Source organism: Strongylocentrotus purpuratus, unplaced genomic scaffold (assembly GCF_000002235.5).
Source record: "Strongylocentrotus purpuratus isolate Spur 01 unplaced genomic scaffold, Spur_5.0 spur5_scaffold_12, whole genome shotgun sequence".
NCBI classification, from domain to species: Eukaryota; Metazoa; Echinodermata; class Echinoidea; order Camarodonta; family Strongylocentrotidae; genus Strongylocentrotus; species Strongylocentrotus purpuratus.
In genome coordinates, this window is record NW_022145597.1 from 21,297,435 (window position 1) to 21,399,840 (window position 102,406).

A 102,406-nucleotide genomic window follows, 5' to 3' on the forward strand; every position below is an offset into this window, starting at 1 on the left:
TGCTATGCCATATGTCACTGGCCTCCAGGTGCTAAACGACTGCTATGAGAATCAAAAGATGATAGCCAAACTTCCAGACTGGCTGATTAGTAGCTGGAATAGGGTGGTATCAGATGAGTTGGAAGGCGGCAGCTATCCTTCATTTTCTAAGTTTGTGAAATTTGTTGCTAAGGAGGCAAGGATAGCCAACAATCCCATTTCTTCTCTAGGTGCCCTGAAATCTGAGGACTCTCAAAGAGAATCAAGTCCCAAGACCTCCAAGATCGAGCGAGAAGCAAGAAATAAGGGATCTGCTTTGGCTGTCAACACCAAGGAAAGTGCCGAAGGCAAGAACATCCCAAACCAAGTCAAGAAGGCTCCAAAACCTTGCTGCCTGTGTAGTGAAACTGGACACAATTCCGAGGACTGTGACAAGTTTTTGGCCAAGCCACTTTCTGAACGCAGGAAGTTTGTTCAAGAAAATCATGTATGCTTTGGTTGCTTACAGAAGGGGCATTTTTCTAAGGCATGTAAACAAAGGCTGAAGTGTAGTACATGTGGTAAGCGCCATCCCACGGCTCTTCATGAGGAAAACCCTACGATAAGAGAGGACAATGCGCACAAGAGTGAAGGAGCTTCTGAGGACATGGCTACGTCTTGCCAAGTCCGTTCTGGAAAACAAGCTAGCACTTCGATGATTGTACCAGTGTGGGTCGCGGCAGAACAAGCACCATCGTCAGAGATTCTGACTTACGCCCTCCTGGATACCCAGAGTGATTCATCGTTCATTCTAGATGAAGTAGCGCAAGCCCTGAATGCTAAGCAGCAACCATACGCTTAAAGTTATCTACTATGACTTCGTCATCGAACATTGATTGCAGCGTGACTTCAAGTATCTTAGTTAGAGGTATGATGTCGCCCTCCCAGCTCAAGATAGGAAAGTGCTATACGCGTGACTTCATACCGACTGATAGAGAACACATCCCAAGCAGAAGTACTGCTGAGAAGTGGACTCATCTCCAAGATGTTGCAAGAGAGATGCCAGCACTTCAGAGATGCGAAATCGGCCTACTGATAGGCTATAATTGCCCAAGAGCTCTGACACCAAGACAAGTAGTTACTGGTAGCGATGTAGAACCATTTGCTATTCGAACTGACCTCGGCTGGAGTATTGTTGGCTTTGCCGAAGAAGAGAATGCCATGGACTTCAGTAGCCAGTGTGGGAGGGTTTCTACTCGCGAGATACCATTTCCGAAGCCAAAGGAGATCATAGGGTTGCTTGAGACAGATTTCGCAGAGGACAAATCGCCGGACAAAGCATGCTCTCAGAATGACCTACAATTCTTGAAAGACCTTGACAACAAAGGTCGTCCAAACAAGAAGCTTGCCGAATACTGGAGGCCGGTCAGAAGCTCGTACTGCTTCTGGAAAAGGTACCTCCATAGAGCAGGTATGTATGTACACTTGAGATTGTTTGGAGCGGGTACAAATGTTTGACCTTGCATTTGCACATGTACTTCGTTTTCTGGTACAGTTTAAAAATTTAGGACTCAAATTCTGATCTTGTTTGCTGCGAATTTTAGATACACAGCGCTTAAATATTGTCGCAACCTTTAAGCTTGCCTTACAACCTTTGCAGTGTGTGTTATAATCTTTTACAGCACATGTTATAAACGTGCATTGTTTGAGTTCCGCATCATCACTTATGCCATTCTGGTTTGATCAAGCTATTCAATTGCCATGTTATTCGTGTTGTAGATTGCAAGTGTACCAATTTACATGCAAGAGGTGTATGGAGTGCTTGCTTAAAAATTTCCATATTATGGTCACATTATTTCACATGCACCACTTATGTAATACTAGTAAATGCATTTTCATATATATGTAAGTGTACTCATGCATGTGATTATGTTACCAGTGAAGGCAATTTTGGTGGGAGTGTAAAGGCACTTCATACACCGTGCGGTTGTAATTGTCTATTTGGCATTCCATAATTTTATCGTCTGCGAAGATTGTAATTTTGGCCCAAAACTGGGGCACGTTATGGCGATGGAAAAGGAATTGCATCGTTAATCGGCATATTATTTATGCCTGCCTGAGACTTTGGTAACAAGTGGCACAGTGGTAAGCATAAATAGAACTTTTAGGTTTAATTTCAAGAGAACTCGCTCAGTATGCATACAGCAATCAGTGTTATCCTACTGTAGAACTTCAATAGCTCGTGTATCAGATTGATGCATTGTACGCATAGTGTGCAGGTCTTTGTGTAGTACTATAATTATGAATATTTGTTTGTATGGAAATATACAGAAACTCTTAATCAGTATCGAATTTATTGTGTAATGATAACTCAACTAGATTAAACTCAAACCTCAGTCCTGAGGAAATAAGCACTCAAATACGCCAAAACTTGATATAAGATGGTTGACATTACATTTATTGCTCACATAACATATTTGCAATTACATTGTCTATTTAAGCTGTTTTCGACACCCATTGTATACAGTTAAATACGTTTACAAATATTCCTTATTTGTAGGATATCAGTTTAGAGTTTATTTCTAATTTTCACAACACTTAGTGTATTAAATACTGGACAGTATTGCTATTATGATAATTTAAGTCCAATTACTTTAAATTGAAGTTAATTGTTATTCACCTTAGACTTGTCTAGTATAATGTTTAGACTCATAATACAGTGGAACCTTATTATTAAAGGCACTGATATGGCAGACTTTACCTATAACAATGTATCTTCTCTCGTCCCAAGTGCCTCGTTATAATGCAGTTGCACTGTAACATGCTTTGATATGATGATATACTTATGTTGGATTTTGTTCATTTGTTTGTTTGTTTTATAGTTTTACGGGAATCTAAGGAACAAAGTGAATCAGCAAGCCAAAGAGTCAGCTTTGACCATGATGAAGAGACTAGATTCAATAAAGCTGTTTTGACTATTGTTTACCCAGTATGAGAACACGTGCGAGCTTTCGTTTGTTTGTCGTCGTAGTCCGGGCAGGCACAGCATATATGACTTTTTATCCCTTTCAATTCTATTTTCTCTTCTTCGTTCTCGTAGACATAGCCTCTACGGTAATACATGGCAACATTAGAATAAAGAATCATTACTAGTACTCTATAGATCAGGCGCGCCGGAAACAGTTTGGGATGGGGGGGGGGTGGCAAACATTCCAGGGGGCTCACCTTCCAGGGGCAGTGACGTAATGAGAAAAAACGTTCGGAAGGGGGGGGGGCAGACGAAAAAATCTGCATCACCACAGTCTTACATGTTACATGCAGCTCCCGCGGAACGTTTTTCAAAGTGGAGTATTAACCATCAGGTAGAGCGTAAATGGGCGTAGGGTCCAGGGCATGAGTCTCGGTAGGGGGGGGGGGGGGGTCAAGGAGCTGAGCCCCGGAAGCTCAGGGGTTTAAGGTATTAAATTACGGTTAGATGAGCATCCAGGGCCCTCTTTAAGGCCATTGACGTGTTCCAGGTGGGGAGCCCCCAGAAGCCCAGAGGTTTTAATATTTAACTACAGTCAGATGAGCATCCAGGGGCCCGCTTTATAGTGGGTCCAGGGGGCAGAGCCCCCGGAAGCTCAGGGGTTTTAGGTATTTAATTACGATCAGATGAGCATCCACGGGCCCGCCTTAGGGCCATTGGTGGGGTCCAGGGGCAGAGCCCGCGGAAGCTCAGGGGCTTAGGTATTAATTACGGTCAGATGAGCATCCGGGCCCGCCTTAGGGCCGTTGACGTGTTCCAGGGGGGGGGGGAGCCCCCAGAAGCCCAGAGGTTTTAATATTTAACTACGGTCAGATGAGCATCCAGGGGCCCACCCTATAGTGGGTCCAGGGGGCAGAGCCCCCGGAAGCTCAGGGGTTTTAGGTATTTAATTACGATCAGATGAGCATCCACGGGCCCGCCTTAGGGCCCCTAGTGGGCTCCAGGGGGCAGAGCCCGCGGAAGCTCAGGGGCTTAGGTATTTAATTACGGTCAGATGAGCATCCAGGAGCCCGCCTTAGGGACATTGGTGGGGTCTAGGGGGCATAACCACCGAAAGCTCGGGTTTTTTAGGTATTTAATTAACGGTCAGATGAGCATCCAAAGGACAGAGCCCCCGGAAGCTCAGGGGTTTTAGGTATATTACGGTCAGATGAGCATCAAGGGGGCCGCCTAAAGGCCCTTGATGGGGTTCGGGGCGGAGCCCCCTTAAGCTCTGGGGTTTAAGGCATTTAATTACGGTCAGATGAGCATTTTTTTATACCTTATTTGTGACATTGGCAGGTCACTTATTTCTTCTCTCCGTCTTTCTTTCTTTTTCTCTTTAACATACTTTTTCAAAAAGTGAGGTGGGGGGGGGGGGAGGCTCGAGCCCAGCCACTTTGCAGACCATGACATAAAGGCTTCTAAATAAGCGTATTTTTCGCACGACTGTAATTTGGGAATTTCTTATCGTCCAACAAACGCATAAAAAGGTAAGACTTACAAAAAAAATGGAGAAAAAATACCGGAAAATCATGTCATAACAACAACATTTGTGAATTACTGGTACAAGCTTTCCCATTTTCGCACAATATGTCCATGATATGCGCTATTATAAAGACCTCCATTGATAAATACCGTATAGGTGGCATGCGCAATGTTTATGAAATTTAATTCCTGTGAACGTTTCTTTTCTTTGAATGGAATTGTATATGTGATTTAATTCAGGATTTTATTATTGTTATGTTCTTTTGGGTTAAAAATACAAACCATGTTTACTCCTTACTGTTTTTTTTTTTTTTTTTTTTTTTTTTTTTTGAGGGGGGGGGGGGGCGTTTTTTTGTGGGGGGGGGGCAAAATGCGTTTTGTTAACAATTCGTTGTTATTCACATTCTCTCTAGTATAATTATATGGGAGATAAATTCAATGTTGTACAATCAGTTTACATCTCAAATGCAGCTGTGCACATATTTAAAACATTAGACATTAAACATTTACGAGACCAGCTTTGCCTTCGTGCTTCATTATGTTGTCATCCCTTTGGAATCAATGTGGAATTGTGTGGAGGTCCTACATAAACAGCACAACAATTTCGCCATTCATTTCCGATTCTCTTGAATTCATAACGACTGAAATAAGATCCATTCAAGTTGCAAACTTCCGACGAATCAACAGTTTCCCAGTTGCATGTACCTGCATAAGGTCTTGCGGTACCGCAAAATATTTCGGGAACAAGGTGTAATTGCGCATTTGCCAGGTATATTGAGGTTCATTTGTAAAATATATTCCACATATTACAAAATGTTACAATATATGTTTTCTCTACAGTTGTATTAGAAAAAGATATACAGGCTAGTACAATAGAATTTTAAATTCTTGACGATAATATTTTGGAGAGTGCAAGTTTTATAATTTGTTTGATAGTCTGTTAAATGAAGAGGACTGTTTCATTGTTAAAGTACCTCACCCGTCTACATATCAAGCCCTATATATTTTTTAAAATTTATATAGGCGACAGAAGGGGATCGCATCTGTTTATTTCAGTTCATCCTCGTGAAGCAATTGCTTATACATAAACCCACCGATCGGAAATAATAAATCTCTTAACGGTTTTATTTGAACCCCATGATCTCTTTTTCAGCCAACATGAAAGTCTGAAGAACTTTGCAGGAATTGTGAATATGTCACGTATGTCCTATCTGTTAGCAGTGTCCTATAGAATTCAAATTATGCAAGGAAACCTGTTTACTTTTAAGACTTGACCGTCAGACGCTATTGAATGAATGATTGACTTGCTTTGGTAATAAATAGAGCTGTAAGGGATACATGAGCATTACATGCAGGCACGGATCCAGGATTTCTTAGGGGGGGGGGGCAAATTTGAAATCATGCGAGCCAAATATTGGTACGTTATGGTGACCAGCAGTGACGTAATTGGGAGGGGGTGGGTGCAAGTAGGGGCGAGTTTCCCCCTCCCTCCTCCGCGAAGCGCGGAAGCTTTGACATTTCAAAAATTATTAGAGAAAGAAGACGATTCGTTGTACCGTTATCGACTCTTAATCTTCGTCTAAATTCAGTTCCCCCCCCCCCCCCCCGCGCGAAGCTTTTACGTTTCATTAAATCATTAGAGAAAGAAGACGATTCGTTGTATCGTTCTTGACTCTTAATCCTTGTCTAACTTCAGTTCCCCCCCCCCCCCCCGTGCGAAGCGCGGAAGCTTTTACGTTTCATTAAATCATTAGAGAAAGAAGACGATTCGTTGTACCGTTCTCGACTCTTAATCCTTGTCTAAATTCAGTCTCCTCCCCCCCCTCCCGCGCGAATCGCGGAAGCTTCGACGTTTCATTAAATTATTAGAGAAAGAAGACGATTCGTTGTACCGCTCTCGAAGATAATCCTCGTCTGAATTTATTTTCTTCCTCCTGCGCAAAGCGCGGAAGCTTTTACGTTTTATTAAATCATTAGAGAAAGAAGACGATTCGTTGTACCGTTCTCGACTCTTAATCCTTGTCTAAATTCAGTTCCCCCCCCCTCCGTGCGAAGCGCGGAAGCTTCGACGTTTCATTTAATTTTTAGAGAAAGAAGATGATTCGTTGTACCGCTCTCGAAAATATTCTTCGTCTGAATTCAGTTTCCCCCCTCCCGCGCTCCCTCGCTACGCGTTTTTTGGGGACCCCCCCCCCCCACGGCCCCCTGGCTACGCGCCTGCAGTCAGATGAACTTATGTTGATACCTTGTCTGCCCCCGGAAGTTCAGGGGTTTCAGGCATTTAATTACGGTCAGATGAGCATTATTTTGATACCTAATTGTGACATTTGCAGGTCACTAATCGGCGTGGGGTTCAGGGGGCGGAGCCTCCGGAAACTACGGTCAGATGAGTATCAAGGGCCCGCCTTGAGGCTTTTCGTTGGGGTCAGGGGGCAGAGCCCCCGGAAGCTCAGGGGTTTTAGGCGTTTAATTACTGTCAGATGAGCATCTAAGGCCCGCCTTAGGGCCCTAGGTGGAATCCAGGGGGCTGAGCCCTCGTGGTTTTAGGCATTTAATTTAATCATGGTCAGATGAGCATATTTTGATACATCATTATAATGTGTCACTGGCAGTTAACTATTTTTTCTTTCTTGCTCTCTTTCTTTCTATTTCTCTTTAATATACTTTTTCAAAAAAGTGGGGGGGGGGGGGCTCGAGGATCCCGATCCCCGCCGTTCCGCGGGCCCTGACATGTAGGCATCTCAAGAAGCATTTTCTTGCCTGGCTGTAAATTTAGGAATTTGTCATTTTCCAACAAACGCATACAAAAGTACAATTTACTTAAAAGTGATGAAAAATCTCGGAAAATTATGTCATTTCAGCATTATTTGTAAACCACCGTTATGGAATTAGAAATAAACCACGTTTGTATTTTATTTCCCCAAAGCCCCCCCCCCCCCCTCCCCTATCAGTACGCCAGTGCCCCCCCCCCCCCCCCCCCCGATTTACACCTTGTTGACGAGAAAATTACAACTGATATCCCTTACCTTTCTTCATTCTCTTTTTGCTCTTTCCCTTTCTCTCCTCTTTCCCTTTCCCTTCCCTTCTCTCTCTTTTAAGTTTGCCTGGGGGGGGGGGGGGCAAGGTCATTTTGGCCCCACTCCGCTTCACACATTGTTGACTGATCTCCCCTTCTTTTCTCCTTTTTCTTTTCTTCTTCTTCTTTTTTGTTCCCTTTTAGCTCTCCTCTTTTCCTTTTCCTTCCTTCTCTTTTTTTTAACGCGGGGACGGGGGGGGGGGGGGGGGGGGGGGGGGGGGGGCAAGGGCCTTTTGCCTCCACCCCCCGATCGGGAAAATTGCAACTGATATCCCCCTTCTTTTCTTTTCTTCTTCCTCTTTTTTCCTTCCCTTTATCTCATTTTTCCTTTTTTTCTTTCCCTTTCCTTCCTTCTCTTTTATTTTTTGATTGGGGGAGGGGGCAGCAGCCTGGGAGGCATTTCTTTAGCCCCCCGATCTCCTTCTTCCCTCTTTTCTTTTCTTCTTCTTCTTTTTTTCCCTTTTCTCCTCTTTCCCTTTCCCTTCTTTTCCTTTTCTTTCTCTCCCTTTTTTCGGGGGGGGGGGGGGGCAAGGCCCGCTCGCCCCCCCCCCCTGGATCCGCGCCTCTCTACATGAACTAAATGTACATTTGTCTATTATGTAAAAATCAGACTAATTAACGAGCGTGCTCGCTAAGTTCAATTCGACAACTAATGATCATTATTTTCTCACGAAAAGACATTTTCAAACCTTTTGGTTTTGAGGGAAGTTCTAAATTATTATTATCATTCAAATAACGTTGGATTTATAACCTCGTCATTATTTTTGGCCTGCACATAGGACATAAAACCGTTTTAACTTCAATAAACTGTATTGTAATTGGATGGTGAAAAATTAATATTCCAGTTTATCCATAGACACTGTACATGACGGTAGGGTGGTGAAAAGTTAGCGTAGGGTGGTGAAGAGTTAATATTCCAGCTTATCCATAGACAATGTACATGGCGCTAGGGTGGTGAAAAGTTAGCGTAGGTGGTGAAGAGTTATTATTCCAGCTTATCCATAGATAATGTACATGACGCTAGGGTGGTGAAAAGTTAGCGTAGGGTGGTGAAGAGTTAATATTACCATTTATCCATAGACAATGTACATGACGCTAGGGTGGTGAAAAGTTAGCGTAGGGTGGTGAAGAGTTTATTATTCATAGATAATGTACACAACGGAAGGGTGGTGAAAAGTTAGCGTAGGGTGGTGAAGAGTTAATATTACCATTTATCCATAGACCATGACGGTAGGGTGGTGAAAAGTTAGCGTAGGGTGGTGACAAATTAAATATTCCAGTTTATCCATAGACACTGTACATGGCGCTAGGGTGGTGAAAAGTTAGCGTAGGGTGGTGAAAAATTAATATTCCAGTTTATCCATAGACAATGCACATGGCGCTAGGGTGGTGAAAAGTTAGCGTAGGGTGGGAAAAATTAATATTCCAGTTTATCCATAGACACTGTACATGGCGCTAGGGTGGTGAAAAGTTAGCGTAGGGTGGTGAAGAGTTAATATTCCAGCTTATCCATAGACAATGTACATGACGCTAGGGTGGTGAAGAGTTAATATTACCATTTATCCATAGACCATGACGGTAGGGTGGTGAAAAGTTAGCGTAGGGTGGTGACAAATTAAATATTCCAGTTTATCCATAGACACTGTACATGGCGCTAGGGTGGTGAAAAGTTAGCGTAGGGTGGTGAAAAATTAATATTCCAGTTTATCCATAGACAATGCACATGGCGCTAGGGTGGTGAAAAGTTAGCGTAGGGTGGGGAAAAATTAATATTCCAGTTATCCATAGACACTGTACATGGCGCTAGGGTGGTGAAAAGTTAGCGTAGGGTGGTGAAGAGTTAATATTCCAGCTTATCCATAGACAATGTACATGACGCTAGGGTGGTGAAAAGTTAGCGTAGGGTGGTGAAGAGTTAATGTTCCAGCTTATCCATAGACAATGTACATTATAAACGGAAGGGTGGTGAAAAGTTAGCGTAGGGTGGTGAAGAGTTAATAATCCATAGACAATGTACATGACGGTAGGGTGGTGAAAAGTTAGCGTAGGGTGGTGAAGAGTTAATATTCCAGCTTATCCATAGACAATGTACATGGCGCTAGGGTGGTGAAAAGTTAGCGTAGGGTGGTGAAGAGTTATAATATTCCAGCTTATCCATAGACAATGTACATGCGCTAGGGTGGTGAAAAGTTAGCGTAGGGTGGTGAAGAGCTAATATTCCAGCTTATCCATAGACAATGTACATGACGGCAGGGTGGTGAAAAGTTAGCGTAGGGTGGGGAAAAATTAATATTCCAGTTTATCCATAGACACTGTACATGGCGCTAGGGTGGTGAAAAGTTAGCGTAGGGTGGTGAAGAGTTAATATTCCAGCTTATCCATACATGACGCTAGGGTGGTGAAAAGTTAGCGTAGGGTGGTGAAGAGTTAATGTTCCAGCTTATCCATAGACAATGTACATAACGGAAGGGTGGTGAAAAGTTAGCGTAGGGTGGTGAAGAGTTAATAATCCATAGACAATGTACATAACGGAAGGGTGGTGAAAAGTTAGCGTAGGGTGGTGAAGAAATAATAATCCATAGACAATGTACATGACGGTAGGGTGGTGAAAAGTTAGCGTAGGGTGGTGAAGAGTTAATATTCCAGCTTATCCATAGACAATGTACATGGCGCTAGGGTGGTGAAAAGTTAGCGTAGGGTGGTGAAGAGTTAATATTCCAGCTTATGCGCTAGGGTGGTGAAAAGTTAGCGTAGGGTGGTGAAGAGCTAATATTCCAGCTTATCCATAGACATTGTACATGACGGAAGGGTGGTGAAGAATAAATATTCCAATTTATCCATCGACAATGTACATGACGCTGATGTGGTGAAAAGTTGAGATCGTGAAAAATTATATCCATAGAAAATAGTACATGACGGTGACATAATGGTGAATAGTTTATGTGATTTGGTATTCAAAGAGTCAATGCCCCCTTTCGCAGAGAAAAGGCATATATAATGCATGACATGCTTATAATTATGGTGCGGGGATATACTTCAATTCGAAAGAAGATAATAACGTTTTAATTCAGTCTAACATAAATGAGGTGAGGTCGTAGTATAATTCTTTGATTTGCCCTTAAGTACTGCGCTTTACTTCACCCCCCCCCCCCCCCCCCCCCCCCCCCCTCCATCATCTACTCTCATTATATCCGACCACCATGCCTATTTTAATTGGTAGCCAGCCATCGTTGCACTTGATCATGCCTGATGGATACAATACACAAAGAATATATTGCGTGTGTGTAGTATAGCGGTTGTATGTGTACAATGCGATCCTTACACTTATCAAATTGGCAATTTTACACATTGGATGGGCTACCTTCATCTCCGATTAGGTGTGTGAAGAAAAGGGTAGCATATATTGGCACGAGCTTTAGTGGAGTCATGAATATTCATTAGTCCCTACGTCACAGACGTGCGGCGTGCGTACTCTGTCATATACACATGTACTAGTACACGAGTACGTTCGTAAGCATTAGTACATGTACGTTGCTCCGGAATGAAGAGAATCACTATAAAGGACGAATTACTCCGTGAAGCCAAGTACGAACAGAGAATTGAAAGCAACTACACTCCCTAATCTAGCTAGTTTTGTAATAACATACAGTTAATTTTTTTCATAATAGTTTATTCTTTCGTGGCTTCATACTAAGGAACTTTAAAAAAGATGATTTGTAGAATTTTTTTTTAAAAAGCCACATGTGCACCCAGCAGTTCAATTATGCAGTTCTTATATTACCTATATACCTAGGCCTACCTATACCCACCTACCAAATATTACTTGCATGTTGCTTAAATAGTTCGATAGTTGACAGCCACAATATTTAGTAAAATAATAGGCGTTTCATGTATTTTAATGCTGGTATATTGCTTGATAGCATCACTCAGGATAATTTGATTCGATCTCATTAATGAAACTATGTAAAGGCTATCTCAAACATACCTTCACCATTAAACCGAGCTCCAGCACCATTAAACCATGCCCCCAAATTTAATGTTCTTCTTTTGGGTATCGAAATACCAAGGTTTTTCCGGGTTTATTTAGGAAAATTAAAATTAAGGGTAGGTTGTTTTGATAACATCACTCAGTATGATTTGATCCGATATTATAATGAAACCATGCCAAGGCATTCTCAAACAAACCTACACCATTAAACCGAGGGCCAACACCATTAAACCATGCGCCAAATTTAGTAATCTTCCTTTGTGTATCGGAAGACCGAGGTTTCCAGTGTTTATTTAGGAAAATGGGAATTTGATACTATAATATTCGAGTACATCACTTTATAAATGATTTGATACGAGATATATCGCATTAATGAAACTATGCAAAGGCATTCCCGTCTCAAACAAACCATCACCACTAAACCGAGTGCCAACACCATTAACCATGCCCCAAATTTAGTAATCTTCTTTTGTGTATCAAAAGACCGAGGTTTCCAGGGTTTATTTAGGAAAATGAAATTTAATACTGGTAAGATGCTCAGTAATATCACTTAGTCTCATTTGATTCGATGTATATTTCATTAATGAAACCATTTTAAGGCTATAAAGTCTCAAACAAACCAACACCATTAAACCATGCGCCAAATTTAGTAATCTTCTTTTGTGTATCAAAAGACTGAGGTTTCCCGGGTTTATTTAGGAAAATAGAAATTTGATACTATAATGTTCGAGTACATCACTCAGTATATGATTTGATCCGAGATATATCGCATTAATGAAACTATATGCAAAGGCATTCTAGTTTCAAACAAACCATCACCACTAAACCGAGTGCCAACACCATTAAACCATGCGCCAAATTTAGTAATCTTCTTTTGTGTATCGAAAGACCGAGGTTTCCCGGGTTTATTTAGGAAAATAGAAATTTGATCCTATAATGTTCGAGTACATCACTTTGTAAATGATTTGAACCGAGATATATCTCATTTATGAAACCATGCAAAGGCATTCTAGTCTCAAACAAACCATCACCACTAAACCGAGTGCCAACACCATTAAACCATGCATGTGCCAAATTTAGTAATCTTCTTTTGTGTATCGGAAGACCGAGGTTTCCCGGGTTTATTTAGGAAAATAGAATTTTGATACTATAATGTTCGAGTACATCACTTTGTATATGATTTGATCCGAGATATATCTCATTAATAAAACCAGGCAAAGGCATTCCCGTCTCAAACAAAACATCACCATTAAACCGAGTGCCAACACCATTAAACCATGTGCAAATTTAGTAATCTTCTTTCGTGTATCGGAAGACCGAGGTTTCCCGGGTTTATTTAGGAAAATAGAAATTTGATCCTATAATGTTCGAGTACATCACTTTGTAAATGATTTGATACGAGATATATCGCATTAATGAAACTATGCAAAGGCATTTTAGTCTCAAACAAACCATCACCACTAAACCGAGTGCCAACACCATTAAACCATGCGCCAAATTTAGTAATCTTCTTTTGTGTATCAAAAGACCGAGGTTTCCCGGGTTTATTTAGGAAAATAGAAATTTGATACTATAATGTTCGAGTACATCACTTTTATTATGATTTGATCTGAGATATATTTCATAAATGAAACCATGCAAAGGCATTCTAGTCTCAAACAAACCATCACCATTAAACCGAGTGCCAACACCATTAAACCATGTGCCAAATTTAGTAGTCTTCTTTTGTGTATTGAAAGACCGAGGTTTCCCGGGTTTATTTAGGAAAATGGGAATTTAATACTGGTAAGATGCTCGATTATATCATTTAGTCTCATTTGATTCGATATATATTTCATAAATGAAACCATGCAAAGGCATTCTAATCTCAAACAAACCATAACCGTTAAACCGAGTGCCAACACCAATAAACCATGCGCCAAATTTAGTAATCTTCTTTTGTGTATCGAAAGACGGAGGTTTCCCGGGTTTATTTAGGAAAATAGAAATTTGATACTATAATGTTCGAGTACATCACTCAGTATATGATTTGATCCGAGATATATCGCATTAATGAAACTATGCAAAGGCATTTTAGTCTCAAACAAACCATCACCACTAAACCGAGGGCCAACACCATTAAACCATGCGCCAAATTTAGTAATCTTCCTTTGTGCATCGGAAGACCGAGGTTTCCAGTGTTTATTTAGGAAAATGGGAATTTGATACTATAATATTCGAGTACATCACTTTATAAATGATTTGATACGAGATATATCGCATTAATGAAACTATGCAAAGGCATTCCCGTCTCAAACAAACCATCACCACTAAACCGAGTGCCAACACCATTAAACCATGCCCCAAATTTAGTAATCTTCTTTTGTGTATCAAAAGACCGAGGTTTCCAGGGTTTATTTAGGAAAATGGAAATTTAATACTGGTAAGATGCTCAGTAATATCACTTAGTCTCATTTGATTCGATGTATATTTCATTAAAGGTATTACAAAGTTTTGGTAAATTTGGAAAAATGGGTGGGTAATGATTCTTTACAATTTTGATATATTTGGATGCCCCTGTGGATGTATTAAAAGCACTAGAAATGTTAGCCCCTAAAACACTTCTGCTTTTGAGAAAAATCGAATATAAAGATTTACCGGTGCTCCCGGTAAATTTTGATAAATTTCAAATAGCTCCTACGGCCGTACAATGGTAGCTGCGACCATGAAAATCTCAGAATATGTAGTTTTGCTATATAATTTCCGAACGGGAATAGCTAATCGGTCGATTTTAGTCAAGATACATTGTTTTATAGCTTAATTAATATCTTGACCTTGAGAGGGAGCTATACAACATAAAGTGTTTATTATTTACAATTTCATAAATTTAGAGTCGATTTCGACCTCGACAACGATCACTGAATATTGTAGGATTGCATATGCTTCCAATATGTTCATTTGAACCAAATTCATCATCCCAGACCAAAACTTTGGATTACCTTTAATGAAACCATTTTAAGGCTATAAAGTCTCAAACAAACCAACACCATTAAACCGAGTGCCAACACCATTAAACCATGCGCCAAATTTAGTAATCTTCTTTTGTGTATCAAAAGACTGAGGTTTCCCGGGTTTATTTAGGAAAATAGAAATTTGATACTATAATGTTCGAGTACATCACTCAGTATATGATTTGATCCGAGATATATCGCATTAATGAAACTATGCAAAGGCATTCTAGTCTCAAACAAACCATCACCACTAAACCGAGTGCCAACACCATTAAACAATGCGCCAAATTTAGTAATACTCTTTTGTGTATCGAAAGACCGAGGTTTCCCGGATTTTTTTAGGAGAAGAGAACTTTAAAACTGGTAAGATGCTCGATAATATCACTTAGTCTCTTTCGATTCGATATATATTTCATTAATGAAACCATTTTAAGGCTATAAAGTCCCAAACAAACCAACACCATTAAACCATGCGCCAAATTTAGTAATCTTCTTTTGTGTATCAAAAGACGGAGGTTTCCCGGGTTTATTTAGGAAAATAGAAATTTGATACTATAATGTTCGAGTACATCACTCAGTATATGATTTGATCCGAGATATATCGCATTAATGAAACTATGCAAAGGCATTTTAGTCTCAAACAAACCATCACCACTAAACCGAGTGCCAACACCATTAAACCATGCGCCAAATTTAGTCATCTTCTTTTGTGTATCGAAAGACGGAGGTTTCCCGGGTTTATTTAGGAAAATAGAAATTTGATACTATAATGTTCGAGTACATCACTCAGTATATGATTTGATCCGAGATATATCGCATTAATGAAACTATGCAAAGGCATTCTAGTCTCAAACAAACCATCACCACTAAACCGAGTGCCAACACCATTAAACCATGTGCCAAATTTAGTAATCTTCTTTTGTGTATCGAAAGACCGAGGTTTCCCTGGTTTATTTAGGAAAAGAAATTAGATACTATAATGTTCGAGTACATCACTTTGTAAATGATTTGAACCGAGATATATCTCATTAATGAAACCATGCAAAGGCATTCTAGTCTCAAACAAACCATCACCATTAAACCGAGTGCCAACACCATTAAACCATGCGCCAAATTTAGTAATCTTCTTTTGTGTATCGGAAGACCGAGGTTTCCCGGGTTTATTTAGGAAAATGGAAATTTGATACTATAATATTCAAATACATCACTTTGTAAATGATTTGATACGAGATATATCGCATTAATGAAACTATGCAAAGGCATTCTAGTCTCAAACAAACCATCACCACTAAACCGAGTGCCAACACCATTAAACAATGCACCAAATTTAGTAATACTCTTTTGTGTATCGAAAGACCGAGGTTTCCCGGATTTTTTGGAGAATAGAACTTTAAAACTGGTAAGATGCTCGATAATATCACTTAGTCTCATTCGATTCGATATATATTTCATTAATGAAACTATTTTAAGGCTATAAAGTCCCAAACAAACCAACACCATTAAACCATGCGCCAAATTTAGTAATCTTCTTTTGTGTATCGAAAGACGGAGGTTTCCCGGGTTTATTTAGGAAAATAGAAATTTGATACTATAATGTTCGAGTACATCACTCAGTATATGATTTGATCCGAGATATATCGCATTAATGAAACTATGCAAAGGCATTTTAGTCTCAAACAAACCATCACCACTAAACCGAGTGCCAACACCATTAAACCATGCCATAATTGAACAGTGTAGAGTTTTTAATTACCTTGGAGTACTTTTCGATGGAAACCTATCTTGGACTTCTCATATTAATTATATTACAAAAAAGGTTTCTCAAAGCGTTGGTATTATTAGTCACTTAAGATTTGTTATTCCACTCCGTATCTTATTCATGTTATATAATGCATTTATTTTGCCATATATTATGTATTGCAATTCTGTTTGGGCGACGAAACATCCCTCTAAGTTACTCAAATTACTTAGACTTCAAAAAAGGGCATTACGACTCTGCTCTAATTCCCCTTTCTTAGCTCCCTCACAACCTTTATTTAGAAAATTCAATACTTTACATATTTATGATATTAATAAATTGCAAATTGCCTCATTGATGCAACGATTTTTCTCAAAATCACTACCTCCATTTAGTCGTAACAATGTGGTCCATACCCACTACACAAGAAATGCTGATAAATTCCATCATTGGAATGCTTCATCCAATATACTAACCGATTCTCTCCGTTATGTTAGTCCAAAAATGTGGAATTCCCTACCTCCATTTTTACAATCTGTTGGATTTAATAATTCTTTCAAAAGACTTTACAAGAAACATCTTCTCTCTCTTTATGACGCATAATTTATTTTAAGACCACACCTATATTACTCATACTCCTTTTTATTCCCCCCCCCTTTTTTTTTTCTCTTCAAGTATATGTTATTATTAATTCTGCGCCTGGTGCATTCAATTGTCAAGCCTTACTGGCTTTTACGGATGCACCATTTTCCATTTATATTTTGAATGCTGTTATGTCAATTTTATATGTAATTTTGATATTGTTACATGTTATGAAATTCCATATTTTATCTTTGTATATATTGTCATGATGATGGAAATAAATTTCAATTCAATTCAACATCTCATTTTATGTATGTTATTACCAAAGATGAAGAAAGCCAGTCAGTCACTCAATAGTGTCTAACAGTGAAGTCTAGCAAGTAAACAGAATGATTTACTTGCATAATTTGAATATTAGGACACTGCTAACGTTTAAATTTCACAGATAGGACATACATGGCATATTCATAATGCCTGCAAAGTTCTACAGAATTTGATGTTGGCTGCAAAAGGGACATAGTCAAGGGTGTCGATTTGTATCCGTGGTTGGGGGGGGGGGGATGATAGGTGCCAAAATATTTTCGGCAATGGATCAAAGCAATCAAGAGGTAGAAGCGTGTGGCAAGTTGCTCCCCTCCCAAGCGCGTAGCCACGATTTCATTTTAGGGGGCGGTAGTGAACACGCGAAGCGCGGTCTCTAGGGGTTGCGTGCAGGGAGGGGGACTCCCCCCCCCCCCCCGCGAAGCACGGAAGCTTTGACGTTTCACTAAATTATTAGAGAAAGAAGACGATTCGTTGGACCGTTCTCGACTCTTAATCTTTGTTTGAATCAAGTTACCCTTCCTCCGCGAGTAGCGCGGAAGCTCTGACGTTACATCAGATTATTAAAGAGAGAAGACGATTCGATGTACCATTCTCGACTCTTAATCCTTAATGTTTGAATCAAGTTCCCCTTCCCCTTCTGACGTTTCATTAGATTATTAAAGAAAGAAGACAATCCTATGTACCATTCTCGTCTCTTAATCCTTGTCTGAATTCATTTTCGCCCATTCCTGCGCGAAGCGCGAAAGCTTTCACATTAGAGAAAGAAGACGATTTGTTGTATCGTGTCCTTCATGAATTCAGTTTCTCCCCTACCGCGCGAAGAGCGGAAGCTTTGACGTTTCACTAAATTATAAGAGTAAGAGGACGATTCATTGGACCGTTCTCGACTCTTAATCCTTGTTTGAATCAAGTTCCCCTCCCTCCGCGCGTAGCGCGGAAGCTCTGACGTTTTATTAATAAAGAAAGAAGACGATTCGATGTACCATTCTCGACTCTTAATCCTTAATGTGTGAATCGAATTCCCCCTTCCCCGCGCGTAGCGCGGAAGCTCTGATGCTTCATTAGATGATTAAAGAAAGAAGATGATCCTATGTACCATTCTCGACTCTTAATCCTTGTCTGAATTTATTTTCGCCCATTCCTATGCGAAGCGCGGAAGCTTTCACATTAGTGAAAGAAGACGATTTGTTGTATCGTGTCCTTCATGAACTCAGTTTCCCCCCTACCGCGCGAAGCGCGGAAGCTTTAACGTTTCAATAAATTATTACTCTGAATCCTTGTCTGTATTCATTTTCGCCCATTCCGCGCTTAGCGCGGAAGCTTTCACGTTTCATTAAATTATTCGTAAAAGAAGACGCTTAGTTGTATCGTGTACTTTGACGTTTCATTTGATTACTACGCTTAATTCACGTCTGAATTCAGTTGCCCCCTAACAGCTTTGCCCTTTTCACTGAATTATTAGAGAAAGAAGACGATTCGTTGTACTGTTCTCTATATTAATCCTTGTCTGAATTCAGTTTCCCCACTGAAAATAATTTGTGTTACAAATAAGTTGTGACATAATAATCTTTCTCCAAAAATGAAAAATCTTTTAGGAAATATCAGGAAATAAAATGAGTGAAAAAACAAAAATAAAGATATAATGACGTGAATTTTAAAAAGGGTGAACGGAAACAACATAACAACTAGAGAACTATTTTATAAGTCATACTAATGTCCGAAAATTATTCTCCTTGTCTCCGATCTTATCACGAAATCGTCACAGAATTCATCTATGTTTACACTGTCCAGGATTGTCTGATGTGCATTGGAGATTGCTATTTTTGCGCTTCGCGCTTAACATTTAGCTCGTTGCTTTTTGACGCTGCGTCTTTGCATTTAGCGCACTGCATTTCTAATGATGCTGTTGATTGAACAAATTGAATAAATTCATCAATTCCTGATGAAGCCGTATGAGCGAGAATTCAATTTATTCTTGTCTCATATACGGTAGTCTTATTTACTTCGTATATATGTATGTGTTATGAAAATGAGATAGCAAAATGTGTATATTGATGGTCATCTTGCGAGATAACCATTAACTACTCTCATCGGGCTCTCATCCTTAATTTTTCTCTTCATTTTTTTCTCTTTTTTTGATGGTGAATTATTTGGGGGGGGGATGATTGTACAGGCCATCCCCCCACCTAAAATATGGGGGGGGGGATATATCCCCCCATCCCCCCCCCCCCCCGGGATCGACACCCATGGACATAGTATCTTTAAAGACACATTGTTTTTTTGTTGTTAAATTAGTACAATGTTATGACAGAGCAGTTATTCTTTCTCTTCTCTTCCCTCATGTCTGATATTATCTTTCTTTTTTTTTTCTTAGCGCGTATAAGAATGGTTTATTATTATTATTAGCTTCTCATCTGTTATGACATAAATATGCAATGTTGTTCAATTACTGAATTCTTTGTTGAAGAACTTGCTTGCTGACAATAACGTCTAGTCTAGTTAATAATATCACATAATGTTTTGGTATTTGAAACGCAGTTCACATTATCATAAATATCGATAAGCACAACGATTTGCTTTATTACCCTTTTATGCAAAATATGGACATAACTTTCTGATTTTGCCCAACTCATATGTAATAAATTTCAGAAACGGACGTCAACAAATACGGAATGAGCCAATTTAATTTTATGCATATTTAGGACCACTGATTCATTCAGTATAATGATCCAAATCAAAGGCTGTCTCATTGGAATTAATAAGTGTTAACAATAATTTAATATCAAAAGCATTAATACGTGTTTGTTCAACATTATTCAACAGAAGTTTGTATATTAGATGGAACAATCATGAGTGCAAACTACTGACACCGTTTTCAGTTTTTTTTTTCGAATGAAATGGTCTCAAAATTTGCCATGTGGATCTTTTAATAAAGCACACGTGAGACAAATAAACGCTATGAGTTATGTTCCTTTTCATTACGTCAACTGTGCTGTCATTAATACAATCTCAGATGTATTTCAACGTAACAATTTCAATCTTAAATATACATTCAGCAAGCAAGTAATAATGAACATAGAAAAGTATACAGCTATTTCAAAATGTAATACATGATGTTTTTATGATACATGTATAAGTACTGCTCGTAAAATTCTATAATAATAATGATAATAACAATAAACACGTTGCTTATAAAGCGCTTACCACCCAAATCTTTAAGCGCTATAACAAACAAAATAGACTGATAAACAATAACATATTAATCAAAACACAAGAGTGAAAATAAACCTACAAATTATAATACATGTGAAATAAACATCAATGTGAACAGAGTAAGTTAATCATCAAAAGCAATTTTGAATAAATAGCTTTGAATTGGTTAACAGTTGGATATTGCAGTTTGTTTCATGATTTGTAGATAATGGCTGCTCTACACACAGTCCCTCCAGTTAAACAGGGTTTATCAGTCTGTGCATCATTCCAATTTAACAATAAAGACATTCAAATTCCTCATAAGGCAAACCTGGTGAGCTGTTTACATGATTTCTTAAAGTACATCTTTTATGATTCTAACCGTAACAGGTCATTCAATACCGAGAATATCTGAAAATTGGTTAGACAGCGATTCTAAATAGTGTTTTGATGTCTATTTGAATCAATTATAAACAGCAGAAGATTTAATCTTCTGTTTACGGGAAAACTATTATAAAACTATATCGAGTCTCAATATCATTTTATAGATTGGCAAAATAAACATATTCAGAGGTAAAATTACCCTTTCTATATGTTAAGAGGGAGAGAGAGAGAGAGAGAGAGGTAGAGAGAGAGTGGGAGATGGATGGAGAGAAAGAGTGCCGAAACTCCTTATAATGAAGTGCGTCATTGGGGGTAAAGTGCCATATTCAAGTTGGACAAAGTGCCCAACTAGAGTTTAGTGACGGTAAGTGCCCCGTTAGGAGGAAATTTCTTACTTTCATGGATGCAAAAGTGTCTTTTAAGAGCCGCCATTGAATCAGCCAGTTTTAGATATTGAATAAAACACCAGGTGAGAGGGGGGAGGATTGAGGAGTCCTGAAAAGGACTGTCGGTAATCTCTTTTTTTTTTTAGTGTGTGTCGTCCTAAAAAAGCACTGTTGGTAGTCTTGAAAAATCGAACACCTTTCCAGTATTAACTTTCGAATTTCCTAAATAAACCTGGGAAATCTCAGTCTTTCGATACCCCCAAAAATTAATAAATTTGGGGCATGGTTTAATGGTGCTGGCACTTGGTTCAATGGTGTTGGTTTGATTGAGTCTATATTATAGCCGTTACATGGTTTCATTAATGAGATATATATCGAATCAAATAAAACTGAGTGATGTTATGGAACAACTTACCAGTATTAAATTTCCATTTTCCGAAGGAAACCTGGGAAACCTCGGTCTCATTGATACAAGATGATTACTAAAATTTGGGTCATGGTTTAATGGTGCTGGCACTCGGTTTAATGGTGAAGGTATGTTTGTGACTATATATTTATTACAATGTTTCATTAATGAGATATATCCCTGATCAAATTTTATAGAGTGATGTTAGCGAACAATTTACCAGTATTAAATTCCTATTTCCCTATAAACCCGGGAAACCTCGGTCTTTCAATACACACAAAAAATTACTAAATTTGGGGCATTGTTTAATGGTGTTGGCCCTCGTTTTAGTGGTGTAGGTAAGTTTGAGACTAGAATGCCTTTGCATGGTTTCATTAATGAGATATATCTCAGATCAAATCATAATAAAAGTGATGTACTCGAACATTATAGTATCAAATTTCTATTTTCCTAAATAAACCCGGGAAACGTCGGTCTTTCGATACACAAAAGAAGATTACTAAATTTGGCGCATGGATTAATTGTGTTGGCACTCGGTTTAATGGTGTTGGTTTGGTTTCATTTATGAAATATATATCGAATCAAATGAGACTAAGTGATATTATCGAGCATCTTACCAGTATTAAATTTCCATTTTCCTAAATAAACCCTGGAAACCTCGGTCTAAATTTGGCGCATGGTTTAATGGTGTTGGCACTCGGTTTAATGGTGATGGTTTGTTTGAGATTAGAATGCCTTTGCCTGGTTTCATTAATGAGATATATCTCGGATCAAATCATTTACAAAGTGATGTACTCGAACATTATAGTATCAAATTTCTATTTTCCTAAATAAACCCGGGAAACCTCGGTCTTTTGATACACAAAAGAAGATTACTAAATTTGGCGCATGGTTTATTGGTGTTGGCACTCGGTTTAACGGTGATGGTTTGTTTGAGATTAGAATGCCTTTGCATGGTTTCATTTATGAAATATATATCGAATCAAATGAGACTAAATGATATAATCGAGCATCTTACCAGTATTAAATTCCCATTTTCCTAAATAAACCCGGGAAACGTCGGTCTTTCGATACACAAAAGAAGATTACTAAATTTGGCGCATGGATTAATTGTGTTGGCACTCGGTTTAATGGTGTTGGTTTGGTTTCATTTATGAAATATATATCGAATCAAATGAGACTAAGTGATATTATCGAGCATCTTACCAGTATTAAATTTCCATTTTCCTAAATAAACCCTGGAAACCTCGGTCTAAATTTGGCGCATGGTTTAATGGTGTTGGCACTCGGTTTAATGGTGATGGTTTGTTTGAGATTAGAATGCCTTTGCCTGGTTTCATTAATGAGATATATCTCGGATCAAATCATTTACAAAGTGATGTACTCGAACATTATAGTATCAAATTTCTATTTTCCTAAATAAACCCGGGAAACCTCGGTCTTTTGATACACAAAAAGATTACTAAATTTGGCGCATGGTTTATTGGTGTTGGCACTCGGTTTAACGGTGATGGTTTGTTTGAGATTAGAATGCCTTTGCATGGTTTCATTTATGAAATATATATCGAATCAAATGAGACTAAATGATATAATCGAGCATCTTACCAGTATTAAATTCCCATTTTCCTAAATAAACCCGGGAAACCTCGGTCTTTCAATACACAAAAGAAGACTACTAAATTTGGCACATGGTTTAATGGTGTTGGCACTCGGTTTAATGGTGATGGTTTGTTTGAGACTAGAATGCCTTTGCATGGTTTCATTTATGAAATATATCTCAGATCAAATCATAATAGATGTACTCGAACATTATAGTATCAAATTTCTATTTTCCTAAATAAACCCGGAAACCTCGGTCTTTTGATACACAAAAGAAGATTACTAAATTTGGCGCATGGTTTAATGGTGTTGGCACTCGGTTTAGTGGTGATGGTTTGTTTGAGATTAGAATGCCTTTGCATAGTTTCATTAATGCGATATATCTCGTATCAAATCATTTACAAAGTGATGTACTCGAACATTATAGGATCAAATTTCTATTTTCCTAAATAAACCCGGGAAACCTCGGTCTTCCGATACACGAAAGAAGATTACTAAATTTGGCACATGGTTTAATGGTGTTGGCACTCGGTTTAATGGTGATGGTTTGTTTGAGACGGGAATGCCTTTGCCTGGTTTTATTAATGAGATATATCTCGGATCAAATCATATACAAAGTGATGTACCCGAACATTATAGTATCAAATTCCCATTTTCCTAAATAAACCCGGGAAACCTCGGTCTTTCGATAAGATTACTAAATTTGGCACATGGTTTAATGGTGTTGGCACTCGGTTTAATGGTGATGGTTTGTTTGAGACGGGAATGCCTTTGCATGGTTTCATTAATGAGATATATCGCGGTTCAAATCATTTACAAAGTGATGTACTCGAACATTATAGTATCAAAATTCTATTTTCCTAAATAAACCCGGGAAACCTCAGTCTTTTGATACACAAAAGAAGATTACTAAATTTGGCGCATGGTTTAATGGTGTTGGCACTCGGTTTAATGGTGTTGGTTTGTTTGAGACTTTATAGCCTTAAAATGGTTTCATTAATGAAATATACATCGAATCAAATGAGACTAAGTGATATTACTGAGCATCTTACCAGTATTAAATTTCCATTTTCCTAAATAAACCCTGGAAACCTCGGTCTTTTGATACACAAAAGAAGATTACTAAATTTGGGGCATGGTTTAATGGTGTTGGCACTCGGTTTAGTGGTGATGGTTTGTTTGAGACGGGAATGCCTTTGCATAGTTTCATTAATGCGATATATCTCGTATCAAATCATTTATAAAGTGATGTACTCGAATATTATAGTATCAAATTCCCATTTTCCTAAATAAACACTGGAAACCTCGGTCTTCCGATACACAAAGGAAGATTACTAAATTTGGCGCATGGTTTAATGGTGTTGGCCCTCGGTTTAATGGTGTAGGTTTGTTTGAGAATGCCTTGGCATGGTTTCATTATAATATCGGATCAAATCATACTGAGTGATGTTATCAAACAACCTACCCTTAATTTTAATTTTCCTAAATAAACCCGGAAAAACCTTGGTATTTCGATACCCAAAAGAAGAACATTAAATTTGGGGGCATGGTTTAATGGTGCTGGAGCTCGGTTTAATGGTGAAGGTATGTTTGAGATAGCCTTTACATAGTTTCATTAATGAGATCGAATCAAATTATCCTGAGTGATGCTATCAAGCAATATACCAGCATTAAAATACATGAAACGCCTATTATTTTACTAAATATTGTGGCTGTCAACTATCGAACTATTTAAGCAACATGCAAGTAATATTTGGTAGGTGGGTATAGGTAGGCCTAGGTATATAGGTAATATAAGAACTGCATAATTGAACTGCTGGGTGCACATGTGGCTTTTTAAAAAAAAATTCTACAAATCATCTTTTTTAAAGTTCCTTAGTATGAAGCCACGAAAGAATAAACTATTATGAAAAAAATTAACTGTATGTTATTACAAAACTAGCTAGATTAGGGAGTGTAGTTGCTTTCAATTCTCTGTTCGTACTTGGCTTCACGGAGTAATTCGTCCTTTATAGTGATTCTCTTCATTCCGGAGCAACGTACATGTACTAATATGCTTACGAACGTACATGTGTATATGACAGAGTACGCACGCCGCACGTCTGTGACGTAGGGACTAATGAATATTCATGACTCCACTAAAGCTCGTGCCAATATATGCTACCGAAGAGAAGCTTCACCCAAGTGGTACAGTAAATAAAAACACCCATTACAAATTTTGAAAACCGTTCGCCTGACGGTTTTCATACCAACACTACAGTCTGTTGGGGAAAACGAGTATGGTAAAACCGGTCACTCAAAGATTTTTACTTTTTTTGAGGCACTTCTTGATCATTTTGAAGCGCAATTTTTTTTAGGGCTTCAATATTACACCATATCACAGACACTGATAACACGTAGGGCCATGTATCTCAGATTTAACATTGTTAAACGATCCCTTTAATAAGCCCTAATTGTCTGAATTCAGTTTTCCTTTTAGCGCGAAGCGCGGAAGCTTTGACATTTCCTTAAATTATTAGAGAAAGAAGAAAACATTTCGAGACCAAAAAAAAAGCGGACATTTTTTTTTTTTTTTTTTTGGAGTCCCAAAAAAAAAATCGCAACGACTCCGCCAGCCGAAAAGTCGCTCAGTGGGGGGGGGGGGGGGGGGGGGGGGGGGGGGGGGGGGGGGGGGGGGGGGGGGGGGGGGGGGGGGGGGTTAGTGAGCACAATTTTTTTTTTTGGTCCTCGAAAATTTTAAAATTTGCACCCCCCCACCCCCCCCCCCCCCCTTGAGCGTCAAGGGAAACAACCCCAAAAAAAGGTAAAAATCGCGTGATTTTGCATGATTTTTTTCTCAAGGGGGGGGGGGGGGGCCGGGCCCCCCGGGCCCCCCCCCCCTGGATCCACCACTGCTGACAGGTGGGGGTGTGTCGCGCCCCCACACCCAGTGGCGGATCCAAGGGGGGGCCGAAACGGCCGCGGCCCCCCTATTGGCGGCGCCAAAAAAAAGAGGAAGGAAAAAAGGAGGAAAAGAAGAAGAAAAAAAATGAGAAGAGAAGAGAAAAGAGAAGAAAAGAAAAGAAAGAGAGAGAGAGAGAAGCCGGGTGAGAAAGGAAAAAGGACAAGGAAATGACACTTAGTGACAGTAACGACGAAAAACGGGAAAAACGTGGGGAGGGAGGGGGGTTATGTGTGTGTGAAATGCGCGCGCGTGGAGGGGGGGGGGGGGGGGGGGGCCGGGGGCTATTTTTTAGGTTGTGCAAAACTGAGTCGGAATTCAGCTTATTTTCAAAAAATTATAAGCATGCTTGTTTATTTTAAGCCGTAGTGCCTAAAAAGGTTAGTAAAAAATACTTCTGAAAAGGCCGCGCCCGGCCCCTTCAAAGAGCGGCAGTATGGTGATCAGAACATTTTGGGTTATTCCAGAAGTCTTGGGAGCCTTTATTGAAGAGGGGGCCGGCCATATACGTCAATGGCAGTGACGGTAACGATAGATGAGGGAATAAGGAGGAAGGGGTGCACATAATTGAGAACTGCAAGCGTATTGGGGATGACCATCTTATCATTTTAGGTTGTGCAATCTGGATCAGAATCCAGCATAATATATTTATTAAAAAAGGGTTCATGTACAAGCACTCATGATATATCTTTTGTATTCATTGGATAACAATTTTCAAAGTTAAAGGTAATACAAAGTGTTGGTATTGGATCATGAATTTGGTTCAAATGAACATATTGGAAGCATATATGCGATCCTACAATATTCAATGATCGTTGTCGTGGTTAAAATCTATAAGTCTAAAGTTATGAAATTGTAAATAATAAACTCTTTATGTTGTATAGCTCCCTCTCAAGGTCAAGATATTAATTAAGCTTTAAAACAATGTTTCTTGTCTAAAATCGACCAATTAGCTATTCCCGTTTGGAAATTACATATACAAATACAACTATACAACTACATATTCTGAAATTTTCATGGTCGCAGCTACCATTGTACGGCCGTAGGCGCAATTTGAATCTGGTGATAAGTCATCTCCGTTCAACTATCGTCCAGTGGCCCTTACTTCCGTTGGGAGTAAAATCATGGAATCGCTGATAGTTGATAAAATAGATTCTCATCTGGATTCTTCATGTCCAATCTCCACCTTCCAACACGGTTTTAGGAAAGGAAAGTCGTGTGTCACCCAAGTAATACGTCTCACACATGAGTGGCTGAAGTATTTAGAAGGTCCGAAATCTTGCCCGGTCGATGTACTGTATTTGGACTTTTCACGAGCCTTCGATAAACTGCCTCATGATGTGTTGTTGCAGAAGTTAGCCATTCAGTTCAACATCAGTGGTAATCTCTGGCATTGGATAAAGTCACTACTATGCAGTCGCCGCCAACGAGTCATCTATAGAGGTGCTGCCTCTGAATGGGCTAGAGTGCCATCTGGTGTCCCCCAAGGGAGTGTGATTGGACCGCTTTTGTTTAATATGTTTATAAACGACTTGACATCTTTAGTTGACTCTCCTAGTGCGTTGTTCGCCGACGACACTATCATATTTAGGCCAATAAGATCAATTGTTGATTCAATTACCTTGCAAAATGATCTCACTAAAATCTCTAATTGGTGCTTATCTAACCGTATGTCTCTAAATGTCTCCAAAACGAAAGTGATGAGAATATCTGCAGCGCGCAAAAAGGTTGACCCGCCTGCTTACTTCTTGAACGATCAGCCAATTGAAATTGTCCAGAAAACGAAATATCTTGGAATAATCATAACCAGTAACCTGAAGTGGGATTCACATGTTGATTATGTTGTCTCACGTGCAAATCGTATGTTAGGTCTCATCACTTCCGTTTCTGGGGGTCTCTCATCACCGGCCCTACTTTGCCTGTATAAATCACTTGTTCTTCCGCTTGTTGAATATGGTATACCAGCTTGGTTCCCTGTCAATCGTAATCTATGTGACAGATTAGAAAGCATCCAACGTAGAGCAACTCGTCTGATACTAAAACAGTACCGACAACAGATGCCCTACAATCAGCGTCTAAGGTCACTTAACTGGTACACACTTGAGTCTCGTAGAAAGTACTTGCTGATGTCATTCATTTGTAAATCTCTTTATAGATTCATTGACTGTGATGTAGTTATACAAAATATTCTGATGATAACACGCCGCCCTAATGAACTGAAGTTTCATCACCTACTTGCCCGAACACAGCGTTTGAATAATACCGCTTTGTATCTCTTTCCTCGCTTCTGGGATGAATTCCCTGTAGAACTCCGTAATGACTTTCTATTGTCCCAATATCAAACTTGGCAATCCAAATTGAAAAGCCAAATCTTTTCTCAGCTCTATTAGGTTTTTAGTATATATGTTTTATCCGCTTATTTTATTGTAGGATGATCAGTTCCGCTTATTTTATTGTAGGATGATCAGTTATTATACCTTTTGTTTTTAGATGATAATACTGGTATACTCCTGCTTAACTTGATTATTACAGTAACTTAAAATTACTACTATCTACTATCTTCCACTACAGTGTATGTATTACTATTGTCAATTGAACAGCTTCTGTAATTTCTTTGCCTTGAAAGTACATTACCCCCTGTTTTTCTATAATTGGTTTGATTTTATATGATTCTTGGTTTAAAAACGAACACTGTAAAGGAATAGTTTGTAGTTTACAATTCTTGCCAACCATTTGCATTTCTGCCCCTTAAATATTATCTCATATATAACACAAAAGCACATTTGTATATTTTAATTTTGTATAATTCAACCGTAAAATATTTATGTCGAATAACTGGACACCCCTAGCCTGTATTTTGATACCAAGACGGAGTCCATCATTCGTATTTGTTCCACTTTATATTTGTCCAATACGAAGACATGTTGCTTTTATTGGAAGGCTCTTTATAATTTTCCTTAAAAAACATATGAAATAATTTATACTTTATTGATTAATTTAAAAATTTGAGTTTCTTCTTTTACCATTGTCATATTGATTTTTGCTATACTCTTGTTACTTGTTACAATGTATTTATGTAGTGATCTCCCATGAGTACTGCATGTCGGAATGTGGGACCTTCACGGTTTCGGTGATTTAGTTTGCCTGCCCCATTCCTGGCAACTTGTAATTGCTCATGGGAATCACGATGATTTTCATCCTTTGTTTTGTATGATTTTTTTCTTCTATGTAATCCTCTGTATACACTTTGTTTTGCCGAATAAATAATAATAATAATAATAATAATCAAAATTTACCGGGAGCATCGGTAAATTTTTACATTAAATTTTTTTTTAAAGCAGAAGTGTTTTAAGGGCAAAATTTTTTAGAGCTTATTCTACATCCACAGGGGCACCCAAACATATTAAAATTGTAAAGAATCACTATCCACCCAATTTTCAAAATTTCCCAAAACTTTGTATTTCCGGTCATGGGTGTCGTTCTGTAATTGATACCTATTGTTCAGGGGGGGGGGTATGATCTATTCATTCATCCCCTGAACAATAGGTATTACGTAAGGATCGACACCCATGTTTCCGGTACCTTTAAAGTGACGGTGACGTGGCGTGAGCCTGCCCGCTGGTAGTTACCGGTACGGTGCTTCTAATATGACCTTGTCGGTATTGGGATCTTGAATTAAAACGGTCCGTGCGCTTTTCAAATCCCATCCCCCCTATTGGAAAATCCTTGATACGCGCCTGGATAAATGCATGGTTTCCTGTGCTATAATATGTCAAGTACCATTACACTAAAAAAAAAAAATAAGCATCATAAACAAGTTCGTATTTGGAAAATCTACCCTCTAAAAACCCTTAAATGGCCTACGCACACGGTAAAAGAATGTACATGTACTATATAGGGTACTTTCCTGAGAGATAATAGCAGCAGCCCTATACGATTCCGAACGTGGGGGGGGGGGGGGGCTCTCGCTGATATTAAATCTTGGATCTATTGCGTGTGATGTACATGTATGTATGCCTAGGCCTACGGTGTGGATTTTTTTTGGTTAATACAACAATATTTGTAAAGAGAACGCTCCATCTGTTGGTTATTGGATTTTCAGTACAATTAAATTGCCACCTTACTGTCTGTTTACGATAGCACTGAACAATAGGATATACATCACTTTCCCACGCCACAGAAGTGTCAAGTTTGTTAATACGGATGCATATTTTTCCATTATAAAGTTTCTATCTAACCTACTCTAAGAGAGTATATTAATGCTGATTAAAACAAATAAAATACAAATCCTTGAAATTAACTTTTTTTACTACGTCCGCAGTTTCATAAAAATAAGATGGTTCTGAATTTTGCAGGAATTTAAGGTTGAAAGATTATTTTGAAAGTAAGTATGAAAATCGAAGACAAAAAAGAAATCCAAAGCCAGGGAAATACATTGATTTCCTAGATACTTTTAGTTGCTGTCATCCCTTTTCGGAATTGATTGCGAATGTGGAAAAATGACTCCGCCGGGAATCGAACAAGGGTCACTGGCTATTAGAACACCAATGTCTTGACCACTGGACCAAGGAAACCGGCCAGAATATAAACAGGAATAAATACATTTACATTCATATTTCAAAATTATAATTGCGACATATAATTACGGCAACACTTGTACAGTAAAATGAACTCTTAACGATTGAAAAAAAAATCAAATTTACACTTTATCAGCACAATCATAATGAATATCATGATACAAAGGAGATATGATCGACATGATTGATATTACATAACATAATATGATCATGATCTATATATGATATCTTTATGTTATTGCATTCATGTGATATCACCTGACTTAACATTGCACGAAATGATAACAAAATATTTATTTTAAGATACGATATCATGTGATGCAAGAATATAATGTTTTTATGAAAAGAAACGATGTGAAATAGTATTGATGTGACAAGGTATGATTATGATAAAAAAACACAATATGTTATCACTATGAGAATATAAACTGTCGCTCATAACGTTGGAATATTTTATTTTACCCCAATTTATGGAATTATTTTGACAATGATTTATTCCTAATAGACCTAGATATGGTATACATTCTCAGATATTATTGAATAATGATTTGCCAGTGTTTGTTTTGCGTGACTGCTAAAGCATGTGTATGCTAATATGCTTATCAACTAGGGGACCTACGCCCTTAAGTCATAAATGACAGTAATGAGGATTAATGCCCCACAAAAGGGCACTAATATGGCACATCGACACGGTTTTGATCCTGGGGCCTTACAGTTACGAGGCCATTGCTTTGCCACTGAACCATGACTGTACGCAGCGGGGGCTAGGGTAGGGGGCAGTTCCCACAAATAAAAAAATTAAGAAAATTAAGAAAATGCAATAAATTATCAATAATTCATTGCATTTTACCCGGTCCCCAACATGAAAAAATCCTCTGTACGGCCATACATTATGGCTCAAGGCATGGGCACATGTCAGGGCCCGAGGAACGGCGGGGCTTGGGGGCTCAAGCCACCCCCTCACTAGAATAAAGTATGTGTAAGATATTAAAATAGAAAGAAAGGAAGAAAGAACAATTGTGACCTGCCAGTGCCACAAAATTAATGAGGTATCAAAATATGCCCATCTGACCGAAATTAAATCATCTGACCATTATTAAATGCCTAAAACCCTGAGCTTCATGGGGCTCAGTCCCTGGACCCCGGGCTAATTAGTGATAAGGTATAAATAAGGTATCAAAATATGCTCATCTGACCGTAATTAATTTCCTAAACTGAACTCCTGAGCTTCCGAGGGGTCTGCCCTTGACCCCCGCTGTGGCTTTTTCCCCTGGACCCCAAGCCAACTTACGCTTCACTCGCTTCTCTCGCTACGCTCTACCTGATCGTAAATACTTAAGCCCCTCCCCCACCAACTTTGTCATTGAAAAACGTTCTGCGGGGCCTGCATGGCTGCATGTAACAGTGGTGGTGATGCGGATTTGCTAAAAATATTTATATTGTATTCATATGAATACGGAGTAAAATGAGCACGTTGTTATTTGTAAGCGAACGAGAGTGATAAAGTAATACAAACATGTAAAGATATAAAGAAAGTGTTTAATATATTATGACAGTCATGAAACACATACAGAGCACCACAAGTTAATGTTCTTGATTTCCAAATAAAAGGAAGTTCACATTGCAATATTGGTTCTAGCGAACAACTCGGCACGCTAAGCGAACCGTTAGTGATGAAGTCATTCATGAATTTAAATGTAAAGATATAAAGAAAGTGTTAAATATATTTTGACAGTCATGAAACACATATAGAGCACCACAGGTTAATTGTTCTGGATTTCCAAATAAATGGAAGTTTTCATTGCAATCACAGTTAAAGCAAATAACTCAGCACGCCGAGCACGCGTTGGCATTTTATAAGCGAACAAGAGTGATGATGAATATAAATATGTAAAGATATAAGAAAGTGTTAAATATATTTAGACAGACATGAAACACAGATACAACACCACAAGAGTTTAATTGTTCTGGATTTCCCCAAAAATGGAAGCTCTCATGTAATCATGTTTGTAGCTATAGAGCTGTTTCTTTATTTACTCCACAGGCATTCAAATTTCATTTCTTGCAGTTATAATGCGGGGTACAGCCTCTCTTTCCCCGCAAATTTAAAAATTACAACCTGACCGGATATGCATTTTTTTATGTCTTATCTCGCGTATTTTTGGGATAAATAACACTTTCACAAAGTGGATTCAGCCCCCCCCCCCCCCCCCCCCCCCCCCTGATGAAAATGTAAAAAAATTGCTCGCACATAACTTAAACTTGGGGAAATTCCCCAATGTTGATATCGGACAAGAGAGAGAAAACAAAAATTGTACCCGCTTGTATGTACCGGTACGGTGCTTTTAATATAACCTTGTCAGTATTGGTAAGTCGAGTTGAAATAATTCGGTCTGCGCGATTTTCAAATATCCGGGCCCCCCTATTGGAAAATCCTGGATCCGCGCCTGCACCCCCCCCCCTTTGGCGACGCCCCTGGATGGGGGCCGAAAAGGCCTTGCCTCCTAGGCTGTTGCCTCTCCCCCCCCCCCCCATCCAAAAAATAAGAGAGAAGAAAGGAAAGGAAAAGGAAAAGAGGAGATAAAGGGAAGGATAAAAAAGAGGAAGTAGAAAAGAAATGTAGGGGGATATCAGTTGCAATTTCCCGTCGAAATTGGTATGGCATGGGGCTCATTTTTCGCTTATTTTGTTAAGTATCATTTTTGCCAATTTGGTTTCTACAAGTGGGTATTCATGAGCTGGTTTGGGCTTCCTAAATGTGTACATGTATCCCCCAACTCCGGCCCATCGGCCCCAAACTTTTGAATGAGTGAGTCATCGGATCGGTACGTTATTGTTTGCACATGTACCGTACTTCTTGTGTACAAAATTAAGGCAGCAATCCGTAAGCAGCCAATCAAATCGCTTGCTTTTAGGATTAGCGGTGAGTTTGAACGAGGAAAACATGGCCACCATCGATGCGTGCGAAGAAAGGATTTGTAGGTAATACCGAGGTTTATTTTACGATTTGTTCGACAGTCTGCATTAATTTTATTGTTATTGATGGTGATATGAGAAAGTTTATAATGAGAAATTCACACAAAAATGTGAGAGAAAGATGTTTGTTTGAATCTTTTGGCTGATTCGCTGGGTCTTGGGTGTGTTTGTGTGTGCATGTTGTGAATGGAATTAGCGTGTCGCCATGGATGTGAACACCGGCTGCATGCATGGGCTTGAGCATGACAGCTGCGCTGGCCCCTGGCATCGCCCAGCCGATGGAGAGGCCAGGATGCACGGAATGGTCATCCGGCCTTGTCCGGACCTGGACAATGAAATAGGCCTTCATGTTCAACGGTCTGATGTGGAAAAAATTCTAATAAAAGATGACATAGAAATGTAGAGTAGACTCTAAACTCTATCATTTATCAATGTCATTCGCCTGATTTGGGGAATGTATATTCCGATTATTCCCAGCTGTGCCAGCAAAGCCAAAGCCAGGCATGGATCTTGGTCTAGATCTAGATCTAGATCTAGAAAGACTAGAATAGATAGACAGTTATTTGGGGGCCAATTTTGACCATTTGCATGTAAAGAATTGATGATATCAATCATCAATTCATTGAAAATGATTGATACATTTTTTTCATGAGTCATGTCAGAGAAATGTCTCTTTCATTCATTTTTCATAGATTTTTATTCTGTTATGTCGTTAAATAGGATCTGACAAGCTGATTATTCCAAAGCAGCATATCGAGGAGTTCCTGAACCCTAACTTATTTCGATATCGACATCATTTCAAGAAGATTAATGGAGACAATGGCAGCGCCCATGGAAGTAACAGTGTCTCAACTGAGTTGCAGTACGACATTCAGTACGTCGACCATGAATGATACTACAAGACAGAGTGAGTATGATAACTGACAAGTTCTCATGAACTTTCATAATTCAGGATGAGAAAAATAAGAAGAAAATGAAGGAGGATGAGGAGCAGAAGAAGGAGATGAAGAAGAAGAAGGAGGAGAAAAGAAAAGGAAAATAAGAAGAAGAATATAATGATTATTTTGTTGATCTTTTTCACTGTTGCCATTGCCAAATCAAGGGACAACATAAAATATCCATAAATTACAAGTTTTCTTGAACTTCCAAAATTTAGGAATGAGAAGGAAAAGAAAAAAATAAAGAGTAGGAGATGAAGAAGATTACGATTATTTTGTTGATTATTTTGTTGATTTTCTTCACTGTTGCCTAATCAAGGGACAACATACAACATCCACTATAAAAGGAGTAGAAAAGATACTAGACGTACACGTGGGTTATAACTATAATAAAAGAATTGTATTATTACTGTTATCCTTATCCATCATCATTAACACTGATCATTGTCTTCATCTTTATTCTGATTAGTTGTTGGAACTTGGACAAAACCTGGACAAAGTCTTGAATCGATGGCTCTCATGAAGTCATATTTCATTTGCTTAACCCTGATACACCAGCTTCATTTCTTTTAGTTTTAGTTACTTTTGATGATAGTGAAAAGAAGACATTAGACAAGTAGAGGCAATGGCTCCCTTTTCAAGCAGTTCAGTGCTTCACATTTTAAATCTACTGTATTGTAATTACTGTCCTATGTCATTCTATCACAGGTTCATTGACTGCTGTAGATGTTAGGTTTTGTTTGATAGGTACTGAGCTTAGACATCATACACAGCTTCATAATGCATTACAAGTGAGTATAATTCCCTTATCCGTGAAAAATTATCTTTAATTGAGTTCAGATGCCCCTAAAGTTTCTGTAGTATCAGAATTAAACAAAGAGCTGCCGTAAAGAAATCTTTGTTGCTGTAAAAAGGGAAAAAATGCTGAAGGTAATTTTTTAACTCACAAAAACATTCTTCACAAGGAAATAATGAATTGTATTATTTTTTAACATGACATAACCAAGTAATGAATGATTAACTCCCGCCCTGCCCAGTGGTTATGAGCCATGAATGAGTCCACATATAGCTGTTTATTCCAGGGAATTAGCTTCTACTATCCTACTTATATTCTATTTGCTCTTTCTGGATCCTACCATCTTAAATAATGTGCACTTTTTCTTTCTGTATTGCAGAAAATGAAGATGCCCTACGTGTTCTCAGACACGGGGCAAGAGTACAACATTGAAGATGACCAGGCAGAGACTGTGTTTGTCATGGCTGAGTTTGAAGGAGAAATCTTTGATGCGCTGTCGAGTAATAGCCGACACATTCTAGGCACCACAGCAATATTACAGAGTGCAGCTACAGATGAGGTGAGTTGATTTAGACTGTGATGGTGAGAATTTGGAAACTGGTTACAACAAATTCCTTTAGACCAAGATAATAACCTTATATTGAAATCTTGTCCTATTTAAAGCTCCTCACCACCCCCATCCTCCCCCCCCCCCCCCAAAAAAAAGAAAGAAAAAAAGGTGATACAATAAAATGAACAAAAAAACAACTAAGACTCTCAAAATACCTAGACGTAATGACTGGTTTCCTTGATAACGAGGTTCACTGTATAAACAATTGGCCGAGATTACGATTGTACAGTACTTTTTTAAAAAGATTTCTCAACTTGTCTGTGATTATAAGTTTTATTGCAGTGTGCCCAGCTTAGACAAATATGATAGATTGCCCACTGGAGTCTCTATGTAATGTACAGTTAAACCTGCTTTTAATACTGACCACCTGTCTACAAAGACCAAATTTTTTTTTTCCTTGAAAATGGTTTCTCATGGGAACATGTACTATAGGCACCTGTCTACAAAGACCTCCTGCCTTTAAACACCACTTTTCTTGTCTCCCTTGGGTGGTCTTTATAGACAGGTTTCACTGTACAAGGAACTAACCATGCTTTATCTATCTCCTCTTGTGTTTCTTCAGCATCTCCCCTGTGTGACGAGGCCACTGTTCTGCAGACACATGGACAAGCTCGTTATCTGCTTCACAGGATTCTTAGACAAGGCTGAAATCAAGAGACTAGTCGTACTGGTTCACAACATGGCTGGTAGCATCCGCAAAGACTACGGCCCTCGGGTCACCCACCTCGTGGCCAACTCGTCCAACAGCGAGAAGTACAGGGTGAGTGGGATGATGATGTTTACATAGAACCACTTTGGAAAGAGGACCTTAATTGTTCCTACAACGAGGTGCTTGAGGCCTTTCCCCAAACCCCAAGATCATTATGATGGACAATATCCAATGTGTGTGTGTGAGTTTAGTTGGGTTTTTACAGACGTGTTTCAATCAGAAATGATAATTTACGTCTGGGGACCTACCTCTAACGTCACCCTCATTTTGCAGCCATTTTATACAGTGTAGATCACAACATAACGGTTGTCTTTTTGCTTCATCTGTCTTTGTGAAAATCATTAGAAGGGGTGTCGAAGTCAAGCAGTAGGTGACATCAGCAGATGTGGGGAGCACAACTGTGCCCTGTATCATAAGGCTTGTTATCAATAAATGATACATTTCTATGACAAATTTGTTCTCAGCCAATCAGATGCCACAATTTCGGTAGCTTATAACAGTTATTGTCACTGATGATCGATGACAAGTTTTATGAAATAGGGCCCTGGTCCACTCATTTGGAATTCAGCCCCTCCTGCCTTTTTTTTTATAGGATCTTTGATCTGCCCCTGATGTAAAGAACGTTCTAAGTAATTGCCTATATTACAGATAAAATGTGTTTAAAGGTAAAGACCAGTATTGGTAACGCCCCAATTTCAAAAAATGAAATGGAAGCTCTCATTACCAATCATGTGAAAGAATACGTTTTGACTAATACATGATGATAAAAAATTTGCCGGGAAACCGCCTACTAATTCATATATTTGGTAAATTTATTTCTCTCATGGTCGTGTGAGAGAGATAGGGTAGTCCCATATACATCTTTCTGTGTATAGTGCTTGTAACTTTACGAAGAATGGGCCAAATTTCTTATCATTTTGATGATTCCAGAACCTTGCAGATGCTAGATGCTAGATGATCAACCTTTTCTGATCGATTCCACAACGTTTCTTTCACAATGCAATCGCATGACCATTACTGGTCTTTACCTTTAATCTTTAGAGTATGGTATGTAATGTCCCTGAGAACAAATCATTAGCTGACGAGCATGAGGGTGTTGACTCTTATCCATCAACATTGGGTCAACACTCTTACTTTGGAGCGATTGATAATAATAATTCCTCAGAAATTAAGAATTTCTTGTAATAATTTTATTATGTGCAAAGTGTATTTGTATAGTTACCCAAAAAAATTGAATGATGTATGAAAAAAATAATATAGTAATAACTTTGTTTATCTTTCTGTTGAAAATGAAATAAATATGAATTGACTTGAATTGAATAATGGCTGAAATGTTCTGTTTGAGTAATGACCAATGACGATTGTATCTTCTGCATGCCTCAGGTTGCTGTGAGTTTAGGCACACCCATCATGACCAAAGAATGGATCCAGGCTACCTGGGATAACCGTCACAAACAAGAATGCGGGGCAACATCAGAAGAAATGGTGAGCATTCTTTAAAGGCCGTCTGTACTAGTTTGACTAGGAGGGATTACTTTAGACCACACAGGGTGGTCACTGACAGGTGGCTATCTCATCAACTCAACTCTCAATTAACATAAGAAAAAGAGGATCATGGGGGACCAATGGTCACTGATTAGGCATTGTTTTCTATATAGAGGGAGCAAGTAGCTACAAGTAGTACAGTAGGGCTTTAAGTCCTTCCTTTCTAATATTCTCGTATCATTGCTCTTCCAATTTTTCTTTTTTGTTTATTTCACATATACACACAGAAAATTGTGGTAGAACAATGGCTAATCACTTGTGTGACACTGACTAGGTTTATGAGAAAAGAATCGTGCATGAACTTCAAAAAGTTTTTTGTTTCATTGTAAATTTGAGCTTTGAGTAAACTCCTTTAAACAAAGTTTCACTTTGTGTATCTGTTCTTATCTCAAGAAGAAAAAAGTGAATTGCTACATTTCATCGAAACTTACAGTAGAACTACAATCTTTGGTAAATTTTCTACTTTTTGGCATGAAAAGGAATAAGGATTAAGAAGTATTAATGACTTTTTATTGTTACATTTTTATTTTTCAATCCTCTTAACATTTTTCTTGTGTGTCTGTTTTGCCAGCTGAAGTATAAGATGCTTCCATTTTTCGGATGTACCTTGGGCTTTGTAGGCTTCACACAAGATGATCAGAGACACATGGAAGAAATCACACAAACACAAGGTAAGTACTATTGAAACGTATGTGCTCAACTTTGCAACACATAGTTTACACACAACAAGATTTATTTTGCTCTTTCTGTTTGTATATAGTTATCTATTTTGTGGAGGAACCGATAAACATGTGCATGTGGTTGTAACACTTTGAGTCTATTATACATCTCATCTCTCCCGCTTTCCATTTCTCTCTCTCAATCTTTTGCTTGCTCTCCCACTCTCCCTCTCTCTCTCTCTCTCTCTCTCTCTCTATCCATCTCTTGCTTGCTTCCTCTCTCTCTCTCTTTCTCTCTTTCTCTACCTTTATACCTCTCACTCCCTCCCTCTCATCCTCTCTGTCCTTCTCTCTGTTCTCTTTTTCTCATTCCTTCACTTTATTCTTTCACACTTATCATCCCTTTCTCCAATTCATGCTCCATATGTCTAGCAATTATCAAAAGCTTACTCATATCCTCTTCTTTGTATGCTTTTCAGGTGGCAATATAGAGACCATTGCCAATGATTCATGTACACATATAGTCGTTGATGAGAACACCGTAGCTGAACAAGTCTTGGATTATCCAAGCAAGATTAAGGTTGTCAAACAAGAGGTAAGGGTCATCATGTAAAACTGAACGCTGTAAAATAAGAAACTTTTTCACGAACTGAAATGTTCACAAATTTCTCAAGTTGATCATGGCATCGTTGCATAAAAATTACCATCGATGGTAACTTTGCCGTAAATGGTAGCTTCCATGGAAACCTTGATTTGATTGGCTGTTGAGTGATGTTGTCATGGTAGTTCACATTGATGGCTAAGTTAGCATCACTGGTAAGTTTAATGCAACTTGGCCATGATTCTGCAATATAAACAAATCACGATAGACACAACAATGAAATGTGCTACTGGAAAATCAAGAAAATCACTCTCATCTACAAATTTACAAATGTGAAAGTTTCATGTCACAAAAGATTCCAGTTTTACAGTAAGGTTATTTTATGGAAGTTAAAGTATAGCAGTTTGTTGGACAAAGGAAGTGTTACTTCATGAGGGGGCTATGAGAAGTAGATTCCAGCATAGCCATTAAAAATGTTTGAAATATGCCCCCTTATCACATGTACTAGAGATTTGAAACAGATTTTTTAAAACATGATGATAGCATTACTAAGTTATTCTGATTTCTTAAGAGAAAATATAGTTATATAGTATGCTGGTTTTAGATCATTATCAGATTTCATTTGGCACGATTATTTGAAAGCTTCACCTTTTTATTAGTAGTGAATAAACAGGATCAATTTAAATTATTTCTTGTGGCGTTTTTCTTCCTAGTGGTTCTGGGCCAGCATTCAAATGGACGCAAGAGCAGATGAAATTCTCTATACTTTCAAAATGGTAAGTACCTGCCGATTGTTGTGTATCTTCACTTTTTATTGTTGTTGTTATTTCACCATTCATTATCAACAGTTTAACAATGGAAATATTAAATTTGCCATGGAAAACACAAGAAAAAGATTGTTCAGTGTACCTATTGGATGTTTTCCTGACTTTGGAATGAAATACAAGACCGTGACTATTTAAACAATGCAAAAAATGACGTCAAATATGACTTTTGATTGATGTAAAACAGTTTGCAGTTTTTACCTGGAAAGAAAGAAGTGTCCTTTCTTCATATTCTCTCTGACTTTTACCTAACCCACCCCCTTTCTGTCTCTCCGAATCTCTGAATCTCTGCCCCCCTCCCCCTCTCTCTCTCCCTCTATCTCTCTTGTTCTCCCTTTTCTCTCTCTCTCTTTCTATCTCTGTCACTTTCCTTCGTTCGCTCTTGATTATCTCTTCTGCTTGTCTATCCCCTATCCCTCTCTCTATCTTTCTATGTTTACTACCACCACAACTAAAACCATTTTCTCTATCCCCACCAGCCGTCCACCCCTGCATCCCTCCATGGCACACCCACCCTCATGTTCAGCGGATCCAAGTCCAGTCGCAAACGCCGTCTCAAGGACAACATCGCCGCTCTCAGCTCCAACACCGACCACATGGAATCTCCTAACATGCCTGCGCAGAAGAGACGGTCCAGCTTCACAGAGAGCGCTAGCTGCATGTCCATATCGGCCTCGTCTATACTGGACTGTAGTCAGACGCCCGACAGCTCAATGGCACTTGCTCGTAATTCAGTTTGGATTGTGTTTTCCATTTTTTTTTTTAATTGAATGACATTCATCAACTAGTAGATATACTAGATATGATACATATTTTAAAAAAGGAAATATTTCAGAACTACACTGGCCATAACAGGTTTGTTTTGTTCATAGCAATATACAAATATACAAAAAGTAATTGTCATATAAACCATATCAACTAGCATTTGCTAAATGTATTTGACGTAAAAAGTAATGGATTAAGGCCACTTGTAAACTTGGGGTAGGGATTCGTCTTTTTAGCCATCAAACGGTCATAAAAATAAAATAAAAAATAATTTTGTTTCAAATTTTGGTCAGAAATATATGTATACAAATTATGTGTTTTTATCATACCGGTATGTGCTGATTTTGATTGATTAGATCATATTTTTAAAGTGATATTCATGCTCACATTCTAATAACACTTTGTTGAGCTGAAATGTTCACAATGTATTATTACCTAATCATCAATCATATGAGATTTGAAGTGAATCAACTTTTTATTTACAGCTGAGCCATGCACTCCTATGGAGATGGAAACCCCCAAGAAGCCTGCCGTACCTGCGCAACCCCTATCAAAGAGGCATATGACTGCCATGGAGTTACTACAGACGGAGATCAACTATGTCAAGATATTAGGCACCATCATCAATGTGAGCTGAATCATATATAACTTCATACATAACTTCATATGTAACTTCATACATAACTTCATATGTAACTTCATACATAACTTCAAACATAACTTCATAGATAACTTCATACATAACTTCATACATAACTCTATTGTCAAAGCAGACCATGTTTATTCAAAGGCTACTTGTTACAGAGATTTTGTCAGTTAATTGAGAGTATAGTCATGAAATTTGATTTGATTTTCATAAAGAATGCTTATAAAAAATTACTGAAAAGTGTGGAATCATTAATTTATGGACTCTTCCTTGAAAGCAAAAGTCTTGTAAATGAAGCAAGCGGTTTTACAATAATAATAATAATAATAATAATAGATTTATATAGCGCAGCTTTTATACAAAATATATTCAGCTGCGCTGGTTAAGAGCTCCTTTTTACTAAATTCTACAAAATAAGATCACTCAGTTGAACAAATAAGTTTTTAAATTGGATTTAAAAACATTGAGAGATGGAGTGCTTCTTATTTCTATTGGCAAGCTATTCCATAATTTGGGGGCGGCAATAGCAAAAGCACGGTCCCCAAGAGTTACTTTAGTTTTGCCATGGGGAATCTGAAGCAGTAATTTATCTGTGGAACTGCGCAGGCTACGACTGTGTGATTGGACTTTGAGTTGAAGTAATTCTTTGATGTAATTAGGGGCTTGACCGCTCAATGATTTATAGACGATTAACAATATTTTGAATGAGATTCTTTGACGGACTGGCAACCAGTGGAGTTCTCTCAGAAGAGGTGCGGTTGAAGTGAATTTCGACCGACGATAGACAAGTCTTGCACATGCATTTTGTACTCTTTGTAACTTAGCTATCAGAGAATCAGGCATTCCAAACAGCAACCCGTTACAATAATCAAGCTTACTTGTGATAAGAGCGTGTACAACCAATTTCATACTTTCTTGATCAAAATATTTGCGGATACGTCTGAGATTGTACAGAAGATAGTATGTTGATTTGCATATATTTTTAACATGTGTTTCCATGGTTAAATTAGTATCAAAGTATACTCCTAAATTCCTTGCTGTAACCGAGGGTATCACATTGGAGGATCCAACTCTTACACCGTCAATGCTTATTTTTGAGATCTGTTGTGGAGTTCCTATAACCAAAAATTCACTCTTACTATCGTTTAGCTTAAGATTATTGTTAAGCATCCATCTATGAATAAAATTAACACATTTTTCCAACATTGAAACACTTGCATCTTGAGTACTAGTGGATGGTCTAAAGGATAAAAATAATTGTGTGTCGTCTGCATAACAGTGACAGGAGACTTCAGGAAAATTATCCTGAGTGCTCTTGATTAGATTACTCGTGTATAACATAAAAAGCAAAGGGCCGAGCCGAGAGCCCTGTGGCACACCAAAGGGCACCTGGAAAGAGTCAGAGACAATGCCATCAATTTTAACTTTTTGATGTCGATCAGACAAGTATGACTCGATCCAGCCGAGAGCAACACCGTCGATACCGCAGCATATCTTCAAAATATCTAGTAATCTGGAATGCTCAATAGTGTCAAAGGCACTACTCAAGTCAAGTAATAACAGGAGAGTGATTTTCTGTCTGTCCATTGCAATCAGAATATCACTCTTGATCCTGAGTAGTGCCGTTTCTGTACTATGAAACTGTCTATATGCAGACTGATTGGATGGAAGGAGTGAATTACTGTTAAGAAACTGTAAAATCTGTTGTGTGGCTGCACCTTCTACCAATTTAGAAATGTATTGTAGGTTACTTATGGGTCTAAGATTACCAAATTCAACATCAAGCCCTGGTTTTTTCAACAATGGTGAAACAAGTGAGACTTTCCATTCTTTAGGAAAGTGGCCCGTAGACAAGGAGACATTGATCATGGATGTAAACACAGGTAGTATAACATCAATATATTGCAAGAGAATCTTTGTTGGAATCGGATCAGCAGAACAAGACTTCTTGCTGAGCTTCATCACAAGTTTCCCTACTTCCTGTTCAGATAAAAGTTTAAACTTATCAAGCTTGATACCATCAGGTACTGGAATAAGACTTGATGAATCAGTATCAATTCTATCCATCGAACCTATGCTAGTTGACAGGAATGTAGCCTTTTCATGTTTCTTAGAGCAATTTGAGACACAAAATACAGTTCTAACAAAATATGCTTCAGCGACAGATTCTTAAAATACAGTTCCAAACAGTACCATAACTAACTTGAATCCTAAACTAAACACTATACCTTATTCTAAACCTAAAATAAAACCTTCTTGTTATCCTAACCCTAAACTTACTGTAAATGCTGTTAATATTCGCTTCATTAATATTTCGCGCTGAGCGACCCCCCAAAATATTTGCTGGTTCTTAAATTGGCGTTGCACGCAATTCAGCCCGTTTGAAACATGTATAAGAAGTCATTCTTATATTTTTTCAAGTTCTAACATTTGCGCTTGCCGATCTTAGTGCAAAATCCGCAAAAATTAATGTACCGAAAATATTTCTACTTTTACAGTATGTCTTTGACAAAATGAAACCTGGAGTTACTGGAGCAAACATTAGTTCACCTAAAATAAGGCTTGTATTTTTTCACATCTGTATAATTATAAGAAAATGTGGTTTGATTGAGATGTTCTCCATTTCTGTTACAGGTGTTTAAAGAACCTTTAGAAACCGAACAGACCGGTGGACCTATCTTAGCACAGGAGGAGATCAAGACCATCTTCAATCGTATCCCAGACATCTACGCTGTTCACTGCAGACTGAGGAACGATGTCCAGGCTCTTATCGATGACTACTCTGAAGAGAAGAGCATCGGCCAAGTCTTCCTCAAACATGTGAGTAGCGTAGGAATGACATGATGACATCATTTAAAGCCTGTCTGCACTACTTGTAGCTACTTGCACCCTCTATATAGCCAACAATGCCTTAAGTGGTGACCGTTGATCCCCCATGGTTCCCTTTTTCTTTTGTTAGTTGAGAGTTGATGTGATGAGATATCAGCTGCCAGTGACTAACAGGGAGGTCTAATCCCTCCTGACCAAACTAGTGCAGACAGGCTTTAGGCCTCTCAGGGTTTGCAATTAGACCATGACTTTACTTCACCTTTGTATTTTGAGGATGCTAACTGGATAGTTTTCATGCCAAATTTATCTGTACTTTTCTTTATAACCAATATATTTTGCATCTGAATCTGACTGTTTTGACTTGTTTTTTATCTGAATGCAACCATTATCTGGTTTGATAAAATTTAAGTATTGTACATCTCCTGCACTACCAAGTTTTCATTTCTACAGTAAAACTACCCGGTATCCTTTGCAATCTCTCTCTTGTGTTGATTTCATGCCTCTTTGGAGACACTATGGCTTAGTGGTAGAGCAGGTCCGTGCGCTAGTACTCTTAGGTAAAGCATAGATCCTCATTACCTAGTCCCTCGTAGAGAACTTAAAGCCGTTGGTCCCCTGGCTGCTTATTTACAAGCATACACAATTACACATGCTTCCTTAGCAGTCTGGTAAAACAAGCCATCAGACCAAACCTCTGCCACTGTGGTGTCTGATATGATTGCACTTACCTGTAGAAGCACCAGGAGCATGACGTGATGGAAAATGTACGCTATATAAGAAGCAACCATTACAAGGAATTATTTGTATTATTTATTATTACCTCTTACTCACAGTATATATAAATGCAAAGTTATTCAACCTTGGTGTAGTTCCTTTAAAAAGATAACAGATGTCTACTCAATTCATTTCATTCTGATGGCCACGTCATTTTAACCTGTTTTACTTTCCCCCTCTATACATTGTGTGCGGGTAAGCCTGAATCTGATCGCGGGGCCCTCAGGGAGAACAGTATGAATACTGATGAGGCTACCCTGGGTAAACAAGACACATTGTTATTATTATTATTATTATTATATATCTCACTCTCTTGTATCTCTCACAGTCTGCCGATATGGGTAAGGCGTACCCATCCTTTGTCAACTTCTTTGAGTTAGCCAAGCAGACGGTCGTTCAGTGTGACAAACAGAAGCCTAGGTTTCATGCTTTCCTCAAGGTAGGTCCAGGAGTGTTGGTGGTAATGGTGATGATGATGATAGTGATGATGAGGGTGATGATGATGATGATGATGATGATAGTGGTGATGATGGTGATGATCGTGGTGATGATGATGATGATGATGGTGATGATGATAGTGATGCTAGTGATGATAATGATGGTGATGGTGATGATGATGATAGTGATGATGATGATGATGATGGTGATGATGATGATGATGTTGATTATGATGGTGGTGTGATGATGATGATGGTGGTAATGATGATGATGAAAGTGGTGGTGAAGATGGTGGCGATGTTGATGGTAGTGATGTTGATGATGATGATGATGATGATGGTAAGGATGATGAGGGTTATGATGATGGTAATGATGAGGATAGTGATGATGTTGATAACTTCTTTGAGCTAGCCAAGCAAACAATACATTTCTTTAAGTTCATAGTTCTCTGGCTTTTCCTCTGGACTGCTTCTCCTCTTAGCAATGATTCCACAAGATCATTGAATCCATTTTTGTAATGATCCACATCTAGAAGTACAGCCTAGTTATAAGTGCACATTTGCTTTTCAGAGAAATATTCATTTGATAACAGCTTCCTTTTTCTACGTGTTTCACCAGATTGGTCAGAGTAAACCCGAGTGTGGTCGCCAGTCCCTGACCGAGCTGTTAATCCGTCCAGTCCAGAGGCTTCCTAGTATGATCCTTCTGCTCTCTGATCTATCCAAGAGAACGACAGAATCACATCCTGACTTCAGGTATCTCAAAGAGGGACTGGAGGCACTCAAGAAGGTCACAGAGTAAGTCTTTGATTGTGTAGATTGTATTACTCTGTAACAAATAAAGCTTTGTTCAGATATAACGCTGCAGAAGCACGGTGATTTTTGTTGTGATGAGTGAAATGCAATACACTTCACATTTTTAGTGAATATGCGTAGGACCCTTTTCATAGTCAAATCTTCATTTTCTTAATTTTCTGAGAGTCATTATTTGCCTTCACTCTTCATAAAGTATTACAATTTGGAACAGTGCATTTCCCCCACTACATCACTAATCCTGAAATGCCTATTCTCTCCTTGTTAGCTTGTCTTTAGTGGAATCAGAAAAGCAAATTGATAATAATTTGAAGAAAAAAGAGACAACATCCTAAATTGTACCCAAATTAGGAATGATTCAAGTTCATGAAGCAAGAAGCTTGTATTTATGATATCTTTAGTGAAGACACAAGTGAAAGATTACTATTGAATGAAAGAGCTAATTCGAAAATTTTATTTTGAAAAAGGAAGTGCTTATTCACAAACCTGTACAAAACACAGGCCAGATAAAAACCAGATTTTTTTTTTAGTGCTCATTATCACCCCTAAAAACATGATCTCTCCTCTTACAGGCAAATCAACGAGGACAAACGGAAGACGGAGGGCCACACCCAAATGTTTGACATCATGAATGAGATAGAGGGCGTCCCAGCCCACCTGCTGTCGGCGCATCGTCACTTCATCACCAAGATCGATGTCTCGGAGGTCGGGAAGGCAGACTCGTTTGGTGAGAAGGGAATCTGTATCACCATGTTCCTCTTCTCAGATACCCTAGAGGTGAGTTACGTATGGTCTACAGGTCAGTCTCCTGGGGGGTGCTTCACAAAGATCCTAAGTCGAACTTAACTCCAAGTTGGACTTAAAAATTATGGGGAGTCATTTGTAGCCTTGAAATAAAATATATTCAAAAGCAAAAAATCAAGTATTTTAGAATTTTTTATAAATTCAACATCAAGAACATGAAATCTCCTTGATAATAGAAAATACAAATGATTTGAATCAACATTTTATGCCTTTTGAAATAATTTGTGCAAAATATTTTCATAGATGCTAACAGCTTCCCATAATTGTTAAGTCCAACTTAGAGATAAGTTCAACTTAAGATCTTTTTGAAACACCCCCCAGTTGTAAATGGAAAATCATGCCATGTACAAGTAATTGCTATTGTGTATTGCTATTCTTGTTATCAAGTTATCATGTATATACCCGAGCACTTGCACTTGCTTGAAGACAAGACCAGAGTATGGTATACCGTCAGTGTCCAGTTGTAAATGGAAAACCATGCTACGTACAAATAAATGCTATTGTGTATTGCTATTCTTGTTTAATATCAAGTATCATGTATTTACCTGAGCTGTTGCACTTGCTTGACAACAAGATCAGAATATCTTGTGATCCAGCATTTTGATCTAGGAATATGAAAATATACCTAATTTCCCTGTATGTCCTACAAGTAGTTGAGATGCAGACAATGGAGAAAAAATATGTTGCATTCTACAAAATTTGATATGATCTACAACAAGAGATAAGATGAATGAGTGATGTTCAGTAAACCATCAATTTCATCACCAAGATTGTAAAACACTGTTTCTTCTTGATTGTTCATACAAATCATTACCGGTAAAGATAAACTTGAGTTCTGGTAAAAAAAAGAAAACAAATTCTCACAGAATCAAACAAAACTTATACTGAATGTTCAAGAGTACAAATAAATGTCATTTGCCAAACAATTTTGGTAGAAAATGTATACTGACTGAGTAATGAGCATAGAAAGATAAGGAAATCAAGGTTAGTAGCCCTGACACAATTTGTGTAGTCCCATATACATCTTTCTGTGTACAGTGTTTGTTACTTTTCCAAGACTGGGCCAAATTTATTATGATTTTAATGACTCCAGAACTTTGCAGTACACACCAATACTTACATGCTACATGATCAACTTTTTCTGATCTATTCCACACCGTTTCTTTCACGATGCAATCGGATGACCAGAACTTGACTTTATCTTTAATCCGATTTGTATTTGGAATGACCCATTGACGGTGTTGTGTTCTTTGCTCTTTCAGATCTGTAAGAAGCGTGTAAAGCACAGTAACATGAAGACATCCCAGAAGACCTTCAAGCACATAGAGCTTCTCAACCTCTCCTACATCAGAAGAGTTCTGGATATCCATGAGACGGACGGTAAGGGTTGCCATCCAGGGCCCTGTTTCACAAAACTTGTCATCAGTGACAAATGACAGTTGTTGTTATAAGCTACTGAAATGCTTGCTTCTGATTAGTTATCAGCAGATTTGTCACTGATTTGTGTCATTTGTCATTGAAAAAAGGCTTTGTGAAACAGTTCCCTGGAGATGGGTGTAGCCTGAGACTTTGACTTATGAGTATAGGTTTCATGAGACTCTTTTACTTGTGCATTTCTCCTATCCCCATTGGTAGGGTTTTGAACATCCATGAAAGAGATGTTAAAGAAATACTACCCGGAACCACAAAACAAAGTTGTAATTGGTAATGTTCGTTATGGATATCATATGATGAGAGACAAGGTATACTAAGGATTTCATTACTACATTAGTAGACTGTTTTTATGTTGCACCTATCCAGTTACAAATGCCTGATCGAAGCATTTTACAGTTCATTTTCACATAGTCATTTGATTCCATGATGATTCTTTCGCTTTTAGCATCATAATTTTGATATGCCTTGCTCTCAGACTCTTGCAGAGTGTCACAAATGTTTTGCCCCAGCTGCTTCTGAAACCTCTCATGAAGAGGGCCTAGTATTTGATGATGAGAGCCATAAAACAGAATGGCTACCCTTTGCCCAGACCTTTTTTTAAATTTTGCTCATTGAAAACTGAAATACCAACTCCTCTTCTTCATGTATGTATCTAGTCATTGATTTGATTTTCTATTCTTTCAGAGTGTCACAATGCCTTTGCCCTGCTGTGTAAGCCTCCTATGGATGTACTTGAGAGGACTGATCGTCTCTATATGTTTGCAGTGTCTGGTGACGAGAACTGTAAGACAGAATGGCTCAAGATCCTATGCCAATACATGGCCAACGCAACATGTAAAACAGATGCTGTAAGTCTAGTTGGAGCAGTGGTCCTGTTTCCCAATTTAAACAAACATATGGATATTAAAGGCACACTGTCCTACTTGTAGCTACTTGCTCCCTCTATATAGAAAACTTCCCCAATCAGTGCCTGTTGGTCCCCCGTGATCCCCTTTTTGTTATGTTAAATGAGAGCTGAGTTAATGAGATAGCCACCTGTCACAGTGACCTTGCTGGCTCGCTGGGTGGTCTAATCCCTTCTAGCTGAAGTAGTAAAGCCAGCCTTTAAGAATGCATACATTCAAAACAAAGCTACCGTATGTTCAAGGAATTTCTTCATACTTCAATTAATTTGAGTCTTGAAAGATCTCTATTCATCATACCATCTGCAGTATTAAAGATTGAATATTGATTTGTCTGAAATTGTAATTTTATGTAGAACCAGGTGAAAATTAATCACAGAAAATGTTATAGTGAGGCATGTTACTATGTCTTTTGAATAACATACAGAGAACTTGTCGTCTGACTAATATTTGCTCGACAGAAATGTTTTCACATAAATCCAAGCACTTGTGATGAAAGATTGTAATAATTATAATATATATGTTCTATTCTATCCTACTGAGAATTATTAAATCCATCCAGAGAGGATGTGTATATAATTCAAGACAACAATACATATATTCATGTTCAATGATTCTTTATAAAAACCAACTTCAAATGAATTCAGACCTTGTGATATTTATACCTCTTTTTGTTTTCATTGTTTGCAGGAGAATTTCTTGTGCAAGATTTCTCCAGAGGATCTAGAGCTTTCTAAGAGTGACTTTGATGTGAGCAGAAAGAACAAGGCAGTCAGGTACGGTATACAAAGCTGACCTTTGACCTCTCAGTTGAACTATGACCTCACATGTATGTGACATTGACTGCGATCAAAAACTGTTCATTGGTGATGTGAATTTAAGCATAAACATATGAATAATGATAGCGTGATGTATACACAAAACATGTTTAGATAATTTCTTCACCTACCAACTGAATGATTTCCATAAAAAAATCATTCACCCATTTGTGTGGTTGTCACTCTGATTTTTCTAACTTTTAGTAAATTAGATCACGGTATATTCCTTTTGAGAAACAAAATGTCGATTTTCAAACACAGATTTGCATTATTGTACTAAACACATGTTTTGTATTTCAGTCACATGTGAACTGATATCATTTTCTTTGTATTTTTGCCCAAATGTGAATACAGATATCAAAATCATGTGGTAGATATCGTCATGCATTTGTATAAATCAATACTGTTTTGTGAGAATTTTTAAAATGTATTCTATGTTGTACCAGAACACTGGACTACATGTTGCTTGAACTAAAACTGAATCACACTGCTGGCATATAGATACATAGTAGTTTTAGTACATATATATTCTGATACTGGCTATTCATGTATCATATATTCTGTTTCTGGTCATTCCAACAGGGCGGCAAAGAGGGCGACCAAGAAGGTATCCAGGACGTTCTCCTTCAACCGGACGCCACGGCGGGGGTCAATCCAGAAGGCGGTCAACAACGTGACGTCCACCTTCAGTCCCATGGTGTCCGGTGAGGGGATGAGCCCTCAGCAGTTTGGCAAGATGGGGGCGAGGCTAGCAGGGACCATGACACTCAAGGTAAACAACGAGCTAAGACTTTTCTGAGCTAGGGCAGTCCTACAGGGCAAGAATATGCATATAATTACTTTTAAAGCCCATCTTTACTAGTTTGCAGGAGGGATTAGACCACCCTTCAAGGTCACTGACAGGTGGTTATCTCATCAAATCAGCTCTCACTTAACATAATAAGAAAAAGAGGATCATGGGGGACCAATGGTCACCGATTAGGCATTGATTGCTATATAGAGGGCGGAATTAGCCATAAGTAGTGCAGTGGGGCTTAAATATTTCTGAGGGCAGTCCTACAGGCTGGGGAAGAATATGCACACAATTACTTTTCAGGAGGCAAAGTTATAAAACTGAAACTAAATCAACATCTTGTTTCCAAGACCACGAATAGTGATGAGTTGGACAAAGCTCTGCCTCAAATTTTCAGAATATCCACCCCTCCCCCATCCCTCGTGGTTGAGGTGTGTATAACAAACAAAGTAAGCTTTTTCATCTGCTATTCTTTTCCAATGAGGTATGCGTTTGATATAATGTGTGGCTGTAATGCCAGCCACATGTTTGTTCATTTATATCTTCTATCCTCTCTCACTGTTGATTGGATATTTTGGATTGATTGTTGGAATTATGTGACAAAGTTAACTGATAAGTTCAGTATGTGAAAGACTTCTTTGTGGAAAATTGGTCACAATAGATTTTACCCTCTGGTAAAGCTAATCCTGACCTGGCATTCTATTACATCTCTCTCTCTCTCTCTCTTATCTTTTTTGACAGGCTCTTTCTCCCCTGGCAAGAAGAACACCTCTCACGCCTCGTCACTTACAGAAGAGTCTAACCATGGGACCATCAGCCAGCAAAAAGCTTTGAAACTCATCACAATCAGGGTCCTACCTACCCTCAAGCGTGTCATTAATCATTGTCAACATTAAAAAAACATTACTTGGCACTATTTCTTATAGAAGTAAACTGTTTATGCCGAGTTAAAAAAAAAATATGCCTCTCTGTATTCTTGTATTTGCATTGCACAAGTGCTAGCTTAGCCATTGCGTTGGCTTGAAAATGCTATGACCGTATAAAGGTAAAATGTACATCACATCATTGGATTTTGCAGTTGCCAAACATTGTGGAAAACTATTAGAATTTATTCTACCTTCAAGAACCAATATGAATCTTCCTTTCAAGAACTGACTGCAGGAACTTGCATTCTGATTGGTTGTTTGAAGACTTGCAATCAATTGGTTTGTATAATGTCATCGGAGAGTTAGACTGATGGACCTCCAAAACTCTTTATATTTGAATACAGATGTGTCTGCGAGGTTCAGCCTCCAGTAATTTAAACGAGTATTTTTAAGAGTCTGACATGCAGATGATCATGGTCCTGTTTGGCAAAATGTATTCAGAGTTGAACAAAATGATTTTCAAATGATATTATTTCTTCTCTCGTGTGTATTCAGGGATGTAAAGCTAACATAAAGCTATATTATATCCAGGCTCTGCATGAACCCTATTTGGCTTGTGGTTTGAAACAAAATATTTAAGGTACTTGTCATTAGACTCCTGTTAACATTTTAACATATTTAGGATCCAGAGTTATATCACATATAAAACTGTTGGTTTGATAGATTACTGTTTATTTTATCATATTTTTAATGACTTGTACTTACCTTTTGCTATATCCTATTGCTTAATATACAACTCACTCCTAAATCCTAATCAAATGACTTTAAACGCGGTCATTTTTGATTATTTACAGAGACTATCCCACATTCTTTTTAAAAGAAAAAGCATGCAATAGTTTCCAGTGCTATCTAATTATTTTTAAGTACAGGATGTGCAGAACTGCACGTAAATGGGAAAAGAGTCAACTGCCCTTATCACTGTGTGCGCGCTAAAGTATTAAAAGCCTATTAATCTTTGGGTTTATTTGTCAGCGATAATTGCACAACATTTTTTTTAATTGAATTCTTTTTGCATCAAGTAACAAGGATATACCGTAGGAGTTTTGTTAGATAAAACAAATGATGCATGTTTTCTTTCATTCAATACAGGATCTATAAGCTCTTTTTGAGGCTGTTTATGCACCATCGTACTCAGCCAAGTACAATAGGTATCATTTGTATACTATTTGTAATTAGTAGACTATTACATTGCAAAGAGGCGAAAAACTAAATAGAAAACTTAGTAACCGCTGTAGTGAAGGGATTCAGAACACCAAAATCTGTAGTTAGTCTTATAGATAAAACATACATGTAGTTAGATGCATTCATGCTTTTAACATTGTAGTAGCTACTAGCTAATAATCTTCTTTTTCATAATGCTGTGTAATTTATTTGTTTTTTGATGGTCAAAGCAAGGCTTGTAGTTGTTGCCATTATCAACATGGCACAACTATTTCCAATGTCGCATTGTATGTTCGGAAATGGGCACATTCTAATTATGGCAAATATGTAGATAAGTAGTTAAAACAGACATGTAATTATAAAATATTTATATTTCTAGTGTCCATCTCTTGTTGCTGTATTCATATCTTGTGCCTTGCTTTTCAGTTTGTCTGTTTGTTCTCCTCTCTGTGCATAGGCTCTCTCCGGCGTGAAAACTCATGTACATTTCATTTGTAATATATTTCATTGCTTGCACTTTGTAGATATAATAATATATTAATCGTTATTGCAGTATGGATGGAGTGGTCAATCCGTGATGAAATTGATGTATGAAAATGTTGACGGCCATCTTGGTTTGGACAAAGCTTTTTAAAAAAATACTGAGATTATCTTCTTTGCTCTTTTATACAGTACTACCCTTTCAATGCTATCTCTCTCTCTCTCTCTCTCTCTCTCCCTCTCTTCTCTATCTCTGTCGCTAACCAAATTTTGCTTTAAAACTGTTAAGAAATTACAAATCCCATTGTAGAAAGTTGAAGTATTTTTTGGTTGCTAAGGTAAATATACATATTCATCTCTCAGTATGACATTAATGTCTTAATATATTAATGTGGTAATCTAAAAATACATATTTTGCCAGGTCCGGGTAATAGTGATAGTGAAAATAGTGATAAGAGTGGCTATTTTATGATAGCAAACTTGTGGTATATTAATCAAATTTTCTTTAACCAGCGCTTTGCAAAAACTTCCACAATTTGATTTTATGCACAAGAGTATCTATGAATCAATGTACTACTGGTAATCAAGAAAATAACATTTATCAGCATTAAATTCTCATCCTGTATTAAAGGGGCTGTAGCATGACGAGACTCTGTGTCTTTCCTGTGGCCCGACTCACGTGCAGTTGTCCAAAAGAAGTCGTAGATGTCATTAACCAGTATTTGCCATGCTACAGCCCCTTTAATTAATATGTGACCTACAATGTACAGATATGCATCAATAGAGATATCAGTTTCTATGAATACAATATGAAATACTTGTAATACACTGCATATGTTATTTTTGATAATTAAAGGGTACCAAATTTAATTACACGTTTCATGTATGATTAGCTTTTTTAATTCCTATAAATAATAAAGAAAGTGTCATTTGTTATGTATGATGGCTACAGTTTTTAGTGGCAAAAGAAAATTGCTGTCAGAAATTGAAAAGGGGCCTAATAATGTAATTATTGTCTTTTTGTACTTAAAACAAGTATTTAGCTGAAAAGGTAAATTTGCTAATTTTTCACATTTTGAACCTCTTATTCTAAAAACCATCGAGCTCATCAAGTTCTTTATCATCATCTTCGTTTTATATTTCTGTGAAATTCATTTAAATCATCAATTACAAAACCATTGAACAATATTGTACTGAAATACATAACTGACTTCTTTATCTTTTCCTATAAATTGGTTGGAAGGAGGTAGTCTCTTTGTCTAGTTTTAAAGAATATGTAGATGTAAAATATGTCTTGTATTTCTGTCAGTAATATCTGCATTGATATGTAATAAAAATATGTAACTGTAATAATGTCATTCTACAAATCTGCCTTTTCATTATAAGCAACTGTGTCGTTGTTACTAGTTAGCATAGATGGTAATTAAAGCTTAAAGAAGTTATTATGATTTATACGATTCAAAAGCCAGGAAGATATTTGATAATTATGTGATTTTTGTTTGTACTGTGAAACCTGCTATTAAAGGGAGACAAGCAAAAGGATCTGTATGCGCAGATGGTTTTGCTTTATGTACAGGTTCTACTAATAAACATTTTAATGAGAAACAATTTTCAAGGAAAACAATTTTCAAGGGAAACAAAAATGTCTTTATAGAGGGGTGGTCGCTTAAGCAGGTTTGACTGTAGTGCATCCCATTATTCAATCATTCTTTCTCCTATCTCTTCCCTCTATCTTTTCTCTCTCTCTCGTTCTTACAATCTTTTCTCCGTTTCTTTCTCTCCCTCTATTACATCTTTCTCCCTATTCTCTCACTCTCTCTCTTGATCCCACCCCCCCCCCCCTCTCTCTCTCTCTCTCACTCGATCTTTTCTTTATCTCTCTCACTCGATCTGTGTATCCCCTCCATCCCTCTCTCTCTCTCTCAGTCTTTTCTTTATCTCTCTCACTCGATCTGTGTATCCCCTCCATCCCTCTCTCTCTCTCTTTTTTCTTCCTCTCTCGTTTTCTCTTTCTCCCCTATTCTCTCAACTCTCTCTTGCCCCCCTACCACTCTCTCTCTCTCTCTCTCTCTCTCTCTCTCTCTATCTTATCTTTCTCTCTCCCTCTCTCCACCCATACTCTATCTCTCATCCTTCCTCTGCACTCCCCTTTACCATCTTCCATACTATTTTCGGCCTTTCTTGTTATTCATCCTCACTTTCCTTCCAATCTTTAACAAAAAGTTATGATTTTACACAAATTAGCCACTGATCAAATAACAAGTTAGGCAATTGCACTTTTTTCATTTCCTTTTTTCCTTTTTCCTTTATTAAAAGGACCATTTGTACAATGTTTACAATGTAGCAGGTACATAAAATAGGATCAAGTTCTATTATTCTTTTACATTAAAAACACATGGACAACATTATATAAAACTGCAGTTTTTGATATGTTAACCTTTTTTATTGCACCGTACTACACCAGATAATGACAATACATTTTGACACGAAGGATATAAATGATTGTTATAATGCGACATCACAATTTGTGAATGCTTCATGCCGACAATTATTCAAATTAAATCCACAAAACGAGGCAATTTTTTTAAAAATTTCCTGCTATGAGAGTGCCTGTCATTTTACTCTATGAAATGTCTGGTTTTACCATTACTTCACCAGCGTAAATTAAGTAACAAAAGTTTAACTATGAGTGAGCCCACAGCTGCATGACGTACACACACAAACACTTGCATGCAGCAATAAAATACACACTGAACAAGGCAACAGATTTTGTTTTTAGGCCAACAGAAAAATAGGAAGCGGTATATATTATGCACAGTGGAAGTGTATCATTTATAAGAATAAAACAAATTTCAGCTTTTCACAAATGTTATTTGTGATTATCACACACTTTTAATAATGAAGTTACCATGCTAATCAACATGACTTACAAAGGGTTAGGTTTTTTTGGTTTAGTGTATAAGTCTCCCGACTGTGAACCACATGGGTTTGAATCCCTGCCACAACACTAACGTCCTTTAACAAGACGTTAATCTACATTTGCCACACTCCACCCAGGTGAGGTAAATGGGTACCTGGTAGGATTATTCCTTAAAATGCAAAACGAAACGATACAAACATACAAAAACAAACAAAAAATAACAACAACAAAACCCAGAGTGTAAGCTTAGAATACAGTATTTATATGTTCTTCATTTCTATTGGTCGAATGGCAATTTGTCAGTCATTTCCATCCAATCATAGACCTTGTTTTCTGCAGAGCTCTTGCCATCGATGGCGGATGACATCACTCCACTGAACAGATCAAACCATCCTCCTGATCAAACAAAGTAACCATGGTAACATCAATTAAACAGGAAGCTACTGGGATACATTTCTTTTAGAGTTAAAGGCCCCATGTCACCAAGGAGGTCTAATAATTATAATAATAATCTGGATTTGTACAGCGCTTAATACGAAATACTGTCTCTAATCGCTTTACAGATATTATCAATACCCCGGTCATCGGATTCATTCATGCACAATGTGCACCATCTCCACTCCCCGGGGAGTATTCCTACCAAATGGTCACCATGAGAGTATATGGCAATTACAAACATGCTTTCGTCATCCTACCAGGTCCCCATTTCTCTACTGGTTATGGAATGGCAAATGTAGATTAATGCCTCGCCTAAAGAAATAAGGGCCATGTCGGTGATTGAATCCATGACCTTTGCATTTCAAGTCAAGTGCTTAAAAATAAACCACTCGACTACAACACCATCGTCGCCACCATGGACTAAAATATGATTATATACAAATGTAAGTGTATAATCACAAGTGTCTTATATTGGCCATTGTACATCAGGACACATGCGTACTATGCTTATGGAGGTTGAAACCATGGATGGAGATAAAACTCCTTTGTGCATTTGGGCCAAAAAAGTTTAACATGAATAAGGTTTGTTTTATAATAAAGGAGGTACTAATTCCAATTGTAAAGAAAAGTACTTATGGATTGACATGGATGGAAATTACGAGATTCGGTAGAAAATTACCTGTTTTGTGCTCACAATGATCCCTAGCATTAAATTTAGTGAGAGCTGCTATTCAATTGATAACCATATGATGAAGCCATCTTGTAAGTGTATGGTAATAACAAATACAAATTAAAACTAGGTAACTATCCCACTCTAAGTTTACTGTAATCACTCTTGTTGTTTTTGTTTGTTTCTTTTTGTTCTCCTTTTAATCCTGAAATACCAACCTGAAGAAATACCTAACCTTCCAACACAACAAACAAACTTACTTGAACCCATTGGCCCGAATTCACAAAGGAGGTGGTTTGTAAAAACACGTTAAGCACTTACCTGTATGAATAAAGAGTATCTTCTTTCCTAGGAACCTATCAGGGTTTTCTCTCATGAGTTTCATTGTATGGTATGTGGCCTTCCCTGTGTAGCATGGATCTACCAGGATACCTGTTGTCGTGGCAACCTCTTGAATACATTCTAAAGATACGAAGAAAGATGTTAGTCAGTACAAAAGATAATGTTTGTTTATGTTTCTATGTTAATAACGGTACAATGACATAAGCTCTGGAAACTATATATGATTCTCAGAGGGTCCTACTGAAAAAGACCCGAGATATTTGAGATAATTCAAGATTCATCTTGTCTATGTCATGATACAGAATTAGCCTGCTAATGTAGTCACAGCCCAAATAGCAGCATATGTTGAAGGTTCGATTTTCCTCCAGAGTTGAAGAGTTTTTTTGTCTGAAGTGCTTTTCATTCATATGCAGACAATACACCCATTCCAAACACTGTGAGTTACAGCAAAAACACTTTCATCATTTTCTGTTGAGAGCCAGAAGGCTGTTAACTCACATCACTCAACACAAAGTCAGGGCCCTTTTGGTTCTCAACGGATGAAATAATCTCTTCTTGTTGACAGTAAACATGAAGAACAGCAAGCAAACTGTGAAACTAAATCAAGCAACTCACTAGAATTATAAAAACTACACCAATTCGTCAGTTGAGAGGCAAAAGGTAATAAGTCATGTTTAATGCATAGTCAATGCCCTATTGGCTCTCAACGGATGAAACAATCTCTGATAGTATACAAATATCGCCTCGGGTGTGTTAGACTATTCCAAAGGTACCTCGATTGTGTGGGTAATTTTACTAATGCCCGAACAAAATGGAGTGTAATATATGTGTTATAAGATTATGTTTTATTTGTTTTTATAAAATGATGTTTTATAACATGATTTTGACAATGACCGGTCATTATCCAAATTACGCATCAGGCAAAATAAATGCCTGGTCACATGTACGCTTTCAACCAATCATTTGATTAGGATCCACGTCATCGTAACAACAATAAATAATCACCTAATTCCTCTGGTGTGGACAGACCATAACCTATGCCCTTCACTCCCTCCACGATGTCCATGATGTCCTCAGCCTTGACCCCTGATGACCCATCACTGGCCTGCAAGCCTAGGTCTCTCAAGATTGCGTCCGCTTCCTCGTGAAAGTAAGCAGCGTCGGATATGACTGCCATGCCATGGACTCTGTAAGAACAAAGGTTTTTTTAATAAATATTAATGAATATACTGTATAAGTGGATATGTGAATGACCTTTGACCTTTGATCCCGAAGATCACGTATGTCAGCTTCCTTGTGAAAGTAGGCAGAGTCAGCTATGACTGCCATGCCTTGGATTCCATTAGAATTAAGACACTTTGAAAGAACAAATGTGGATATGTGAATGACATTTGACCTTTGATGTTATTAACCCAACGTCTCTAAGGTCGCATCTGCATCCTCATGAAAGTTAATGTAAGAAGCATTGACTGTTGAAACATATTTCACAGGAATAATGACCCGATTTCACAAAGAAAATTTAATTAAAAACTCATCAACAGATATGTCAGTACCGACTCAGTTGATGCAAATATTTATTCAAATTGAAAATAATAACATTCAGGAAATGCTGTTTAAAAATGCTTTAATACTTACTTGACTTTGTTTCCTGTCAGATGGTTCCCTATGGCAAGACCAGTTACAGATCCTGTGCTTCCCGATGCTACGACAATGTCTGTGAATCTCTCATGTAAACCCTGTATAGTATACAAATACACGACACATTTTGAGGGTCTGGCAAAAACTAGGAGCTAATGAAGAGGCATTAATCGTAACTTTCCCTAGGGAAAATTTATATCAAATTTACCTTGAGGTAAAGTTATTATTTATGCCTCTGAATGCTCATAGTTTGCTAGAGCCAAGAAAGACATAAACAGAAACAGGTTAGTGTCACACTCTTCTTCAGTGGCCAGATGTGACAGATGTTTAAAATTAAATTTGTTACATTTAGGGCAAGATAGTACCTATCCTGTACTTTTTGTACTTTATAGCCCTTCGCCTACTGGTACCGGGTGGTCCAAGTATTAAGCCTATAGGAATTAGAGAACTCAGTAGTTAACAGGTTAAAAGATCAAAAGGCAGCTAAAATAGATAAGTATCATACATATTGCAAAACCTGATACTTATTAGCTTTAATAGGGGTAATTTTTTAATATTTTTTATCTTTTGAATAGTAAACTAGTAAATTTACCTTGCATACACTTGTTGCTAGCAAACTTATGGGATTTATTTGTGTTGTTAAAGGAAATTCAATAAGCATACATAAAACAATCAATGAAAGTAATAGAAATCTGGAGCAAATGTCAGACAACCAAGACTACAAGACTTCACCTTTTTAATGAGTTAATTGAAGCAGTATTTATAATACTACCATACACCTACAATAGTTGTGAGTACAGAAAATGAAATTCCGCTCATGTTTCTTTATGCTGCCCTATGAAATGACATGGTAAAAGACTGAAGAGCTAGATAATCACCTGTTTGATGAGTTCATTGAAGCAGTCTATATACCCCCACACACCAACAGAGTTGGAGCCACCCAGAGGTATTGAATAACACTTCTTCCCTGATGTCTTCCTAAAATTGAACAAAAGAGGATAATTAAATGAATAAATTGTATTTATTCATACACTTGGGCAGTGGTTTAGCAACAAGCGGACACAAAAGAGGATAATTATATGAATAAATTGTATTTATTCATACACTTGGGCAGTGGTTTAGCAACAAGCGGACACAAAAGAGGATAATTATATGAATAAATTGTATTTATTCATACACTTGGGCAGTGGTTTAGCAACAAGCGGACACATGCCCCCCCCCCCCCCCTTCAATCAAATGATGGAAAACGATGGAAAACCTAATACTAAAAAGAAGAAAAAGTGAAAAATAGGTAAAAGATGACAGAACAGGGGAAAGGTCAAGAAAAGAAAACAGTAGGATTCCTCCTCCACCATTCGCAGCCCACCCCTCTTATAAATTCTCATTCAATATTCCAAATATGATCAGTGATTGCTCCCCCCCCCCCCCCCCCCCCTCCCCTCAAGAAAAGAAATGGTAGAATTCCCCCTCCCCCATTCCTACCCCATCCCCTTGTAAATTCTTATTTCATATTCCAAGTACAACCAGTGGTGCCCTCCCATGATTCATGATAGTTTCAGGGACTTGGTTGTTTCTGGTTCTAAGTTCAGTGACTTACATTATATGCTCTTGGAGCTGTTGCATTCTGGGATAGATCTCCTTCTGGAACGAGCACTCTGATGGTACAAGATAAAAGTTGGCTCCAACCATCCTGTCTAAAAGAGTGTTCCCAGTGAACTGGCCCTTAAGGTCCTAAAGAGAAAAAATAAATTAAAGTTACATCTGTTACATAGTGAACTTTACTCATTTTCTATTTCTATAGACTAGCCAAAATACATTCAATTTATGCATGCTCCTCTCTAGGGCCTTGCAATGTTTAATTGATTGTATATCAACTTGTTGTGGTTGATGCAGTGCTCAAAATACACGGGGGCGGTGGGCGATTCGCCCCCGTGAGCTACAAAATCGCCCCCGTCAGGTTGCTCACGGGGGCGATTGCAAAATTAAAAATCGCCCCGGTGGAATTATAAAATAAAGATAATCTTTTCTGTTATAACTTTAACACAATATTGGGTTTCAATTTTCAAACCTTAAACCAATGAAATGGAACTAAGATTAGCGTGCAAGATTTCTCGTTTTATGAGTAGGCCTATTATTACCGATTCAGCTCGCAGTGCAGTGCCGCCGTCAGCAGTGGTTATAGGCCTACTGCGCCGTTAGTAGCGGTGCGTTTGCACGCTGCCGCGCCATGTCTGCTGGAGCTGGAGGCGATCGGGCAAGGGCAGAAACATGGTCATGGCCTGGAGAAGTTTTTCGTTGTCAGCAAATAATGAACCTCGACCAGTAAATCAATATTAGGGACTTTTAGATTTGCACGATGAGAACGTGGACTGCAACGTGTGACCTCCTTTTAAGGCACTGCCAGTGCTTAAAAGGACGTCACATGTGATTGCCAGTGCCTTAAAAGGACGTAACACGTCGACGTCCACGCAAATCTAAAAGTCCCTTTTGAGGAGAAGAGGAAGACCAAAATGTCGTGGAATGACATGGTAACATGGGCAGATCTACGGCGGGGGAAGGGGGGGGGTAGGGGGTTTAACCCCCTCCTTCCACCCCCCCCCCCCCCCCCGGCCCCCTTGGGCTGCCAAGTGAAAATGTGATATTAAAGCGGGGGGGAGGGGATTCTGGAGAGGAGGACTACTAATCTATTTTATTTTTTTCAGGGGGCGGGGGGAAGTGAAGCGCCGTTTTAGCATGACTTTCTTTTTAACTCTTACTTTCACCTATCTCAGATAACCCTAAGTTTTTGGTTGCTGCTTTATATGTAGTTGATAATGCATGATTAAAATAAAGAGAGAGAGAGAGAGAGAGAAAACCACCATCATTTTGCAATGGTTCAGGGTTCGTGTAATGTACATTTGAAACCATTTCTTAGCGTCTCAACCCTAAAAAAAATAGCAAAACTATTTTTGAGGAAAAGCATTATACTGAATTAAATAAAGAATAATAGCTTTATATTGGATCATACTAATACTGATACGGGCTAAAGACAATGTGGTATTTGTATAGAGGTATTCCAAAATGACATTGTGATAATCAACATTTGTTCTGGTATCATATGTATAATCGCATAATACAACTGATCTTTATGATTTCTTAACGTGACATAGCTTCTTCTCCCTCTGCAAACAAAACAGAAAACAAGGTTATTTAATAAAAGGACCATGCGACAAATAATCATTGTGATTCAAATTGATGCAAGGATTTTTTTGAATAAGCAATGCTTTTCACCAGAATCTTCTTTGTAAAGACGACTTTTACAAATCTCAGCCATGCAATTCTGCCACTGTGCTATAAGATCACTTTGAGATTAGGAGAAGTGTATTATGTAATGGGTATTTTAAATTGAATGGAACGTCTCAAGTCAGTAAGCATGGCTGAGATTTGTAAAAGTTGTTTTTACAAAGAAGATTCGGGTGAATAGCAGTGCTTATTCAAACAAATATTCACATCAATTTGAATCACAATCATTATTTGTCGCTTAATCCCTTTTAATGGCCATGTTTTCTTTTTCGTTTGCAAGGGGAGAAGAAGATATGTCACGTTAAAGACATCATAAAGATCAGTGTTGTATGCGTATACACAGGCCAGTAACAGCTATGTAGCTTGTAAGTTTGTAAGAGGGAAAATGCTGATTGAAATGATAATGATGAAATAGCAAATAATTGAGGAGTATCATAGGTACCAATTCAATGGATATTTTTATAAAAAAGAGCCCCCGTCAGTAATAAAAGAGCCCCCATGAGAAGGCTCACGGGGGCTCTTTTTTCGGGGGAAGAGCCCCCGTGGACAAAAAATTAATTTGAGCCCTGGGTTGATGCTATGTTGGACAAGCTTATGCAAGTTTTTATATCACAAGGTGCACTCTATATAAGAAATTCATAGACATTGTTGAAAAATTAGATTAAACATTTTGACTGTATGGCTTCATTTTGTTCCATACGTCTCAAATTATACAACCAAAATATTCTCTCTATGACATTCAATGATTGTATTAAAGGATAAATATCAGGGAGAAACACCATTAAGGCAAATTCTCTAAAATTGAATGCTAGAAGGGTCATTCCATGAGGTTGGGACAAAAACATATGATGATGTCCATGTAACGGTTTTATGATATCTTCTACTACACATTAAAGATGAAATCATTGGTTGGAAGATTTATGTAGTGAATGTACCTGTATATGATACTGGTATATTACTGTCCTGAACCAATCCTGTTTCATTTGCTTCTCTTCAAAATATTTGCTTATTACGCATCTTTTCTTTTACCAGTGTAACATCGACATATATAACATTATATGAATTATTGGTCTATGTTATTGATTCACCATGAAGTTAGAGTACTTCTAAACATAATTGGCTCAATTTAACTCATTTCAAGCAAACATTGGTATGGTTGATAAAAAACATAGTTTCTCACTTTTAGTAATACACAAGAATTGCACCCGTGCCATGAAATGACCCTGGACGATCGAATGGGAGCTTCATAGCAGAAATCAAATGTCTGTCCATCAAATGTGTTTGGTACATCACGATACAAGCCATGGATTTACCTTAGTTCTGGACCACAGAAATAGATGGCATTCTAACCCAAGCTGACAAGACGAGATGGCCGTCGCTCGGCAGTGATTGGATCGGACTCCTCCACACGTCAAGATGACCTCACACCCTTTATCTACTGCATCAGCCAATAGGAACTCAAGCTTACGGATCTGTCAAAAGAGGTTAGAATTAATTGTTGCAAGTCATGTATGTTCTTGCTTGAACTACCCAAAGTCTCAAATATGAACCACTGATGGCTTGATCTTTGATATTTGGGTGTGGGGGGGGGGGGGGGAGTGGGGGAGGTGGTATAGCACAAATCCGAAAAAACAAACATTATTTAGGTTTACATATCTTTCAGGTGCTTCCTTACCCCACAAAAATCATTCCCCCCCCCCCCCCCCCCCCCTCCCCCACTCTATATTGAAGAGCACACAAATGCTACTCAAAGACAATGACCTCTGCATTATAATATCCCAAGTGCCATTTCAGGGATTGAACCCATAACCTTTAAATCTTCAGTTGAAGTGTTTAAACCACTTGACTCTCACACCTTGGTATCAAATAACACTGGCCTCCGCACAGGCTGTTCGAGAAATTATAAATATTGTACATATCAGGGTACTTTGTCCTGTTAAGTTACCGACAGACCATATCTAAGATGTTATAGTATACGTATTCTAAAACACCTGTATCACATTTACATGCAGTACGTGTGTGAGAAAATAGGACAAAGTACATCAATGTATGAAGTTAGCCCCTACTAGAGCTTGTATCAGAAAAAGAAGAAAAAAATGTAAATGTGAAGTAGATAATCAGTGTCAATTTTTGTTCATAACTCCTAAAAACTTGGTATTGAATGTATGGGACACAGGATCTATGACCAAACACCTTAAACTTGCTTATCAGTGCAATTTTCAACTGTTGTTCAAGAGGAGTGAGTGACCTTACCTTGTTGCCTGAGAGAACACTTCCTGTCATGTCATCCCTCTTGACAAAGACCTCAAAGTCATCAGGTGTCCTTGGAAGACGCCATTTGTGGATAGGGGTGTTCAGGTTAGCCAACTGGAAGGATAGTCATACAAGCAAATCAAGTATATTTAATGATTTCTGTTATATACTGTGACATCAATTATACATTTATTATTATAGGCTACAAAGAAGTTTGATTTCTCAGTGGGCAGTTATCATCTGTTTCAATAAAAAAACAGTTGGACATCTGCTTACAAATGTAATAGTATGGTTTCTGAAGACTTGGATTGTTAGAGCCACATCATTTTCATTGGTAAGAAACAGACCATAGTTTGCCATTTACACGTTATCTAGATAATTGGCAATATATGTCCTAGACTGCAGTGTACATTTCCTGATGATTGTGATTCGTTTTACTAATCTAAAATGATCCACAATCTGAACACAAAAATGTTCCAAATTTTGTAAAGTTACCTACCACCAGCACTATTCATAATCTTGTTCAAATAAACATATTGTCTTTTCAAAATTAAGTATAAGATTATAAATTACTAGAATTATAGAAAAGCAAAATAAAAGTGTTACTAATTTATAATCGTGTATGCATAGCACAAAAGACATTATTGAAAAGTAATCGGTATGCAAGGGGAGTTTGTACTTGCACCAGTTTATAGCAGCACCACACACGCTTTAGTTATTGAATATTAATTAGAACAAAATGCAGCCACACCCTGCACACGGCACAAAAGCACTCTATTTAAAGGCCCACTGCACTACTTGTAGCTACTTGCGCCCTCTATTCAACAAACAATGCCTAATCGGTGACCATTGCATGGTCCCCCATGATCCTTTTTTTCTTATGTTAACTGAGAGCCGAGTTGATGAGATAACCACCTGTTCAGTGACCTTGCAGGGCCGTCTAATCCCTCCTGTAAACTATGGCAGATAAGCTTTAAGAGGCTGGCACTCAACTGGAAGAAGAAGCTTAGAAGAAAGCCTGAATTCACGACAAGTGTGAATACTGCATGCACCGAGTGAAATTAAATTGAATGAGAGGGGAATTTTTGTTTCTTTTTCATTTGATGAAAGACTTATTACTTATACTACCTGTATCCTAAACTGCTCCAGGGTTTTGTATTTTCAAAACCATTAAAAGGGAAGTCCATTGCAAGCGGCCTGATATGATATTAAATTAGTTTTAATAGAAGCATGATGAGCCTGAGAGTAACAGCCTACAGTACAGGTCAGTGAAAGTTTGAGCTAAAAGCGATTAAAAATAAGAAAGTTAGGAATTTTTGTAGGTGCAATATCAAATGCAACTTTGTGACGTTTCATGCGAGGTCTACTCCTATTTGCTCTGTACTTAAAATCTTCAAGAAAAAATATGTTTCCATTATAAGAAAATGTTAAATCATATTAGACTAGGTCTATATATTCTGTGTAGACCTATATTCATAATCATACATATACAGTTGATCAATGCAAATATTTTAATACAATTACAACTGTACGCACATGTTTATTTCGTCATTAGTAACTTAGAAAATGAAAGTTTATGAATTTATCTGTACATAGAGTCAAGCCAGGGATATGAGAGTTTAACTCTCATATCCCTGGCTAGCCTAGACTATAGCTGATTGGAGAGGAGCTCACAATGGATTAAGTCTAGATCGTTCTAGATCTAGATCTAGATCTACTCTAGACTAGTTACATTAGTTTTTGGTGCAGTGTACATGTATGTTGACGACAATTAACTTTCATATTCAAAATTCATATCTTTCCTATTTTTCAACCTAATATTCAAATATTGATGAAACTCTCATTTCATTTGCTCCTCTTGTTTTTCTGCTTTCATTAAAACCAAGTTAATCTCCGGGTGGAGTACCCCTTTAATGCACCCTCCTCCCCTCCTCCTCTGCTGCTGAAGCTGAATGAGATTTGCATGCCGCGTCTGGAGCAGTGACTCGGATCTCTACTCTCATCCCTGCCCGTCCAGCTCGGCGATGAGCTGCATGCTCCGAACGCCTGCATGCCATTTGAGTCCCTCCTAGCTAATAATTTTGTTTAACTTTAAGTTTAACAAACCTGAAATTTAAACTTTGGAATCAAAGCCAAGTTGGCAGCCCAGCTCGGAGGTTCATATGGCAAGAATGGATAATCTGACTTCTGCATGATGCGATGACTTCCACAAGTTCCACCGACTCCTCAAATGCCAAATGACTTTCGCTTAGGCCGCAACGCTGAATGAGAACGGTCGGTGGTCCGGTACGGTACTAGGTCGGATCGGTTGTCCGATCCCCGCTCTAGCGCTGGCCTGAGATCGAGTTGGGCGCCGCGCTAGTGCATGCAGTAGAACATTAGTGCAGGAGATCTATGTCCCGATCTATGTATCGTCCGTCAGGGTATCCACTCCATCACTGACCATTCTAATGGCATATCAACTTAAAATTTTAAAAAATAAAACAATGGAAGGACCAAAATTGTGGCTTGTGGAGGGGGGGGGGGGGGGCAAAATTGAACATACATTGCAAGCTCCCACATGACGTACAGGCAGAGATCAATTGTTTCATCATCATCATCTCTTAAAGTCACATTGTCATCTAAATACTCATCAAGCATCAACACAATATCGTTTGCCATAATATATATGCACCTTCATCTAGTGTCTACTTTTACATCACTATCATAACCAATTATTTCCTACTAGTACATGTACAATTATCCATTCTTTAGGCCTATATAGTACTTTCATCACTATTTTTTCTCTGCAATTACCATCATTGCCCATGTAATGTATATGTAATAGCAAGAGGGAGCACATATGTCCACCCCCTTCCCCCCCCCCCCCCCCCCCCCCCCAACCCTGCCCCAAATGCCTTAACATAAAAGGGGAGGGGAAAAGCAAGAGAGAAAGGAAAAGGGGGAATGAAGAAGTATAAAGAAGTATAAAGAAACCCTCTCCCCTCTATTGCTTTCGCACACCCATCTGATACTGTTAATGTGTGTGAGGAAGGGCGTGTATTACAGAGTGAGAAGAGGGAGCTAAAGAGAGAGAGAGAGAGAGAGAGAGAGATAGAGAAATACAACCATTATATCATGATTGATATGGTAAATCTATGATTTTAGCTTTGCATTTGAAATGAAACAAAATGTGGATCAATGATATACATACAAACAAGAATCCGTTTATTCAGAAATATGAGGACAGTAACTGTAAAATAATTCACATTTTAAGCATCAAGCTCATAGAAATCAACAATGACATAAATCAAACATTTTGAAATGAGCATGATTTTTTCCTCCTACAAATGGAATGAGAGAGTCATAAGTGAGAAAGTTTTAGCCGAGGCCATCAAAAATAAAGACACCCCATCTTTTGCTTTGCAATATTTCAGACCGTCTTCTTGGAATAGAGGCAACAACAACAAAAATAGGCAAAAACTACTGAAATATATTCTACAAGAAATCTACGACTACCTGACATCTTCACCAAGTTTTTCTGATTTTTGTACCAACTTTTGGAAAAGACGACAATCAAATATGGGGTGATATGCCACTTCGTTGCCGCATAGAGGAACAAAATGAACCAGTATTTCAAGTTCAAAAAGAAAAATTTGAGAAGCAGTATAAATCATGGCATTTCTGTGTAATATAATTTAACATATGATCATATTCATTTGCTTTTCACTCTAAAATATATTTTAAAAAAGAAGGAGAAATTAAGACGTTGGGATAAAGCAATAATAAAGTCATCAAGTTGACATCCAAGATATTACAAAATCACAACATTAGATGTTAAGGTTTGCTGGTGTTCATGTAAATTTCCTTGCTAGATTTAGGCCTTGTTTTAATAAAGGGGGGTCAGCAGAAGTAATAATAAATTAATAATAATAATAATGAAAACTGATTATGTTTGGAGCCAGAAGGGCATTAACTCATAACACAATGTTAACGTCATTCTGACTCTAAACAGACAATGTTATGCTGTCCAGCAATTCATTCTCTCATATTTGCATCGATAGTAGTACCGTTCTTTCATTTCCAAGAGCAAATAAATAAAATGTTATTGATTTTACAAATAATGCCATACTGATATTACAAATCATGCACCTACTGCAATTTTAAAATTTCAATCAAAATTTTGCATATCTTCAAACATAAACAAGCCAAATTTCTTTTTTTTATATTACAAGACAGATAAAAAGAAAAAAAAAAACCTCCCTTGTTCAAAATAATTCAGGATTCGAATGAACCATAGTCTTATGCCATCTTGTCCATATTTCAGTCCAACCCTTCCTTCTTGACTCTCCAAAGAATATAACAGCTTTCATCAAACTTGTTTAGATATAACTTGACCTACCATTTGTAACTTAGAACATGTGTATAACTTTTGACGGTAAATAGAAATGAAAAACAAATGTGTAGCTTCCTCAATGCAAGTGCACTTATGACCATTCTACTCTTGAAGACCTGAAGAAGAAACTAACCTAAAGGCCTCACACAATTTAACAGGCGATATTGTTGTACCATCTTATGCAATTCAGGACTACAGTGCCAGTCACTATGAACATGACGGACAAAGAAAGCGGAAAAAAAATATATAGAGTTTGTCAGGTAGACAAAGGAACATCCTTTCACTGCTATTATGTAAAAATGTGTAGAACAGGTGTCACATGCATATTCACTTTTTACATAATAGGCAGTGAAGGGATATTCCTTTGTCTACCTGAGGAACTGTATATTTTGTCCGCTTTCTTTGTCCATCATATTCATAGTGAGTTAAGTCTTGCTCAGATACCAGGGGGGTGTTTCACAAAACTTGTCATCAGTGACAAATGACAGTTGTTGTTTTAAGCTACTGAAATCCTTGCTTCTGATTGGTTATCAGCAGATTTGTCACTGATATTTGTCATTTGCCATTGAAAAAAGGCTTTGTCAAACGGGTCCCTGGTGGTAAACTGTGACAGTCTTTTATGATCACGGAAAGTGTGATACGCTTCAAATTTCTCTATGTTATAACACAGAGATAAATGAATACGCATAGGACCTTTGTTATGTGCAGTTGCCTTTTATTTTACATAAACATACAAACAAAATGCTTTTTTTTTTAAATAAGCAGAACAAGCTTTCAGTATTGGTGCTAGAGGGAGACTATACAGTGATCCATCTCCGACATGGTGTTGGTTATCCTCTTTAGCATATAAATATTCTGACATACAAAGACATTGTTGATTGATCAACTAGAGTCTTGTCAAACAACAGTTTATTTGCTCTTGTGCACTCTAGCAGAGTTTGTATTTGTGATACATGTCATCGGATGCTGACAAAAACGAGGGTTTATCCCTGCAGATCTTCTGTAGTGAAGTGCTGAGAAGGTATCCGCTGAAGGCTCAGTCTCGATCCTTGCGCTTCCATTATTTTGCACCATCCAGAAAGTTGAGCTATCTTTTGAAATTCCCATGCTACAAAAAGTGATTCATTGATTTTTACATCCAGTTTTCTTTAATATGTTTCCTGTAGCGACAACAGTCATGTCCATTATGCTTAGTGTAACGAGAGTCTAACATCTGCTCCTTCACTTATCTCATATGCTTTCATGATGATATGACACTCCTTTAATTAAACATGGACTGTTCAGGAGTTCTTACTCTAATCCTTGCATTTATTATTATTGGTGGTAACTCTAGTGACATGGCGCACCCCTGTTGCTGTAGGAGACTACTGCCAGTGACGCCCATCGATGCTGATAAAGACCACTTAGGTGTTCTTGCACTTTATCTTCCATCCTTCGTAGGGCAACATCTCTGACCAGACCATACAGACCGGTGTTTGCATTCATCCTTCCATTGTTGGTTACTATGTTAATATGCCATGGTCAGACGCCAATGATGATGGCTTTTGTAGTGATGTGCAAGCCCATCAATGTGGATGGTTACCATAGAGATATGCCATGCACCATGATCCCGATGATCACTATAGCACCATGCCATGTCCTTTACTGCTGATGGTAGCTATAGTCATGCCACGCGGCGACGCCCCTCACTGCTGATGGTAGCTATAGAGACATGCCACGCCCCTCAATGCTGATGGCGACTGCTCGTGGGTTCTTGTTGCGTACGGCAGACTTCATATTCTGCATCTTACGAGAGTGTTTGTCCAGTCTCGTCTTCTTCTTGGTAACCTGCAGAATAACATTGGGAAAGGGATCATGATTACCATATGAACTTGCCAAAAATACCTTTTTTTTATGTGTTTTTCTCTGATCATGCAACTGATCAAAGGGCTTTACAGTGTATCCTAACCCTGGTCAGTGGATTCAATTACAATTCAGCACTTACGGTGCACATTTATACAGAATGAAGAGCATTCTAGCCGATGGCAAATAAAATAAATACAACAATACTCATATTAAATACATTGCTGTGAGAATCCTACTGGATACCCATATGACATCTGGGTAGAGAGAGGCAATAAACACGAAGATAAACAAAATTGTCACAAGGAATCAGACTAAATGCCCCCACGGCTCTCAGTAGAAGTCAAGAAGCTCTACTATAAAGTACCAAAGATTAAATTTCTAAACAGTATGTACATCACTGCTGATGTAAGAACAGACGATATAAAGTGAGGACATTGCTTAACGAAACCTACCTTAGAAAATTCTCTCTCTCCATTCCTCTTTGATAAAAGACAAGAAGCTCTACTATAAAGTATCAACGGTTAAATTTCTAAACATTATGTACATCACTGCTTATGTACAAACTGACGATATAAAGTGAGGACATTGCTTAACAAAACCTACCTTCGAAAATTCTCTCCTTTCATTTCACTTTGATAAAAGACAAGAAGCTCTACTATAAAGTATCAACTGTTAAATTTCTAAACAGTATGTACATCACTGCTGATGTAAAAACTGATAATATTGCTTAACGAAACCTACCTTAGAAAATTCTCTCTCTACATTCCACTTTGGTCTGACGACGTAGTCTTTGGTTGAAGGCAGAGGCACCCTTGCTCGGCCAACCCATCCCTTCATTCCTGGAAGGAGTCCCCTGATAGGAGGAAAAAACAAGAGATAAAGGGTTAATAAAGACTATTAAAGGCATCATTTAACAATGTTAAATCTGAGATGCATGGCCCTACGTGTTTTCAGTGTGTGTGATATGGTGTAATATTGAAGCCCTAAAAAAATTACACTCAAAAAAGTAAAAATCTTTGAGTGATCGGTTTTACCACACTCATTTTCCCCATTAGACTGTAGTGTTCTGAAAACCGTTTGGCAAACGCAAAACTTGATTTTGGATTTTCAATTATAAATATCTTGATAATCAGACAGGCGATCGACAGGCGATCGGCTTGTAAAAGTCATGGGGTTCTTGACTGACCTAAAGGTAAATAATTATCATTGCAGCATGAGCTAAATCAAGGATTTTTTTTAAAAGATCTGAGACAAAGTTACCGGATCCCTTTAACAAAGAATAATAAGCATAACATAAATAAATAGGATTGGGATACCAAATAGAAATGGTTTGAAATACTTGTTACGGCTCAAACTAAACAAATTTACCATATATGTTATATATTTGGCATTCCAACATAGTTCATGAATTACAAGAAACTTGCAGAAAGCTTTGCATTTTTTTTTTCTCTGCAATCAATCCATCAAAACTTTTTACCCCACAAAAAGAACGAGAGGGAGAAATTTAGGCATGTAATCTAAACAATTTAACACAGAACAATCGCATATTATATTTAGACAGGTATGAAAATTTAGATTCATTGGCAGTAAATTTACATTAATAAGGTTTAGAGATATGTTTTGATACACATTGAAGATATCATATTACAAATTATTGTCTAAAATGGCATCATTTTGATACTCACTCTTCTGCACCTTCCAAGGCAGATTCTATATTCTGCTTCTCCTCAGGAGTTTCATCAGAACTAAAAGGAAGAGAAATTGAAAAGAATTTTTTTCAATTTTTATTATTATTATCATTTTTTTTTGTGGTAATAGTTTGCATTGCATAGTGAAGACCAAAAATGGGTTCTCTAACAAGTGCTCCGGGAACTTTCTCTAGGCTTTGTTTCATAAAAGAGATAAGGTCAGGGTTCTAATTGGGTTCAAGCTTAGGTTTAGTGCTCTGGTTAGGGTTTTGTACAGTGTTCGGCCCCGGGTTGAAATTGGGAACTCGGTTGATTAATGATACTGGCCGTGGAGCAAATTGTTGCTGGAGCATCTGTTGTTAAAACTAGATGGAATTCGACTGCGCGCAGTAGAAAATGATGCCTCCGGCATAGAGCAATTTTACAAACCAAAACAGAAGAAATTTTTCGGATTCAAGTTCAATTGTAATCCATTGACAGGTTCTCAGAATATCGTGATTACAAGCAATTTCTCATATACATATATGGCCCTTTGATCTTTGACCTCATGACCCTAAAATCTACTCAGTTCATTGGCTCTGCAAGATGTCCTGAGTTAAATAGTAATCCATCTGTCAGTTCTAATGAGAATGCGTTCACAAGCTATTTTTGCATACGTAATGAGCCCATGATCTTTGACCTTTGACCTTATGAACCAAGAATCTACTCAGTTCATTGGCTCTGCAAGTAACATACATGACCTAATTTTGGCAGGAATCCATCAATCGGTTCTTGAGATAACGCGATCACAAGCTGTTATTGCATACATAATGTGTGCTGTGGCCTTTGACCTTTGACCTCATGACCACTAAATCTAATCAGTTCATCGGCTCTGCAAGTAACATACATGACCTAAGTTTGGCAGCAATCCATCGATCGGTTCTTGAGATAACGCGATCACAAGCTGTTTATGCATACATAATGAGCCCTGTGACCTTTGACCTTTAACCTCATGACCCAAAATCTAATCAGTTCATTGGCTCTGCAAGATACATACATGACCAAAGTTTGGCAGGAATCCATCAATCGGTTCTTCAGATAACGCGATCACAAGAACGGGACGTACGTACGTACAGACGTACGTACGTACGTACGGACGGACAACCCGAAAACATAATGCCTCCGGCTACTTCGTAACGGAGGCATAAAAAAGGGGGGCGGGGGTAGGGGGGACTAGTACCCAGCATCCTGGTTCTTGCACCCTTCGTTCAAGCCCCAGCTGAACCCACAATGCAGTTAGGTGCTTTCGTCATTGTCTTGATCAGTGAATGAACTTTTGATATCAGTTTTCTAACTACATAAGTCAACATTACACCGTACAAAAATGTTGACTGCTATCAATCATGATATAAAATCAGTAATTTTCAAAAAATTTCACAACTCTACTTTCCTCACAAGATAGCATAGATAAATATTTACCAAGTGCAAATAGTCAATACAAAGGTGATATAAAGATAATATCGTTTAGAAAACAGGAAAGGTTGCCGACATCCACATTTGGTAGAAATATTTCACACTTCAATTAGAACATTGATTTATATATAGTATATATATATTGAAGGCTATATTGAAGCGCATTGACATTTTTGCTGAAGATGAAATGCGCTATAGAAGCCTAGGTTATTATTATTATAATATATATATATATATATATATATATATATATATATAAATCATCCATTGAGAGCAAGACAGGCATCAAGACATGTCCTTTGGTAATGCAAGAATACCAGGCTAGTCTAAGTGCATATTTAGGTACACAAAGTAGTCACTCTTGGCTTATTCGATTGCAAAATAAACCTTTTCCTAAACAAAACATTGAAACTAGAGGTGTCACCAGACTGTCGATCACAAGGTCTGCGGTTCGAGTCCTGCCACGGCTCTAATGTCCTTTACCAAGACATTGATCTATATTTGCCACACTCAACCAAGGTGATGTGATGTAAATGGGTACCCGGCAGGAATTAATTCCTTGAAATGCTAGGGCGCCGTAATGGCCGCCTTGCTAAAGCCAGGGTAATAATCGAGGCACGCCAGGAGCGTCACAACATGACGTACATGTGCGCTATATAAGAAGCCATCATTATTATTAAACAAGCTCCACCTTACCTCATTCTTCTCCTCTTGGCAGCTAACTGTTGTAGATCTCTCTTCTGTCTGTCTTCTTTAGAGATCGATCTGAAGTTAGATTCTACTCCAAATATTGGTCTTGACCACTCATCTAAATACATACAGATAATTTACAATTATGTATCACATTCTAATTCTATCCCTTTGCGCCTCAGAATAGTTTACTAGATCGATGGCGCATAATAAATGCTGTATTATTATTATTATTATATTATCTGAAGAAACATATCAGGCATAAAACGATTCCATGATATTCATACATTTATATTCTTCAAATGACAAAATGTGTGAAATTAACAAATTCACCACCATGGAATTTACACAGATATTACACATTTAAATTTGTGAATCTAGACTTACTATTTCAGATTCCAGATGTTAATTCAAATTAATAATCCTACACATAATTAGTTCCTCTACCAATAATAACTGACAAACTTCAGTAAAACACTTACAGAGAGACAATCAAATGTAATGATTTCAGTTGCTTATATTGATTATTTTAGCCTGTAATCGATAATAAGTTTGATCACACTGGCAAGGTAGCAAAGATTAAACAAATTGAAGGCAATGCAGGGCTATTTAAGTGCAAGGAGGGTTAACTTGAGAGAGTGACTCACTTATGATCTTGCCGGCCCTCTCTCTGATGTATCTTAATTCCTTTGGGTGTCTATAAAGGCACATGACAGCCTTCCCGATCTCGCTCGTCTTCAGCATGTGCTGGTCAATGGGTGGGAACTGGGTGACGAAAGGATAGAAAGAGAAAGCTAATATATGACTGAAATAGAACATAATCGTAACAAGTCATCTAAGTTATGAGACTCTAGGACGACTATCCTCTGGAATACCAGCCACATGACATTTTCCCAGATAACTACCCCAGGACAAGCAACTTCTTCAAGATAGTGTGGGTGATTTTTTTTTATGGGGCAGTTGTCAGGATGCAGCGGAAGTAGAGGGGTAGATGTCAAGTTACACTTAGGGTTGGTTAAGAATTTGGATAGTTCTACATCAGGCCTGTAAAAAAAAAGATGTTGTATTGCCCTTTGCAACTGACCCAAAAATCTTGAAATCTACTGTTGGCTTTTAAAAAAAGTTTTTTTGTTTACCGTTTTTTAGAGAAAAAAAATATTAGAGCAATCAAAACTGAGAAAAATCAGCCCAAAGAGGGAGAAAAAAAAGAAAAAAAGTTTAACAAAAGAAAAAAGATTTCTGACCGACCAGTGTTTTGGCACCTAAAGGGTAATACAACATCTTTTTTTTGAGACCTCTTAGGTTGTAGTTAGGAATTCAATATCAACAAACTGAGTTTATACTTAAACTGCCAGAGAACAGTACCATAACACCTGGTGCTGTTTCCTTTTTATTGGTCGGGTAATGCTAGCTTTTTAATCTAGTTGCTTTTGTGTCATGCAATATTGCCTTTCTCCGATATAAGTGCACACTTCCATACAATAACCTTGTATACTCCCCAAACCTATTATGTTACATGTGTTATAAATGTCTAGTTACTCTTGTTTTTTAAAGCCCCAATGTACTACTTGTAGCTACTTGCTCCCTCTATATAGCAAACAATGCCTAAGCGGTGCCTGTTGGTCCGCCATGATCCTCTTTTTCTTATGTTAATTGAGAGCTGAGTTGATGAGATAGCCACCTGTCAGTGCCCATGCTGGGTGGTCTAATCCCTCCTGATCAAACTAGTACAGACAGGCTTCAATAGATTAGTGATATACAACATCATCTGAACAGCAGCGAATTAATTCAATTGGCCTAATTGGGGCTCTCCTTGCAGGGATTGTACGTCTGACCAGCTGCCAACTAGTATTATCTGTTGATACCTGAACTGGATAATATTCAAAATTGCACATTATATACAACAGCGATAAAAACAAACAAATTATCAGTTTTGAAAGCAAAGACTGGTAAACATACCCCTTGCAAGATCTTGATGAAGGACTCCCTGATCTTGAGATGAGGCAGACTCTTATCAGGAAGGGGTTTTAACCACTCTGCCATTGGTCTCAATACACCACATTCTAAGAAAGACAACTGCAGATCAGATCTGAAAAAGACAAGGGGACAGAATCAAATTATTAATTAACTAAACAAATACTTGGGATAGACTCTTATCAGGAAGGGGTTTTAACCACTTTGCCATGGGTTGTAATACACCACACTATTATTAAAGAAAGACAACTGCAGATCAGGTCCCCATTTCACAAAAATTGCCATCAGTGACAAATGACAGTTATAGTTATAAGCTAGTGGATTGGTTACCAGCAGATTTGTCACTGGTTTTTGTCATTTGTTCTTGAAAAATAGGCTTTGTGAAACGGGTCCCTGATCTGAAAAAAAAATATGAGGGGACTAAAATAATTATTCATTACACCAATACTTGTGATCACTGTACATCAGCTGCAATATCTAAAAGAAATAATTAAAGAAAGCTATACTTGTGTCAATTTTCAAAGAGCTCTTTTGAAGTTTTTCAGAGCTCATGCCCGGACTCCTCGGCTCAAAATTTGACCTCAAATGTCCTGCTTGAGGTACAGTCAAACCTGCTTTAGTGACCACCTGTCTACAACAAGCACATTTTTTGTTTCCCTTGAAAATGGTATCTCATTGAAACATGTACTAAAGGAACCTGTCTACAAAGACCACTTTTTGTGTTTCCCTTGGGCGGTCACTGTAGACAGGTTTGACTGAAGTTCATTGCTATAGAGCTTTACTGTTATCTGTGACAACAACAAAAAAGTGTGTTTTGGAAACGCTTCACTTCTGCTTCATGGTGGCTTCTCTTTTATTTCAGTTTGGGGATTCATAAAGTTGTACAGTCAAACCTGTCTATAAAGACCACCCACGGGAGACAAGAAAAGTGGTCTTTATAGGCAGGTAGTCTTTATGTACAGGTTCCTTTAGTACATGTTCCAATGAGAAAACATTTTCAAGGGAAGTGAAAAATATGGTCTTTATAGACAGGTGGACTATCTATACAGGTGGTCACTAGAGCAGGTTTGACTGTCTTAGGTTATCAAAAGGATGAATATATTTACACAATCATCTTGTTTAGCTTTTCATTCAGACCCAAAATCATATTATCTTCAGAGGAGAGGCAGGTATCTTAAATCTAAACCACTTACTTTTTCAACTGGCCCATTACAGCTGGGAGCATGTTGAGTTTCTTGGTTGCAGCTTTTCGAGCATTATTTAGTCTCCTATCCTCCTGCAAAACAAAAATTAAAAGAATGGAATTTGAAACAGAAAAGAAAAAGAGAGTCAGACAGAATAAGAACGACCAATAATTCCTCATCGTCAAATAATGATATTTTTCTTTAAAGTCATTTATAAAAAATCCAGATGCCTCAAACTCTGGAGAGAGAGAATGGAGAAATTTCAAGAGGATGCAGACATGGCTATTAACCCATCTGAACTACCATGGATCACATGGTGCAGCCTCAACAGACTGCTCCCAGGCATGGGGAAGTGCAAGGCAAATATGCACACGCGGGGATACATTCACAATGCATTGACACTGTGAATGTGGGCAGAGCCCCCCCCCCCCCCCCACCCAACCATGGACCATCTACCCAGCTGTGACATGCTGAATGACACATGCAGCTGGGAGGGATCAAGCGGAGACCAACAACGTGACACTTACTTTTGCTAGACACTGGGAAACAGTTAGCCTCTTGTCGATGGCCCTCGCGTTGTTGGAGTCTGTAAATTTTGGCGAGCGAAGCGAGCCAGAGAAACCGAAGCGCTTGCGCTGAGGGCCTCTTGACAAGTGATCTGAATTATATATTCATGAGACCCGAATTCCTACTGAATTATGCATGTCTAGACTACGTGAATAATGTAACCACCGCAGCGATTGTGTGTGTGTGTGTGTATTGGGATCGCCCTTCTAGGCGGCCAGTCTCAATACTCTCATGGAGGAAATTCGCACAGAGCGGTAGATATAACGTCATATTAACTTTCTCTGATTGGATGATTTTCACCGACTTCTGTTGGGTCAGAATATTCGCCAAACAATGTAAAACATAAGAAATTCAGATCACTTGTCAGGAGGCCCTCAGTGCAAGCGCTTCCGTTTCTCTGGCTTGCTTTGCTCGCCAGAATTTACCGTCTCCAACAACGCGAGGGCCATCGACAAGAGGCTAGAAAACAGTAGAGTCAGGAACCGAAAATGAAGATGACCTAATAGTAATGAAATCGTACAGAAACGTTAACTCACCATGGCTACTTCGTTCATCTGTTTGATCATAGCCATAATGATGTCATCGCTGTCATTGATGAAGTCATCATTGTTGCGTTTCCGTCTTCTGAATTTGTTATCCTCCTTTTTCTTCGCCAGCATCGTTTCAAAGTCAGACACAAACTCACTGACATTCAAAATGGGAAAAAAAAAGGAAAAAAAATTATGCCAAAAGGAATGATGATGAACAGTGAGCTTAAACAATGTCATTTGATCTCCATCAGTATTCCATTTAAGTCATGTACCTGAGAACAATATACATCTACATAGACAGTTAGTCAAAACTATGCTGACCAGTTTAAAAAAAATATGTTAATTTGCATTACGAGCAGCGAATTTGAAGCTCTCAGAATGTATACATCTAAAAAGTTTATTTACATTCTTTTAAATTCCCCGTGTCAAACACACAATGATAATGCAACAAATCAGGAAACAGCATGTACAGAAAATTGTGATGTTTCTACTCATATGTCTGATATATCTTTAGGGCTCTGAATCAGAGGCCAAACCACAAAATGTGGGCATCTGTCATGAATAGCTATGGTACATGCAATCTGTAGGGGCTAATGGTTTAAACACATTTAACTGTTCATGAAACGGCCATGGCCATTGCAGCAATCGGGCGATGGAAGAACTTAATTTAATTTAATTAAGGAACTTTACATAACTATCTTGATCTAAGGAGACACGAACGAACGATTAAGGGTATTATCAAATAAAAGTTTCAAAACAAATATAAAACAGAATTATATAAAATATAAAATATATTGACTTTCTTCATGTGTTGTCATGGTAACTTACGATCCTCCTCTAATACTATCCAAGCCCTCATCTGAATCAGAGTCTCCGGGTGGAGGACCGGGAGGTGCTTCAATCTTCTCAATTTCGTCGTCATCCTGCTCATCTCGTATCTTCTGGATCGCATCTTCCATCGCCGAGGCATCCATCTCAGCATTGTCGTCATCATCGTCGCTTGATAAGACATCTGTAATCGAAAATGTATGACAAAAAATTTACACTTATATTTCATATTTGTACTTTAAAAAAAATTACTTATGAGGATATCCATGTATGTCAATCTTACATTACCATACATCATAACGTGTTAGAATAATTTAAGGAAGATTACAGAACAAGCCCATTTTTCAGGAAGGTTTTATTTTTAGAATTTCACAAATTGCTGTAGGGTGCCAAATTTAACAAGTCAATGCAAAGCGTAGCATCCCCTCGCCTTGTACAAATGGCCTAAATTTAGCAATTTTTGCATATTTAATAAGATGTTACCTTTCACGTACATACTCAACAACATTACTTAGGTTATTGAATGAAAACCACATTTTTGCATACTTTAAATCAGAATTTTCGCATATTTGATGAGCTATGACCTTTGCCCTACATACTCCGAAATCATACTTAGCATGCAGTTGATACCATGTACCTTTATATCAAATTTTAGACCTAACGATATGATCTCATTGCGAGCCCAACAGGCCGGCAGAATAGGAGAATTCTTACAATGCATATGAACTAGATGATATGCCAAGGAACTGAAGGAGACTTACTTGAACTCTTCTTCTTCTTTGCTGGGCCCTGCAACTCCGCTGCACCAAAACCCTGAAAACAATCAAATAACAAAAAATTCATATCACAAATAGAGACTTTGAAACATGAAGTTAAAACTCTAAGTGCATGACCATATAATTCATGACAATCAATAGGACATTAGGGTGATTAGACACCATGATTGCACTTTTCTACTCTTGCTTTGTTCTGATATAACATTCTTATGTATATGTACATGTGTAAATGATTAATTCAGGCTGTAGCATTTGTATTTTACGTAATAACCGTTGATGCACACATTACTGCACAATGCTTTATTTCATCATTACAATAAGGGAGTACAAGTATTTTGATACTGCAAAAACATGCGTAATGATATTGTAAAAATTATGACACCCTTCTACACTGAAATCCAACTTCATACAGATATGCCTTTGAAATATAAAGTTGAATCTCATAGTGTTTACTGTTTGGGAATTATTACTAGAATTATCATTCAAGCCTTTAAAAATTATGGCAAATTCTACATTGTACTCACTACTCAATACCTTTGATGACATGTATTCTTCAATATGATTTTTGCCCCATGCACATAACACTTTATTGTTTTTAAAAGCTGTGATATACCTCATCTTTCAAATTTTATGAAATTTTGTATCAAACTACAATCAAGACTTAAAAGACTATTGAGGAATAATAGCTATGGGTTGAAGAAAAATAAAAATTATTTGAAGACTCACCTCAAACTCCTCCTCTTCATCACTGGAACCAAAGATATCTGCAATCAATTCACCCACTGCTTCTTCCCTGATACATACAAACATACACACACACAGAAGAACAAGGGGGAGGGGTAAGAAAAAGGTTGAATGATCAATAGAAAACAAACATTTATATGTATTTTTAAGAGTTATTTATGATCATGAGAACTATCCCTAGCGCAACAGATGCAAAGCAATATCTGCTTCACATATCTTTTCTATTGGTTTTCTTAGTATTTTTATTCATATTTATTTATATATGGGCTGTGGGAATAAAACATATGCACAGACATTTTGTCATCCAGAGGGATTTGCCTTAAGGAAAGTGTGATTTGGAGGACTATAACATTATTATGAAAATAATGTCCATATTCTTGGGATCCTACAAAAACAATCTATGCTTTCCAGTAGGTTCCCGTTTCATTTCATAATTTTTAACTTACTTTGTTAACCATGTTCTTTATTGTGCAAACAAATTGATATGAAATGGAATAAATTCAAATCAATCAATCAATCAATCAATGTGCTGCTAGATAAAAGGTGTGATGCTTCATGTACGACATCCCAGGTTGAATTTTTGAAACTTGAACAAGAAAGCCGTAAATATCTGTCCATCGACAAAAGACCCAACAATGACCCTAGCGATTTCTGTACAATAGTCATACCGCATACAATATTTTTTCACGGAAGATAACTGATATCCCGGCAAAGAATGAAACTTACTTCTCTTCTTCACTTTCATCTCCGCTGTCCCTGGCTAAGGCTCTCCTCTTACTCTTGGATCTTCCGATGACATCATCTTCATCATCGTCGTCACTTGCTTCATCTGATGAAGGAACAGAGTAGTGTTTCTATCTTAAAATGGTACATGTATGTTTGTATGAATTTCGATTTGAATTGTATTCTCTAAATAGAAGGATAATACCTGACAATTAGTCAATATATGCCTCCAAATGATGAAGCCTACTTTAAATGCAGAGTGCAGAAACCTTTCTGCAGTTATTTCCATGCTATAAGCTTAATAGAACATATTTATATTTTAGAAATATATACAAATTAAAAAAAAATTAAAAAAACATGGGGTGGAGAAAATGTGAAAGCTAACAGAAGTATTTTAATGGAAAACATGTCTTTAGAAAAGAATTTTCATCTTTATACTGACAATTTTTCTCGTAGATATTCTGAATGATAAAATACACATTATTGCTTAACAAAGATAAGACAGTTACTCTAAGCTATTTGGAGGGCAAATATAAGGGGTCAGAATGTGAACTGGCCAAGAGCATACCTTGTAGTTCTGCCATGAAATCATGACCGGCATCAGCAGCAGCCTCCTCTCCCCCTGCTTCTTCTTCATCTCCTGATACCTTGGCCTCTTCCTCCCTCTCTACTTGTTCCTCTCCATCCTCTGCCTCTTCTGCTGCTTCTTCCATAACTTCTCTCTCTTCTCCTTCCTCCTCTTCGTCCGCATATTCAATGTACTCTTCCACCACTTCTGCATCCTCATCATCATCATCGACAATCTCCTCCCATTCCTCTTCCCCCATCTCCAAGTGTTCTTCATCGCCAGCTTCAATGATTTCTGGTTCTGGGTCTCCATCATCATCGTAGTCACCCTCAACTTCCTCTTCGATCTCCTCCAAGATTTCTTCTCCTTCTTCTTGCTCTGGAGAGACAGCCTCTCGACCATCTTGCTGGTGTTGCCTTTGGATTTCATCTTCTTCATCCTCGTCGACGTCTTCGTATAGAGGTTCTCTCTCGCCTTCTTCTTCGTCTTCATCGGCGCTAAATTGTGCTTCGATTTCCGGAATGTCTTGTTCTACCCGCCTCTGGTCTTGAACCGGGGCATCCTCAAAGTCCGCCTCCTCATCATCATCCATCTGTTCATACAAATCATCATGCTTCTTCTCAGGCTGTTCCTCCTGCGCATCATCGTCTTCAATCTGTTCCTCGTCACTTAGGATCTGTTCATATTCATTACTCGCGTTTTGCTGGGCATAACCTTCAGCACCATCATCCTCCTCCGCTTCCTCTTGCCTTGATTCCACTCTCCTCTCGTCATCACTGGCTTCTAAATCCCCATCACTGACTTGTTCAACATCGCTCACTTGCTCCAAACCTTTATTGTCCTCCTCCTCTTCCTCATACGGAAGCTCTCCATCACTCTGATCATCCCCATACCTTTCATTACCATCGCCTTCTTCTTCCTCCTCATGCTCCCCTTCTTCCAGTTGCTCCCCTTCTTCGATCTCTTCCCCTTCCTCTACTTCTTCCCCTTCTTCGATTTCCTCCCCTTCCTCAAGTTCTGCCCCCTCCTCCACCTCCTGTCCGTCTTCTACCTCATCCCCTTCTTCAACATGATTCCCTTCTTCTCCTCCGGAATACTCTACCGCTTCGTGCCCTTCATCTTCTCGCTCATATCCGTCTTCCGACCTCCTGTCGTCCACCTCCTCGCCTTCCTCAGATCCTTCTTCTTGGTACTGCTCAGCATCCTGTTCATGTCGACCACCATCATAGCCTTTTTCATCTCCTTCTACAACCCTCCTCTCGTCATATTCTTCATCGCTGCCAAGTCTTTCCTCCTGTTCCTCTTCTTCTGCGTCGGATACTACTTCTCCAGCCTCCCCTTCTTCTCCTTCTTCCTCAGCCGGCGATTCATATTCTCCTTCCTGTAACAAAGATAGTATAAGATGCCACAGTGAGAAACGGTCTTGGTGAACTTACCGAATGGTGCAAGTACCTGCAAACTGTGTGCATCTGTAAAACTGTAAAGTATTCAAAACAAATGCCAATCTGGGTGTAAAAGGATAATATTATTTGTGTATCATCTAGGGGATATGTGTTTCAATGTGATGGGATCACAGCTTTCCCAGTATAGCTTCTAGGAGCTACTGAAAGGGATTACTATTTCAAGGTTCAAGATGATGCCATAGGCATAACTACAATCTTATCTGGAAAATCATTGCCTAGATGTACTATTTTCATGCTCTCGGTCTCAGTAATCAACACGTTAACACTACATTACTCTTCTTACCTCACTACCGTCTTCTCTCTCATCTAGAACAGGTGTACTTCCTCCGTTGCTTCCTGTAAAAAAAAATTAAGTATTGTTTTTTTAATCGCTTAGCATATTGTCCTTACTAACCAGAATTAAAGTGGCCCTATGAAAATGTGCCAACATTACTGCAGGACTCGACACTAACAAACTTCTGGAATTGAAAAAGGGACCCAATGCAAACAAACCCTGAAAATTCTTAATGTGAATCCATCCATTGTGAAGAAAAAAAAATGTAGAGCCCTGTTAACTGTTTAGTATTTGTTAATCACTAAATGCATCTAGTTAACATAAAAAAGGCTACATATATCACATTGTGAAAATGAGCTAATCTTAGACAGTGTCATCTAGGTCTAAGTCTACAACTCATTTATGTCAAAATCTGTTTAGCGTTGACATTCGGCCTTCTAATTCAAGATTTTCAACATTGTTAAAATAAAAGTGGCACCTTAAAGTGATTGATGCAGGGCCAGGGAAAGTTAACAAATAGGTAGCCGTCTTGTTTATTAATCTATTTAAAACAATTAATATTCCATTTCTATGTGTATGTGAATTTCATTGAAGAAAGAAGCAACCTTTTTAAATTGCATTAAAAAAACAAAGTCAAAATCTCAAAGATCAAACTCAAACTCAAACTCAAAAAGTCAAAGGCATTTACCACTCTCATATTCTTCCTCCATGATGATGATGATAATCTAGATCACGAATACGGTTTATCACAAAACTAGTGATGGCATGTTTAATTGATTTTCAGTTTTGAAATCGCTGAAGAGATGAGGCGAAGTTCCGTTCTCACTTGCACTTCTGTTATGTCGAAAAGGCACAAACCACAAGCGGCGATGTCTACGGGTGGGACTGGACACGGAAATTGGACGCGTTAGCTGCGTCTTTTGTCCTATCCAAAACGTCGAAATCGTCACAGAAAACACTCCTAAATGAAAGCGGTTGTGTAAATCATATTTCAATGATTGTTAAACCACGATGAATCAAGCGATGAAGTTCAGAGGTTTGATAAAATCTTGCGATCTTCTTGTCTATCTGGAGGAACGTCACGCTATGTACGGTGCAAATGCTGAATATATAGCGCAGCGTTATTGTTAGCACTGCACTGTAATACATACGTATAATTGATAGCAACAATACTAACACTACACCTAACACCTGTGTTAGGTGTTGTGTTAGTGCAGCTGCTTGGGGGGGGGGGGTGGACAAACCTGTCGTGCCCTCCTAATTTAAAGGTACTATGCCCCATTTGCAGGCCAAAAAAAATAAAAAGTTAAATTCCAACTGCATTTGAAAGATAATACTAATTTAGAACTACCCTAAAAAAGGTGGGGCTTGAAATGTCTTCAAGTGGGAAAATAACGTACGACTATTAGTTGTCAAATCGACTTTAGGGCTATAGAGCCCAAAAGTAATAGCCTTGATTTTCAGACAATTGTACCAAATGGTCATACGTCTTATGCTGCGCAAAGATTCAATCAATTTAATCTTGGCCTTCACAAGTGGGTTATTGATGTAGACAAATGCTCACGTACCCTTTACAACTCTTTTCATGTATGTTATTACCAAAGAAGAAAAAAAGCCAGTCAGTCACTCAATAGTGTCCAGGGGCGTACGCAGGGGGGGGGGGGGTTGGGGGTTCAAACCCCCCCCCCTTTGGTATTTGTATGTGTAAACCCCCCTAAAAAAACTAAAAAAACCCTCCCCCCTTTCTTTTGTTTTGTTTGTTTTGTTTTTTTAAGTAAAAAAATAAAAAATAAAAAAATATGCCCACGGCTAACGTAAAGTGACCTTACCCCCCCCCCCCCCCCAACGAAAAAATTTTTCAAATTTTCAAATTTCGAGACCAAAAAAAAAAAAGTGTCCGCTTCCCCCCTCCTTTCTCTTTGAAATTCAAATACCGCCCGCCAAATGACGTGTTTTTAATCACCCATGCGTGAAGTATGCATCATATGAGTTGCATCAAATGAAAGAATATGATCTAAGCTTTACAAATATGTGTCATTTATTCATTATGATTGTGATTAAGTTCTCGGTTTCGTTTTTTTTTCTGGGACGCCACTGTATATCAAATAATAATGATAATAATAACAATAATAACAATAATGATAATAATATTAATTTTAAAACAAATATATACAAATAAAACTTTAAAATCTGACGAGCAAAAAAGAAAAATGGAGGTTCAACCCTACCACACCCCTTCGAAATCCGCCGACTCCTGCATTTAACTTATAATGGTTGGTATACATTGGCTTAATTGTTGTTGGTTTTCAGTCTGAAAGTACATTAATATTAACCTTATTTCAGGCTCTGGCAAAGCACCCCATGATTAGGGATAGAACGCGAGTGTGGCCAAGAAATATATATATAGCCTAAAGCGTCTTTTTATATTATTATTCTAAGGACAATGGGGTGACCTAGGATAGGGGCGTAACAAATTTTCTCGGCTAGGGTTGGGGGCGTAAATGCTCTCCAGCTCAGTCCGCTCCTCTGCTGGATCCCCCGAGATAAAGTTCAGTGGATTAAGATAATATATAGTTCGTTTGTGACACCAACAGGGCGGACCGTGCATGGGACTAATATAAATCGGCCTTTGCTTTCATCAACAGGCTCTTCTAAAGACCCCGAAATCGACTGGCTCTCATGCCCTTTAGCCAGCCCGCGCCGTGCCCCTAGACACCACTACACCCCCTAGCTAAATTAATAGGCCTAGTAGGGATAAAAGATGAAGAAAGATTCAACATCCGGGTTGGATACTAAACTTTAGTTCTTCGCTTCCACCTTTGATCCGACACTATTTATAACCTAACCCTAATTATAAAATGGCCGATAATCTTTGGCGAAATAAAACCTAAAAAACGTGGTTGTCGCTGGTTCAGCGACAGTTCACTAATTTTTTTCTTTCTCATCCTCTTTCAAGGTATTTGTTATTTATTGCAAAATGAATATGACTTGCAGTGAGTGGCGTGGGAGTTTAATAGGGTTTGGTTGTTGTTGTTGTATTCAGCGTTATATGGCAATCAGTCAAATTCGACTATAATCACCATCTATTATTTTGTCTTCTTAGTTGACGATGGACTGGCAAAATATACTGCCCAACTCTTGAATGCTCTGAGAAGAAGATTACACGCCTCCCCTATTTATAAGTTTCTGGTTATGCCACTATATTGATACGGGTCCATACCGACCATACAAGTACAAATCTAAATAGTGATAGGTCTATATCAGTTACTCTGCTAATCAGTAATCAAAGCATTAACATGTTGCTGATATTAGTACACTCCTAATTCGTCGATGTTAAATCAATATTGTTTTAATTGACCACTGGTTGCCGTTTTTATGCAGAGTGCTAATTTTAGCCCAAGACAGGACTGAAAATCAGATAAATCGTAGAGCAGATCAGTGCCATGGCAATTGAAAAGGTAAATACCAACTTGAACTAAGCAGTATAGCAATAAGTCGTAATTGCATCGTTATTGACTGAAACTAACAGTTTTACCGATCGACGTTGCGAGACAAAATCGCTTTGATTTTTGTTCCAGCCAGGCAAAATGAAACACTGAATAAATCATGATACGAGGGCATGTTACACCTTGCAGTTCTGTACGACACTCATGATTAAGCTACTAAGTTAAGGTAGACTTTTCTATCTTTGTAAAACATTACTTGAAAATAACTGTCGCAATCGCTCTATTTTGATGGGGTTGTATTGCCCTTAATCAATACAATGTCGACTTATCCTTAAAGACCATCAACGCAGGTAATAATGTCTTCCAGATCATCATCGTCGTCATCGTCCCCCTTTATTTCATCTACGGTTTCGACATCCAACTTGACATGCGTCAATACGATAGACACCGTTATCCCTGACGAGGATTGTGAATTCTTGACCACAGCTGCCTTAGTCTTCGTCATTGTCAGCATAGTCGTCATCATCTTCGGAATCGTCATCAACAGTTGGCTTCTCTTCATCCTCCTCTCCAAACATCGCAAGAACAGGACGGTGCCCGACATCCTTATCGTAAACATGTCCGTCCTGGCCGTACTCATGTTCGTCGTTGTCGCGGGAAGTAACGCCATTCTTTTTTCCCAAGTGGCTTTTCAAGTCAAGTTTACTAGCAACGTGAAGCTAGACAAAGCTATTTTGTATTTCCAAGTGGTAAGTTTGTTTTATACCATTGTAAACTTTCATGATATTCTTGATTGCAAGTGTTGACTTGTTATCAAAATGGATATTTAACAGTTTGAGCACTGCTGTTATAGTATAGGTTTAAACTTTCAACTTTTAAACTATTTCCCCTTCTTTATTTTTCCTTGTAACGTTTTATCCCCCTCTCCCTATCACAGTTTAAATGTAATTGCAAAGGAATTTCATACTATAGTCAATTTTCAGGTTTATCTTGATTGTCAGTTTCGAAAAGTAATCAACATGGATGTTGGAAACTATTAAACTTTTATTTCTTTTCAATTTTCCTTTTAGTACTCCTTCAATTTTGTCTTCTCGCTCTCTCTCTCTCTCTCTCTCTCTCTATTTCTGTATGTGCGTCTCTGTTTCTATTTCTCCCCCCCCCCCCTCTCTCTCTCTCTCTCTATTTCTGTCTGTCTCGGTTTCTCCCTCCCCCTTTCTCGATATATATATATATATATATATATATATATATATATATATATATATATATATATATATATATATATATCATCTCTCTCCCTCGTTCTTCTTTCTATCACAGTTTATTTCCATCGCTTCATTTGCTACTCTGGTTGTCCTCGCTTTGGATCGCTTCTTCGCGATTGTTTACCCTTTATTATCGCGACCTTACCGGACCAAGAGAAACGCGTTGATATTGTGTGGCTGTGTATGGATAGGTAAGACAGGAATGTTATTAATAACATTATTAGTAAAAAAAAAATGTAATGGAGATTTCCTATACAAATTAATGTCAGTCACGTCGTGACGCTCCTAGCGCTATGCCATATCAAGTACCCTAATATACTTGGGTGGAGAGGAGCAAACGTGGATTAATGTTTTGCCAAACTCTCTCTCTCTCTCTCCCTCTCTCTCTCAAACAAACAAACAAAATAAACCCCGATGCTGATTCGATCACATACACACATTTCTGTAAATAATCACATTGGCTTTTATATTACTTTCATAGTACAGATATATCGACTGCTATGAGAGGCTTGGCTGTTATATGGCTCAAGCCAACCCAGGCGCGCCTCGGGGTCATGGCAGGATGTGCACGTCCCCGAGAGCCAACAGCCAGACCTCGAATACGTCTTTTATATACCGAAAAAAATCTACTAAGAATTCTTACCTTATCCTTTTCTTGAGTAAAGATTGCTTAAAATATCACGGAAAATCTGAAACACTGTCTGTTAATCTTCGATGGAAACGGATGACTGTATGTTACAATCAATTGGGAATCGCAGACAAAAAACACTACATGGTTGGTGTCCGCGCTCGCACAAAGAATACTTTAACACGTAAATCAATGGGGATCTCATCAACATTTTACTATTTTCCCGGTACCCGGAATCTTTCGGGAATCTCACTCGCGAATCATTAACCGTTACTGGCATTGTTTGTTTCTTTAACGGGAATGGCTAAAATCACGTCTCCAATTTCGTATTAATCAGATGGCTAGATTTGTAAGAGAGGTATATAAATTGATTTATTTGATATACATGATCTTATACAAATAGACGTATACAGATACTGTTAACGCCGTGTATACATTCTTTTGTATTTGTAGTGTCTGGTTTGTCCGTACTACCAATCGTGATCAATGGTGGATCAAGGAATTTCTTTGAGAACTATTCCAACCCGTCCTTCAAACCAACTGTCATCGTTTCCACCGTCTTTATATACGGGTTATCTATTACCATCTTCATCGCCTGCTACTCCGCTATCTTGAAAGTCATTTGGCGCAACCCCATCCATCGACAGACCTCCGCCCGAGACCAAAGCACAACCAGCCGCATACGGAAGCAGCGAATTAAAATCCTCAAGACCGTGTGCATCATCATCACCAGCAATGTCGTCATCTATGGCTATTTCTTCGGCGTTATTTTGTGGATCGCGTGTGGCGGGCATACACGCGTCAGTGCGCGGTTCAGCAATGCGTTGCTGTACTCCTCAATATTGGTGGCTTATCTGAACCCTTGTATCAACCCGTGCGTGTATGCCTTCCACCAGATAAAGATTAGACGTTATCTATCTCGAAGAAAGCTGCGATATGAGCAAGCATCATGGAACGGTCGTCCATTACCAAGCACAAGATCGGAGATCAGAGCTCGGGAGGAAAGGTATGATAGTTTGATCGAACGTCCGTTGCACACGAGACGTCGTACGTCATTGTGCTGACGTAGGACCGCGTTAGCAAATCCCGAGGCAGTCTTTGACGCACCAAGTACGTGTGGAATTGATCAAATAAGAAAGCAAAATAGATATCGCATTAAATGGCAGGGTACATAATTTATGCTCGATGATGGTAGGATTGCCGGTATAATTCTATTCAGCCAATCTGGGATCGATATCCATGCAGGCGCACATCATTGTACGATTCCATGCAAGCGCAGCTAGCGCCACTTATTGACATAGGAGAAGCCATGCAATGTTTCAGATAATAATTGACGCAACATGCCATTGTACTCAATCTGACCAACATGCGAAGTAGTGCCTGTCAAACAAAAGGCTTTATCTGTACGGTTCGCACGTGTCATAGTTGCATGAACTCTCTTCAATTTATGGTACATGTATTGTAGGAGAAGTGGTTTGACGCCTTTTTTGCAACCAGCATTGTGTCTCACGATGCGGCGCTTCACTGCGTGAATCAAGGGCATTCACTTATCACCCATGCAGGCATATATAGACGCAAGTCATTTCTCCTTGACGCATGGGGTGCCAAAATCAAGGCCTAAATGGCGGGAGGTTTCGGATTTGAGTTCATTGTTCACATGGTTGACGGAACACGTTTCAACAAAATGTGAAGTTCGTGTCAATAACATTGCCCTATTGTTCAGCTCATTCATTTCGATATAAACTATTTAAAAAGAAACCAATTATTATCGCAGTTGAGCTACACCTCTTTTTCAGTCGGTATTACGAGCCACAAAGACATTTCTGTGGAATATGTTGAAAACTTTGATGATGGCAATGAAACAACTTTTATTATGAGATACGAAAATTCGACGAGAAGTCAATAAAAACAAAACATAGATTTTGTTTAAAGTAACCGACATTAACTAGATTAATAATAGATTTGACTTGAATAAGACATCTCATATCTCTCTGTGTGTCTCTTGCTCCTTTACCCCCCCCCCCCCCCTCTCTCTCTCTCTCTCTATCTATCACACACCCACGCACCCACACATTTATCTCTCCATCCTCTCTCCTCCATTGATTCATTAAACTACTATTCCATTTCATGCTTTTGCAATCGTAATTAAAATAAAATACCAATAATATTTTGTTTTATTGTATAACATTTTGATGACTACATAGTAAAAACTTACCTCTTAAAATTAAGGTAAAGTATTTAAAGCTACGAAACATATTCATGATTTAAAAAGTGTTAATTAAAATATTTTCAACATTGCCACATTTGTATATACATGTACTTGTTATTTATTTTCATTGCATTGTATTAAGACACATGTACATGTTTGTAATTATTAGATGGGGTTCCGTCGGTAAATATAAGTTAGTCAATTATTGTAGCACATGTACCGGGGATGTTCTAGAAATTATGGACACAAAATCAAATTATGTTTTGCTCAAGCGTTGGGAAATACCTTTTTTTGTGTGAAAACGATGATGATGAGAATGATGATGATGATGATGATGACGATGGTGGTGATGGTGGTGGCGGTGGCTTATATACATTATGTCGCTTCTGCTGACCGGGCGAGCATGGCCCTTGTTTCAAAATATCTCACGGAATTTTCAAGTAGTCAGACTACAGCTAGTGTGTGTTTCGAAAGCTTAATTCCATCGTTCTGCCATTGGTCGTATATCAGGGCCCCGTCTTACAAAGACTTGCGATTGATCCAAATCAATCGTAAGTCCTCCAATCAATCGCAAGTTTGCAGTCTCCTATCTCTAATGTACATAGTTGCGATTGATATCAATCGCAAATAAGTTGCTATTGATATCAACTCTTTGTAAGACGGGGCCCAGGTTGTAATAATGATTAAGTGGTTCAACAAACAAAAAATATTCATGAAGATTTGTTAACCATTCTTTAGATAAATGTGTGACGCAATACACACTGTTGACCATAAAGTTAGCATAACATTTTCATATCTTATTTCATGAAAATGATTGTGACAATATGGTTAATCTTGATCAAGTTTATATTTACTCAGAAATCTTTTATTCAACATCTATGATTATTTATATTGATCATACAGTTCTGAGAAGATATAAACTTTATCTATCAAGAATAGACCATACTGTCACGATTATTTTATAAGAAGTGGGAAGAAAAAATATTGACAATTTAGGGAATATACATACATTGAGAAAATAATTCTCACGATCAACATGATTAGAGATTGAATATCTACTCTTTTATCAAAGATGCTCTTTTGTATATTCGATAAAATCGTCGGCCATCTGTCGCCCAATTTCATATGAATTATCTCCAAACCACGCAATGCCATGAAAACCGTCTTCATAATTCACCCACTTCACTGGCACGCCCGCATATTCCAGCCTCTTTGCATAGAATATCCCGTCATCGCGTAAACAGTCGTATCCGAACGTCGCGACGAACGAGCGGGGCAATTTGGAAAAATCTTCGCGGTAGAGAGGCGAATACTTCGTCGAGGTCAAAGCGTCCTTCATGTTCTCCCATAGCTCGTCATCACCGAAGTCTGATGTCGGAGGGACATAGCAATCCGGCTTCATATCAGCTGGGATGAGATCATGGCTGAGATGCTTCTGATAGAATTCCGATTGTTTGAAGGCAGCCGATGTGTGGTTGTTCGCATAGATCTGCTGTCCGAGGTGCTCGTCCACACTGCCAAAGGTGTATGCAGTGACGAAGTATGGCATAATACCAATCATGTCTACAGTTTGTCCGAAACCACCGTGCTGGCATCGCCCCTTCTGCATGGATGGGGTGTTGTGGTCGAAGCTCTGAAGCCATGGGTATATGAGTACCTGGAGTTTGATGTCGGGCAAGGAAGGCTCGTCCGAGATCGCCCCAGACACAAGGGCGGCGAGGAGACCACCGGCACTATCCCCTATCAGGGCTACTCTCGTTGGATCAACGCCCAACTCGTCAGCGTGGCTCAGGAACCACTTCGTGGCTGCAAAAGCGTCGTCGAATGCAGCTGGGAACACGTGTTTAGGTGCTAGTCGGTATCTAAACAAGCAGGAAATAAGTCAAATTGATAACTCAATCACAAAGCTAAACTGTCTCCAAGACAACGTCAAACTGGCCAATGGAAGTAATGTAATTTCTTGTTTGGTCTGTTGTCGGTCTGGTGTCGGCATCGTTGGTGTGGCTGTGGCATATGAACTTGGTTGGACACATAGTTTTATATTATAAAAATGCAATCTTCATAAGATAATTCGATGATTTGAATTATCAACTCAGCTTCTTACTTAGTTTCTCGGACGACTGTTTCACAGAGTGTTACTGGAATATTTTGAATGGGTTGGTGGCCGTTGGGTTGATTTTGCTAACAGAATAACCATGTTTGAAGGTTCTCATATTTCCCAATTGATGACAACAAAGGAAATTGTATATATCTTGAGCGTAAGGACCTACTTTGAATCTATAAAAATTGTCTCTTCCTCCTTATAATAATGTCCTAAATACCACGAAATTGGTTTAAAATAATGATGAATAACTTACGTGACGGCAATCCCAACAGCGTGTACTCTTTCGGAAATCATGCGGACAGCGGGATCGTAAAAAGCTAGAACGAGTTCAAGATAATTCGAATTTTAAAAAAATGAGGAGAAGAATTGATACAATATGAAAGAAACTTAAACAAAACCTTTAATGATCATTAAGTATTTTGAAACGGTTTGGTGTTAGGCGTAAGACACATACTGTTCATTGGTTGATTTGATATCGTTTCCAAGTTCACCGGGCTGATTTGGTGACGATCATCTACTATTTCGGCAGCACGGTCAACAGCGCTGATTTTCGGCGGGCACATTTTTCTTATCTATTTTTAAATTTGTTGTTTTGGTTTTTATTACTTATTTATGTAAATTACAGTTTGCTTGATTTTAATAATCCTGACAAAATATTTGGTTAACGTACTGGAAGAGTTAACATGCATTCTTACCGATGTTGCCAACCGCCAGACCTCCACCGTGAAAGTACAAGAATGCAGGGAGATCCCCTTCGCCGTCCTTCTTGTTTGGCTCGTACACTCTCACCCTGATACCATCGAATGACGTCACTCGTGACCTGATGTTTGACCCAGGTACCTCTTCCGGTGGATCCCCAACAAAGGTTCCAAATATGCTAAATGCCTCCACAAGCTCCTCGAAGATGTTTGGGCAACGACGGTCCCGCACACACATCCTTACGTAATTCTGTTGTACAAAATAAGTATGTGTCAGATCAATGGCGAAGCTAAGGTGGGGGGGGGGGCATGCCGAAAGGCCCACAAATAAGGAAAGAAAAAGAGGGAAAGAAAAGAAACAGAGAGTGAAAGATCAAAGAAAGACATGGTAAAGACAAAATGAAGACAAGCTGTACGACTCTCTCTCTCTCTCTCTCTCTCCGGCACCCTCACTTTAAGGCTTTGATATTTCGCATTTACTGATTTAACTGGTAAAACAGACTGGTGCCCCGATGACTCCAGAGCCCACCCCCCCCCCCCCCCAAATAGTACGATCCACGCTTCGCCAATGTTGCAGATGACAATAATGTTTTCTTTCTTTTTTAACTCTTATGATTCAATGACAATTTGATTACTGAGGGACGATACAGCTAAGGATCAGGCCTTAGAAATGATTGTGTTAAAGCAGTGAATTAGTTACTTCATCATTATAAGTGTGTACAGCAGAAATAGTTCTTTAGACTCTTAGAATCTTGTTCCTCTTTCGTTTTCCCAATTATCTCTCACAGATCGCTAGCCTGCTTGTTATATTTTTACCACATCAGGACTTATTCATTCAATGTTGTTTTCCTTTGCTTGCAATGCAACTAGCCCGGATATTTGGGTACCGTTTTGCTATATAAGAGACAATGTGACACCCGCTTCGTGAACATAATACATTTATTAACTTCTTGTTTTCTAGATATTATGATTGGAGCACTGGAGTCATGAGGACACCAGCCTATGATATCCGTTGTATAAAATGCAATATATCAAGGGCCTTAAAGTGAGGGGTGAGAGGGAGTCGTATCAACTTGTTTCATGTTGTTTTTACCCTTGGTCTGTGTACGATGTCTGATCTGTTTCTTTTTCTTTTCTAAAGCTTGTCATTTTAGTGTGGAAATGAAATCTTAATTGTCATCAAAATTGATACAATAGTCCCATTAGAAATAGTTTATATTTACGGTTCGTAAACAAATGGCTAGAAATGCCATCTGAACTATCACACATAGCAGCCTTGGTCTAGATATTCCACAAATATCTCAGATCTATTCAGAATTTCACTACCTATGCTCAGCCCATGGTCTCACGAGAGCGCACAGATGACAAAAGTAGAAAAAATATGAAATGAAAAATCGAATCCGTCGTAAAAGAGGACAAAAAAAAGTATGGGAACAAAAGATACAACTTTTGGTATTGCAGGGTCAGTTCCTAGCGTTGTTGTTAGAAAATAAGTCGTAGATCCATGAAATACTGACTGGGCACTGGGAACGACAAAGCAACTGAGACACGAATGCCAAGCACTGAGCAGATTGGCCTTCACCTCATTCTACACTGTTGGTCATAATGGTGGAATATTTATTTTTACCCCAGTTTAGGGAAGGATTTTTAAAAATTATTTATTTCTAATAGATCTAAATAATGGCATACATTCTCAGATTTTATTGAATATTAAATTGCGAGTGTTTGTTTTGCGTGACTGCTATATCATATGTGTGCTACTATGCTAATCAGCTAGGGAACCTACGTCCTTAAATCATAATTGACAGTAATGAGGATTAATGCCTCACAAAAGGGCACTAATATAGCTGATCAGCACGATTTTTATCCTGGGGCCTCACAGTAACGAGGCTATTGCTTAGCCCCTGAATCATGACTGTACGCAGTGTTTGCTAGGGTACGCGGCCCCTTCCACAAATCCCCCAAAACGAAGAAAATGCAATAAATTGTCAAAAATTCATTGCATTTTCCCCCGGCCCCCTACAGGAGGAAAAATTCCTCTGTGTGGCCATGCCTTGAACCATAATGCATGGCCCTACAGAGGAATTTTTCCTGTAGGGGACCGGGGGAAAATGCAATGAATTTTTGACAATTTATTGCATTTTCTTCGTTTTGGGGGATTTGTGGAAGGGGCCGCGTACCCTAGCAAACACTGCGTACAGTCATGATTCAGGGGCTAAGCAGTGGTCTCGTTACTGTGAGGCCCCAGGATAAAAATCGTATCGATCAGCTATATATTAGTGCCCTTTTGTGAGGCATTAATCCTCATTACTGTCAATTATGACTTAAGGACGTAGGTCCCTTAGCTGATTAGCATAGTAGCACACATATGATTAAGCAGTCACGCAAAACAAACACTCGCAAATTAATATTCAATAAAATCTGAGAATGTATGCCATTATTTAGATCTATTAGAAATAAATAATTTTTAAAAATCCTTCCCTAAACTGGGGTAAAAATAAATATTCCACCATTATGACCAACAGTGTATATGTGATTTTCAATCTAAGAAACGAGCCCTATATACTAATATGAAAACAAAGTATATGACTGAATAAAGATGATCGATATATATTATTGGCCCAGTCATTGCGATCAATAACTATTTCATACTATAGAGCCCAGGCCCCCATCACCTCACAGCCTGCATAGGCTACACAACATTGGTAACAGCATAGTGTCCTTGGAAACAGACCTAATATGTGTCCATTTTCAGACGGCGCCAAGAGGTTCATACAAAAAATAAAGACCCTTGGACAAGTTGGAGTTGGACCTAGGCCCTGTTTCATAAAACTTGTTATCAATAACAAGTAACAATAACTCTGATATGCTACTAAAATTGTGGCATTTGGTTGACTGAGAGCAAATTTGTCATACAATGTAGCATTTGTTATTGATAACAAGTTTGATGAAACAGACCCCTGGAATACTCACGAGGCCCTGAATGGCTTGGGAGATGGTAGCCGATGTACGGTACTGCCATGGTTCTGCAAAACCATCGGGAACAGGTTTATAGAAGGCATAGCTAACAAGGATTCCCATTCCCGCAAGGAATGTGAGTAGTTTTGTCCTGGTCCTCATGATGATCGTTCATAAAGTTATATACTTAACTTATAAAGTATACCGTTTACAGGTAGGCTACAAAGCCTTGCAATAGATGTCATCACATGCATGCATATACCCTTAGAGCTCAGCCGGGTGTGTCAATATTTGGGGCCTTTGTACTTTGACCGTTGTTCTTTGTACCGTACATCGCAAGTTCGTTTAACTTTGTACCGTACAATGCAAGTCATGTATCTCAGTCAGTAAGCGGCGAATGCTTACGAACGTTGCGAACTTTGGACCCGCCAACTTTTCTGACGAATGTTGGCGAAAATCAGTGTTCGCCTCTGCGACATTTAGCGACTTTTAGCGATGTTTAGCGACAATTAGCAACATTTGTTTTGAGCGAATGTTTGCGAAAGCGTTTGCAAAGGGCAGTGAGCGACTATTTACGACTGTAAGCGAATGTAAGCGATTTTTTCGCGAAGATTAGCAACTATTTGCCAATCCTTTGCCACTATTACTTTTGTGAATGTTTGGGACCTTTTATGTTGGCCATACGGTCACGTGGTCGCTAGCATTGAAAAAATATGATTAGTCCTGATCCTAAAAATTCAAGTTTGAAGTGAGTAAACATAATTTCATTTTGGACCCATTTGTGGACACATTTGGTATAAGTTAAAAAAACAGTGCCGTATACAGATACTTTTAACGCCGTGTATACATTCTTTTGTATTCGTAGTGTCTGGTTTGTCCGTACTACCAATCGTGATCAATGGTGGATCAAGGAATTTCTTTGAGAACTATTCCAACCCGTCCTTCAAACCAACTGTCATCGTTTCCACCTTCTTTATCTACGGGTTATCTATTACCATCTTCATCGCCTGCTACTCCGCCATCTTGAAAGTCATTTGGCGCAACCCCATCCATCGAAAGACCTCCGCCCGAGACCAAAGCACAACCAGCCGCATACGGAAGCAGCGAATTAAAATCCTCAATACCGTGTGCATCATCATCACCAGCAATGTCGTCATCTATGGCTATTTCTTCGGCGTTATTTTGTGGATCACGTGTGGCGGGCATACACGCGTCAGTGCGCGGTTCAGCAATGCGTTGCTGTACTCCTCAATATTGGTGGCTTATCTGAACCCTTGTATCAACCCGTGCGTGTATGCCTTCCACCAGATAAAGATTAGACGTTATCTATCTCGAAGAAAGCTGCGATATGAGCAAGCATCATGGAACGGTCGTCCATTACCAAGCACAAGATCGGAGATCAGAGCTCGGGAGGAAAGGTATGATAGTTTGATTGAACGTCCGTCATACACGAGACGTCGTCATTGTGCTGACGTAGGACCGCGTTAGCAATTCCTGAGGCAGTCTTTGACGCACCAAGTATGTGTGGAATTGATCAAAGAAGAAAGCAAAATAGACAGTGAATACATCGCATTAAATGGCAGGGTACATAATTTATGCTCGATGATGGTAGGATTGCCGGTAGAATTCTATTCCGCCAATCTGGGATCGATATCCAGGCGCACATCATTGTACGATTCCATGCAAGCTAGCGCAGCTAGCGCCACTTATTGACATAGGAGAAGCCATTGCAATGTTTCAGATAATAATTGACGCAACATGCCATTGTACTCAATCTGACCAACATGCGAAGTAGTGCCTGTCAAACAAAAGGCTTTATCTGTACGGTTCGCACGTGTCATAGTTGCATGAACTCTCTTCAATTTATTGTAGGAGAAGTGGTTTGACGCCTCTTTTGCAACCAGCATTGTGTCTCACGAGGCGGCGCTTCACTGAGTGAATCAAGGGCATTCACTTATCACCCATGCAGGCATAGACGCAAGTCATTTCTCCTTGACGCATGGGGTGCCAAAATCAAGGCCTAAATGGCGGGAGGTTTCGGATTTGAGTTCATTGTTGACATGGTTGACGGAACACGTTTCAACAAAATGTGAAGTGCGTGTCAATAATATTGCCCTATTGTTCAGCTTATTCATTTCGATATAAACTATTTAAAAAGAAACCAATTATTATCGCAGTTGAGCTACACCTCTTTTTCAGTCGGTATTACGAGCCACAAAGACATTTCTGTGGAATATGTTGAAAACTTTGATGATGGCAATGAAACAACTTTTATTATGAGATACGAAAATTCGACGAGAAGTCAATAAAAACAAAACATAGATTTTGTTTAAAGTAACCGACATTAACTAGATTAATATGCTTAAAAATGCTTAAACATGCTTAAAAAACAACCGCTTTTGAATATCAAAATCAAAGAACAACAGTTGTCCCAAGTAAAGAGCTTTAAATATCTCGGTGTACATGTGGATGAAAAATTAAAATGGGATGTTCACATTAAACAGACGTGTAACAAACTAAGTAAAATGGTTAGTTATTTATGTAGACTAAGACAATTTGTAAATATGTCTGAATTGAAATTAATCTATAATTCCATCATATTACCGCACTTTGATTACGGGGATGTAGTATGGCAATCTGCCTGCAGTAACAGTTTAATACAACTCCAAAAAATTCAAAATAGGGCCGGTAGAATCATACTTAAAGTTAACCCTTATTCGCATACTTCTACCAGTCAAATTCATAGCTGTCTTGGTTGGCAAATGATACGTGAAAGGCAACAAATCCATTTATTACTCCTAACTTACAAAACATTACATAACATGACCCCTGAATATTTGAAAGACATATTTGAGTTTAAACCCTCTCCATACTCCCTCCGTAATGCACATAATCTCTCTTTACCTAAGCCAAGAACTAATTATTGTAAAATAACTTTTGTGTACAGAGCTTCTTTTCAATATAATAAATTATCCCTTGATTTGCGTCAACTACCCACTTTTGCCACCTTTAAGACTAACCTAAACAGACTATAATCACCTTGTTGTAGTACCTCTTTATGTATGTTTATATGATGTTTGTTTTGTTTGTTTGTTTGTTTGTTTGTTTTTTCCTTTAAGTATTTGTATTAAGTTTTCGACAGATACTTTGTAATTATTTATTTTTTTAATTTGTAATATTATGTATATTTTGTATATTGTAAACTGGCCCCATGGAAGACCAGCAGCAACAATTATCGTTGCAGCTGAATATGGGCAACCAGCCGTATATTTGTATTTGTATATGATTATTTTTTATACGGAAATAAAAACAACAAACAACAACAATAATAGATTTGATTTGAATAAGACATCTCATATCTCTGTGTGTGTCTCTTGCCCCTTTACCCTCTCTCTCTCTCTCTATCACACACCCACGCACCCACACTTTTATCTCTCCATCCTCTCTCCTCCATTGATTCATTAAACTACTATTCCATTTCATGCTTTTGCAATCGTAATTAAAACTAGACATATAATACTTGTTTGGAACAAGTATAGGTGGGCTGGTCAACAAAAATTTGAGACAAAATAGAGCAAAAATAAGCGACATACTGCTTACAAATTCTTAAAAAACAATATCATGTAGATTCATAACGTGAACTAAATTCACCTTCTATAGGCATAACACGCAAATTATGAAGTTTTTGACATGAGGCCTTTAATCAAAATTTTCACTATGATGACGTCATCAAAATGAAAAATGATTATTACTGCGCTTGTAGAGAATTGTCTTAGCTACAACATATCGCAATTTTGAAGAAAATTAATCAATATTTACAGAGATACAATCAATTTTACATAAATATGCTGACGTCATAATATGCAAATTCGTATTTTGAGTTCCAAGGCCATTGTGATGATGTCACGATACACTTAATGGCCAAATGAGACATGGAATCATATTTCCGACTCATACTCTATCTAAATATGAAAAAAAATTGAGGATCCCGGTGCATT

General features: G+C 38.2%; 5 protein-coding genes across 7 annotated transcripts; 2 read left to right on the plus strand and 3 right to left on the minus strand.

The window, feature by feature from the left end:
• Window positions 1-33,490: 33,490 nt before the first annotated feature.
• Window positions 33,491-55,226, plus strand: LOC576544 (protein ECT2). 2 transcript variants are annotated; one of them, XM_776843.5, is made up of 20 exons: window positions 33,491-33,618; window positions 34,333-34,519; window positions 35,259-35,341; window positions 35,726-35,905; window positions 36,519-36,716; window positions 38,049-38,150; window positions 38,782-38,881; window positions 39,349-39,464; window positions 40,184-40,246; window positions 40,774-41,020; window positions 41,545-41,687; window positions 44,340-44,525; window positions 45,637-45,747; window positions 46,365-46,543; window positions 47,131-47,335; window positions 48,625-48,742; window positions 49,481-49,644; window positions 50,389-50,474; window positions 51,099-51,288; window positions 52,051-55,226. In XM_776843.5, the coding sequence occupies exons 2-20, from the start codon at window positions 34,423-34,425 to the stop codon at window positions 52,141-52,143; spliced, it is 2,661 nt and encodes an 886-aa protein (XP_781936.3). In that variant the 5' UTR covers window positions 33,491-33,618; window positions 34,333-34,422; the 3' UTR covers window positions 52,144-55,226. The 2 variants fall into 2 exon arrangements, with proteins under 2 accessions (XP_781936.3, XP_011664992.1); XM_011666690.2 differs by having other exon boundaries at window positions 33,530-33,614.
• A 927-nt stretch (window positions 55,227-56,153) lies between these two features.
• Window positions 56,154-67,691, minus strand: LOC576624 (putative D-cysteine desulfhydrase 1, mitochondrial). The gene is made up of 9 exons (XM_776911.5): window positions 67,526-67,691; window positions 65,420-65,533; window positions 64,480-64,638; window positions 61,482-61,615; window positions 60,763-60,862; window positions 59,882-59,982; window positions 59,252-59,433; window positions 58,226-58,366; window positions 56,154-57,192 (listed from the first exon to the last, which is right to left on the minus strand). The coding sequence occupies exons 1-9, from the start codon at window positions 67,610-67,612 to the stop codon at window positions 57,074-57,076; spliced, it is 1,137 nt and encodes a 378-aa protein (XP_782004.4). The 5' UTR covers window positions 67,613-67,691; the 3' UTR covers window positions 56,154-57,073.
• A 2,583-nt stretch (window positions 67,692-70,274) lies between these two features.
• LOC594198 (protein IWS1 homolog) lies at window positions 70,275-86,224 on the minus strand. Of its 2 annotated transcripts, XM_030982099.1 has the most exons (16): window positions 85,789-86,224; window positions 85,110-85,162; window positions 83,364-84,744; window positions 82,799-82,901; window positions 82,055-82,121; window positions 81,314-81,365; window positions 80,553-80,736; window positions 79,731-79,878; window positions 78,637-78,719; window positions 77,429-77,558; window positions 76,117-76,234; window positions 75,476-75,587; window positions 73,325-73,384; window positions 72,381-72,492; window positions 71,492-71,621; window positions 70,275-71,447 (listed from the first exon to the last, which is right to left on the minus strand). In XM_030982099.1, exons 1-15 carry the CDS (start codon window positions 85,808-85,810, stop codon window positions 71,496-71,498), a joined length of 2,751 nt encoding a protein of 916 aa, XP_030837959.1. In that variant the 5' UTR covers window positions 85,811-86,224; the 3' UTR covers window positions 70,275-71,447; window positions 71,492-71,495. The 2 variants fall into 2 exon arrangements, with proteins under 2 accessions (XP_030837959.1, XP_030837958.1); XM_030982098.1 differs by having other exon boundaries at window positions 70,275-71,621.
• Window positions 86,225-88,560: 2,336 nt separating this feature from the next.
• Window positions 88,561-92,439, plus strand: LOC105438643 (allatostatin-A receptor-like). The gene is made up of 3 exons (XM_011666692.2): window positions 88,561-89,295; window positions 89,867-90,002; window positions 90,893-92,439. Exons 1-3 carry the CDS (start codon window positions 88,903-88,905, stop codon window positions 91,501-91,503), a joined length of 1,140 nt encoding a protein of 379 aa, XP_011664994.2. The 5' UTR covers window positions 88,561-88,902; the 3' UTR covers window positions 91,504-92,439.
• An 830-nt stretch (window positions 92,440-93,269) lies between these two features.
• On the minus strand, window positions 93,270-99,434 carry LOC589074 (neutral cholesterol ester hydrolase 1). The gene is made up of 4 exons (XM_011666693.2): window positions 98,424-99,434; window positions 95,448-95,700; window positions 95,006-95,069; window positions 93,270-94,510 (listed from the first exon to the last, which is right to left on the minus strand). The coding sequence occupies exons 1-4, from the start codon at window positions 98,568-98,570 to the stop codon at window positions 93,715-93,717; spliced, it is 1,260 nt and encodes a 419-aa protein (XP_011664995.2). The 5' UTR covers window positions 98,571-99,434; the 3' UTR covers window positions 93,270-93,714.
• Between the last annotated feature and the right edge of the window lie 2,972 nt (window positions 99,435-102,406).

Bases quoted from the DNA above. Each gene is read 5' to 3' on its own strand.
- LOC105438643 (XM_011666692.2), top strand. From the start codon at position 88,903: ATGTCTTCCAGATCATCATCGTCGTCATCGTCCCCCTTTATTTCATCT. The intron at 89,296-89,866 runs GTAAGTTTGTTT...TTTCTATCACAG, and splicing joins CTATTTTGTATTTCCAAGTG to TTTATTTCCATCGCTTCATT. The intron at 90,003-90,892 runs GTAAGACAGGAA...TTGTATTTGTAG, and splicing joins GTGTGGCTGTGTATGGATAG to TGTCTGGTTTGTCCGTACTA.
- LOC576624 (XM_776911.5), bottom strand. From the start codon at position 67,612: ATGCAGAAGTCAGATTATCCATTCTTGCCATATGAACCTCCGAGCTGG. The intron at 60,863-61,481 runs GTAAGTCACTGA...GTTCAATTTTAG, and splicing joins CAGCTCCAAGAGCATATAAT to GAAGACATCAGGGAAGAAGT. The intron at 59,983-60,762 runs GTGATTATCTAG...TATACTATACAG, and splicing joins TCAATGAACTCATCAAACAG to GGTTTACATGAGAGATTCAC.
- LOC589074 (XM_011666693.2), bottom strand. From the start codon at position 98,570: ATGAGGACCAGGACAAAACTACTCACATTCCTTGCGGGAATGGGAATC. The intron at 95,701-98,423 runs GTGAGTATTCCA...TTTGTACAACAG, and splicing joins CCCAAGCCATTCAGGGCCTC to AATTACGTAAGGATGTGTGT. The intron at 94,511-95,005 runs GTAAGTTATTCA...CTGCTTGTTTAG, and splicing joins GCTGTTGGGATTGCCGTCAC to ATACCGACTAGCACCTAAAC.
- LOC594198 (XM_030982099.1), bottom strand. From the start codon at position 85,810: ATGGAGGAAGAATATGAGAGTG. The intron at 80,737-81,313 runs GTAAGTCTCCTT...TTTCGATTACAG, and splicing joins AAAGAAGAAGAAGAGTTCAA to ATGTCTTATCAAGCGACGAT. The intron at 72,493-73,324 runs GTGAGTATCAAA...TCCTCCTATCAG, and splicing joins GCCTTGGAAGGTGCAGAAGA to GGGACTCCTTCCAGGAATGA.
- LOC576544 (XM_776843.5), top strand. From the start codon at position 34,423: ATGGAGACAATGGCAGCGCCCATGGAAGTAACAGTGTCTCAACTGAGT. The intron at 41,021-41,544 runs GTAATTCAGTTT...TTTTATTTACAG, and splicing joins CAGCTCAATGGCACTTGCTC to CTGAGCCATGCACTCCTATG. The intron at 44,526-45,636 runs GTGAGTAGCGTA...TATCTCTCACAG, and splicing joins GCCAAGTCTTCCTCAAACAT to TCTGCCGATATGGGTAAGGC.